A 138,378-nucleotide genomic window follows, 5' to 3' on the forward strand; every position below is an offset into this window, starting at 1 on the left:
AGTACACAGCCTTCGAGGCAGACGGGCGATTATACCACTTCCTAAGGGTCCCATTTGGCGTGACAAACGGGGTCTCGGTCTTCCAACGAGAGATGGACCGAATGGTTGATCAACACGGGTTGTGGGCCACGTTCCCGTATCTGACAATGTAACCATCTGCGGCCACGATCAGCAGGACCATGACGCCAACCTCCAAAAATTCCTCCAGACCGCTAAAGCCTTGAACCTCACGTACAACGAGGACAAGTGCGTTTTTAGCACAAACCGGCTAGCCATCCTGGGCTACGTAGTGCGCAATGGGATAATAGGCCCCGACCCCGAACGTATGCGCCCCCTCATGGAATTTCCCCTCCCGCACTGCTCAAAAGCCCTAAAACGCTGCCTGGGCTTCTTTTCATACTACGCCCAGTGGGTCCCCCAGTATGCAGACAAGGCCCGCCCCCTAATACAGACCACGACCTTCCCTCTGTCGACAGAGGCTTGCCAGGCCTTCAGCCGCATCAAAGCGGATATCGCAAAGGCCACGATGCGCGCCATCGACGAGTCCCTCCCCTTCCAGGTCGAGAGCGACGCCTCCGACGTAGCTCTAGCGGCCACCCTTAACCAAGCGGGCAGACCCGTGGCCTTTTTCTCCCGAACCCTCCACGCTTCAGAAATCCGCCACTCCTCAGTGGAAAAGGAAGCCCAAGCCATAGTGGAAGCGGTGCGACATTGGAGGCATTACCTGGCCGGCAGGAGATTCACTCTCCTCACCGACCAACGGTCGGTAGCCTTCATGTTCGATAATGCACAGCGGGGCAAAATCAAAAACGACAAGATCTTAAGGTGGAGGATCGAGCTCTCCACCTTCAACTACGAGATCTTGTATCGTCCCAGAAAGCTGAACGAGCCGTCCGATGCCCTATCCCGCGGCACATGTGCCAACACACAAATTAACCGCCTCCAAACCCTCCACGAGGACCTCTGCCACCCGGGGGTCACTCGGTTCTACCAATTTATAAAGTCCCGCAACCTCCCATACTCTTTGGAGGAGGTCCGTACAGTCACAATGAACTGCCACATCTGCGCAGAGTGCAAACCGCATTTTTTCAGGCCGATGGGCTTCCCGCCCCTTTGAACGCCTTAGTCTGGATTTCAAAGGGCCCCTCCCCTCCACCGACCGCAACACATACTTCCTTAATGTGGTGGACGAGTACTCCCGCTTCCCATTCGCCATCCCCTGCCCTGACATGACCGCGGCCACAGTCATTAAAGCCCTGAACACCATATTCACACTGTTCGGTTGCCCCGCATACGTCCACAGCGACAGGGGGTCCTCCTTCATGAGTGACGAGCTGCGCCAGTTCCTGCTCAGCAACGGTATAGCCTCGAGCAGGACGACCAGCTACAACCCCCGGGGGAATGGGCAAGTAGAGAGGGAGAACGGCACGGTCTGGAAGACCGTCCTACTGGCCCTACGGTCCAGGGACCTCCCAGTTTCACGGTGGCAGGAGGTCCTCCCGGACGCCCTCCACTCCATCGGGTCACTACTGTGTACTAGCACTAACCAAACGCCTCATGAGCGCCTCCTTGTCTTCCCCAGGAAGTCCTCCTCTGGAACGTCGCTGCCGACCTGGCTGGCGGCCCCAGGACCCATCTTGCTCCGAAAACATGTGCGGGCGCACAAGTCGGACCCGTTGGTCGAAAGGGTTCACCTCCTTCACGCGAACCCGCAGTACGCTTACGTGGAGTACCCCGACGGCCGACAGGACACGGTCTCCCTGCGAGATCTGGTGCCCGCCGGCAACACACATACCCCCCCTGACACCAATCACCCCCTCCCTGCCATCGCCGCACCCCGCGACCGCCCTCTTCCCAGGAGGATCGGTCCTCCTCCCAGGTCCGACCAGGAGTGAAGCCCAAGCTGAAACCGTAAGGCTCCCGGAGACGACAACACCGGTACAAGCACCACCACCACCATCGGGGCCGAGGCGATCGACACGGATGACCAGACCGCCCGACCGACTCGTGGCGTCGATCTAACACTACAATATGTGGACTTTTAACGAGAACATTTTGTCTTTTTCTCCTGACGATTACTGTAAATAGTTCGAAACAAAAAAAAACCTTGTACATACTGTAATAACATGCGAAAGTTTTCCTCCCAGGACCAGCCTTGTAAACCCTTACCACCATGCGAAGCATCACCCCGCCGGGTTCATTTTTAACAAGGGGTGAATGTGGTAGTATGCATTAGGGGTCATGTGGGACTGTGAAGCCGTGATGTCATTGGCTGACAGATCCCGGGTCCTGGTTGGCCGTTGACCTCTAGCTCCGCCCTGAAGGCGGAGTATAAGAACCAGGAGTCCTCCCCCGCAGGCCAGTCTACTACTGAACTGCGGGGGAACAGTCACGCTTAATAAAGCCTCATCGACTTCACTCTATTCGTCTCTTGGAGTCTTTGTGCGCTACAATTCTGAGGACACCCAGCTTTACCTCGCCATCCTCTCTCCCAATATCGAGATGCTCCCAGACAGTTCCTCCACTCTTAGAGGTCAAAAGAAGAAATATGGGACTAGAATTGATATAGCGCGTTTCATGACCACTGCATATGCCAAAGTGCTTGTCATCCAATAAATAATTCTGAAGTGTAGTCGCTGTTATAATTTAGGAATCTTGGCAGCTGACTGGTGCACAGCAAGATCCCACAAATATCAGATAATGACCATATAATCTGTTTTGGCTTTTGGTTGATGGCAAAATAATGGCCGGGACACCAGAGATCACTTCCCTGTGGGAAGTCTTCATCCAAGTGGTGCTATGGGATCTTTTACTTATAACTAAGAGGGTGATGGGTCTTTGGTTTGACATAGAAACATAGAAACATGGAAAACAGGAGCAGGAGGAGGCCATTCGGCCTTTGAGTCTGCTCCGTCATTCATTATGATCATGGCTGATCATCAAGTTCAACAGCATAGCCCAGACCATCACACAAACCTGCCTCCCATCCATTGACTCTGTCTACACCTCCTGCTGCCTTGGGAATGCGGGCAGCATGATCAAAGACCCAGGGAATTCACTTTTCCAACTTCTTCCACCGGGCAGGGGATACAAAAGTCTGAGAACACGCACTAACAGATTCAAACACAGCTTCTTTCGGCGGCGTGAGAGCAGCTGGTTAGTCAGTTTCAGCGGGAGCATTGCGGAAGGAGGGTGCTGGGAGGTAAGTCAACCTTTAAAAGCACTTCTCTTTGCAGGGGCAGGCCAGTCGATTTCGGCGGCGTGAGAGCAGCTGGTTAGTCAGTTTCAGCGGGAGCATTGCGGAAGGAGGGTGCTGGGAGGTAAGTCAACCTTTAAAAGCACTTCTCTTTGCAGGGGCAGGCCAGTCGATTTCGGCGGCGGGAGAGCAGCTGGTTAGTCAGTTTCAGCGGGAGCATTGCGGAAGGAGGGTGCTGGGAGGTAAGTCAACCTTTAAAAGCACTTCTCTTTGCAGGGGCAGGCCAGTCGATTTCGGCGGCGTGAGAGCAGCTGGTTAGTCAGTTTCAGCGGGAGCATTGCGGAAGGAGGGTGCTGGGAGGTAAGTCAACCTTTAAAAGCACTTCTCTTTGCAGGGGCAGGCCAGTCGATTTCGGCGGCGTGAGAGCAGCTGGTTAGTCAGTTTCAGCGGGGGCATTGCGGAAGGAGGGTGCTGGGATGTAAGTCAACCTTTAAAAGCACTTCTCTTTGCAGGGGCAGGCCAGTCGATTTCGGCGGCGTGAGAGCAGCTGGTTAGTCAGTTTCAGCGGGAGCATTGCGGAAGGAGGGTGCTGGGAGGTAAGTCAACCTTTAAAAGCACTTCTCTTTGCAGGGGCAGGCCAGTCGATTTCGGCGGCGTGAGAGCAGCTGGTTAGTCAGTTTCAGCGGGAGCATTGCGGAAGGAGGGTGCTGGGAGGTAAGTCAACCTTTAAAAGCACTTCTCTTTGCAGGGGCAGGCCAGTCGATTTCGGCGGCGTGAGAGCAGCTGGTGAGTGGTGAGTCAGTTTCAGCAGGAGCTGAGACTTTTTCTCTTTTCTTTAAATTAGTTTTTTAGGCGGGATCAGGAAGTCGACCCGCGGACGTCTGGGAAGACCCTCACCAATAAATTCTGGTGGAGAGGAAACCCGAGACACTACACGTGTAGTGTCTCCCACCCGCCCTCCTCCTCTAACCTAATAATAAAACCCATTGGTCTGAGGTAAGTACCATATTTTTATTATATTATTATTATTTTTTATAAAAATTTAATTTAGTTGTTAGCTAGATCTTGGTAGAAAGTTAGAGGAATGGCAGGGAAGGGAGTGCAATGTTCCTCCTGCAGGATGTTTGAGGTGAGGGATGCAGTTAGTGTCCCTGCTGATTTTACCTGCAGGAAGTGCTGCCATCTCCAGCTCCTCCAAGACCGAGTTAGGGAACTGGAGCTGGAGTTGGAAGAACTTCGGATCATTCGGGAGGCAGAAGGGGTCATAGATAGCAGCTTCAGGGAATTAGTTACACCAAAGATTGGAGATAGGTGGGTAACTGTAAGAGGGACTGGGAAAAAACAGTCAGTGCAGGGATCCCCTGCGGTCGTTCCCCTGAGAAACAAGTATACCGCTTTGGATACTTGTGGGGGGAACGACTTACCAGGGGTAAGCCATGGGGTACGGGCCTCTGGCACGGAGTCTGTCCCTGTTGCTCAGAAGGGAAGGGGGGAGAGGAGCAGAGCATTAGTAATTGGGGACTCTATAGTCAGGGGCACAGATAGGAGATTTTGTGGGAGCGTGAGAGACTCACGTTTGGTATGTTGCCTCCCAGGTGCAAGGGTACGTGATGTCTCGGATCGTGTTTTCCGGGTCCTTAGGGGGGAGGGGGAGCAGCCCCAAGTCGTGGTCCACATTGGCACCAACGACATAGGTAGGAAAGGGGACAAGGATGTCAGGCAGGCTTTCAGGGAGCTAGGATGGAAGCTCAGAACTAGAACAAACAGAGTTGTTATCTCTGGGTTGTTGCCCGTGCCACGTGATAGTGAGATGAGGAATAGGGAGAGAGAGCATTTAAACACGTGGCTACAGGGATGGTGCAGGCGGGAGGGTTTCAGATTTTTGGATAACTGGGGCTCTTTCTGGGGAAGGTGGGACCTCTACAGACAGGATGGTCTACATCTGAACCTGAGGGGCACAAATATCCTGGGGGGGAGATTTGTTAGTGCTCTTTGGGGGGGTTTAAACTAATGCAGCAGGGGCATGGGAACCTGGATTGTAGTTTTAGGGTAAGGGAGAATGAGAGTATAGAGGTCAGGAGCACAGATTTGACGTCGCAGGAGGGGGCCAGCGTTCAGGTAGGTGGTTTGAAGTGTGTCTACTTCAATGCCAGGAGTATACGAAACAAGGTAGGGGAACTGGCAGCGTGGGTTGGTACCTGGGACTTAGATGTTGTGGCCATTTCGGAGACATGGATAGAGCAGGGACAGGAATGGATGTTGCAGGTTCCGGGGTTTAGGTGTTTTAGTAAGCTCAGAGAAGGAGGCAAAAGAGGGGGAGGTGTGGCGCTGCTAGTCAAGAGCAGTATTACGGTGGCGGAGAGGATGCTAGATGGGGACTCTTCTTCCGAGGTAGTATTGGCTGAAGTTAGAAACAGGAAAGGAGAGGTCACCCTGTTGGGAGTTTTTTATAGGCCTCCTAATAGTTCTAGGGATGTAGAGGAAAGGATGGCGAAGATGATTCTGGATATGAGCGAAAGTAACAGGGTAGTTATTATGGGTGACTTTAACTTTCCAAATATTGACTGGAAAAGATATAGTTCGAGTACAATAGATGGGTCGTTTTTTGTACAGCGTGTGCAGGAGGGTTTCCTGAAACAATATGTTGACAGGCCAACAAGAGGCGAGGCCACGTTGGATTTGGTTTTGGGTAATGAACCAGGCCAGGTGTTGGATTTGGAGGTAGGAGAGCACTTTGGGGACAGTGACCACAATTCGGTGACGTTTACGTTAATGATGGAAAGGGATAAGTATACACCGCAGGGCAAGAGTTATAGCTGGGGGAAGGGCAATTATGATGCCATTAGACGTGACTTGGGGGGGATAAGGTGGAGAAGTAGGCTGCAAGTGTTGGGCACACTGGATAAGTGGGGCTTGTTCAAGGATCAGCTACTGCGTGTTCTTGATAAGTATGTACCGGTCAGACAGGGAGGAAGGCGTCGAGCGAGGGAACCGTGGTTTACCAGGGAAGTGGAATCTCTTGTTAAGAGGAAGAAGGAGGCCTATGTGAAGATGAAGTGTGAAGTTTCGGTTGGGGCGATGGATAGTTACAAGGTAGCGAGGAAGGATCTAAAGAGAGAGCTAAGACGAGCAAGGAGGGGACATGAGAAGTATTTGGCAGGAAGGATCAAGGAAAACCCAAAAGCTTTCTATAGGTATGTCAGGAATAAGCGAATGACTAGGGAAAGAGTAGGACCAGTCAAGGACAGGGATGGGAAATTGTGTGTGGAGTCTGAAGAGATAGGCGAGATACTAAATGAATATTTTTCGTCAGTATTCACTCAGGAAAAAGATAATGTTGTGGAGGAGAATGCTGAGCCCCAGGCTAATAGAATAGATGGCATTGAGGTACGTAGGGAAGAGGTGTTGGCAATTCTGGACAGGCTGAAAATAGATAAGTCCCCGGGACCTGATGGGATTTATCCTAGGATTCTATGGGAGGCCAGGGAAGAGATTGCTGGACCTTTGGCTTTGATTTTTATGTCATCATTGGCTACAGGAATAGTGCCAGAGGACTGGAGGACAGCAAATGTGGTCCCTTTGTTCAAAAAGGGGAGCAGAGACAACCCCGGCAACTATAGACCGGTGAGCCTCACGTCTGTAGTGGGTAAAGTCTTGGAGGGGATTATAAGGGACAAGATTTATAATCATCTAGATAGGAATGATATGATCAGGGATAGTCAGCATGGCTTTGTGAAGGGTAGGTCATGCCTCACAAACCTTATTGAGTTCTTTGAGAAGGTGACTGAACAGGTAGACGAGGGTAGAGCAGTTGATGTGGTGTATATGGATTTCAGCAAAGCGTTTGATAAGGTTCCCCACGGTGGGCTATTGCAAAAAATACGGAGGCTGGGGATTAAGGGTGATTTAGAGATGTGGATCAGAAATTGGCTAGCTGAAAGAAGACAGAGGGTGGTGGTTGATGGGAAATGTTCAGAATGGAGTACAGTCACAAGTGGAGTACCACAAGGATCTGTTCTGGGGCCGTTGCTGTTTGTCATTTTTATCAATGACCTAGAGGAAGGCACAGAAGGGTGGGTGAGTAAATTTGCAGATGATACTAAAGTCGGTGGTGTTGTCGATAGTGTGGAAGGATGTAGCAGGTTACAGAGGGATATAGATAAGCTGCAGAGCTGGGCTGAGAGGTGGCAAATGGAGTTTAATGTAGAGAAGTGTGAGGTGATTCACTTTGGAAGGAATAACAGGAATGCGGAATATTTGGCTAATGGTAAAGTTCTTGAAAGTGTGGCTGAGCAGAGGGATCTAGGTGTCCATGTACATAGATCCCTGAAAGTTGCCACCCAGGTTGATAGGGTTGTGAAGAAGGCCTATGGAGTGTTGGCCTTTATTGGTAGAGGGATTGAGTTCCGGAGTCGGGAGGTCATGTTGCAGCTGTACAGAACTCTGGTCCGGCCGCATTTGGAGTATTGCGTACAGTTCTGGTCACCGCATTATAGGAAGGACGTGGAGGCTTTGGAGCGGGTGCAGAGGAGATTTACCAGGATGTTGCCTGGTATGGAGGGAAAATCTTATGAGGAAAGGCTGACTGACTTGAGGTTGTTTTCGTTGGAGAGAAGAAGGTTAAGAGGAGACTTAATAGAGGCATACAAAATGATCAGGGGGTTGGATAGGGTGGACAGTGAGAGCCTTCTCCCGCGGATGGATATGGCTGGCACGAGGGGACATAACTTTAAACTGAGGGGTAATAGATATAGGACAGTGGTCAGAGGTAGGTTCTTTACGCAAAGAGTAGTGAGGCCGTGGAATGCCCTACCTGCTACAGTAGTGAACTCGCCAACATTGAGGGCATTTAAAAGTTTATTGGATAAACATATGGATGATAATGGCATAGTGTAGGTTAGATGGCTTTTGTTTCGGTGCAACATCGTGGGCCGAAGGGCCTGTACTGCGCTGTATTGTTCTATGTTCTATGTTCTTCCCCGCTGTTACCACACTCCTGAATATCCTATAATGGACTAAACTGATCTCTTCACACATCTTCTCTACTGAGTGGTACTACACTCTGTATGCTTCACCCGATGTCTATGTATTTACATTATGTATCTATCGAATGTACTATGTTTTCATGTATGGAACAATCTGCCTGGACTGTACGCAGAACAGTACTTTTCACTGTACCTTGGTACACGTGACAATAAACCCAAATCCACATCCAAATCCAATCCAACCTAATCCCGCTTTCCCCCCCATATCCTTTGATCCCCTTCACTCTAAGTGCTATATCTTTTTTTTTAATTTTAGAGTACCCAATTATTTTTTCTCCAATTAATGGGCAATTTAGCGTGTTCAATCCATCTACCCTACACATCTTTGGGTTGTGGGGGGTGAAACCCATGCAGACACGGGGAGATGTGCAAACTCCACACGGACAGTGGCCTAGGGCCAGGGTTTGAACCCAGGTCCTCAGCGCCGTAGTCCCAGTGCTAACCACTGCGCCACCGTGCTGACCCTAAGTGCGATATCTAACTGCTTCTTGAAAACACACTGGGCACGATTCTCCGCTCCCGCGCCGGTTGGGAGAATCGCCTGGCGCGCCATTTTTCCCCGCGACGCCGGTCCGACGCCCTGCCGCGATTCACCCAAGCGGCGAGAACGACCCCGTCGAGTTCCGCGCGGCGCAGGCCGGAGAATCGCCCGAGACACCCAAAATGGCGATTCTCCGCTACCCCTGCTATTCTCCGGCCCAGATGTGCCGAGTGGCCTGCCCAATACGACGGGTTCCCACCGGCGCCGTCCGCACCCGGTCGCTGACGGTGGGAACAGCGTGGGAACAGTGGGGGGACGGCCTGTGGGTGGGGGGGGGGGGGGGGGCCTCAAACGGGGTCTGGCCCGCGATCGGTGCCCACAAGAGGAGGTCAAATGCTAACTGATTTCAAGATTTTATATTTATGAAATTATTTTTGTTAATAAATGTTTTATATTAAACTTTACAAGCTTCTACAAATGTCTGACTGAAACATAAGAACACAACATTTAATTGTGACAATTATAAATGAATAAGATAATTGAAGTAAACAAGGCAGAAACATATTGAACACAGAAGCACACTAGTTAGCACTGCTGCCTCACAATACCAGGGACATGTGTTCAATTCAGACGTTGGTGACTATGTGGTGTTTGCACGTTCTCCCTGTGGAACGAAAGGGCGGCACAGTGGTTAGTAATGTTGCATCACAGCGCCAGGGTCCCAGGTTCAATTCCCGGCTTGGGTCACTGTCTGTCCGGAGTCTACACGTTCTCCCTATGTCTGCTTGAGTTTCCTCTGGGCGCTCCGGTTTTCTCCCACAAGTCCCCAAAGATGTGCTGTTAGGTGAATTGACATTCTGAATTCTCTCTCAGTGTACCCGAACAGGTGCCAGAGTGTGGCGACTAGGGGATTTTCACAGTAACTTCATTTTTGTTTTCCTAAATAAATTTAGAGTACCCAATTAATTTTTTCCAATTAAGGGGCAATTTATTGTGGCCAATCCATCTATCCTGCACATCTTTGGGTCATGGGATGAAACCCACGCAAACACAGGGAGAATGTGCAAACTCCACACGGACAGTGACCCAGGGCCAGGATCGAACCTGGGACCTTGGTGCCGTGAGGCAGCAGGGCTGACCACTGCGCCACCGTGCTGCCCCTTACAGTAACTTCATTGCGGTGATAATGTAAGCCTACTTGTGACAATAATAAAGATTATTACTATTTCCTTAGTTTCCTGAGGAAGTATAGGCCCTATTGTGCTTTCTTAGCATTGACATAGGTGGACCAGGACAGATTGTTGGTGATGTGCATACCTAGGAATTTGAAGTTGTGAACCATCTCCATTTCAACACCATTTACACAGACAGGGGTGTGTACGATACATTGCTTGCTGATGTCAATGACTAGCTCCTTAGTTTTGCTGACGTTGAGGGAGAGATTGCAATCATAACACCACTCCACACTAGGTTCTCCATCTCCCTCCTGTATTCTGATTCATTGTTGTTCGATATCCGACCACAACGGTCATGTCGTCAGCAAACCTGTCGATGGAGTTGGAGCCTAATTTTGCCACACAGTCGTGTGGCAATGTGCGAATTGCAGTGGATCAAGATATTCTGGGAGTATGGAGTTGATGTGCCTCATGGCCAACCTCTCGAAGCACTTCATAATGATTGATGTCAAAGCCACCGGATGGTAGTCGTTGAGGCACCTCGCCTGATTCTTCTTTGGCACTGGTATGATGGTGGTCTTCTTGAAGCAGTTGGGGACCTCGGAGCGGAGTTGGGAGAGGTTGAAGATGTCGACAATTACACCTGCCAGTTGGTCCGTGCAGGATCTGAGTGCACGACCAGGGACCCCGTCAGGACCCCTTGCTTTCCATGGATTCACTTTCAAGAAGGCTGATCTGACTTTGGATGCATCCGCGTTAGCGATCTGAGTACCCAGATGATGTTCAAATGAGTGCTCATAGATGGCCAATAGGAGGGCCCAACACTGGCTCCTGACGATGGGCAGAATTGCCTTGTCTTCTTTAAAAAGACCTAACAGCGGTTTGTGGCCCATGATGATCGTTGATCATCGACCATACACATAATGATGGAATTTCTTCACACCAAAGACAACTGCCAAACCTTCTTTCACAATTTGTGCCGAATTGCCTTTGGCCGTGGACAGTGTCCGGTGGCGAAGGCGTTCGGACCGTTTTTTGCCATCTTCTAAGCAATGTGATATAACGGCAGCAATACCACATGGTGAGTTGTTTCTTAGGATCACAATATGTTAACAAGCTGGAGGAAGTCATTTGTTTTTTCCTTATGTGACTACTTCTCCCTGTTGCTTTTACCACGAACATTCCTGGTGTGGGGGGGCTAATGTGGTCGCCAGGCCAGGGATGAGATTTCCAATAGTTCACCAATCTCAAAAAAGACTGCAATTTGGTGGTGTTTTGTGGTTTGGGAGCTTGCTGAATTTCCCGTACTTTTTCCGCCACCAGGTGCAACCCCTCATGATCCACACGATAACAGAGGTACACAACCTCCCTCACATGAAATATGACCTTTTTCTCTCCACAGTTGAACACCCGTCTGAGAAACGACGGAAAACCTCATCCAAATTTCTTAAATGCTCCTGCTTCGATTCCCCTAGGACTAATATGTCATCCAAATACACTGCCACTCACGGGAATCCTCTCAGTATGTTTTCCATTACCCTCTGGAATATGGCACAGGCCGATGAAACTCCAAAGTGTAATCTGGTATCCTTATAAAGACCTCTGTGGATGTTCATAGTAACGTATTTATGGGAGGCAGTGTCAAATTCTAGCTGCAAGTGCGCATGGCTCTTATCGAGCTTCGTAAATGAGTGTCCACCGGCCAATTTCACGTAAAGATCCTCGATGCGGGACATTAGGTAACGATCCAACCGGGAGGCCCTGTTGACTGTCAACTGATAGTCCCCACACAGCTTGACCGTCTTATCCAGTTTGAGTACCGGGACCACCGGTGCCGCCTCGTCGGCAAAGCGTACTGGCTAATGATTCCAAGGCCTTTGAGCCGGCTGAGTTCGGCCTTGGCTTTTGCCAACCAAACGTAAAGGATCGGGTGAGTCCTGAAGTATCTTGGTTGTGCGTCCGAGTGAATCTGAATTCTTGCCATCGCCCCATTTATTTTCCCCATTCCTGAATGGAAATCCTCAGGGTATTTTCCTAACACTTCCTACAGACCTCTGGATCCCATTTTGAAAATCTGCTGTCAGTCCCGGTGTAGACGTTTTAGCTAATAGCGGCCTAGTCCCTTGACTATGATCAATGGAAGGCACACCGACTGTTGTCCATAAACCACCAGGGTCATTGTGGTTCCAGAAATGGCTAACGATTCGCCAGTGTACATCGCTAATTGGGCACCGATGTCACGCAGATCCAACTACTGTACCCCCGTCTTTATCCTATCGAAGGTCTGCTTTCCAAAAACTGAAACCGCAGCTCCTCTATCAAGTTCCATGTCTAATGGATGCCCATTAACTTTCATGGTTAACTTAATGGAGGCCACTTGGTGTGCTTCAATATAATTCAGCTGCAAGCGCTGTAGAAGCCAGGTATTTCGAATACAACTAGTATAGGTAAAAGTTAGTTGTTTAAGCATAAATATTAAGCCCCAGTTTTAAATACCCATTTATACAGCATAATTCACTTTTACTGAGGTCTGTTGTTCTGGCAAATGCATATTTTCAAAGTCAGTGTGGCATTAAAACAGCAACTTACTTTTGTTGAAGTCAATATTTTCCTGCTTCTTTGACTGTGGTAAAGACTCAACAATAGATTGTTATGGTAAAATAACAAGGCTTTATTTACGAAACGTCCGCATGCAGTTTTGGCTAAAAGTTGAGGTCGGAGAGCAGTTACTACCACTGCTGATTCCTACTCAAGTCTGCTCTTTTACAGAAAATCAGTTCAGTATTTATACATTATCATTATCAAGATTGCGTGACTACAGCTTAGTCAGGAATTCGATCGGAAGTAGAAACGTAAGCAATGTAACGAAACAGGCATGACCTGTTGATCTCTCGGACTTTTTGTCTCATTCCTCATACCATTATCTTGTCCTTTGATAGAACATTAAAAGGTCGGAGGAGACTCATCCATTCCTTATCTTGTCCTATTCATACCGCCCTGGGTTATGACGAGTTAGCCTTATCAGAAATTACAAAGGTCAGGCATTTTGGAATAGCTTGACCTTCTCTGATCTTATTCATGCTTTAGGTTATGCGGAGTCAGCCTTATTGGTCTTACAAAGGGTACATTGAAATGGCTAGGTCAGCTTTTCTTACATTGTACCGAATAGTTGACCAGTTTTCCCATCATGCCATTACTTAATTCGTACACCATCACATTCCCTCCTTTTGTCATATCATGACAACTAGTTAAATAGGGATATCCATGACTCAATTGAAAATGCATTTACACAAGCAACCAAGCAATTCTATCCCTAGTAGCATTAGTAGTAGTAGAATGAAGGCCTTAAAGATCCAATCAAATAATCCGTGACCCAACCAACCTAGCCAATCCGGCGGGTTATAGTCATGAGATTCACTGCCAATCTCTTGAATTTGATCAGTCTGTCTCTTAATGTGGTCGTCCAGGCTGGTGATATTTTCAGAGCCATCTGGAATATACATACAGCACTCCTGACCTACAATAGCGCACACTCCTCCCTGCGAGGCTAACAGATAATCCAAAGCCAGTCGATTTTGTAATGCCATGGTCCGGACAGCCACCAGCTCAGCTGAGACCTCGGCCAGTGCCTGTCCAGTTTCCCTGGCTTCTGCTGCTGTTACGTTCACCAGTTGTTCTAATGCTGAGGCCATGTGGATCAGTTCGTTGGCTGCCTTGCCCGTTCCATACAATGGAAAGACCATCATGAAGAACTGTTCCATTTTAGTAATAGTCCTTTTGGCTCGCAAGGTGTAGTGCTTAAGGAAGGGTAGGTGACGCATTTGGTACGACATATCCCAGAAAGCAGGATCCTGTCCAATCAATAGGGAGCCACGGGTATGCTTCAGTGCCGCATCTGAAATAGGTTCCATTACAGGCCGTAAGATCATCAGCTAACGTCATCCAGGGGATGTCTGGCCCCATGAGCTATTAGAGGTTCTTTCCATACCCTGGACCAATCACAGTTAAACATGCCCTTGTTGGATATGCCTGGTACCGGTCCTTGCCAGTCAACTGTAAGGTTGCACCTACTTTACCCCATCAACTTTCCTTTCCCTGATTTATTAAAATACTTGGAACTTTGAACATTATACGAGTGGACAGTGAGGGAGGGTGGAGTCAAGGCATGATTATAAGCAGGTTGATACGAAGCCGAAAATTTAGTCATGTCACAGCCAGCAGATCACCATATTTCCATATCCCCCCTATTTCCCCTGCTCCCTGTTTGATTTTGTCGTAAAATCCATTCAATTGTCTCTGCGATATGAAAGGGGAGGGATTGGAGAGGTATTCCTTCCCTCGAATGGACGGGGTGTGGGTACAAACCCAACACTTGCTTACATTCAATTTTTCATCTAAAGATATGACATATATAAGTAGGTATTGGCATGCAGTTCCTGAGTAGTTCGTTTTTTTACTACCGAGTGGCCATTAAGGCTAAATATTTATAGAGTCCAAAAATTATAATGAAGATCTTCATCCTGTGTTCTCGTCTGGGTTGGAGACTATCTTCTTGCAATCGGATAGATGCATCCAATTTGACCGTCCTTCAAGCTTGACAGAAGTCGGTGTAGTCAGTAGTACTATAAAAGGTCCGCTCCAGCGTTGTCCTAGTTTCTTTCTGTCCCAGTTCTTTACCAATATGTAGTCTCTGGGTTCGATCACTGGATATGGAGGGACGGCTGTCCCTGTTGCCACTGGGAGATGTGCCTGTTTCATCTGTGAGTGGAGAAACTTCAGAGAAAGTGTTAATTGTTTCAAATAGTTCTGCATCTGTTCCCCCATCACATGGAGGTCTACTCCCTCCAGGGGTTTTTCATGGGCATCCCAGGGAGTCCTCATTGGCCGACCGTAGACTATCTCTGCAGCTGACAGTCCGGTCCGCGAATGTGGAGTCACCCGCATGTGAAACAGTGCCAAGGGTAATACTTTTAGCCAATTTAACCCAGTTTCTTCAGTTAATTTATATAATTTTTCTTTTAAAGTCCCATTGGCTCTTTCCACAATTCCTGCAGCCTGCGGGTGATACACGCAGTGCAGTTGCTGTTTAATTACAAGTGCTTCACACAATTCAGTATAGATTCGAGCTACAAAATGTGGTCCATTGTCTGAGCTTACCATTTTGGGTACCCCAAAACGAGGAATGACTTCCGTTAACAACAACTTCACCACTGTATGTGCCGTACAATTCGTGGTGGGGAAGGCTTCAAACACATCGATTATTACTGAACAATATTTATAGCACTGTACTTTTGGTAACTCAATAAAATCAAGCTGCATACAGGCAAAAGGGCCATCTGGCAAGGGAGTGGTTCCTGGAGTGCATTTAATGCCTTTACCCTTATTAAGGCTTAGCTGGTCATTGACTTCAGGAAGCAAAGTACTGTACACACCCCTGTGAGCATCAACGGGGACGAGGTGGAGATGGTTAGCAGTTTCAAATTCCTAGGGGTGCACATCTCCAAAGATCTGTCCTGGTCCACCCACGTCGACGCTACCACCAAGAAAGTACAACAGTGCCTATACTTCCTCAGCAACTAAGGAAATTCGGCATGTCCACATTAACCCTTACCAACTTTTACAGATGCACCATAGAAAGCATCCTATCGGGCTGCATCACAGCCTGGTATGGCAACTGCTCGGCCCAGGACCGCAAGAAACTTCACAGAGTCGTGAACACCGCCCAGTCCAACACACAAACCTGCCTCCCATCCATTGACTCCATCTACACCTCCAGCTGCCTGGGGAAAGCGGGCAGCATAATCAAAGATCCCTCCCACCCGGCTTACTCCAACTTCCAACTTCTTCCATCGGGCAGGAGATACAGAAGTCTGAGAACACGCACGGACAGACTCAAAAACAGCTTCTTCCCCATTGTCACCAGACTCCTAAATGACCCTCTTATGGACTGATTTCATTAACACTACACCCTGTATGCTTCATCCGATGCCAGTGCTTATGTAGTTACATTGTATATGTTGTGTTGCCCTATTATGTATTTTCTTTTATTCCGTTTTCTTCCCATGTACTTAATGAACTGTTGAGCTGCTCGCAGAAAAATACTTTTCACTGTACCTCGGTACACGTGACAATAAACAAATCCAATCCAATCCAAATCCAATCCAATTATGTTTCATGCAAATGAGGCATCGATCCAGCCGTGTTTGCGCTGCTGTATTCAGATCTGGGTGCCACCAAGTTTTCAGGAGTAGCTGTGCCATTCCCTCCTTGTCAAGATGGGTACAAGAATGCAAATAATCAATAAGTACCGGCAATAAAGAATTCGGAATACAAACTTGACCAACGGGAGTAAGCCAGAGGTCCCGTGTCAAGGAGTGCGAACACCCCATTGACTTCCATAGTGCGCGCTTGGAATCAGAGGTGTCCCTCTGTAAATTTTGAACTTCACTTATGCCTGGCATGCCCTTCGTTCCTAATGCAGGTGCCTGGTTTAGAGCCTGATTAGCCCCACTGGGAACAATCAAAGAGGCTGATGTAGCCGCAGCCTTAGCAGCCGAATCAGCACGGGCATTTCCTAATTGAACAGGAGTGTCTCCCTTTGTGTGCGCAGCACATTTAATAATTGCCAATTGACGAGGAAGCTGAATAGCATCAAGGAGATTTTTAACCCAAAGAGTGTTTTGAATGGGAGCTCCCGCAGAGGTGAGAAAGCCTCGCTGTTGCCAGAGGCGGCCAAAACCGTGGGTCACGCCAAAGGCATACCTAGAATCAGTGTAAACATTAGTACTTTTATTTGCGGCCAAAATACATGCTCGAGTACGGGCGAATAGCTTGGCTTTTTGTGCAGAGACAGGGGTCTGGAAGGCTGCTGCTTCCCGAACGTCAGTGTCTGTTACAACGGCATATCCCGACTGTGGGATGCCAGTGAGAGAAATGGAGGAACTGCCATCAACATAAAAAAATTAGATCTGGATTATCAATAGGCCGGTCCGTTAAATCCGGGCGACGCGCGGTAAGGAAGTGATTCCGAAGCAAACAATCGGATTATGGACAGTAACATTCGGAATCCATTGTCTGCAAAATTTCACCAATCCTAAAAAGGCTCACACCTGCTTGGGCGAGGTAGGAAATGGGGTCTGCAGTATAGGATTAATACGTTCCTGAGCAAGGGAGCGATCAGTAGCACTTTTTGGACACCCCAAAATTTGACCTGCCGTTGGCCTTTATGAACTTTAGTGGGCGGGATCACATATCCTCACGAATGGAGACGGATGAGCAGGTAAACAGTGTCACGTTGGTTAGTGACGAAGTCAGGGCTGGCAAGGAGTAAGTCATCAACATATTGGATAATGGTGGACCCACCAGCGGGTGCTAATGTCACTAACTGGGAGTGCAGTGCCTGTGAGAAAAGAGTTGTAGAATGAATGAAGCCCTGTGGGAGCCTAGTCCAAGTGTACTGGTTGCTCTTAAATGTAAAGGCAAACGGATACTGTGATTCAGGGGCGAGGGGTATCGCAAAAAAGGCATGTTGTAAATCAACAAGGGTAAAAAGAGTCACTTCCGGTGGGACATTACTAAGGATTGTAGCTGGGTCCCGAAATCGGAGACTGGACTGATTGATGGTGGTGCAATGTACCATTGAGACAAAATGGTTGTGGAAAATATTCTAAAGTGCCTTCGGGGAAGGTTTGTCGTCCAGTAAAGAAAGGATCAGCTTGTCCTTGTAGTGCAGCTGCCAGAAATCCCAAGGATTTGACACTGTAGCCTTCATTGACAGTAAGGGTCACGTGGGGCGACACGAGTCCCGACTGTTGCCAGATCCCATGGGGTACCTCAACAAGAAAGGCAGAACCTTCTTTACCTCAGCGAGGCCAACAAATGAAATGGATTGTAGAGAACCGAGCGCCTCTTGATAAATGCTCTCCAATTCAGTTGAGCATCCCGTATGATCATAGCAAAGAGTTACATGTGGATGGGGAATTTCTAAGGGAGGTGAAAAGTGGGAGGGATCAAAATCAACTGTCCACCACTGTGGAGTAGTAAAAAGGGGGAAATTTCGAAGCTGGGCTTGCGGGATAGCTGATATAGTAATGCCGTTATCAAGGCAAACAATTTCCACCTGCAAGGGACACAGCAAATCACGTCCGCCCAGGTTAACACCGAGAACCCGGGTAACCGTGAGAGAAATGCAACATTCCTGGCCCTCAAATTGAACAGAAAGCAGCTTCGTAAGTGAATACACAGCACCTTCCCCAATGAAACCAGCAAGTTCCACATGCTTATCAGAGAGGGGAAATCTAGGCTTCGGAATTAATGTCCAGTCTAACATAGAATTAGTCACGCCAGTGTCAATCAAGAAAGGGATGGGCACACCTTCTATGTAAATCGTAGCCATGGGCTCGTCAGAGTGGTCCGCTGAAAGGACCGGAAAGTTTGATTGGGCTAGTCAATAGGGGTTAGAGGCAGTGAAGGGTGTCTCAAGGGGAGGCTGGACTTGGGACGGTGGCAATGAAGAAGCGGGGAGCTCTGGATAAAGGGAGGGTCTAGGGGTCAACTCCTCCTCTTCCTCCGTATCGCCTGAGAAGGGAAATATCGGCATGCCAGGGCAACTGGGAGGATCCTCCTTTTGTTTAATCTGATGGGCTAGCCCTACCTGTCTATTGCTTGGAGATTTCTTATTACTTTAAAGTTTCCCAATTCTTTGATTTACCGTCCACACACTCATTAATCCCTTTTTTACGGGCGTTATCCCTCCAACTCATTAACAGTGATTGTTCATGGCGCCTATTTGACTCTTTTTTCCATTCTGAAATTAAAGTTTTCCATTTGGAACCTGCATTCTTTGACCAAAGAGCTTTTTTCAAGAGCAGTACAATTTTCCAAGTTCCATGTGCCACCTAGTGGCCAAATATCTTTACCCAATTTAATGCTCAGTGCAGCAGGTAATCTTCGGAAATTATGTTCTTGAGAAGGGGTCTCAGAACACATAAAAAGCAAAGGAGAATTGCCCCCTGTTTTGTCTAAACTCTGTCCCATAACGTCAGTATACTGTGCCCCTGGCAACAAATGTTCAAAAAATTCCTGGTACCAAAATCAAATCACAGGGTCCCTGACCCAAACTTAAGCCTGTATAAACCTTCCGGATTGAAAATGAGATCAAGAGGTTCCTGAGGCTAACCACAATCGGGTCCCTGACCCTAAACACTCTACTCACAGTCCAATTTAGATTCGAGTACCGTCACCTGTTAGCTTCCTCCGTCAGGGATGAGGGATCAAACTACCGATCCGAGAGGGAGAGAGAGACAAAGGTGAATCTTACCTTGTGCTGGCGTCCGTCTCTTCCCTCCGGGTCGTGGCTCGATCACTTCTTCAGTCCCCCGCAGAATTCACTCAGGGTTTTGGTATCTGCTCGCTTGCGCCAAATTTTGAAGTCAATATTTTCCTGCTTCTTTGACTGTGGTAAAGACTCAACAATAGATTGTTATGGTAAATAACAAGGCTTTATTTATGAAACGGCCGCATGCAGTTTTGGCTGAAAGTTGAGGTCGGAGTGCAGTTACTACCATTGCTGATTCCTACTCAGGTCCGCGCTTTTAAAGAAAATCAGTTCAGTATTTATACATTATCAAGATTGCGTGACTACAGCTTAGTCAGGAATTTGATCAGAAGTAGAAACGTAAGCAATGGCATGAAACAGGCATGACCTGTTGATCTTCTCGGACTCTTTGGCTCATCCCTCATACCATTATCTTGTCCTTTGATAGAACATTAAAAGGTCAGAGGAGACTCATCCATTCCTTATCTTGTCCTATTCATACCGCCCTGGGTTATGACGAGTTAGCCTTATCAGAAATTACAGAGGTCAGGCATTTTGGAATAGCTTGACCTTCTCTGATCTTATTCATGCTTTAGGTTATGCGGAGTCAGCCTTATTGGTCTTACAAGGGGGTCTGGTACATTGAAATGGCTAGGTCAGCTGTTCTTACATTGTACCGAATAGTTGACCAGTTTTCCCATCATGCCATTACTTAATTCGTACAACACCACACTTTGAGTAGCCATATTATTTATGCCGCAAAGCTAACAGTCACGCAGAATTTCGGCAAAGGAAGTTCTGTTTTCTCAAAATTCGGCTAGTTTTTGTAGATTTGTCAAAAAACTCGGTTACAGGCTCTCCTAGGGTCCTCTCTGCTGTATTAAAACGGTACGTTTGTACTATAACATATGGTTTCGGGTTGGAATGTTGCGCCACTCGGGTCACCGATTGTCCAGATGTTTTAGTGTCAGGAACTGCAGAATATGTAAGGATTGTTATCACTCCATAAGTATGAGCTCCACAGACATTTAGCAATATTACTGCCTGTCGATCAACATGGGTTATAGCGTTTGCCCAGAAAAAGTAATGCATGCGTTCTGCATACTGTGTCCAATCCTCTAAGCTTGTGTCAGACATATCCAATCTTCCAAATGAAGGCATATTTGTAAAAAAAAGTTTCTCCCAGTTTAGTCCAGTGGTGAAACGGAGGTGACGGTGTAGCAGCATCAACAATAATGCAGTTGTATCCTCATCGCCAGTTTAGTAGGCACAAACGAGTCCGAACCCAGGTGGTCAAAAGTCAACTTGGTTTATTGCATCATAATTATATTTACGATAGACATCAGAACCCAGCCAGGTCTCCTCTGTTGGTTTCATATTTGGCAAGACTCACGGGGAGACTGAGTTCTCCAATCCCTTAGGTCTCGTCCAGGTTATAACAATAAGGTTAGTTGGTAGGATTTGGGGGGAGGGGGGGGGGGGGGGGTAGTGTGAGTGTCAGGGAAGGAATCTGCCTACTCCGACTTCCCATGCCAAGTGCATTTTGTAATGGACAGCATATTATTCAAGTTAACAGGCATGTTAACAAGCCTAATGGCCCTTAAATATTTATTTTCTTATGGTGCGCAGGCATTGGATTTCGGCACTCGCCCACCTACCATATTATGGGGGGATGAGTTTGGAGTGGGTGGGAAGGTGATGGGCTCTCATCCCACAATTCCTGCATGAATGGCGAGAATGTTACAGCAAACCTGCATCAGACATCTATTGAAATAAAAACAAATCACTGTGGATGCTGGAATCTGAAACAAAAACAGAAAATACTGGACAATCTCAGCAGGTCTGACAGCATCTGTAGAGAGGGCAGGGAGTTAACGTTTCGAGTCCAGATGATTCTTTGTTGAAGTATGCACCTCAGTAATTGTTCCCGCGGAAGGGAACATTTGTGGAATGTGAATCGAGCTGTAGAGTTAACCATATCTTTTTTTCATTCTGTTCTTCATGTTTCACATATTTTGAAGTACAGGTGTGTCGGCTTGTTCCTGAACCTGTTGTGAATGGTTTCAGCTTAGAACATAAGAACTAGGAGAAGGAGTAGGCCACCTGGCCTCTCGAGCCTGCTCTGCCATTCACTCAGATTATGGCTGATCTTTTTGTGGACTCAGCTCCACTTTCCCGCCCGCTCACCATAATCCTTAATTCCTTTACTGTTCAAAAATCTATATATCTTTACCTTAAAAATATTCAGTGAGGTAGCCTCAACTGTTTCGCTGGGGAGGAAATTCCACAGATTTACAACCCTTTGGGTGAAGAAGTTCCTCCTCAACTCAGTCCTAAATCTGCTCCCTTTTACTTGAGGCTATGCTCCCAGTTCTAGTTTCAGCTGCCAGTAGAAACAATCTCCCTGCTTCTATCTTATCTATTCCCGTCACAATTTTATATATTTCTATATGATTCCCCCTTATTCTTCTAAATTTCGATGAGTATAGTCCCAATCTATTTAGTCTCTCCTCATTTCTCATTATTAAATCCCTCTTCTCATCCTCTAAAGGACCAATGTTGATCTTAGCCAGATAATTGTCAAAACTTTTGCGATTTGTTTTTATATTCTGAGCTCATAATCTATTTTACTTTTCTTTTATAGCTTTTGTCATGGCTTTCTGTTGACTTTTCAAGATTTACCAATCCTCTATTTTCCCACTAATTTTTTGCCACTTTGTATGCATTTCTTTCAATTTGATACCCTCCTTTATTTCCTTAGATATCTATGGCTGATTAGTCCTTTTCCTACAGTCCTTACTTTTTACCAGTATATACTTTTGCTGAGCACTGTGAAAAATTACTTTGAAAGTCCTTGACTGTTCCTCAATTGTCCCACCATAAAGTCATTACTCCCAGTCCTTCCTTAGCCAACTCCTCCCTCATCCCATTGTAGTCTCCTTCGTTTAATCACAAGAAGAAAACAATTGGATGAAGGCAGAGATGGCTATGGGACTCCTTTGTCATTGGATTTTACCTTCTCACCCTCCATCTGTATTTTAAATTCAACCATATTGTGATCACTCCTTCCAAGAGGGTCCCTAACTATGATAGTTTGCTCCCTCGTTGATTCCATTGCAGACTGTTCGAGGAAACTATCATGGATGTATTCAATGAACTTCTTCTCAAGGCTGCCTTGACTGACCTGGTTTGACCAATCGACATATAGATTGAAATCCCCCATGGTAATTGCTGTACCATTTTTACATGCACCATTTCTTTGTTTATTGCCCGCCCCACCGTGATGTTAATATTTGGTGGTCTATAGACTACGCCTATCAGTGACCTTTTCTCCTTACTATTTCTAATTTCCACCCAAATGGATTCAACCTTTTTCTCCATAGAACCTATATCATCTCTCACGACCGTAATTATGTGTCATTCTTAAATATCAAAGCTACACCACCTCCCTTAGCTTCCTGCCTGTCCTTCCGAATCGTCTGAGTACCCTTGGATATCTAACTCCCAGTTGTGACCACCTTGCAACCATGTCTCTGTGATGGCCACTAAATCATACTCATGAGCGATGATTTGTGCTGTTTCAAATGCTATGAGCATTCAGGTAAAGTGCCCTTTTGCTAGGTTTTATACGTTCTTTTTGAATCCTAACACCTCCATTAATAACATCTCCTGAGTCCTTCCTGCCTTTCACTTTTTTCATAATTTTCTGTGCAGTTGAACGCACCTCCCCACATGCTAACCTGCTGTTTTGCTGTAATTAACCATTATACTTCCCGTAGAACCATAGAATCTCCACAGTTGCAGAAGGAGGCCATTCAGCCCATCGAGACTGCATCGATCCTCCAAAAGAGTACCCTACCTAGTCCCACTCCTTTGTCCTACCCCAGTCACCCCACCTAACCTACACATCCCTGGACATTAAGCGTCAATTTTATCATGGCCAATCCACCTAACCTACACATCTTTGGTCTGTGGGAGGAAACCCATGCAAACACGGGGAGAAAGTGCAAACTCCACACAGTTACCCTTGGCCGGAATTGAACCTGGGTCCGTGCTATTTTTAATAGAACTTTTAATAGAACATACGGTGCAGAAGGAGGCCATTCGGCCCATCGAGTCTGCACCGACCCACTTTAAGCCCTCACTTCCACCCTATCCCCATAACCCAATAACCCCTCCTAACCTTTTTGGACACTAGGGGCAATTTATCACAGCCAATCCACCTAACCTGCACGTCTTTGGACTGTGGGAGGAAACCGGAGCACCCGGAGGAAACCCACACAGACACGGGGAGAATGTGCAGACTCCGCACAGACAGTGACCCAGCGGGGAATTGAACCTGGGACCCTGGTGCTGTGAAGCCATAGTGCTATCCACTTGTGGTACCGTGCTGCCCTATTGTGAGGCAGCAATGCTAACCACTATGCCACCATGCTGCCCCTAAGTTTTACCCTCCCCCCCCCCCCCCCCACTTGTTAGTTTAACGTCTTGTGAGCATCTTATTTACCCTTCCAACTAGAACACAGGTACCAGATCAATTCAAGTGAAGACCGTCCGAACGGTATAGATCCCTCCTGTCCCAATAATGATGTCAGCGCCCTCTTTCCCACGCCACTCTTTTAGTTGTTTCACTGATCCTGGATTGCTGGGGGTAATATTCGGCCTAGAGAGGAAATAAGAACCAGGATTTCTGATTCTGAAGATCATTGAATAACTGGTGGAGGAGAATACATAAGGTCGGACGGTGATGATAATTTTTTTAAATTTGTCAATGGGATGTGAGTGTCACTGGCTGGGCCAGCATTTTTGTTACCCATTCTTAATTGCCCTTGAGAAGGTGGCGATGAACTGCCTTCTTGAACCGCTGCAGTCCATGTAGTGTAAGTGCACCCACATTGCTGTTAGAGAGGGAGTTTCCAGATGTTGATCCAGCAGCAGTGAAGGAATGGTGATATATTTCCAAGCCAGGATTGTGAGTGGTTTGGAGCAGAATTGGCAGGTATTGAGTGCTGTTGCTATGCACTTGCTGCCCTTGTCCTGTTACAGTAAGAATTCTTACAACACCAGGTTAAAGTCCAACAGGTCTGTTTGGAATCACTAGCTTTCGGAGCACTGCTCTTTCCTCAGGTGAACTGTGCCTTCACCTCAGGAAGGAGCAGTGCTCCGAAAACTAGTGATTCCAAACAAACCTTTTGGATTTTAACCTGGTGTTGTCAGATTTCTTACTGTGCCCACCCAGTCCAAAGCTGGCATCTCCACATCCTGTCGTCTTAAGTGGTGGAGATTGTGGGTTTGGAAGGTGCTGTCAGAGGGAATTGGCAAGTTGCTGTAATGCATCATGTAGACATACACAACGCTGCCACTGTGCTCGGCTGGTGTTTCGGGTTTGTAAGATGGCGGCCACCCTGCAAAGTAGAAAGAGGAAAGCAAATTAGGTATGCTGTTGAATGTGCAATTCACAAATTGATTTTTAGTGAGGGTATCAACACCAAATTTACAACACTGTGAGACATAAGTTTGGAAACACAATTATATAAAATTCAAAAGTCGTGTGGTTAGACAGATGTTTCTGCAACCACCTGCTTCAATTCACCGAATGTAGATGGTAATAAATGACAAGGGGAAGGAGGAAATCCTGAAAAGTTTACCAGAGAGCTTTTTTGATCAAAGTGCTTCCAGCCAATGAAGAAATAAGCACATCCGATCCAGTTCTGGGGGAGCTTTTGCGTGTAAGGCAAACGTGATAATCACTACACCACCAAAACAGCGCTTAAAGGAGGTAGGTGTCAATTGCAACAGGGTCTTGCAAAGATTGTGAGGCTGGGGGTTAGCACTTAGGTAGTGAAAAGGCGAATGTCAGGTAGTGAGATTTGAACCCATGACCCTAGAAAGGGACCAGAATTTATCAGGGCAAAGAATCCCACTCCTCAAGTCTGGTGCCTTGGGCCACTCGTCCATCCTGACTCCAGTTCTTGATGATAAAATGGGGAACATGAAGCAATTAGTGATCTCAATATTCAAGTGGTTTCGAAAAGGGATAAGAAACAATCAAAGAGGGAGATACTCCCAGCTGGAGGAGGGCTAATATCACTGAGTTGAGAAGGGATCAGGGGCGAAATTCTCCCCCAACGGCGGGATGCCCGCCGACTGGCGCCAAAGCCGGCGCCAATCAGACGGGCATCGCGCCGGCCCAAAGGTGCGGAAGGCTCCGCATCTTTGGCGGCCTAGCCCCAACATTGAGGGGCTAGGCCGACGCCGGAGGGATTTCCACCCCGCCAGCTGGCGGAAATGGCGTTTGTTGCCCCGCCAGCTGGCGCGGAAATGCGGCGCATGCGCGTGAGCGTCAGCGGCCGCTGTCAGTTTCCCAGCGCATGCGCGGGAGCGTCAGCGGCCGCTGTCAGTTTCCCGCGCATGCGCAGTGGGGAGAGTCTCTTCCGCCTCCACCATGGTGGAGGCCGTAGCAGAGGCGGAAGGGAAAGAGTGCCCCCACGGCACAGGCCCGCCCGCGGATCGGTGGGCCCCGATCGCGGGCCAGGCTACCGTGGGGGCACCCCCCGGGGTCAGATCGCCCCGCGCCCCCCCCCAGGACCCCGGAGCCCGCCCACGCCGCCTGGTCCCGCCGGTAAATACCAGGTTTGATTTACGTCGGCGGGACAGGCAATTCCTGGGCGGGACTTCGGCCCATCCGTGCCGGAGAATCCAGCGGGGGGTCCTGCCAACCGGCGCAGCCGGATTCCCGCCCCCGCCCAATCTCCGGGAGCGGAGACTTCGGCGGGGGCGGGGGCGGGATTCACGGCGGCCAACGGCCATTCTCCAACCCGGCGGGGGGTCGGAGAATGACGCCCCAGGCTCAGGTAGATTGGAAACAGATATTTTCAAAGAGGAAATGGTTCAGGTACAGAATAGTCACATCCCTATGAACGAGCTAAATTCAGAAAGGAGATAGGAAAACTGTAAAAAGCAAGTGGGACAAAGAAAATGTATGAGATTAGATGAATGGGGTAACATAAAAGTGGACACTAATAACTTTTATCAACATATCAAGTGCAAACAGGTTGGGATGGATGGGACTGATTAGGGACCAAAATGACAATCATTGAGCAGAGGCTGAGGACATGGCTGCTGTACCAAATCTGTACTTTGTATCTGAATTCATAACATAAGCAGATGCTGTCAATGTCACAGTAAAAGAGCAGTTAGTAGAGACATTGGAGAGAATAATAGTCAATTAAGAAAAGGTTTTTGAAAGGGTGGCAGCACTCAAAGGTATAAAGGTTATCTTGTCCAAATGGGATGCATCCAAAGTTCATAGGATCCATACAGTGTAGGAGGAGGCCATTCAGCCCATTGAGTCTGCACTGACGCTCCAGCCACTCTACCTAGGTCCACTTACCTGCCCACCCCACTCTACCCACTTAACCTAACCTGCACATCCCTGAATACTAAGGTGCAATTTAGTATGGCCAATCCACCTAACCTGCACATCTTTGATTGGAAATCAGAGCACCCGGAGGAAACCCACAGAGACATGGGGCGGAATTCTCCGCAATTGGCGCGATGTCCGCCGACCGGCGCCAAAAACAGTGCGAATCAGTCCGGCATCGGCCGCCCCAAAGGTGCGGAATCCTCCTCATCTTGAGCGGTTGAGCCCTAACCTTGAGGGGCTAGGCCCGCGCCGGACTGATTTCCGCCCCGCCAGCTGGCGGGAAAGGCCTTTGGTGCCCCGCCAGCTGGCACGAAACTGACTTTGCCGTGTGGCGCATGCGTGGGAGCGTCAGTGGCTGCTCACGGCATCCCCACACATGCGCAGTGGAGGGGGTCTCTTCCGCCTCTGCCATGGTGGAGACCGTGGCGAAGGCAGAAGGAAAAGAGTGTCCCCACGGCACAGGCCCGCCCGCGGATCAGTGGGCCCCGATCGCGGGCCAGGCTACCGTGGGGGCGACCCCCCGGGCCAGATCGCCCCCCGCCCCCCCCCCCAGGACCCCGGAGCCCGCCCGCGCCGCCTTGTTCCGCCGGTAAGAGAGGTGATTTAATCCACGTCGGTGGGACAGGCATTCCAGCAGCGGGACTTCGGCTCATCTGGGCCGGAGAATCTCCGGGGGGGGCCCGCCAACAAGCCCGGCGCGATTCCCGCCCCCGCCGAATATCCGGTGCCGGAGAATTCGGCAACCGGCAGGGGCGGGATTCACGCCAGCTCCCGGTGATTCTCAGACTGTCCCACCCAAGGAAAGTGAAAACTCCACACAGTCACTCAAGGCCGGAGTTGAACTCAGGTCTGTGGCGCTGTGAGGCAGCAGGACTAACCAGTGTGCCACCGTGCACCCCTCCTTGTTGAAGGAAGTTTATTTTGTATTAATTCATAGGATGTGAGTATTGCTTGCTCCCCATCCCTAATTGCCACAACTGAATGGCTTGTTAGGCCATTTCGAAGAGCTGTTCAGAGTCAACAACATGGCTGTGGGTCTGGAGTCACATGTAGGCCAGACCTTCCCTGAAGAGCATTAATGAAGCAGGTGGATTTTTATGACAATCAATGAGTTTTATGTTCGCTGTTTCAAAGAGTAGCTTTCAATTCCAGATGTTATACTAATTGTTTTCAAATTCCACCAGCTGCCATTGTGGGATTAAAGTAGAAAGTGCTAGAAATACTCAGAAAGTCTGGTAGCAGCTGTGGAGAGAGAGAGAGGAACAGAGTTGGCCTTTCAAGGGATTTTCTTCAGAGCATGTTGGGATTTTAACCCATGTCTCCACAGGAATAGCCTGGGCTTCTGGATTAATTGTCTAACAACATTACCACTACACCAGCAACCCTCCCTTACAAAGGAGGAAACAACTGAGGCTTTGTCAACAACCTATCAATCCATAAATATATAATGTGGAGATGCCGGCGTTGGACTGGGGTGAGCACAGTAAGAAGTTTTACAACACTGGGTTAAAGTCCAACCGGTTTGTTTCGCTGTCACTAGCTTTCGGAGCACTGGTCCTTGAAATGAAATTTCATTTCATTCATTTTGTACAATTCTGCTGCTGCTGATGGCCCACAGTGCCTTATGGATGCCCAGTCTTGAGTTGCTCGATCTGTTCGAAGTCAATCCCATTTAGCATAATGATGGTGCCACACATGATGGAAATGTGAAAACGGGACTTTGTTTCCGCAAGGACTGTGCGGTGGTCGCTTCTACCAATACTGCCATGGACAGATGCATCTGCAGCAGGCAGGTTGGTAAGGATGAAGTCATCATTGTTATCTGAAAAGGAAAATTGTGCAGGGTGACAGGAGGAATTGGGTGAGGAAAAGGTGCGAGGTGAGTTACTCATTTGGAGAGCCTTTGCCGATTCAGTGGGCAAAAGGTCTCCTTCTGCACTGTAACAACTGTTTGATTCTGTAATCTTCTCCAGCTCTACGATCTGCGGCCTCTGAACCCTGCTCCAATAACTCTGGTTTCTCCTGCATTCCTCCACCTTCGCCATTCTACTTGTCTTCCTTCCTTACCTCCTTTCAGGTTTTCCTTAAAATCCACCTCTTTGTTGAAGCTTTCAGCCAAAATCTCCTCTTTTATCTGTGAAGGGCCTCAGTATGTCTCTTTAAGACACCCTTGGTCCGTAACATTCACAGAGTGACAATCTCCGGCAGATTGCTGCTCTCGCCAGATTTACCTGTGCCGTAATTCCAAAGGTCCCGTCTCAGTCAACCTTCCTCACTCAGATTGGGTGAGACAGGAGCAGCAAAGCATTCCTCTGACTTCCATAAAGGAACATAAACTACAAAGTACAAGGGCCTTAACACAACAGTTGAAGGGGGGGGTGTTTGGACCCGATGATTGGGGAATCGGGGTGAGATCCGACCCGGTGGTCGGGGGGGGGGGGGTTGAGGTCAGACCTGGTGGTTGGAGGGGGAGTTGGGCCCAGTGTTTAGGAGGAGGGGGTTCAGTCCCAGTTTTTGGTCGGGGGGGGGGGTAGAACCCGGTGGTTGGGGGCTGGTTGGAGGGCTCAGGCCAGTGATTGGGGTGGGACTTGGTGGTTGGGAGGGGCAGGGATGTCCAAGAGGGAAGGGGAGGTCAGTCCTGGAGGGGGTTTGGTCCAGGATGGGGCTCAGTCTGGGAGGGAGTGGGTCAGTCTGGAAGGGAGAGGTAGAGGGGCTTCAGTTCGGACGTGGGGGTCGGACTGGGTCGGACCAGAAAGGAGTGTTGGATCAAGCGGGGCTGGGGTAGGGGGTCAGGTTGGGTCGGTGAGGGATGGTCATGTCAGGCCAGGAGACAGTCGAATCGGGTGTGGGTAGTGTCCCATACAAAGCTGGGTGTGGGTATTTAAATAGTTACTCTGGAGTTAGTGCATGGCTGGAGAACCCGGAAGGTATGGGCCTTTGTAAATACAACTGGTTCTTAATTTGCAGCTGAATAGTGTGTGATGATTGGCTGAGCACCAATGAAGATAAATCAATGGAATTCTCCTTGACAGCAACTCTCTGTGTGATTTATTACAGGAAACATTTAGTTCTGATGGGTTTCTGCTGCTGAAGAGAACATGGAGATGCCAGCTCTGGGTCGACCCTTCCAGCTGGGAATGCTGTACGACCACCGTTCCGACAGCCTAATCCCAGGTACCCAAATGTAGTATTGAGCGGGACAGTCAGTTTAACACATCGAAATACAGATCATTAAAATCCAGGCAATAGGTTTAAAGACTGACAGCATTTCAAAGTGATTTACTGGATTTGAATCAAACTGAAATGAATTCCGTTACCTGATGGGACATTTTCTGATGGAGAGTATTTATGCAAAACCGTCTGTTCATTTTCCAGGTGCTGTGTGTTTTTGGAATTTGATGTTGTTTGTTGGAGTCTATTTGGGGCTCCATTCACGTTCTGGCCCAGATTTAAGACTTTAAGATGCAGTATTCAGAACTGCATAAGCTTCTGAAGGACAATACTTTCCTGTCAATTAACACTCAGCTTTGCTACTTAGGACAGTGTATAAATCACACAATCCCTCACTCACACAATTGTTGTTGGTGTATCTTCACACCCACACACTTTTGTTTTACCCTTTGAAGAATAATGGCGGGACGTGGTGCTGATTATCAGCCGGTGAACCACGTTGAACGCTCCTTCCATGGTTAACAAGTCCTAGCGATGGACTCGAACCAGGAGCCTCTGGTCCAACAGTAAGGGCATTACCACTGCACCACAATGCCTCCGAATCACAGTGAGCTGGCCAAAGATATATTGTGAATAATGAACAGTAGTGTCATCATTACACCTGTGCTCTTTGGCTGGTCAGGAAAGGTTCAAGGGGAATACGATTGCCAGTCTTCCTGTTGAGTGTGGATCTGTCAAGTTAAAGTTCTGCTCCTCCGGTCACTTAGTTCCAATTTGTGTAAATATCCATTATCCCTATGTTCTCGCTTCCACCCTCAACCAATCTCCAAGTCAGTGATCCGAATACAATCCATTAACTTTAATTTCAGCTAACAGTCTCCTTTTTGGGAATTTACTAAATACCTTCTGCAAGTTCATATAAACTACATCTATAGACATTCCCCTGTTGCCCATTTAATACAGTTATAGATTCACTTGCAGCACAGGAGACCATTAAGTCAATGCCAGCTCCATGCAGAACAGTCCAGTCAGTTCCATTCCCCCAGCTCTCTCCCCTGTTGCCCTGCAGGTTTATTTCCTTCAAAGGTCTATCCAATTTACTTGTGAAATAATTGATTGTTTCCGTTTCTACCCCACTTGTGGGCAATGAGTTGCAGCTCATTACCACCAGCTGCAGCAAAACGTACTTCCTCACATTCCTCAGTGAATTCTCCGCCTCCCCTGCCGCAAGTTCCTCGGCAGTGCGCCGTCGCTGCAGCAAGATTCTCTGCTCCCACTGCCGGCCAATGGGATTTCCCATTGTAGCTACCCCATACTGCCGGGAAAGCTAGGGTGCGCTGGCAGCGGAAAGGAGAATCCCGCCGGTGGAGAATTCATCCCCTAGGCCCTCTACCATCAGCTAATGGGAAGAGTTTTCCCTTGCCTTTCTTAACTAAGTCTGCCATATTCGTGTACATTTCTTCCCCAATTTCTTTGTCCAAGAAGAATAACCCCAGCCTTTCCAACCTAACCTCATGACTAAAACATTTAGGTAAATTTCATTTCCATCTTCTCACGGACCTTCACATCTTTCCTAATCTGTAGTGACCAGACTGGACACAATAGTCTAATTGGAGCTTTAGTTTCCCTGCTCAATGCCTCTATTTATGAAACCCATTATCCCACGGGATGTGCTAGCTACTTTCTCAATTTGTCACACCACCTTCAAAGAGCAGCGCTGAGGCACCACAGTGGGCCCATCAACATTAAGCATAGTCAGCCTTCCCAGCATCTCCACCCTTTCCATCTTCACACTATCCATTGCCTCCGCTATCTGTCAGATTTCTCTTTCTTAGTTAACACAGGTACAAATCATTATGTATTCTAGCCTAGCCCTGTACTTCTAAACTCTTTGAAGCTACTATTGATGCACAAAATCCCTTTGACGCACACAAAATGTAGTAAAATACACACTCTGAAACCCAAGCGAGTGTCTTCTCAGAATCCTCCCAGATGATTGTCATATGAGACTTTCCAAACTCCACTCCCAAAAACACAATGTAACATCTTTGTGCACAATAATGCTTTCCATGAGGGGTTTAAATTCCAAAATCCAGACCACGTTTTCCAAATTATTCTTTTGAACAGAGCTTCCACTCCACTTTTTTCCATTATTCCAGTCCAGGATTTTCCACCTCTCTCTTCAGGATTCCTGTGGCTTGACTGACTTCCATCGTTACACAAACTCTGATATCCAGCCAATACTGTCTTCCCAATTACTTTAAAATATGGGTCATAGACTGTAGGATGATATTCCGAACTTTAGGATTACTTTAGAAACCATTAGAAACCTAGCGTCTCACCAACCGACTCCTTCTCAGTTTTGTTGATGACTCCCATGAACTGTATCCTATTCTATTTCCTGGTTTCCAGAACCAACCATCCTTTAGTTTCTGTGGAGCTTGCTTTCTTGCACATTACTCCATTCTACAACCTTTCCTGCTTTGAGCAGAGCTCTAGATGTTCCTTTTCTTTCTATCTGCAACTGCTCTGGATTTCAGTTTAAACTAAGAAAAAAGGAAAACCCTCTCTCTGGGAAGTGGCCTTCTAATGCTAAGCAATGCCTGTTGTTTTATTTATTTGTATCATTCTAGTCCTCGCTAAGGACAATAGAAACACAGTTGGAACTTAACCAACCCCAGACATACAAACATCTTTGTCCAACATGAATATAACTATAGGTTCTAAACTTCCAGGCACAGAAGCTTTAAAGTAAACCCACCTAAAACTATCCCCAATTTCTAATGTTTACTCATATAAATATAAATCCCATAAAACTACCTTTGTTTTCTGAACAATATGCTCTATAGGCCTTGTAATGGAATTCTATCTCTCAGTATATTTTGTAGTCACAGTGGGACTCAATCTCTTGATATATGTTTTATATCACGGCGCCGAGGACCTGGGTCCAATCCGGCCCTGGGTCACTGTCTGTGTGGAGTTTGCACATTCTCCCCATGTCTGCATGGGTCTCACCCTCACAACCCAAAAAGATGTGTAGGGTAGATGAATTGGCCACGCTGAATTTCCCCTTAATTGGGAAAAAGATTGGGTACTCTAAATTTATCTTTTAAAAGATATATGTTTTATAAATGTCACAATGTTTCGTTCTATTTTTCTCTGATTCTATTTCTCTGGGACTCGGAGACTCTCAAAAAAAATGTGAATGTGCAATCTAAGCATGAAACTCTGTTTAAGATCTATTCATCAGACTCCATCGAAGAAAAAACTTCAGCCTTGGACATTGCTGGGTCATTGATAGCAAGCATTGTCACTGGACTGATAAAGTTGAATGGATCTGCAAAATATCTCAATGACACAAAGCGATCAAAGCAACAAGCCCGAGTGACCCTTCAATACCGAACAACCAGGTTTGAGCAGCTGACAATGAGCCACTTAGGGAGACAGAATGTAACCCACCCGAACCGGATGTGTTCGATCAGGGAACAGCAACTCACGTGGTTACAGGCTTTCTTTGTGTTTGATGAAGAGGTCTCTGCAAATCAGAACCTACAGGATATTCAGGGTAACCTAGAGGTGATGGTTAAAACTATTCCTAAGTTTGCAATTGAGGGTCAGGCCTCCCTAAATATCACACATGAAAAAAACTCCAATACCCAAAAATTCAACTGTACCTTTTATGGGGATTTCTGCCTGGAAAACAATCCCACCACATTCCAAGATGCCATTAACATCTACAGAACCCTCCCAAAGTTACTGGGACGGGATGGAGAGCACGCAGTGCCAATGAGAGTCTGGCTCTACCCACTCAACAAGCTGGACTCCAAAGCTGCTCAGCTGGTACGAGACATCAGTGTCGGACTGGTCAATCGCTGCCAGTCTGTGCTGGAGCAGCTCAATGAGGCAGTGATGAGATGCAATGATATGATGGGAGACAGTGTCACTGTTCAATCTCCAGAGATTGGGAACCGGATAATGAAATTCCGATTCTGGAGTACAAACTGGTTTTCCAGAAGTCTTTATCCATAGTTTTACCATCTATCCGTGGAGGTGGGGAGGAGGAGGGGTCACTGGCGGATATTCTGAAGAACAAGGAACAGTCACCCTTCAGTAGCCAATTGCTAATCATCTGCTTGGAGAACATGGAAAAGGAAATAGCGATGGTGAGATCTTACTCTGATATAATGAAAGGCATCAGAATAATTTCATCAAAGAATGAGTTAAATAATGTAGTACTGGACCCACACTATCAATGTGTTGTTTGTTTCACATTTACATTATTACATCAGGAAGAGTCATATCTCTCTGCTCTTTCTGATTTCCTGAAGGAGCTCAGCACTTCACACATGGAAAATCCACCACAGGCCCAAGAAATAAAGGAAGAAAAGAGTAAACCGTGGTTTAATATGCCATCACAGTGCAAACAGATACGGGAGCTGGTCAGACGCTTCACAGGATTTGCAAACGTCAATAAAGATTACAAGAAAACTAAGTTTATTGTTGCTTCTGTACCTTCCCAAGCCTGTGAAGGAGCAACTATTCATCTGTATGAAGATGGGGCTGAAATACCTGGTGAATTCCATCCCCCATCAAAGCCTGCCCAGCCTGTGATTTCCGAGGTAACACATGAAAGTGTAACACTGGACTTACAGTCACCACTATGTAATGCTGGACAGATACTGAGGTTCAGGGTGGATTATAAAACTGCACAACAGGAGGAATGGACATCTGAGGAGACACCAGGTAAAGAAGAGACATTCACTGTAATTAATTTACAGCCAAGCACCCAATATGATTTCTGGTATGGAGCAGTATACAAGATAGGAGTGAGCATGCCGAGTGATAAATGTGACACTGTTCACACACCTTCTCCAAGTTCAAACACATCGGAAGGTCATACAGGTAATGTGATATTGCTCCTTCACAATATTATAGGAGAAATGAAGTGTTTTTGAGGCAGATATTCTGGTTGCTGTTGTGGAACAGCCGTGTGAGGTCTGGTTTGCGAGAGGGAGCTATTTCTTTTTTCTTATCTTTATTGTCACAAGTAGGCTTACATTAACACTGTGAAAATCCCCTAGTCACCACATTCGGGTACACAGAGGGATAATTCAGAATGTCCAAATTACCTAACGGCACATCTTTCGGAACTTGTGGGAGGAAACCGGAGCACCCGGCGGAAACCCATACAGACACGGGGAGAACATGCAGACTCCACACAGACAGTGACCCAAGCGGGAATCGAACCTAGGACCCTGAAGCTGTGAAACACCAGTGCTCACCACTGTGGGAAATTAAGGGTTAATTGAGGGTCAATTACTATCTAGAGTCTAGCCTTTCGTTTATTTAGTAAATTAACTTAAAAGTTACTGCTTGGGTTGGAAGGAGGTGAGTTTTTAAACCAGCTTTAAACAGGGTTCACTCAGGCTCTGCTTGCAGCTGCAACTTGTTAATTAGATAACTGGAATAAGTCCGTTTTCAGAAGCTAGAGTCAGACAGTATAAAGTGAACCATCTTACAGCGCTGATTCTGTTTGCACTGGTGTGCTGACTTCGGGCTGCATTAGAGTGCTAAAGTGGGAGTTTGGTGACTGAGGGAGTTCACTGAGGAGGGAGCGAGGTGCTCCTTTCACTTCCTAGGTTTCCTCAAAGAGGGTGAGGGGACCGCAAATTTACAAAGAGCGCAGCTGACGGGAGCAGAGTCAGAGGGCGGAGTTCCAGTCGACGAGTAAGCAGAGGTGGCATCACAGGAAAGCTGTGACCTGATTGGCTGGCTGGTGGGGAATCTGCACTCAATTTGAAAATAAAACATTGTTAAACTTATTAAACCTAATTAATTAATTACTTAATCATAAGTAGAGGGGTATCTAAACCAGAGGCAGATTACTGTATTTAGTATTTTACATTTATAGTAGAAATCTAGAACTAGGAAGCATATGGTAACTTATTTTAATTTAACAAGTATTTATTTTTAAATTAATATATTAATTAGTTCTAGAAGTGACAGGTAGAGGGGTAAAATGCTTCACTTGTGAGATGTGGGAGGTCCTTGAAGCTTCCAGCATTCCAGACAACTACATCTGCAGGAAGTGCACCCAACTGCAGCTCCTCACAGACCCCATGGATCGGTTGGAGCAGCAATTGCATGCACTTAGGAGCATGCAGGTGGTGGAAAGCATCATAGACACGAGTTTTAGAGATGCGGTTACACCCAAAGTGTAGGAAGATAGATGGGTGATGGCTAGGAGGGGCAGGCAGTCAGTGCAGGAATCCCCTGTGGCTGTCCCCCTCTCTGACAAGAATACCGTTTTGGATACTGTTCGGGGGGGTGACCTATCAGGGGATAACAGCATAGCACCCAGAGCAATGGCACCACCACTGGCTCTGTTATTAAGCAGGTAGAGACAAAGCGCAAAGGAGCAATCGTTATAGGGGACTCTATAGTCAGGGCACAGATAGGCGCTTCTGTGGATGTGAAAGAGACTCCAGGATGGTATGTTGGCTCCCTGGTGCCAGGTTCCATGATGTCTCTGAATGGGCAGGGGGCATGCTGAAGAGGGAGGGTGAACAGCCAGAGGCCGTGGTACATATTGGTACTAACGACATAGATAGGAAGAGTGATGAGGTCCTGCAGCAGGAGTTCAGGGAGTTAGGAAGAAAGTTAAAAAACAGGACCTCCAGGGTTGTAATCTCGGGATTATTACCTGTGCCACATGCCAGTGAGGCTAGAAATAGGAAGATAGTACAGCTAAACACATGTAGGAGGGAGGGTTTCAAATAGCTAGACCATTTGGATCTCTTCTGGGACAGCTGGGACCTATACAAGAAGGACGGGTTGCACCTAAACTGGAGGGGCATAAATATCCTGGCTGGGAAGTTTGCGAGTGCTCACAGGAGGGTTTCAACTAGTGTGGCGGGGGGTGGGAATCAGAGCAATAGGTCAGAAGGTGAAATAACTGAGGGGGAAACTAGAGAATAGGGCCAGTAAGACTCAAAGAAAGAGTAGGCAGAGAGATGTTGCAAAACACAGCGGAACTGGTGGTCTGAAGTGCATTTGTTTCAATGCGAGAAGGCAGATGAACTTAAGAGTTTGGATTAAAACTTGGAACTATGGCATTATTACCATTACAGAGGCTTGGTTGAGGGAGGGTCAGGATTGGCAGCAAAAAGTTCCAGGATTTAGTTGATTCAGGTGGGATAGAGAGGGATGTAAAAGGGTGGGGGAGTTGCACTACTGGTTAAGGAGAATATCACAGTACCGAGGGCTCATGCAGCGAGGCAATATGGGTAGAGCTCAGGAATAGGAAGGGTGCAGTCACAATGTTGGGTGTTTACTACAGGCCTCCCAACAGTCAGTGGGAGTTAGAGGAACAAATATGCAGGCAGATTTTGAAAAGTGTAAAAGCAGCAGGGTTGTTGTGGTGGGTGATTTTAACTTGCCCTATATTGACTGGGACTCACTTAGTGATAGGGGCTTGGATGGGCAGATTTTGTATGGAGCATCCAGGAGGGCTTCTTGAAACAATGTGTAGATAGCCCAACTAGAGAAGGAACCATACTGGACCTGGTATTGGGGAATGAGCCCAGCCAGGTGGTCAAAGTTTCAGTAGGGGAGCATCTCGGGAACAGTGACTATAATTCAGTAAATTTTCAGGTACTGTTGAATAAAGATAAGAGTAGTCCTCAGGTGGAGGTGCTAAATTGAAGGAAGGCTAAGTATAACAATATTAGGCAGGAATTGAAGAATCTTGATTGGGGGCGGACGTTTGAGGGTAAATAAACATCTGACATGCAGAGGCGTTTTAAAGAACAAAGAATAAAGAAAATACAGCACTTCGGCCTTCCAAACCTGCACCAACCTTGCTGCCGGTCTAACCTAAAAACCTTCTACACTTCCAGGGTCCATATCCCTCTATTCCCATCCTCTTCATGTATTTGTCAAAATGCCCTTAAACGTCACTATCGTCTAAAAAAAATATTTACGGTTTGTGGGTGTCGCTGGTTATGCCCGCATTTATTGCCCATCCCTAGTTGCCCTTCAGAAGCTGGTCGTGAGTTGCCTTCTTGAACCTCTGCAATCCTTCAGGTGTATGTACACCCACTGTGCTGTTAGGGAGGGAGTTCCAGGATGTTGCCGCAGCGACAGTAAAGGAACTGAGATATATTTCCAAGACAGGGTGATGAGTGACTTGGAGGGAAACCTCCAGATGGTGGGGTTCCCAGGTATCTGCTGCTATTGGCCTTCTAGATGGTAGTGGTCGTGGGTTTGGAAGGTGCTGCCTAAGGAACCATGGTGAGTTACTGCAGTGCATCTTGTAGATGGTAAACATGGCTGCCATTGTTCGTCGGTGGTGGAGGGTTTGAATGTTTGTGGAAGGGGGAACAATCAAGCGGCTGCTTTGTCCTAGATGGTGTTGGGGCTGCACTCACCCAGGCAAATGGAGAGTATTCCATTACACTCCTGACTTGTGCCTTGTAGATGATGGACAGGCTTTTGGGGGGGGGGGGGGGGGGGGGGGGGGGGGTCAGGTCATGAGTTTCTTGCTGTAGGATTTCAAGCCTTTGACCTGCCCTGGTAGACACAGTATTAATATGGCTAGTCCAGTTCAGTTTCTGATCAATGGTAACCTCCAGAATTTTGATTGTGGGGGATTCAGCGATGGTAATGCCATTGAATGTCAAGGGGCAATGGTTAGATCCTCTCTTGTCGGAGATGGTTATTGCCTGGTACTTGTGGGACACGAATGTAACTTGCCATTTGTCAGCCCAAGCCTGGATATTGTCCAGGTCTTGCTGCATTTGGACATGGACTGCTTCATTATCTGAGGAGTCGCGAATGGTGCTGAACATTGTGCAGTCATCCGCAAACATCCCCACTTCTGACCTTATGATGGAAGGGAGGTCACTGATGAAGTAGCTGAAGGTAGTTGGGCCGAGACACTACCCTGAGGAACTCCTGCAGGTGATGTCCTGGAGCTGAGATGATTGACCTCCAACCACCACAACCACCTTCCTTTGTGCCAAGGATGACCCCAACCAGTGGAGAGTTTTCCCCCTGATTCCTGATATCGTCCCTGCTTCCACCACCTCCTCTGGCAGCGAGTTCCAGACACCCACTACCCTCTATGTAAAAAACTTCCCTCATATAGCTCCTCTAAACCTTTCCCCTCGCACCTTAAACCTATGTCCCCTAGTAATTGTCTCTTCCACCCTGGGAAAAAGCTTCTGACTATTGACTCTGTCCATGCCCCTCATAAATTTGTAGACTTGGTGCAGGTTTGGAAGGCCGAAGTGCTGTATTTTCTTTGTTCTTTGTTCTTTAAAACGCCTCCGCATGGCCGCACTTAGCGTCATTTACTATACGGAGGAACTCCAACGAGCGGAGCTTTTCAGTGCAGAACGAGATCAGGACATCATTTTTAAATGGTGCCCTGACCTGTGGATCCCCCAATTTGACCCCTGGACCCCACCAATGCCCGAACGCATCTTTCTGGTGGTCCTCAAGTCTCCCCACACCCCACCTCACAGGCAAGGAACCCTCGGACCTGATCCCTGGTGCGGGCAAAATGCCAGCTTGACAACCTGGCACTGCCAACCTGGCATGTTGGAAGTACCCCTGCCAGCCTGGCAGTGCCACCTGGGCACCCTTGCAGTGTGCCAGGCTGGTAGTGCCAAGTTGCCTGGGTGGCATCAGCAGTGCCAGGGTGCCACGCTGCCCAGTGGCCGACCATTTGAGGGCCTCCAATCATCTGGGAGACCCACCCAAGTGCTGTTCCATCTGGTCCCCATTTGTGGGGACCAGTGTTAAACGGGGCCTTGCTGGGGTCTCCTCGGCGAGACGGTGGCTGTTCAATCTGGCTGCAGCAGAGTAAAGTGGATTTCCAAACTCACTTGACTCTGGGTCCTGCCCATTGCGACGTCTCGCGTAGCCGGTAAATCGCGCCCTAAAACTGTGTATTGTCTGTCCTGTAGGAGTTGGTAGTAGAGATGACAAAGGGTCAGAGTGGGGTGTTATGTCTGGGTTGGGAGTTTCTGTGGGAGTTTCAAAGTCACTGAAACAATTGAAACATTTGCAAGAATTCAAGAAGATGGTCGAAGGTGATTTATAATACATATAGTCACTGTGGTTCAGGATTGATATGGGTCTGCAGCCTGTGGGGAATACAGCGTGAAGTTCATGTTGGAGTTCTCCTTGAAACCACAATATTTGTTGATTGAAACAAAAGATTAGAAGTGAGATTAGGTGCCATTGGATTACAACAGCTAGCAGTTGCCTACGGATGACCATCCATGTTGTTCTATTCCTAACAGAGCTTGGCATCTGAATATGCACATATGCCAAGCATCATTGTCATACGGCAGCTCAATGACAGATGTTGGAGTGATATTGGTTCTGGACTGAAGGCAACGTATTGCTTAATATGTGACAGATAGTCAATGTTATCACAATCTAATCAAACAATCAGGATTGAGTATGATTAACATGGTGGGATGTTGAGTTTAATCGCATTCAAGATGGAATATAACACACTGTTTAAACATCTATCCATGGTAAACATCTAATACCTGTTCGTATTGGCCATTGCGACTGGCTTGTATCAACTGCTCTTTCTTTCAGCTTCCATTTCTCTTCTCAATGTCCCAACGTGTTCTCGATTTCTCAAATTCCTCAGGAATGTTTGATTGGAGTCTTTCTTGAAAGTTCTCTTCGACCATCTACTGCCCTGAAAACTCCCAAAATTATTACTTTATATCATTTATCAGGGCTGGATACCTAGACTGGTCTTCTCATTCTATAATGGTTTACTTTATTTATAAATAGCCTCTGAAACATTTGAGTTATTTGTGTAAACCTGGGTTGAAAATTGCACCTTTAGTGACACTCACCTGCCAATAGCTTGCTCAGCCTTCTCATGTACCTTTTGACCTTGATCAATCATGCTTACCTCATCAGTTCCTTAATGCATCCTCCCAGGAATATTCCACCTCCAGCATCACACTAACTCCCAAAAGTTTCATTCCTTGAAATACTATCAGTTATTATTGTCCAATTCATAAGACTGGTTAAAAAGCTGTTTATAATAGTCATTCAGTTCAGCTGTTTTTATTCCTATTTTAAGCCATGTAGCTGTTTACTAAAATAAGTTATATTCTATATCCGCACACTAATGAACTTAAAAATTTCACCAAGCATTTTAATTCAGCAAGGTTAAATGAAAAACTGAACAGCTTTGTAGTACGTTGTCCAGTTTTGCTCCCATTAACACATTCAGCTATCTTACCTTTTTCCACTATTAGCACTCTTCAGTCCTAGCACCATTAACACTTCCCTTTATCTTGTGTCCACATCGCCTACGTCAGTCTCTGACCTATCCCTATCCTTCTATCCTGCCCCACCTCCTCCACTCACCTCTCCAACTATATAATTCATTACATTTCTAACCCCCTTCTGTTCTGTAGGAGGGAAACATTGGGTGGGAACATCCCAAAATTTGTCAGAGAGCCAGGCTCAGACTGAAAGCCAGCTTCACAGCTGAGTTTTCACTCCGGGTTTTCTGTCACTCAGTGCACAGAGAATCTATGGTTGTGGTTTGCGACATCACTCTGGTGGGACGGACCTGATACAGCCGGCAAGGCCAGCTCCACAGAGATCGGGGTGCCATCTTTAAAGGTGGCGCCCGATCTGCGCAAAGAAAAAGTCCCCCCCCCCCCAAGAGGACTCCCCCTCCCCACAAGCATTGCCACAATCCCCCCACGCAAGCATTGGGGTGAACCCCCCTCCCACCAAAGGCATCGGGGTGCTCCACCCCCCACACCCCCATCCACAAGCACTAGGGCGACTCTCCCTACACAAGGATTGGGCACTGCCCTCCACAAGTATCAGGGCAATCCCTTCCCCCCACCAAGGGCATTGGGCATTTATTCCCCTTCCCCCCAAAAGGCACCTGGCACTCCATCTCCAAGCCATTGGAGAAAGCGTCCCCATCACAAGCACGGGGCAACCCCTCACCAAAAGAATTGGGACACTCTTCCCCACCCCCACCCCCCAAACAATCATGAGGGCACTTGACCCCCCCTTCCCTAAAGGCATCAGGCACTCCTCTCCACTAAAGTCATTGAGACACTTGCCTCCCAGGTCACTGCCAGACATGTTCCTCCCATCCAGTGGATATACTTACCAGGTGCCGGGGTAGCACTCATAAAGAGCACCTGATCTGTCTATGAAGCTCTAAAGACAGCCAGTTTAAAACTGTGATTAGAAAAAACTCCTGCACAAAAGAGGAAGCTCTTCAGAGTTAATGGAGCATAAAGAGTTATAAAAGCAAACAAAGCAAACTCTCCTTTGAAATAGCCTGGACATGTCAATCAAGAGGCTTGTAAAAGGTAGTGGAATGTGAAATTGACTGTAAACAATGGAATTCAAACCTTTTAGCTTCTCGGCATGCCCAGAGGCTAGGAAAAGTTAAAGAGGAATGAAATTGACTGTGAAAAAGATCTTCAAAAGTTTCCAACACATCAAAGGGAACACTTTTACCTTCATCTAACAGACCTTTCAGCTTGCCATGCTGGAAGAGGCAGCAAAGGTTTCCAACAGATCGGAGGGAGGACTTTAAACTACAACTTGACACTTTGAAACACAGTTTCAAAGCTACAAAGGGAAGACCTGCTGCATGACCCCCAGCGCAGGAAAGACCCCCGAGCTGAGCCCTTCCAGCCCAACCCAAGACACCCCCAACACCCTTCGGCACCCTGGATGTACGTGTAGACCCCTTGTTCCCGTTTGGTGTCCAAGGCACCAGTTCCCCTCTTGTCAGGACCGGCACGAACTTACACTCAGTAACTCTCAGCTGAGTGTGGTGGTATCCCAGAAGCATCCCACGAGGCCATTTTGCCTCTCCCACCCGATTCAACTGGTCATTGCAATTCCCGCCTGGGGCTAATGGCCCAAGAGGATCGGCCCTACATCTCCATAAGACATAGGAGCATAATTAGGCCGCTCGGCCCATCAAGTATGCTCCACCATTCAATCATGGCTGATATTTTTCTCGTCCCCATTCTCCTGCATAACCCCTGATCCCCTTATTAATCAAAAACCATCTATCTCGGTCTTAAAGGCACACAGTGATTTGGCCTCCACAGCCTTCTGTGGCAAAGAATTCCTCAGATTCAACGCCCCTCTGGCTGAAGAAATTCCTCCTCAGCTCTGTTTTGAAGGATCGTCGCTTCATTCTGAGATTCTAGTTTTTCCTACGCGTGGAAACATCCTCTCCACCTCCACTCTATCCAGGCCTCTCAGTATCCTGTAAGTTCAATAAGATCCACCCTCATCCTTCTAAACTCCACCGAGTACAGACCCAGAGTCCTCAACTGTTTCTCATATGGCAAGCTCTTCATTCCGGGATCATTCTTGTGAACCTCCTCTGGAGCCTCTCCAAGGACAGCACTTCCTTCGTTAGATATGCATGAAAGAGACACATTAATTACCTTAATTTTTTCACTCTTTTGAGAACCTGGATTACCTTATGTTGCTTACTTCCTTTAAAACCCTGAAGCAGAAAACAGCAGAGATTTATCAGCTTTCAATTTCATTTTCTTTTTCTAATACTGTTATCTTGCTTACATTATCTTGCCCAAGCTGCGATCCTTGATTCATTATTAGTTTCTTTGAGCTTTCAGGAACAATCCTCTTCCTCCACCGTGAAGAATGACACAAAATCTACTACACGTTTGTCATTTCCTTATTTACATTTGCAATGCTATCTGTCTTTGTTTTTAAAGGGCCTACTTTACCCTTGCCTACTCGTCCATATCTAATGTGATAAAAAATCTCAGAGTTAATCTTTATATTCCTTTCAGTATTTCTGTTTGCAATAGTTTGTGTAGTACTGAATGAATTTGAATCTCGCGCCGCCAATTCTTTGCAAACCCATTCTGCTGCCTGTCTGAAAGATGGCCGCCCCAATTACTCATGACTGGGTGAGTCAGTAAAATAGTAAACACGGCGGAGAAAGACTATGCAGAGATAACCGATCCACTGGCTAATGTTCCAAGATTTCCTGGACCCTGGAATTAAGTGAACATGACAATGTTATTCCAGGAAGGAGGAAATAAAATAAACATGGAAAAGACCAGCTAGCCTGACATTCACCATCGGGAAAATATGAGGAAAATCCTTTTTACTCTCTGAGTGATTAGGATCTGGAATAGACTGCTTGTCTGTGTGGGGGAGGTAGATTTAATCATAGCTTTCAAAAGGGTAGTGGATGAGCTCCTGATGGGACATTGCAGGACCAAGGGGAAAGGATAGGGGGGTAGAACGAAATGAATTGTTCGGGGCCAGCACAATGTCAACAGGCTGAATGGCTTCCTTCTGCACAGTAATTGTTCTAAGATTCTATAACATCCCAATTCCTTACAGAGTACAATTTTTAACAAGAGAATTATGAAGGGTAACATCCTTTATTCTTGTCCATTTGATGTATAAGCTTTCTGGAGAATGAATAAAAATCTTTTTTCTTTTCCGTTGCTTTCTAGGTAATGCAGCAAATAAAAGAGAAAGTGATTTTCAAAGCACACAATTCGGTGAGGTAAGATGATTGAACTGAATTTCTGTTGCTTGAGGCCTGGAGAATTTGTTATACGGTCATGCGATGGAGTACATTAACATCATATTATTCAGGTACAAAGGGAGAGACTTTAAGCTAATTTTCCAAGCAGGAACTCCAGGGAATTGGATCCACTCATTCCAATGGGGGAATAACAGCAGGCAGGTTCTATCCTATCCCAGCACTTACCCAATATAAACCCGTTTACACCTTGAGAGCGTCAGATACATAAGAGTTACCAGCCACAATTGCCTTAACAGTCACAGACAGTGCTAGACCTGCCTTGATTTGAGGTTATAGTTGTGGCTAACGCAGTTTCAGATTTTAGTCATGCTCTCTTTAGTGAAGCAACAGGTTTCAAGCATTGACCCTTGGCCCACCACGGCCTCCTCTTCGAGCAGCTTGTCCTGATCTGTGAGACCTCCCTTCATTCTCCCAGTCAATTCCCAAAGCAATCCCTGACAGGCCACTCATGTCTGGAGGCAGCATATTTCAGCAAATCCCAATCCAGGGATCACCAAATTGAACTTTTTCAAACATTGACTGACTTTTTAAACCTCCTTGATATTTTCTTCCATGAAATGACCATCTTCTTTCTGAAAATGATCAAAGTCCGATCACGCCTCAGAGCATTCAATAGATCATTTTTGCCGTAACTCTTGTCCAAGATCTCGAATACACGATCCAAACAGTTAGCAGTATCCAACTGACAGGCAGCCAGTTCACAAAACACTTCCTTTCTGATTTTGCTTCCTGTAGGAAGTCAACACATCAACACAAGGTCCCCTACTTTATTTCATCTCTGTAAGCGGCTATCGCCACTCTTCATTAATATTGTTTCTAAACTCCGAGAACATTGGGCAATAATCATAGTCCAACTATGGCGCTAAGTTTTATGTCTGAATTTGGTTTCTTGGTTTCCAACCTGCATCTATAGACAACTATCCCAGTTCACCCTTCAATGGGATGTGAGCTTCTCAGCAAGGTCCGTCCCAATAGGCGGTCACCATGTTATATTCCAGAAGGCCAGGTGGAGAAGGATAGAACTAGAACTGATCTTCAAACATTATAGATAAATGTGGATTCATCTCTGAACCCAAAACATAGTTTCAATCTGTTCCTATATATAGCGGCACAAATCAATCAACAGTTAATGCCTATCACTTGCTGAGAATTAATGTACAATTAATATCTAACTTCTGGAATATAACGCCCTGCCACCCCTCCCCAAACTTCAAATATTCTCTCCTCCTTTACAGTACTTTAACATCTCCTCATGTGTGCTCAGTGACAAATGGGCGGCGCAGTGGCACGGTGACTGGCGCTGCTGCCTCACGGCGCCAGGGACCCGGATTCGATTCTGGACTTGGGTGACTGTTTGTGTGGAGTTTGCACTTTCTCCCCCTGTCTGCGTGGGTTTCCTCCCGGAGCTCCGGTTTCCTCCCACAGTCCAAAGATGTGGAGATTAGGTGGATTGACAATGATACATTACCACTTAGTGTCCAGGGATGTGCCAGTTAGGTCACAGGAATAGGGGTGGGGTAAGCAGTACAGTGGACCTCAGTGGAGTGCTCTTTTGACTGTTCGGTGCAGACTTGATGGGCTGAATGGCCTCCTTCTGCACCTCGGGACTCTGTGATATTCTGTTTGCTAATGTTCCCATTAAGTACTTGAGTCAACAGTGCTATACAAATGCAAGTTGTTGTTAAATTCATAAACTCACCTTCCTCCTGCTTTAAAACATTTTGGTTCCTTTTTATTTTCAGATTAAGAATCCTTTCCATTCCTCAAAATGGAAAGAAGGAGCGGCACTTGGTGAAGAGGTCTACAGGAAACTAAAAGAATGGATTTCACTGCGCTGGGCGGTGTCAGCGACATTATTAATGATTGCGAGCAAACTGGATGAAATCAAACACACATCATCTACAACTTGTGTCGTTGGCTCCTCAATGGCAGTTCCAGGCACCCTGTCTGTTTTTGGAGCACTTGCAGCGATTGTATTAACAGGCTGTTTTGCCACACCACTGGTAGTGGCAGCTGCAGCTGGAACCACTGCAGCCTTGAGTGGCTCCGCTACAGCTGGAATAGCGAAGTTAGTCAATAACTATCAATCCAGTAATCAGATGAGTGAAGCAAAGAAGGTCATTGAATCTGACGCACTTGGTGTTGAAGAAATACACCAGCTCTTGGATCTCCTTCACATTCTTCACAAAGCTATCAAAATATACCTTGGACGAGATTCTTTCCAGCTTTGTTATGACGGGTGCTGCCATGACTATGGGGCTGAGATTTGAGCCTGGAGATTTCCTTCTCAGGCAGAAACAGAAAGGAATGAAAAATATGGCAACCTCGCCAGAAATTAATGAAATACTGAAGTTATTCCCTCCAATGATGGAGGACTTGATAGTTATTGGAAAACAAGCTATAGAACATAGAACATTACAGCGCAGTACAGGCCCTTCGGCCCTCAATGTTGCGCCGACCTGTGAAACCACTCTAAAACCCATCTACACTATTCCCTTATCGTCCAGATGTCTATCCAATGACCATTTGAATGCTCTTAGTGTTGGCGAGTCCACTACTGTTGCAGGCAGGGCATTCCACGCCCTTACTACTCTCGGAGTAAATAACCTACCTCTGACATCTGTCCTATATCTATCTCCCCTCAATTTAAAGCTATGTCCCCTCGTGCTAGACATCACCATCCAAGGAAAATGTCTCTCACTGTCCACCCTATCCAATCCTCTGATCATCTTGTATGCCTCAATTAAGTCGCCTCTTAATCTTCTTCTCTCTAACGAAAACAGCCTCAAGTTCCTCAGCCTTTCCTCATACGTTTTTCCCTCCCTACCAGGCAACATACTGGTAAATCTCCTCTGCACCCTTTCCAATGCATCCACATCCTTCCTATAATGCGGCGACCAGAATTGCATGCAATACTCCAAATGCGGCCGCACCAGAGTTTTGTACAGCTGCAACATGACCTCATGGCTCCGAAACTCAACCCTCTACCAATAAAAGCTAATACACCATACGCCTTCTTAACAACCCTATCAACCTGGGTGGTAACTTTCAGGGATCTATGTACATAGGCACCGAGATCTCTCTGCTCATCCACACTGCCAAGAATCTTACCATTAGCCCAGTACTGTGTGTTCCTGTTATTCCTTCCAAAATGAATCACCTCACACTTTTCTGCATTAAACTCCATTTGCCACCTCTTAGCCCAGCGCTGCAGCTTATCTATGTCCCTCTGTAACTTGTAACATCCTTCCGCACTGTCCACAACTCCACCGACTTTAGTGTCATCTGCAAATTTACTCACCCATCCTTCTACGCCCTCCTCCAGGTCATTTATAAAAATGACAAACAGCAGAGGCCCCAAAACAGATCCTTGTGGTGCACCACTAGTAACTGGACTCCAGTCTGAACATCTCCCATCAACCACCACCCTTTGTCTTCTTCCAGCTAGCCAATTTCTGATCCAAACTGCTAAATCACCCTGAATCCCATGCATCCGTATTTTTTGCAGTAGCCTACCGTGGGGAACATTATCAAACGCTTTACTGAAATCCATATACACCACATCAACTGCTTTACCCTCATCCACCTGTTTGGTCACCTTCTCAAAGAACTCAATAAGGTTTGTGAGGCACGGCCTACCCTTCACAAAACCGTGTTGACTATCTCTAATCAAATTATTCCTTTCCAGATGATTATACATCCTATCTCTCATAAACCTTTCCAAGATTTTGCCCACAACAAAAGTAAGGCTCACTGGTCTATAGTTACCGAGGTTGTCTCTACTCCCCTTCTTGAACAAGGGGACAACATTTGCTATCCTCCAGTCTTCTTGCACTGTTCCTGTAGGCAAAGATGACTTTAAGATCAAAGCCAAAGGCTCAGCAATCTCCTCCCTAGCTTCCCAGAGAATCCTAGGATAAGTCCCATCCGGCCCAGGGGACTTATCTATTTTCACACTTTCCAGAATTGCTAACACCTCCTCCTTATGAACCTCAAGCCCTTCTAGTCTAGTAGCCTGAATCTCAGTATTCTCGACAACATTGTCTTTTTCCTGTGTGAATACTGACGAAAAATATTCATTTAGCACCTCTCTGATCCCCTCGGACTCCAAGCACAACCTCCCACTACTGTCCTTGATTGGCCCTACTCTTACCCATGTCATTTGTTTATTCCTGACATAACTATAGAAAGCTTTAGGGTTATCCTTGATCCTACCTGCCAAAGACTTCTCATGTCCCCTCCTGGCTCTTCTTAGCTCTCTCTTTAGGTCTGTCCTAGCTAACTTGTAAGTGAATTATCAAAAGCCAAGATCGGGCTAGGGCAGCACAATAAACATTCTATATGTGGGGTCACACCTCCTGTCAAACTTTTCCCTTCACCATCTTTATCGTGAAAGTAACTATGTCACGGTGGTATTGTCACTGGAATAGTAATCTAGTTGGGGGCCGGTTTACCTCAGTTGGCTGGACAGCTGGTTGATGATGTAGAGCAAGGCCAGCAGTGTGGGTTCAACTCCCCTACCGGCTGAGGTTATTCATGAAGGTCCCGCATTCCCAACCTTGCCCCTCACCAGAGGTATGCTGATCCTCAGCTTAAATCGCCACCAGTCAGCTCCCCTCCTCAAAGGGGAAAGCAGCCTGTGGTCATCTGGAACTACGGTAACTTTACTTATTAATGTAAGACCCAAGATATATCATAGATTATCATAGAATTTACAGTTCAGAAGGAGGCCATTCGGCCCAGCGAGGCTGCACCGGCTCTTGGAAAGAGCACCCTAACCAAAGTCAACACCTCCACCCTATCCCCACAACCCAGTAACCCCACCCAACCAACACCAAGGGCAGTTTTGGACACTAAGGGCAATTTATCATGGCCAATCCATCTAACCTGCACATCTTTGGACTGTGGGAGGAAACCGGAGCACCCGGAGGAAACCCACGCACACACGGGGAGGATGTGCAGACTCCGCACAGACAGTGACCCAAGCCGGATTCGAAGCTGGGACCCTGGAGCTGTGAAGCAATTGTGCTATCCACAATGCTACCGTGCTGCCACAGACGGCGCAGCTCCTGTCACTGTCTGAGACAGAAACCACAGACGGTGCAGCTACTGTAGGTGTCGGAGAGACAAACCACAGACGGTGCAGCTACTGTAGGTGTCTGAGACAGAAACCACAAACGGTGCAGCTACTGTAGGTGTCTGAGAGACAAACCACAGACGGTGCAGCGACTGTAGGTGTCTGAGACGGAAACCACAGACGGTGCAGCGACTGTAGGTGTCTGAGAGACAAACCACAGACGGTGCAGCGACTGTAGGTGTTTGAGAGAGAAACCACAGATGGTGCAGCTACTGTAGGTGTCTGAGAGACAAACCACAGACGGTGCAGCGACTGTAGGTGTCTGAGACGGAAACCACAGACGGTGCAGCGACTGTAGGTGTCTGAGAGACAAACCACAGACGGTGCAGCGACTGTAGGTGTCTGAGAGAGAAACCACAGATGGTGCAGCTACTGTAGGTGTCTGAGAGACAAACCACAGACGGTGCAGCGACTGTAGGTGTCTGAGAGAGAAACCACAGACGGTGCAGTTACTGTAGGTGTCTGAGAAACCACAGACGGTGCAGCTACTGTAGGTGTCTGAGAGAGAAACCACAGACGGTGCAGTTACTGTAGGTGTCTGAGACGGAAACCACAGACGGTGCAGCTACTGTAGGTGTCTGAGAGACAAACCACAGACGGTGCAGCGACTGTAGGTGTCTGAGAGAGAAACCACAGACGGTGCAGCTACTGTAGGTGTCTGAGAGAGAAACCACAGACGGTGCAGCGACTGTAGGTGTCTGAGAGAGAAACCACAGATGGTGCAGCTACTGTAGGTGTTTGAGACGGAAACCACAGACGGTGCAGCGACTGTAGGTGTCTGAGAGAGAAACCACAGACGGTGCAGATACTGTAGGTGTCTGAGAGAGAAACCACAGATGGTGCAGCTACTGTAGGTGTTTGAGACGGAAACCACAGACGGTGCAGCGACTGTAGGTGTCTGAGAGAGAAACCACAGACGGTGCAGATACTGTAGGTGTCTGAGACGGAAACCACAGACGGTGCAGCTACTGTAGGTGTCTGAGAGAGAAACCACAGACGGTGCAGCTACTGTAGGTGTCTGAGACGGAAACCACAGACGGTGCAGCTACTGTAGGTGTCTGAGAGATAAACCACAGACGGTGCAGCTACTGTAGGTGTCTGAGACGGAAACCACAGACGGTGCAGTTACTGTAGGTGTCTGAGAGACAAACCACAGACGGTGCAGCTACTGTAGGTGTCTGAGACGGAAAACACAGGCGGTGCAGCGACTGTAGGTGTCTGAGAAACCACAGACGGTGCAGCTACTGTAGGTGTCTGAGAGATAAACCACAGACGGTGCAGCTACTGTAGGTGTCTGAGACAGAAACCACAGACGGTGCAGTTACTGTAGGTGTCTGAGAGACAAACCACAGATGGTGCAGCTACTGTAGGTGTCTGAGACGGAAACCACAGGCGGTGCAGCGACTGTAGGTGTCTGAGAAACCACAGACGGTGCAGCTACTGTAGGTGTCTGAGACAGAAACCACAGACGGTGCAGCTACTGCAGGTGTCTGAGACGGAAACCACATACGGTGCAGCTACTGTAGGTGTCTGAGAGAGAAACCACAGACGGTGCAGCTACTGTAGGTGTCTGAGAGATAAACCACAGACGGTGCAGCTACTGTAGGTGTCGGAGACGGAAACCACAGACGGTGCAGCTACTGTAGGTGTCTGAGAAACCACAGGCGGTGCAGCGACTGTAGGTGTCTGAGAAACCACAGACGGTGCAGCTACTGTAGGTGTCCGAGAGATAAACCACAGACGGTGCAGCGACTGTAGGTGTCTGAGAAACCACAGATGGTGCAGCTACTGTAGGTGTCTGAGACGGAAACCACAGACGGTGCAGCGACTGTAGGTGTCTGAGAAACCACAGACGGTGCAGATACTGTAGGTGTCTGAGACGGAAACCACAGACGGTGCAGCGACTGTAGGTGTCTGAGAAACCACAGACGGTGCAGCTACTGTAGGTGTCTGAGACAGAAACCACAGACGGTGCAGCTACTGTAGGTGTCTGAGACGGAAACCACAGACGGTGCAGCTACTGTAGGTGTCTGAGACGGAAACCACAGGCGATGCAGATACTGTAGGTGTCTGAGAGATAAACCACAGACGGTGCAGTTACTGTAGGTGTCTGAGAGATAAACCACAGATGGTGCAGCTACTGTAGGTGTCTGAGAGATAAACCACAGACGGTGCAGTTACTGTAGGTGTCTGAGACGGAAACCACAGGCGATGCAGCGACTGTAGGTGTCTGAGAAACCACAGACGGTGCAGCTACTGTAGGTGTCTGAGAGACAAACCACAGACGGTGCAGCTACTGTAGGTGTCTGAGACGGAAACCACAGACGGTGCAGCTACTGTAGGTGTCTGAGACGGAAACCACAGATGGTGCAGCTACTGCAGGTGTCTGAGACGGAAACCACAGACAGTGCAGCTACTGTAGATGTTTGAGACGGAAACCACAGACAGTGCAGCTACTGTAGATGTTTGAGACGGAAACCACAGACAGTGCAGCTACTGTAGGTGTCTGAGAGATAAACCACAGACGGTGCAGCTACTGTAGGTGTCGGAGACGGAAACCACAGACGGTGCAGCTACTGTAGGTGTCTGAGAAACCACAGGCGGTGCAGCGACTGTAGGTGTCTGAGAAAGAAACCACAGATGGTGCAGCTACTGTAGGTGTCTGAGAAACCACAGACGGTGCAGTTACTGTAGGTGTCTGAGAAACCACAGACGGTGCAGCTACTGTAGGTGTCTGAGAAAGAAACCACAGATGGTGCAGCTACTGTAGGTGTCTGAGACGGAAACCACAGACGGTGCAGCGACTGTAGGTGTCTGAGAAACCACAGACGGTGCAGCTACTGTAGGTGTCTGAGACAGAAACCACAGACGGTGCAGCCACTGTAGGTGTCTGAGACGGAAACCACAGACGGTGCAGCTACTGTAGGTGTCTGAGACGGAAACCACAGGCGATGCAGATACTGTAGGTGTCTGAGAGATAAACCACAGACGGTGCAGTTACTGTAGGTGTCTGAGAGATAAACCACAGATGGTGCAGCTACTGTAGGTGTCTGAGAGATAAACCACAGACGGTGCAGTTACTGTAGGTGTCTGAGACGGAAACCACAGGCGATGCAGCGACTGTAGGTGTCTGAGAAACCACAGACGGTGCAGCTACTGTAGGTGTCTGAGAGACAAACCACAGACGGTGCAGCTACTGTAGGTGTCTGAGACGGAAACCACAGACGGTGCAGCTACTGTAGGTGTCTGAGACGGAAACCACAGATGGTGCAGCTACTGCAGGTGTCTGAGACGGAAACCACAGACAGTGCAGCTACTGTAGATGTTTGAGACGGAAACCACAGACAGTGCAGATACTGTAGGTGTCTGAGACGGAAACCACAGACAGTGCAGTTACTGTAGGTGTCTGAGACAGAAACCACAGACGGTGCAGTTACTGTAGGTGTCTGAGAGATAAACCACAGACGGTGCAGTTACTGTAGGTGTCTGAGACGGAAACCACAGACGGTGCAGCGACTGTAGGTGTCTGAGAAACCACAGACGGTGCAGCTACTGTAGGTGTCTGAGAGACAAACCACAGACGGTGCAGCTACTGTAGGTGTCTGAGAAACCACAGACGGTGCAGCGACTGTAGGTGTCTGAGAAACCACAGACGGTGCAGATACTGTAGGTGTCTGAGACGGAAACCACAGACGGTGCAGCGACTGTAGGTGTCTGAGAAACCACAGACGGTGCAGCTACTGTAGGTGTCTGAGACAGAAACCACAGACGGTGCAGCTACTGTAGGTGTCTGAGACGGAAACCACAGACGGTGCAGCTACTGTAGGTGTCTGAGACGGAAACCACAGGCGATGCAGATACTGTAGGTGTCTGAGAGATAAACCACAGACGGTGCAGTTACTGTAGGTGTCTGAGAGATAAACCACAGATGGTGCAGCTACTGTAGGTGTCTGAGAGATAAACCACAGACGGTGCAGTTACTGTAGGTGTCTGAGACGGAAACCACAGGCGATGCAGCGACTGTAGGTGTCTGAGAAACCACAGACGGTGCAGCTACTGTAGGTGTCTGAGAGACAAACCACAGACGGTGCAGCTACTGTAGGTGTCTGAGACGGAAACCACAGACGGTGCAGCTACTGTAGGTGTCTGAGACGGAAACCACAGATGGTGCAGCTACTGCAGGTGTCTGAGACGGAAACCACAGACAGTGCAGCTACTGTAGATGTTTGAGACGGAAACCACAGACAGTGCAGCTACTGTAGATGTTTGAGACGGAAACCACAGACAGTGCAGCTACTGTAGGTGTCTGAGAGATAAACCACAGACGGTGCAGCTACTGTAGGTGTCGGAGACGGAAACCACAGACGGTGCAGCTACTGTAGGTGTCTGAGAAACCACAGGCGGTGCAGCGACTGTAGGTGTCTGAGAAAGAAACCACAGATGGTGCAGCTACTGTAGGTGTCTGAGAAACCACAGACGGTGCAGTTACTGTAGGTGTCTGAGAAACCACAGACGGTGCAGCTACTGTAGGTGTCTGAGAAAGAAACCACAGATGGTGCAGCTACTGTAGGTGTCTGAGACGGAAACCACAGACGGTGCAGCGACTGTAGGTGTCTGAGAAACCACAGACGGTGCAGCTACTGTAGGTGTCTGAGACAGAAACCACAGACGGTGCAGCCACTGTAGGTGTCTGAGACGGAAACCACAGACGGTGCAGCTACTGTAGGTGTCTGAGACGGAAACCACAGGCGATGCAGATACTGTAGGTGTCTGAGAGATAAACCACAGACGGTGCAGTTACTGTAGGTGTCTGAGAGATAAACCACAGATGGTGCAGCTACTGTAGGTGTCTGAGAGATAAACCACAGACGGTGCAGTTACTGTAGGTGTCTGAGACGGAAACCACAGGCGATGCAGCGACTGTAGGTGTCTGAGAAACCACAGACGGTGCAGCTACTGTAGGTGTCTGAGAGACAAACCACAGACGGTGCAGCTACTGTAGGTGTCTGAGACGGAAACCACAGACGGTGCAGCTACTGTAGGTGTCTGAGACGGAAACCACAGATGGTGCAGCTACTGCAGGTGTCTGAGACGGAAACCACAGACAGTGCAGCTACTGTAGATGTTTGAGACGGAAACCACAGACAGTGCAGATACTGTAGGTGTCTGAGACGGAAACCACAGACAGTGCAGTTACTGTAGGTGTCTGAGACAGAAACCACAGACGGTGCAGTTACTGTAGGTGTCTGAGAGATAAACCACAGACGGTGCAGTTACTGTAGGTGTCTGAGACGGAAACCACAGACGGTGCAGCGACTGTAGGTGTCTGAGAAACCACAGACGGTGCAGCTACTGTAGGTGTCTGAGAGACAAACCACAGACGGTGCAGCTACTGTAGGTGTCTGAGAAACCACAGACGGTGCAGCTACTGTAGGTGTCTGAGAGACAAACCACAGACGGTGCAGTTACTGTAGGTGTCTGAGAGAGAAACCACAGATGGTGCAGCTACTGTAGGTGTCTGAGAGACAAACCACAGACGGTGCAGCTACTGTAGGTGTCTGAGACAGAAACCACAGATGGTGCAGCTACTGTAGGTGTCTGAGAGACAAACCACAGACGGTGCAGCTACTGTAGGTGTCTGAGACGGAAACCACAGATGGTGCAGTTACTGTAGGTGTCTGAGAGACAAACCACAGACGGTGCAGCTACTGTAGGTGTCTGAGACAGAAACCACAGACGGTGCAGCTACTGTAGGTGTCTGAGACAGAAACCACAGACGGTGCAGCTACTGTAGGTGTCTGAGAGACAAACCACAGACGGTGCAGCTACTGTAGGTGTCTGAGACAGAAACCACAGATGGTGCAGCTACTGTAGGTGTCTGAGAGACAAACCACAGATGGTGCAGCTACTGTAGGTGTCTGAGACGGAAACCACAGATGGTGCAGTTACTGTAGGTGTCTGAGAGACAAACCACAGACGGTGCAGCTACTGTAGGTGTCTGAGACGGAAACCACAGACGGTGCAGCTACTGTAGGTGTCTGAGACGGAAACCACAGACGGTGCAGCTACTGTAGGTGTCTGAGACAGAAACCACAGATGGTGCAGCGACTGTAGGTGTCTGAGACAGAAACCACAGACGGTGCAGCTACTGTAGGTGTCTGAGAGACAAACCACAGACGGTGCAGCTACTGTAGGTGTCTGAGACGGAAACCACAGACGGTGCAGCTACTGTAGGTGTCTGAGACGGAAACCACAGACGGTGCAGCTACTGTAGGTGTCTGAGACGGAAACCACAGATGGTGCAGATACTGTAGTTGTCTGAGACGGAAACCACAGACGGTGCAGCTACTGTAGGTGTCTGAGAGAGAAACCACAGACGGTGCAGCGACTGTAGGTGTCTGAGAAACCACAGATGGTGCAGATACTGTAGGTGTCTGAGAGATAAACCACAGACAGTGCAGATACTGTAGGTGTCTGAGACGGAAACCACACACGGTGCAGCTACTGTAGGTGTCTGAGAGAGAAACCACAGATGGTGCAGATACTGTAGGTGTTTGAGACGGAAACCACAGATGGTGCAGATACTGTAGGTGTCTGAGAGAGAAACCACAGACGGTGCAGCGACTGTAGGTGTCTGAGAAACCACAGATGGTGCAGATACTGTAGGTGTCTGAGAGATAAACCACAGACAGTGCAGATACTGTAGGTGTCTGAGAAACCACAGGCGATGCAGATACTGTAGGTGTCTGAGAGATAAACCACAGACAGTGCAGCTACTGTAGGTGTCTGTGAGAGAAACCACAGATGCTGCAGATACTGTAGGTGTCTGAGACAGAAACCACAGACGGTGCAGATACTGTAGGTGTCTGAGACGGAAACCACACACGGTGCACCTACTGTAGATGTTTGAGACGGAAACCACAGACAGTGCAGCTCCTGTAGATGTTTGAGACGGAAACCACAGACAGTGCAGATACTGTAGGTGTCTGAGACAGAAACCACAGATGGTGCAGCGACTGTAGGTGTCTGAGACAGAAACCACAGACGGTGCAGCGACTGTAGGTGTCTGAGACGGAAACCACAGACGGTGCAGCGACTGTAGGTGTCTGAGGCGGAAACCACAGACGGTGCAGTTACTGTAGGTGTTTGAGAATAAACCACAGATGGTGCAGATACTGTAGGTGTCTGAGACAGAAACCACAGACGGTGCAGCTACTGTAGGTGTCTGAGAGAGAAACCACAGATGGATCAGATACTGTAGGTGTCTGAGAGACAAACCACAGATGGTGCAGCTACTGAGGTGTCTGAGACGGAAACCACAGACGGTGCAGATACTGTAGGTGTTTGAGACGGAAACCACAGACGGTGCAACTACTGTAGGTGTCTGAGAGACAAACCACAGACGGTGCAGCTACTGTAGATGTTTGAGACGGAAACCACAGACGGTGCAGCTACTGTAGGTGACTGAGACGGAAACCACAGACGGTGCAGCGACTGTAGGTGTCTGAGAAACCACAGACGGTGCAGCTACTGTAGGTGTCTGAGAAACCACAGACAGTGCAGCTACTGTAGATGTTTGAGACGGAAACACAGACAGTGCAGATACTGTAGGTGTCTGAGACGGAAACCACAGACGGTGCAGCAACTGTAGGTGTCTGAGGCGGAAACCACAGACGGTGCAGCTACTGAGGTGTCTGAGATGGAAACCACAGACGGTGCAGCTACTGTAGGTGTTTGAGAATAAACCACAGATGGTGCAGATACTGGAGGTGTCTGAGAGACAAACCACAGACAGTGCAGCTACTGTAGATGTTTGAGACGGAAACCACAGACAGTGCAGATACTGTAGGTGTCTGAGACAGAAACCACAGACGGTGCAGCTACTGTAGGTGTCTGAGAGACAAACCACAGACGGTGCAGTTACTGTAGGTGTCTGAGAGAGAAACCACAGATGGTGCAGCTACTGTAGGTGTCTGAGAGACAAACCACAGATGGTGCAGCTACTGTAGGTGTCAGAGACAGAAACCACAGATGGTGCAGCTACTGTAGGTGTCTGAGAGACAAACCACAGACGGTGCAGCTACTGTAGGTGTCTGAGACGGAAACCACAGATGGTGCAGTTACTGTAGGTGTCTGAGAGACAAACCACAGACGGTGCAGCTACTGTAGGTGTCTGAGACAGAAACCACAGACGGTGCAGCTACTGTAGGTGTCTGAGAGACAAACCACAGACGGTGCAGCTACTGTAGGTGTCTGAGACAGAAACCACAGATGGTGCAGCTACTGTAGGTGTCTGAGAGACAAACCACAGACAGTGCAGATACTGTAGGTGTCTGAGACAGAAACCACAGACGGTGCAGCTACTGTAGGTGTCTGAGAGAGAAACCACAGATGGTGCAGCTACTGAGGTGTCTGAGACGGAAACCACAGACGGTGCAGATACTGTAGGTGTTTGAGACGGAAACCACAGACGGTGCAGCTACTGTAGGTGTCTGAGACGGAAACCACAGACGGTGCAGCGACTGTAGGTGTCTGAGAAACCACAGACGGTGCAGCTACTGTAGGTGTCTGAGACGGAAACCACCGAAGGTGCAGCTACTGCAGGTGTCTTAGAAACCACAGGCGGTGCAGCTACTGTAGGTGTCTGAGACGGAAACCACAGGCGGTGCAGCTACTGTAGGTGTCTGAGACGGAAACCACAGACGGTGCAGCGACTGTAGGTGTCTGAGAAACCACAGGCAGTGCAGCTACTGTAGATGTTTGAGACGGAAACCACAGACGGTGCAGATACTGTAGGTGTCTGAGAAACCACAGGCGATCCGGATACTGTAGGTGTCTGAGAGATAAACCACAGACGGTGCAGCTACTGTAAGTGTCTGAGACGGTAACCACAGACGGTGCAGCTACTGTAGGTGTCTGAGAGTAAACCACAGACGGTGCAGCTACTGTAGGTGTCTGCGAGAGAAACCACAGACGGTGCAGCTACTGTAGGTGTCTGCGAAAGAAACCACAGACGATGCAGCTACTGTAGGTGTCTGAGAGATAAACCACAGACGGTGCAGCTACTGTAGGTGTCTGAGACAGAAACCACAGATGGTGCAGCTACTGTAGGTGTCTGAGAGACAAACCACAGACGGTGCAGCTACTGTAGGTGTCTGAGACGGAAACCACAGATGGTGCAGTTACTGTAGGTGTCTGAGAGACAAACCACAGACGGTGCAGCTACTGTAGGTGTCTGAGACAGAAACCACAGACGGTGCAGCTACTGTAGGTGTCTGAGAGACAAACCACAGACGGTGCAGCTACTGTAGGTGTCTGAGACAGAATCCACAGATGGTGCAGCTACTGTAGGTGTCTGAGAGACAAACCACAGACAGTGCAGATACTGTAGCTGTCTGAGACAGAAACCACAGACGGTGCAGCTACTGTAGGTGTCTGAGAGAGAAACCACAGATGGTGCAGCTACTGAGGTGTCTGAGACGGAAACCACAGACGGTGCAGATACTGTAGGTGTTTGAGACGGAAACCACAGACGGTGCAGCTACTGTAGGTGTCTGAGACGGAAACCACAGACGGTGCAGCGACTGTAGGTGTCTGAGAAACCACAGACGGTGCAGCTACTGTAGGTGTCTGAGACGGAAACCACAGACGGTGCAGCTACTGCAGGTGTCTTAGAAACCACAGGCGGTGCAGCTACTGTAGGTGTCTGAGACGGAAACCACAGGCGGTGCAGCTACTGTAGGTGTCTGAGACGGAAACCACAGACGGTGCAGCGACTGTAGGTGTCTGAGAAACCACAGGCAGTGCAGCTACTGTAGATGTTTGAGACGGAAACCACAGACGGTGCAGATACTGTAGGTGTCTGAGAAACCACAGGCGATCCGGATACTGTAGGTGTCTGAGAGATAAACCACAGACGGTGCAGCTACTGTAGGTGTCTGAGACGGTAACCACAGACGGTGCAGCTACTGTAGGTGTCTGAGAGTAAACCACAGACGGTGCAGCTACTGTAGGTGTCTGCGAGAGAAACCACAGACGGTGCAGCTACTGTAGGTGTCTGCGAAAGAAACCACAGACGATGCAGCTACTGTAGGTGTCTGAGAGATAAACCACAGACGGTGCAGCTACTGTAGGTGTCTGCGAGAGAAACCACAGACGGTGCAGCTACTGTAGGTGTCTGCGAGAGAAACCACAGATGGTGCAGTTACTGTAGGTGTCTGAGACAGAAACCACAGACGGTGCAGATACTGTAGGTGTTTGAGACGGAAACCACAGATGGTGCAGATACTGTAGGTGTCTGAGAGAGAAACCACAGACGGTGCAGCGACTGTAGGTGTCTGAGAAACCACAGATGGTGCAGATACTGTAGGTGTCTGAGAGATAAACCACAGACAGTGCAGATACTGTAGGTGTCTGAGACGGAAACCACACACGGTGCAGCTACTGTAGGTGTCTGAGAGAGAAACCACAGACGGTGCAGCGACTGTAGGTGTCTGAGAAACCACAGATGGTGCAGATACTGTAGGTGTCTGAGAGAGAAACCACAGATGGTGCAGATACTGTAGGTGTTTGAGACGGAAACCACAGATGGTGCAGATACTGTAGGTGTCTGAGAGAGAAACCACAGACGGTGCAGCGACTGTAGGTGTCTGAGAAACCACAGATGGTGCAGATACTGTAGGTGTCTGAGAGATAAACCACAGACAGTGCAGATACTGTAGGTGTCTGAGAAACCACAGGCGATGCAGATACTGTAGGTGTCTGAGAGATAAACCACAGACAGTGCAGCTACTGTAGGTGTCTGTGAGAGAAACCACAGATGCTGCAGATACTGTAGGTGTCTGAGACAGAAACCACAGACGGTGCAGATACTGTAGGTGTCTGAGATGGAAACCACACACGGTGCACCTACTGTAGGTGTCTGCGAGAGAAACCACAGACGGTGCAGCTACTGTAGGTGTCTGCGAGAGAAACCACAGATGGTGCAGTTACTGTAGGTGTCTGAGACAGAAACCACAGACGGTGCAGATACTGTAGGTGTTTGAGACGGAAACCACAGATGGTGCAGATACTGTAGGTGTCTGAGAGAGAAACCACAGACGGTGCAGCGACTGTAGGTGTCTGAGAAACCACAGATGGTGCAGATACTGTAGGTGTCTGAGAGATAAACCACAGACAGTGCAGATACTGTAGGTGTCTGAGACGGAAACCACACACGGTGCAGCTACTGTAGGTGTCTGAGAGAGAAACCACAGACGGTGCAGCGACTGTAGGTGTCTGAGAAACCACAGATGGTGCAGATACTGTAGGTGTCTGAGAGAGAAACCACAGATGGTGCAGATACTGTAGGTGTTTGAGACGGAAACCACAGATGGTGCAGATACTGTAGGTGTCTGAGAGAGAAACCACAGACGGTGCAGCGACTGTAGGTGTCTGAGAAACCACAGATGGTGCAGATACTGTAGGTGTCTGAGAGATAAACCACAGACAGTGCAGATACTGTAGGTGTCTGAGAAACCACAGGCGATGCAGATACTGTAGGTGTCTGAGAGATAAACCACAGACAGTGCAGCTACTGTAGGTGTCTGTGAGAGAAACCACAGATGCTGCAGATACTGTAGGTGTCTGAGACAGAAACCACAGACGGTGCAGATACTGTAGGTGTCTGAGATGGAAACCACACACGGTGCACCTACTGTAGGTGTCTGAGACGGAAACCACACACGGTGCACCTACTGTAGATGTTTGAGACGGAAACCACAGACAGTGCAGCTCCTGTAGATGTTTGAGACGGAAACCACAGACAGTGCAGATACTGTAGGTGTCTGAGACAGAAACCACAGACGGTGCAGCTACTGTAGGTGTCTGAGACAGAAACCACAGACGGTGCAGCGACTGTAGGTGTCTGAGACGGAAACCACAGACGGTGCAGCGACTGTAGGTGTCTGAGGCGGAAACCACAGACGGTGCAGTTACTGTAGGTGTTTGAGAATAAACCACAGATGGTGCAGATACTGTAGGTGTCTGAGACAGAAACCACAGACGGTGCAGCTACTGTAGGTGTCTGAGAGAGAAACCACAGATGGATCAGATACTGTAGGTGTCTGAGAGAGAAACCACAGATGGTGCAGCTACTGAGGTGTCTGAGACGGAAACCACAGACGGTGCAGATACTGTAGGTGTTTGAGACGGAATCCACAGACGGTGCAACTACTGTAGGTGTCTGAGAGACAAACCACAGACAGTGCAGCTACTGTAGATGTTTGAGACGGAAACCACAGACGGTGCAGCTACTGTAGGTGACTGAGACGGAAACCACAGACGGTGCAGCGACTGTAGGTGTCTGAGAAACCACAGACGGTGCAGCTACTGTAGGTGTCTGAGAAACCACAGACAGTGCAGCTACTGTAGATGTTTGAGACGGAAACCACAGACAGTGCAGATACTGTAGGTGTCTGAGACAGAAACCACAGACGGTGCAGCGACTGTAGGTGTCTGAGACGGAAACCACAGACGGTGCAGCTACTGTAGATGTTTGAGACGGAAACCACAGACAGTGCAGATACTGTAGGTGTCTGAGACAGAAACCACAGACAGTGCAGCTACTGTAGGTGTCTGAGACAGAAACCACAGACGGTGCAGCGACTGTAGGTGTCTGAGACGGAAACCACAGACGGTGCAGCGACTGTAGGTGTCTGAGGCGGAAACCACAGACGGTGCAGCTACTGAGGTGTCTGAGACGGAAACCACAGACGGTGCAGCTACTGTAGGTGTTTGAGAATAAACCACAGATGGTGCAGATACTGTAGGTGTCTGAGAGACAAACCACAGACAGTGCAGCTACTGTAGATGTTTGAGACGGAAACCACAGACAGTGCAGATACTGTAGGTGTCTGAGACAGAAACCACAGACGGTGCAGCTACTGTAGGTGTCTGAGAGAGAAACCACAGATGGTGCAGATACTGTAGGTGTCTGAGAAACCACAGACGGTGCAGATACTGTAGGTGTTTGAGACGGAAACCCCAGATGGTGCAGATACTGTAGGTGTCTGAGAAACAACAGACGGTGCAGCTACTGTAGGTGTCTGAGAGAGAAACCACAGATGGTGCAGATACTGTAGGTGTCTGAGAGACAAACCACAGATGGTGCAGCTACTGAGGTGTCTGAGACGGAAACCACAGACGGTGCAGATACTGTAGGTGTTTGAGATGGAAACCACAGACGGTGCAGCTACTGTAGGTGTCTGAGACGGAAACCACAGACGGTGCAGCGACTGTAGGTGTCTGAGAAACCACAGACGGTGCAGCTACTGTAGGTGTCTGAGACGGAAACCACAGACGGTGCAGCTACTGTAGGTGTCTGAGAAACCACAGGCGGTGCAGCTACTGTAGGTGTCTGAGACGGAAACCACAGACGGTGCAGCTACTGTAGGTGTCTGAGACGGAAACCACAGACGGTGCAGCGACTGTAGGTGTCTGAGAAACCACAGGCAGTGCAGCTACTGTAGATGTTTGAGACGGAAACCACAGACGGTGCAGATACTGTAGGTGTCTGAGAAACCACAGGCGATCCGGATACTGTAGGTGTCTGAGAGATAAACCACAGACGGTGCAGCTACTGTAGGTGTCTGAGACGGTAACCACAGACGGTGCAGCTACTGTAGGTGTCTGAGAGTAAACCACAGACGGTGCAGCTACTGTAGGTGTCTGAGAGAGAAACCACAGACGGTGCAGCGACTGTAGGTGTCTGAGAAACCACAGATGGTGCAGATACTGTAGGTGTTTGAGACGGAAACCACACACGGTGCAGCTACTGTAGGTGTTTGAGACGGAAACCACAGATGGTGCAGTTACTGTAGGTGTCTGAGACGGAAACCACACACGGTGCAGCTACTGTAGGTGTCTGAGACGGAAACCACAGACGGTGCAGATACTGTAGGTGTCTGAGAAACCACAGACGGTGCAGCTACTGTAGGTGTCTGCGAGAGAAACCACAGATGGTGCAGATACTGTAGGTGTCTGAGACGGAAACCACACACGGTGCAGCTACTGTAGGTGTTTGAGACGGAAACCACAGATGGTGCAGTTACTGTAGGTGTCTGAGAGAGAAACCACAGACGGTGCAGCGACTGTAGGTGTCTGAGAAACCACAGATGGTGCAGATACTGTAGGTGTCTGACAGATAAACCACAGACAGTGCAGATACTGTAGGTGTCTGAGACGGAAACCACACACGGTGCAGATACTGTAGGTGTCTGAGAGATAAACCACAGACAGTGCAGATACTGTAGGTGTCTGAGAAACCACAGGCGATGCAGATACTGTAGGTGTCTGAGAGATAAACCACAGACAGTGCAGCTACTGTAGGTGTCTGTGAGAGAAACCACAGACGGTGCAGATACTGTAGGTGTCTGAGACGGAAACCACAGATGGTGCAGTTACTGTAGGTGTCTGAGACAGAAACCACAGACGGTGCAGATACTGTAGGCGTCTGAGACGGAAACCACACACGGTGCACCTACTGTAGGTGTCTGAGAGACAAACCACAGACGGTTCCAGGCACCCACTACCATCTGTGTAAAAAAACTTGCCTCATACATCTCCTCTAAACCTTGCCCCTCGCACCTTAAACCTAGGCCCCCGAGTAATTGACCCCTCTATCCTGGACAAAAGCCTCTGACTATCCACTCTGTCTATGCTCCTCATAATTTTGTAGACCTCTATCAGGTCTCCCCTCAACCTCCATCGTTACAGTGAGAACAAACCGAGTTTATTCAAATCTCCTCATAGCTAATGCCCTCCATACCAGGCAACGCCCTGGTAAATCTCTTCTGCACCGTCTCTAAAGCCCCCACATCCTTCTGGTAGTGTAGCGACCAGAATTGAACACTACACTCCAAGTGTGGCCTAACTAAGGTTCTATACAGCTGCAACATGACTTGCCAATTCTTATACTCAATGCCCTGGCCAATGAAGGCAAGCATGCCGTATGCCTTCTTGACTACCTTCTTCTCCTGTGTTGCCCCTTTCAGTGACCTGTGGACCTGTACACCAAGATCTCTTTGACTGTCAATACTCTTGAGGGTTCTACCATTCACTGTATATTCCCTACCTGCATTAGACATTCCAAAATGCATTACCTCACATTTGTCCGGATTAAACTCCATCTGCCATTTCTCCGCCTAAGTCTCCAATCGATCTAAATCCTGCTGTATCCTCTGACAGTCCTCATCACTATCCGCAATTCCACCAACCTTTGTGTCGTCCGCAAACTTACTAATCAGACCAGTTACATTTTCCTCCAAATCATTTATATATACTACGAACAGCAAAGGTCCCAGCACTGATCCCTGCCGAACACCACTAGTCACCACCCTCCAATCAGAAAAGCACCCTTCCACTGCTACCCTCTGTCTTCTATGACTTAGCCAGTTCTGTATCCATCTTGCCAGCTCACCCCTGATCCTGTGTGACTTCACCTTTTGTACCAGTCTGCCATGAGGGACCTCTCCTCCAGACTTTCCCCCTCGCACCTTAAACCGATGTCCCCTAGTAATTGAATTTTCCACCCTGGGAAAAAGCTTCGGACTATCCACTCTGTCCATACCACTCATAATTTTGTAAACCTCTATCAGGTCACTCCTCCCCCTTAGTAATTCCAGTGAAAACAAAATCAGATTCCGACATCTCGAGGGACTCTGGAGGTGTGGCGGCTGGAGGGCTTTCCCAGCATTCTCCGGCCGCGTTGCGCTCAAGCGAGAGCCCAACACGGCAGGAGATTCGCACCCCGAATCATCTACTCCTGACTTTGTGAGTAGATAATGTAGGATTAATGTACAAAACACAAATCCATTCACCAAGTTACATTTTTGAAACTGATATTCGATCGATCTTGCTATAATTTCAAGCATTGAGAAATTAGAGAATACACAGACGAATGACATGCTCTTCAACACAGTTACAGATATTATAGCACAAATGTATCAGCCATACAGCACTCTCACCTCCCAGTCAGAAACTTATTTATTCAAATCCTACTCCATAGATTTCAGCAAATAATCTCGTCCGCCTCAGCAGTGCAGGATTGAGGGAGTGAGCGATGGTTATCTGACCAATATTTATCTTTTAACCGCCATCATTCAAAAAATAGACTGCCTGGTCATTATTTCATAGCTGTTTGTGATGCTGCTGCCTTTCCTGCATTATAACAGGAACTATACTGCAAAAGTATTTCATTGACGTAAAGTGCTTTGGAATTTCCTGAAATTGCTACAGACACTACGGAAATGCAATTCCTCCTTTCTGCTATATAAACATCATTTTTGTTTGTGCAGGCTCTGTCTGGAGGACTTGGGGTAGCAATTAACGTGACTACCTTGGTCTACGCTGCCTTCGAACTCACAAAGGGAGCCAAGTCTGAAGCTGGAGAATCCCTGAGGATCGCAGCTCAAAAAATCCAGGATAATATAGCGGATATCAACAACACCTTGGATGAAATGGAGTAAGTTTTAAGAATGTGGTTGCATTGGAGAGAGTGCTGAGGAGATTCCCCAGGGTGTTGCCTGGGTTGGAGTGTTTCAGCTATGAAGAAAGGCTGGAGTTCTCCTTCGAGCAGAGAAGGCAGAGGTGCCTGATAGAGGTGTACAAAATTATGAGGGACATAGAAAGAAACTTTTCCCCTTAGTAGAGGGCTCATTCACCGGGGAGCATTGGTTCAAGGTACAGGGCAGTAGGTGAAGAGGGGTTTTGAGAGAAAACCTTGAGAGTTGTGGGAATGTGGAAGTCACTGCCTCAAAGGGTGATTCAGGTGAGAACCCTCACAGCACCTGAGAAGAATTTGGATGAGCTTTTGAAATGACACAGCTTACAAAGCTCCAGACCAAGTGCTGGAAATTGGGATTAGACTAAATAGATGCTTGATGGCTGACACACACGTGATGGGCCGAAGGGCCTCTTTCTGTGCTGTAAAACTCTATAAACTGATTCTGGATTACTCGTGGGAGCTACAATCGGACCTTGTGACAGCCAGTTGTTAAATTTGGAATCACGGAATGTGCATTGTATTTAACATAATACATTGTCAAACATTGGAATGACAAAGCAGGGTACCCATGGCTTGTTAAACTGAAAGAGAATTCAAGCTAATTTGTTTTATTGGCCTATTTAAGCAGGTTTAAAATTCTACATTACCTGTTTATTTTCTTTTTATAAACTTAGAGTACCCAATTCTAATTTTTCCATTAAGGGCCAATTTAGCTTGGTCAATCCATCGACCCTGCACATCTTTGGGTTACCCACGCAGACACGGGGAGAATGTACAAACTCCACACAGACAGTGACCCTGGGAAGGGATCGAACCTGGGTCCTCGGTGCTGTGAGACAGCAGTGCTAACCACTGTGCCACCGTGCCGCCCAACATTATCTGTTTTTAACACTTTGACCCCAAGAATCACATGATCCAATCAATGGTGGACCAAGGCTTCCATTAGATAGCCCAGACCAATGACTGCAGAGATTTCTGGGATCAAACTGTATACACAATTTGGCCAGGTGCTCCAACCAGTATGGGTGCGTGAGGAGCATCTGCTGGCAGGGGGGTTAGGGAAGGGAAATTAGTGGTGAATCTGAATCCCAAAGGCTGAGCTGATTCTCCGGTCCCCCAGCAGTCTGTTTCCCAGTGTCGCGCCATTCACTGGTGGTGGGATTCTCCACTTCCACCGCTTGTCAATGGGATTCCGGTCAGCTTTAAAATTGATGCGAGGCAGGATAAGGCCCTTAAATGGACACTTGAGATCCTAATTGGGGGGTTTCCCACCCGATGCCATGCCCACCCAAGGGAGATATTGTGGGTGGGATTCTCCCATTCGGCGGCAGAGTGTCCACGCTGTCAGAAACTATGTCGCGTTTCACGACTTCGTGAACGGGCCGCTGGGAGTACCGATTCTGGGGCCGGATTCTCCCATTTGGCAGCAGAGTGTCCACGCTGTCGGAAACGCCGTCGCGTTTAACGACTTCGTGAACGGGCCGCTGGGAGCACCGATTCTGGCACCTAAGGCGCTGGAGTGGTTCACGCTGCTCCAGCCTCACATCCCGGCGCGATCTGTGCGCCGCTCCAACCCGCGCATGCGCAGTGGTGCTGGTGTCAACGAGGACATGCGCAGTGGCACCAGTGTCAACGAGGACATGCACAGTGGCACCAGCGCTAACCCGCGCATGAGCGGTGGCCTCCCTCAACATGCCGGCCCCAACGCAACATGGCACGGGAGTTCAGGGGCCGGCGCATAAGAAAATAGGCCTGGGAAGCGAGAGGCCTGCCCACCGGTCGGTAGGCCCCGATCGCAGGTCAGGCCCCATCGGAGGCCCCCCCCCTGGGGTCGGAGCCCCCTTCCCTGCCCTACAAATCCCCCCCCCCCCACACCACCCACCACCAGGCCACCCCCCGACCCTGCACGCAGAGTTCCTGCCGTCTGCGACCAGGTGTGGACGGTGGCGGCGGGACTTTGGCTTTTTAGAGCGGCCGCTCGGCCCATCCAGGCCGGAGAATCAGCAGCCCGGCCGCGTAGAGCGGCCTGCGACCGGCACCAATGCGGAGAATTGCGTGCCGGCGTTGGGACGGCGTGGCGCGGTTGCGGGGATTCTCCAGCCCGGCGCGGGGCTGGGAGAATCCCGCCCTGTGTCTGGATTTGGGAGGGCGAATTCTATCCATCAATTTTACACTTGTTTTTTGGGGGGAGTGGGAGAGTGTAAAATTCTGACTTACTGTTTTTCTTTTCTGACCCAACATGAAAGAAGCTCACAAAGTGATGAAGCATTGCTCGGTCTCGTGATGGGAAATAAACCAGAGCAAAGAGAACATCCAGGCAGTGTGGTCACACACAATAAAATTTCTGAAAATCACTTGCCAAACTAATAAATTGGAAAATTATCCAACTATGAGGGAATGAGCTACCTGGTGGAAATTACTGACAGACAACAGTGGGCATCATTTAAAAGAAAGATCAATAAAGCTCAGGAAATATATAGTCCATTAAAACGTATTGCAAATGAGCCAGGAATGGGATGGTCTAGATAAATAAAGTGTTGAAGATAAAACTGGATCTAAAATCAATCATGAAGTACAAAAATAAAAAAGGAGAGAATGATTAAAGGGACTATTATAAGCTCAGGAAAGGGATTTTAAAAAAGTTAATTATAAAGAGAAAATGCAATTTGAAAATATCGAAGTGTGTAAAGAAGTAAAGTATTATATAGCCATATAGGTACAAAAAGAGGATTACATTAGGATCTGTAAGTAATGAATTATTGAAAAGGGAATAGTGCCAGAAAAGACCCTATTGATTATTTTCAAAGCTGATGCAGACTTGCAGGTGTGATTTTCCCAGCTCAATGATGTCTATCAGTCTAGTCCCAGGATTTGGGGTATGATTTGAATCTTTTGGTTAGGGTAGTGGAACAGATTTAAGGCCAACGTGATTTGTGGAACTTGAGATTAGTGTAATTCTGAAAACAGGGGCTGGATTCTCCGATCCCCGACTCCGAAATCGTGTTCGGCGACAGGGCGCAGAATCCCGGGTGATGCCGAAAGCGGCGTACTTGGAGAGTATGCCGCACACCGTATACACGGCCTCCGTATGTTGGCTGAGGCGCGCCCCGTGATGTTCCATCCTCGACTGGTCGACTTCCCAACGGCGGGGACACGTGTGGTCTCACCTGTCGGGAACTCAGCGTGGCGGCTGCAGACTCAGTCCAGCGCTGCCACAGTCGGGGTAGGGCCGATCCGCGGGCAGTGGTGCACATATTCGGGGCTGGGGGCACTGTGGTGGGGCGGTCCGGGGCGCGCGAGCCAGCCAAAGGGGGAACTATTTCGCAGGCCAGGTCCGTGAGCGGCGGCCGCCATGTTGCATGGCGCGGCCGCTGAGGGCCGCCGCCGTGCGTATGCATGGCCACGGATCCGGCAATTCTCCGGGGTGTATCGACAGCTAGAGCTGGGAGCTCCACGCTGCCTCCCTCCAAGCCCCCAACAAAGTGGGGCATCGGTAGCCGTTCTGCGCCAGTTTTCCTGTTTCATTGTGGTATCATGCTGGAAATGGCAGAAATAGAGGAGGTTGATCCATTTAGTGTGGAGCTGGTGGAGTGGAAGGGGAAGGGGAAGGATTGATGTAGCGCCTCTGTGAGGGAAGGGAAGGGTGAGGGAAGATAACAGAAAAATTCCAGTCTTCTGCTGATGACACTGCCTGGGCATTTCCCTCTCCCCCCGAGGCTATTCTTACCTTTGTGCTCCGGGTGGATCCCTTCATCTGAATCTCATTTTTCAAAGGCTGTTTGAATATTCAGTAAAGGGAGCTAATGTGGTGGGGGTGGGGCTCGCTAATTATATATAAATGAATTAAAATATATTAAAGTGATGTTCTCATCCATTGTGGGTGTAAACCTCGTTACGTCACTGGCGAGGGGGGCGAAAAATCAGGAAATGAGATCTCGCCAGCAAAAATTTTGTTTCCTGATTCTCGTGAGATTTGCGCCTGCATCACGCTCCGTGCTGATGCCGGACGTAGGCACAAAATCACCTCATAGGTTGACAGCCCAGTGCAGCTCTAACAGAGCATACAAACTCCCATCACACTATTCTGAAGGGGAGCAGGGCAGTTATCCCTGATCTCTTGATACCAGTTTATCTAGGCTCAATCAATGTTACAAATTCAGATTATCTGGTCATTATCAGGTTGTTTGCGCCATCTTGCTATGTACAAATTAGCTGCTCTGTTTCCTGTGTGACAACACAGCAGTCATTCATGCTCAACCTGGGATTGCAAAAGGCACAATTAAATGGAAGTCTTCTTTTCTTTCAGACTTTCCAGGACGATTTTTACTGACTCACTCTGATATCACGGCAGTCAATCTCTACACAGAAAACTTTACACTTCCAGCTTGTTGCTGATCACTATTCAAGCTCTCTCAGGCTGAAGGCCAAGTGAGGCCGAGCAGCTGTACCTTGTCAAATAAAGTCAACAGTTCTAAATGTGTTGCAGGACCAGAGGGATCTGGGGTTATATGATGCGACTGCAATACTGTTGTTCCAACTTCTCGAAATGCTTTCTTTGAGGGCAGATTCCCACCACTGTGCATCATCCAAAAATCACCTCTACTGTTTTTTGACCATCAAATAAGGGACAACGCCTATTTTGAACAGCATCATATCACCTGGGACAAATCATATGCAGTTCATCCTGTACCTGTTGACATTGAAGCTTAAAAAGAATGAGTGAAGAAGAAGCTACTTATGATATTCTGTGCTTCTGGCCAGCCTACTCACACCCAATGCATTGGACTCCAGCATGATTATCATTTGGGAAATGCAACTCTTCATCCCACGCGTTTCAATCAGAGAGCTCTGACTATATAATGAACTGTGTAATGAACTGTAATGTAATGAACTGTGACTTAGGTATCAGCTCAAATTAGTTCTTGCCAAGACTCATCGCCCAAGTACCCATCACCATGTGTTGCTTTTAGACTTCCTCTTCGGCCTCTTACAAAACAACAAGTTAATATGGAACTGGATTACTTTCAGCTTTCTGGTGAAAATTCTCCCTCTTGGATCTCCCCATGAGCAGCTAATAGTCCATTCTGTGGCCTGGTCCCATAGGATCTAATTGTATGGTGGAACAGGCTTAAAGGGCTGAATGATCCATTCCTGTTCTTATGGTCGTTTAAGTTCAGAGCTACCTGAGAAGCTATTTTTTGATCATGTTTTGTGTAATGAGACAGGTGCCGGAATTTTCCGGCCGCTGCGATACGCTTTTCATGTCGGCAGCAGACCCCGTCCGCACGTTTCCCAGCGGCATGGGGTGGCTTCAGTGGGAAATCCCGTTGACAAGCAGTGGGAAGATAGATTCTCACTACCAGCGAATGGCGCGCTGCTGGAAATACGCGGCCGGGGAACCGGAGAATCCAGCCCAGGGTTAATCAGTAATATCATTTGTAAGAATTACACTGGAAAAAGTAATCATAATATGATGGAATTTCACATTGAGTTGGAAGGTGACATACATGAGTTTGCAATTTAGAGTATTGAACTTAATAGTTACGTGGGTATGAGGGTCAAGTTGGTTAAGGTAGTTTAGGGAATTAGATCAAAATGCTTGATGTCAGATGAACCATGATGAACATTTGAAGGAATATTTCATAATTCTCAACAGATTTTTGTGAACCAGAGAGCACAGATATAAGCTATTTGGTAAAAGAAGTTACAGTGTTAGGAGGAAATATTTTTCATGTCGCGAATGGTGAGGATCAGATAGGCATTGCCTGAGAAAGTGACAGAGGCAAATTCAATCATGGCATCCGAAGGGAATTGGATCATTACCTGAAAAGGAACTAACTTCAGGGCTATGGGGTAAAGACAGAGGAGTGGGACTAGGTCAGTTTGTTCTTACAGACAGACAGCACAGATACAATGGACTGAATGGCCGCCTTCTGTATTGTAATTCCATGATTCCATATCTACATTCCATTAGGAAACAAAAATGCCTTGGGAAAAATAATCCATCTACAGCTATCTAAAGATGGTAAGGATAGTATTATATTAAAAGGAGAGATTTGGGACTTCCGGTGCCAGCTATGGAGGAGTAAGTCGCATATTTGGTGGCTCTCGATCCGGTCAGACTCTTTGACCTTTTTCCCTGACTTTTTTGTACTTTTGAGCGCTGGATCGGAAGGCATAGGCACTCAGGCACTGACTCCAGATATAGGGATATGGAATTAAGAAGCAGAAAGAATCGCAAACAGCTGAAGAAATGGGCAAACAAGGGCAGTGTAGAAGCTGCTGCTGAGGACAATATGGCCGATGTCCGGACCCCGGTGCAGACAGCCCAGCCAACAACGGAGCATCTGCTGAAGGTCATCCAAGAAGGCTTCACCCTGCAGAAACGGGACAGTTTAGACCCGATTCAGAAATCAATCGAGCGCCTGCAGCATAGGCTGGATGCCCAGGATCAGACCATCCAGAAGCTGGAGAAGGCGCTGGAGGAGCAGATGGATCACCAAACGGTGGTGGAGGTGGAGATGGAGAGGCTGAAGGATCAACAAAAAAGGCTCCTGGAAAAGGTGGAGGAGCTAGAAAATAGGTCCCGTTGGCAGAATTTAAGAATCGTTGGTCTCCCGGAAGGGGTTGAGGGAGAGGATGCCGCAGAGTGTGTGGCAGGCATGTTCCAGAAGCTGTTGGGGGATGATGTCTTCCCTCGCCTGGTGGAGGTGGACAGGGCGCACAGAGCGCTGGCAAGGCAGCCGCGAGGGGGGGGCCCCCGAGCGATGGTGGTCAGGTTCCACAGGTTCCTGGACAAGGAGCGGGTGCGACAGTGGGCCAAGCGCACGTGGAGCTGCCATTGGAACAATAATGTCTTGCGTATCTACCAGGACTTGAGCGTGGAGGTGGCCAGAAGGAGGGCAGGTTACAGGCAAGTCAAAGAGATTCTGTTTAAGAAGCAGGTGAAGTTTGGGCTGCTGTAACTGGCGCGCCTTTGGGTCACGCACAAGGGACGGCACCATTACTTAGAGGAGCCCGAGGACTCGCTAAGAGAGAAGGGCAGGTGCCGAACTGGGGACTTTTTGGACTTGTGTTAAAAAGGCACTAAGCGATGTTTACACGTTTTTCTTGTGTTGTGTTTTTTCTTTGTTTCTCTCCTGTATTCAAGTTTTAGCTGGGAAAAAAAAGGTAGTTAAGGTATTTGGTGCTGGGGGCTTTTTGTGTTCTGTTCGGGGTGGTTGGAAGTGCCTATTACTTACTTAGTTACTTGAATTGCACTAGTATCAGGGTTTTCTTTGTTCCTTGTTTTTTTTTCAGAGCAATTGCTCGAGGATGGCTGGTTTGGGGAGGTGGTGTTGACGAGCAGGGGGAATGGGTCAGAGGGAACAATAGGTGGGAGACTTGTTGGTGCCAGAGTCGAGAGTCACCAGGCTAGCTGGGTGAGCTGGTCTACAAAAGCCAGGTTGGGGGGGGGGTGTATATAGCTAGTTTATGGCAGGGGTTAGGTGTTGTTGCTAAGGGGGGAAGGGGGTAGTTGAACTGCTGACGAGGGAGGGACTTGGGTTCGGGAACATGGAGGAGGTCAGAGGTGGGGGCTGCCAGGAGACAGGCCAGGGGATGCGCTACACAGCGGCTAGGGGCGGCTCCAAGAAAGTAGATGGCTGATCGGCGGGGGAGGGTGGGGGCGGGTTACAGTGCCCCTCAACCAGGCTGATCACCTGGAACGTTAGAGGGTTAAATGGGCCGGTAAAGAGGGCACGTGTGTTCGCGCATCTGAGGGCGCTGAAGGCGGACTCAATAATGCTTCAGGAGACTCATCTGAGAGTAGCTGACCAGGTCAGATTAAGGAAGGGCTGGATTAGCCAGGTCTTTCACTCGGGGCTGGACACTAAAACCAGTGGGGTTGCGATTTTGGTTAACAAACAGGTGCAATTCGAGGTGGGCAGCACAATCTCGGATGGGGGAGGCAGATTTGTCATGGTGAGTGGCAAGCTCGAGGGGATGAGGGTAGTTTTGGTCAGTGTACATGCCCCAAACCGAGATGATGTGGATTTTATCAAGAGACTGCTGGGGAAGATACCTGACCTGGACTCGCACAGGCTGATTATGGGAGGCGATTTTAACACAATTCTTGACCCCGGCCTAGACCGGTTGTAATCAAAAACGGGTAAGGTGCAGGCAATGACAAAATAACTGAGGGGGTTTATGCAGGGCTAGTCGTCCGACGGGGAGGGAGTTTTTGTTCTATTCACATGTTCATAAGGTGTATTCCCGAATTGATTTTTTCATCATGAGCAGGGATTTGCTGGCGGGGGTGACAGACGTAGAATATTTGGCGATCGCTATTTCGGACCATGCTCCACACTGGGTTTATCTGCAAGTCTGCAAGGAAAGTTTTCAGCGCCCTCAATGGAGGCTGGAGGTCGGTTTGTTGGCGGACGAGGCGGTGTATGAGAGGGTGAGGAAATGTATGCAAAACTACCTGCAGGTCAATGACACGGGATGATTCAGCTGCGGTGCTCTGGGAGGCGCGGAAGGCAGTGGTGCGAGGGGAGCTGAGAGGGGACAGGACGGAGAGGGCAGAAACAGACCGACTGGTAAAGGAGATCTTACAGATAGACAGAAAATGTGCAGAGACCCCGAGGGTAGAGCTATTAAGGGAACGACGAAGGCTACAGACTGAGTTTGGGGTGTTGTCCACAGGTAAGGCTGTGGAGCAGCTTAGGAAGGCGAGGGATGCGATTTATGAGCACGGGGAGAAAGCCAGTATAATGCTGGCACAGCAACTGAGGAAGAGGGAGGCGGCCAGGGAAATAGGGAATGTAGTTGACGGGGGGGGAAACTTGGTCGGAGATCCGGCGGGGCTGAACAAGTTGTTCAGGGACTTCTATCGTAAGCTTTACACCTCGGGGCTGGAGGGGATGAGGCGCTTTCTGGATGGACTGACCTTCCCAAAATTGGGTAGGGGGTTGGTAGACAGGCTGGGGGCCCCGATCAGGACCGAAGAAATATTGGGGGGCTTGAGGGCCATGCAGGTAAAGCCCCGGGGCTGGATGGGTATCCAGTGGAGTTTTATGAAAAGTTCTCTGAGATAGTGGGGCCGGTGCTTGTTAGGGTTTTTAATGAGGCAAGAGACAGAGGGGTGTTACCCCCGACGATGTCACAGGCCACCATCTCCCTGATATTGAAACGGGACAAAGACCCGGAGGCATGTGGGTCATACAGGCCGATCTCTCTGCTCAATGTAGATGCTCAAATACTGGCCAAGCTCTTGGCTGCTGGGATTATGACCGTGTGCCGGACATTATTATGGAAGACCAAACCGGGTTTGTCAAGGGCAGGCAGCTGGTGGCCAACCTAAAAAGGCTGCTGAATGTGATCATGATGCCCCCGGAGAGTAGGGAGGTAGAGGTAGTTGTGGCAATTGATGCCGAGAAGGCTTTCGACTGGGTTGAGTGGGACTATTTATGGGAGGCGCTGGGCCGATTTGGGTTCGGGGAGGGCTTTATCGACTGGGTCAGGCTGCTGTACCAGGCTCTGGAGGCTAGTGTAAGGACGAATAGGACAACGTCTGACTATTTTAGACTGTACCGAGGGACAAGGCAGGGGTGTCCCCTCTCCCTACTGCTGTTTGTGTTAGCAATAGAGCCGCTGGTAATTGCCCTGAGAGCTTCTAGGGGTTGGAATGGGGCTGGCTTGGGGAGGGGTGGAACATAGAGTTTTGCTGTATGCCGACGACCTGCTCTTATACATCACGGAACCAGTGGCTTGGATGGATGAAATCATGGGAGTCCTGAAGGAATTTGGCCGGTTCTCGGGGTACAAACTGAACATGGCAATTTGTAGTCCAGGCGAGGGGCCAGGAGGGCTGGCTGAGGGGGCTGCCGTTCAGGTTGGTAGGGGACAGTTTTAGATACTTAGGGATACTTAGGGATTAGTGGCGCGGGACTGGGGCCAGTTGCACAAGCTGAACTTTTCTCGGTTGGTGGAGCAAATGCGGGTCGAGTTCCGGAGGTGGGATGCGCTCCTACTGACACTAGTGGGGAGAGTGCAGATGGTTAAAATGACGATCCTCCTGAGATTCCTGTTCGTTTTCCAGTGTCCCTCCATTTTCATTCCGCGGTCTTTTTAAAGAAGGTCAATAAAATGATTATGGGATTTGTGAGGGCGGGAAAGTCCCCGTGGGTGAGGAGATAGATGCTCGAGAGGAACCAAGGGGAAGAGGGGCTGGCGCTGTCAAACTTTAGTAACTACTACTGGGCGGCCAACATAGCTATGATAAGGAAGTGGATGGTGGATGTGGGGTCGGTTTGGGGGCGGATGGAAGCCGCATCATGCAGGGGCACCAGCTTGGCAGCCCTGGTTACAGCGCCCCTGCCGCTCCCGCCGGCACAGTACTCCACCAGCCCTATAGTGGTGGCGACTTTGCGGATCTGGTGCCATTGGAGAAGGCATGTGGGGGAAGTGAGAGCATCGGTTTGGTCCCCAATCTGCGACAATCACCGGTTTGCCCGGGGAATATGGGCGGTGGGTTCCGAACAATGCAGAGGGCTGGGATTGAGAGGATGGGGGATCTGTTCTTGGAAGGGACCTTCCCGAACATGAGGGCGCTAGAGGAGAAATTTGGGCTGGCGAGAGGGAATGGGTTCAGGTACTTGCAGGTGCGGGACTTTCTACGCAGATTCCATCCTTCCCACGTCTGCCACTTAGGGGGATCCAGGACAGGGTAGTGTCCAGTGGATGGGTGGGGGAGGGGAGGGTCTCAGATATATATAAAGAACTTATGGGAGCAGAGGAGACGCAGACTGAGGAGCTGAAGCTTAAGTGGGAAGAGGAGCTCGGAGGTGAGAGAGAAGACGGCTTATGGGCGGAGGCGTGAGTAGGGTAAACGCGACCGCAACATGCGCTAGGCTCAGCCTGATTCAATTCAAGGTCGTACCGGGCCCACATGACAGTGGCCCGGATGAGTAAATTCTTTGGATTGGAGAACAGGTGCGCCAGATGTTCGGGAGGACCAGCGAACCATGTCCGCATGTTCAGGGCATGTCCAAAAATCAGGGGGTACTGGCAGGGATTCGTGGGCACTATGCCCGGGTACTGAAAACAAGGGTGGCGATGAGCCCAGAGGTGGCAATGTTGGGGGTTTCGGAGGACCCGGGAGTCCAGGAGGAGAGAGAGGCTGACGTTTGGGCCTTTGCTTCCCTGGGAACCCGGCGACAAATTCTGCTGGCATGGTGGGACTCAAAGCCCCCGAAGTCGGAGGCCTGGCTATCGGATATGGAGAGCTTTCTCGGTGTGGAGAGAATTAAGTTCGCTCTGAGAGAGTCACTGTCAGGGTTTGCCTGAAGGTGGCAACCATTTATCGACTTCTTCGTGGAAAATTAATCGTCAGCGGGGGGGGTTAGTTAGGCAGGTCCTTGTAGGAGGGGAGCTGGTTTTTGCACTATGTTGATTGTTCTTTGCACACTGTTTTGTATTGTTGTTGTTTACTATGCTAAAATGACTTAATAAAATTGTTTATCAAAAAAAGAGAGGTTTTAATATTGCCCAGAAGAGTGGTAAGCCTAACGATTGTGAGAGCTTTCGATAGGAATGGCCAAAAAAATTGACAAAGAGGGAGAAACAGGCGCTACACTTCAAAAAATACTTCATCATGTAAAATGTGCTCTACGCTGTTCTAAGGTTGTGAAGGACGCCGTGTAAATTATTTTCTTATTTTTTTAAATAGAATTTGAGAGTAAAAAAAACAGAAATATAAAAAATAGATAATAAGAGCTTCCACAAGTATGTAAAAAGGAAGGGAGTAAAGAAGGTAAACGTGCCTTACTGAGGCAAGGCAAATTATGATGGGGGTTCATAAAATGGCAGAAACACACAAGACATATCATCATGTCTTAACTTCACAGTAGGAGAGGCAAAAAGAATTTTCAGAAATAATAGGGAAATACTTCCAGTGGCAAGATGAAGGTGGAGGTTGCATGTTGGTGGCTCCTGCTAGAGTCTCTGTTTTTTGGAATTTTATGCTCAGTCTCAGACGGGCAGCACGGTAGCCTTGTGGATAGCACAATTGCTTCACAGCTCCAGGGTCCCAGGTTCGATTCCGGCTTGGGTCACTGGCTGTGCGGAGTCTGCACATCCTCCCCGTGTCTGCGTGGGTTTCCTCCGGGTGCTCCGGTTTCCTCCCACAGTCCAAAGATGTGCGGGTTAGGTGGATTGGCCATGATAAATTGCCCTTAGTGTCCAAAATTGCCGTTAGTGTTGGGTGGGGTTACTGGGTTATGGGGATAGGGCGGAGGTGTTGACCTTGGGTAGGGTGCTCTTTCCAAGAGCCGGTGCAGACTCGATGGGCCGAATGGCCTCCTTCTGCACTGTAAATTCTATGATGATGATATTGTGGATGAGCTGACGTGGGGAAATTCTAAGGAATTGGTGGAATTTCAAAGTTCCTGAAGAAAGGTCAGGGAAGAAAAGGGGCGAGTGACAGTCCACTGCCGAGTGCTGCTGAGTGTAACAGGAGGGAAGGTGGCAGGTGCTGGTTCATCAAGTGGGGCCGCTCCCTTTACAATTGAAGCTTTGACTGAGGTGGTGTTGGGGTGTTTGAAAGGCCAAATTTAGAGGTGTGTCAGAGAGATGATGACCTTGCTCAGAGTCAGTGGAGGAGACACTTGCTCCGATAAAGGTGGCTTTGACAATGATGTCAATGGGGTGCTGAGGACCCGGGTTCGATCCCAGTCCTGGGTAATTGTTCGTGTGGAGTTTGCACATTCTCCCCGTGTCTGAGTGGGTCTCACCCCCACAACCCAAAGATGTGCAAGATAGGTGAATTGCCAATGCTAAATTGCCCCTTAATTGGAAAAAAAAAAGAATTAGGTACTTTAAATGTTATTAAAAATAAGGTGGTTGAAGAGTTTTACAGGGATTTGTATAAGTCGGAACCACCGGAGGATGTGCAGGAGATGAGGGAATTTTTGGGGAGGTTAGAGTGCCCGAAGGTGGGTGAAATGGAGAGGCGGGCTGGAAGAGGCATGGGGATAGTAGAGGTGAAGCAATTGAGAAGATGCAGATGGGGAAGGTGACGGGGCCGGATGGGTTCCAAGTGGAATTCTCAAAAAAATGTAAGGATAAGCTGGCGCCACTGTTGGTGGAAATGTTTGGGGACGTGATTGTCAGGGGGGTTTTGCTGAAAACGATGGGACAGGCCTCCATCTCGTTGCTGCCAAAAAGGATAAGGACCAGGTGGAGTGTGAGTCGTAAAGGCTCATATCTCTGCTGAATGTGGGTGCTAAGATATTGGCAAAGGTGCTGCCGCTAAGGTTGGAGGTGTTATCAGACAGGGTTCGTTAAGGGCAGACAGCGGTCATCGAATGTGAGGCAGCTGCTGAATGTGGTGCTTTCTCCGAAGGAAGTTGGAGGTGGTGCTGGCATTATATGTAGAGAAGGCTTTTGATAGGGTGGAGTGGAGGTATCTGATTGCGGTGCTGGAGAGGTTTGGGATTGGACCGAAGTTTGTGGCATGGGTGAAGTTGCTGTATAAGGACCCGATGGCGTGTGTGCGCATGAATGATATGAGGTCAGGGTATTTTCCGTTGCATCGGGAATGAAGCAGGGATGCCCCATGTCCCCCCTTTTGATTACATTAGTGATAGAGCCCTTGGCCTTTGTGCTGAGCTCAGAGTTGTGGAAGGTGATAGTGAGGGGGGGTGGAGCATATGGTGCCCTTGTATGTGGACGATTTGTTGTTATACATTTCGGAGCTCTTTGGTGGGGCGCATAATTGGTTTGCTAAAGATTGGGGGCGTTTTCGGGGTATAAACTGAACTTGGGGAAAAGTGAGTATTTTGTGGTATCCACCTCAGGATGGTGGTTGGGGTAGAGGGTTACCATTCCTAGGCAGCTTCTCATTTTAGGTATCTGGGGGTGCAAGTGGCTCAGGATTGAGCAGGTCTTCAGAAATTGAATTTTTTAAGCTTAGTGGGAAGGGTGAAGGCAGATTTGTTGAGGTGAGATAGTCTTCCTCTGTCGTTGGCAGGCCAGGTGAAGGCGATGAAGATGAACATTTTGCCACAGTTTTTGTTTCTATTTCAGTGCCTGCCGGTCTTTTTGCCCAAGAGGGTGAGTGAGTTCCTCGATCGTTTGGGTGGGGAAGGTGGCTAGGATAAGGAAGGTGGTACTTCAGAGCAGAAGGCAGTCAGGAGGGGTTAAGCCTCTCATATTTGATTTAGATTACTGGCTGTCTAATGCGGAGACGATTCAGGGGTGGAATAGGGAGGAGGAAGCTTTGTGAGTATGTATAGATGCAGATTCGTGAGGGGGATCGAGATTGCAGGCACTGGTTACGGCCCCGATTCCATGGGCTCCAAGAAAGTATTCAGGAAGTCTGATGGTGGTGACTATGCTGATGATTTGGGGACAATTCCAGCAGCAGTTTAGGTTGGGAGCAGGGTCGAGGCTGATGCCAATCGGGGGAATCATGGATTCGAGCTGGGGAGTATGCATACAAGGTTCCCGGAATGGGAGGAGAGGGGATTAGGGAGATGGAGGATCTGTACCTGGGAGGTTGGTTTGTCAACTTGGAGGAGTTGAATGAGAAGTTGGGCTGGCACAAGAGGAGAGTTTCCGGTACTCACAGGTGCAGGACTTTGCGAAGAAGGTTTTTCTGACCTTTCCAATAGTGCCCGTCTCCTCTTTGCTGGAGGTGCTGTCCATGTAGGGGGGGAGCTGGAGAGTGGAGTCGCTAGAGGAGGTGCTGTCCATGTAGGGGGGGAGCTGGAGAGTGGAGTCGCTAGAGGAGGCGCTGTCCTTGTTGGGGGAGGAGCTGGAGAGTAGAGTCGCTAGAGGAGGCGCTGTCCTTGTTGGGGGAGGAGCTGGAGAGTGGAGTCGCTGGAGGAGGTGCTGTCCGTATTGAGGGGGGGGGAGCTGGAGAGTGGAGTCGTCTCGGTGATTTATGGGAGGATTCTGGAGGAGGATAAGGTATCTATGGAGGGGATTAAGGAAGGAGGGTGTGGATTGTGGTGTGAGGTGTCGATGCAGAATCCCACCCTTAAAATAACATTTCATATTAGCAAAGAAAAAAGCACTGGAGAAATTAACAAGACTGAAAGTCAATAAATCCTCAGGACCTGATAGTTTACATCCTAGGGTTCTAAAATCGGTAGCTGCAGAGATAGTAGATGCGCCACATTTGGTTTTCCAAAATTCCCTAGGTTCTAGGATGGTCTCAGCCGATTGGTAGATGGTAAATGTAACATCACAGGACAAGAAGGGAGGGGGAGAGAAATCAGGACAATACACAGCCGCAATGGAAGTGCAGTATCTATTATTAAGGAAGACAATAATATACTTTTAAAATATCACAGTGTGATCAGACAAATTCAACATGGTTTTGGGAAGATAACATTTTGAAGATGTAACTTGCCAGGTAGAAAACGAGGTAACTAGTAGATGTAGTATATTTGAATTTTCAGAAGATATTTGATAAGGTACAACATGGAATGTTGCTGCACAAGATAAGGACTCAAATTGATTGGGGATAATATATCAGCACAAGAATTCATGATACTCAAAATAAAAGTGGAAATGTTAATCACTTTCAGCTTCCTTCAGGCTCAGATGATACCCGGAGCCTATGTCTGTTGAGGACAGAAAACAAAGAGCAGGAATAATCAGGACATTTTTCAAGTTGGCATGTTGTTGCTAATGGAATGTCCCAGGGATCAGTGCTGGTGAGGTTCAATAAATACTTGTTTGTCTAATAAAATATATCTGCTGATTCAACTCACTGGACTCCCAACGCCTTTATTAAACCAACCACGTTGTAAATGTGTTGGGTTCCCAAATCACTGGCAGCAAGGAGTTTCAATAAAGAGTAGTTTATTTACTTCATACCTGTGCTCTGCCTGCATTCCTGAGCTCCCACCACATGACCTATTTTGTAGCCACGTTGTCGCTTTTAGCATGACCATTCGGCCTGCACCTGTAATGTGTAGGAACACCCTACTGAAGTAAACTGATTGATGATGTTGAATTTTCAACTTCTAATCTCTTGTAACAAAATGAAAGGAGTCAATACCAAGGAGGTAGAACCAATTGTAAGAGATTTTTTATTTTGTCACTGATGAGACCATCAATTCACACGAGACGTTGACTAGAAGTGAACAGTGGTTTTAGTCAGCTAGATCTGTGCCTGCCTGCGACTGCTCTGTACTGAGTGCCGCCTACAGGCTGCAGATCTATATACCTCCCCCAAGGGGGCGGAGCCATAGGCGGAGCCCACAAGGGCATCAACATAATACAATACAAATGCAATACAATGGTGAATGGTAGCAGTAATTCATTCACCACAGTCACTTCACACAACACAAAATACTGAAGAAAAGGCCGTCTCCTAGAATGCCAGGCACATTGCAGTTTTTTCGAATCGCCCCATCCATTGCTTTCAAATAAACACATGGCATGATAAAATGTTCATGCATTTCCATTCACAAAGCAATGTTTTTACCTACCTCTATCAATACTTGTCCCATTTACTCACCTCAGGCAGATCAGGAACCACAGACAACCTGCTTCAAAGCTGCTTTAAACCTTTCAGTGGAGAAACACTTTTTGGAATGCATGGCTAATCAGTATGTGGAGCCCTGGTGAAACTTTATGCTTCAATCGTTTGAGAATCAAGAAATTGAATAACCATTATGAACAGCCCCAAACAGAAACAACCCATAACATTCCAGTATGAACAAGGAAACTCTGAAAGTTAGTTTACAAATCGGTCTCAGCATGTTCAAGGATTGCAAAAACTACCACGGGGAACAGGAGAGAGATCATCACAGCTGGAATGTTTGAAGGAATTTAGCTCACTTCTGTGCGCACAGAATGTTCAAAGTATTACGTTTTCTTGCAAGCTGACACAAGCGAACATTGATTGAGGATGACTGGGGTTTGTCTTCTTTTGAACTGCAAAGTGCAAACTCTTCAATCAGCTTTTCTGTACTTTCAGGTTAACTTCATTATTTAACAATTTACCAATCAGAATCTTCCACACACAGTCGTGATTTGAGAGGTTAGGATTGTTTACATTTTTTAGTGGTCCTGGAACATGTAACCAGAGAATGAACAGGGCAGCACGGTAGCATTGTGGATAGCACAATTGCTTCACAGCTCCAGGGTCCCAGGTTCGATTCCGGCTTGGGTCACTGTCTGTGCGGAGTCTGCACATCCTCCCCGTGTGTGCGTGGGTTTCCTCCGGGTGCTCCGGTTTCCTCCCACAGTCCAAAGATGTGCAGGTTAGGTGGATTGGCCGTGATAAATTGCCCTTAGTGTCCAAAATTGCCCTTAGTGTTGGGTGGGGTTACTGGGTTATGGGGATGGGTGGAGGTGTTGACCTTGGGTAGGGTGCTCTTCCCAAGAGCCGGTGCAGACCCGATGGGCCGAATGGCCTCCTTCTGCACTGTAAATGCTATGATCTATTTGAATATTCTATTCAAACTTGCAATTGTGTGTATGATAATCATCTGAAGACATCTGTAATTCCAAGGATTATGGAAATTTACTGAAGGAAGTTTGAGAAAGGTGGAAAATGTCAAGACAGGTTTAAACTCTGTGGATTAAACTAAGAACTTTACATATCACTGGACATTGCAGCTTTAGGTGGATTTTGATAGGCCCCTGTCAATGGAATATTCATACCCAACTTGGAAAAAAAGTATCAAGATTGTCAAATGTACTTTAATAAGTAGGGAGGTGACCTGAAGTTCCTGAAAAGAGTACAATTGATGTGGGGTGATCACTTTTGGGTGATTGTACAATCAATACTACAGCCAAAATGAGGAGGCCTGGCCAGTCATCTTGCCAGGAAAACAACTGGGGCTGATAATCCATTGGTGATTGTGACTATCACTTGTAATATTATTGGTATACTGATTATATTGTAGTTTCTTTATAATTCATTTTAGATTGTGCAGTAGTGGTGTTGAATTTGCCTTGAAGACATGCACAAATAATTTATAAATAGAAGTAATGTTTTCTGTATAATATTTCACAAATCTCAAGTAAGATCATACAATTCCTACAGTGCCGAAGGAGGCCACAGTCCATAGAGTCTGCACTGACTCTCTGAAAGAGCACCCTACCCAGGCCAACTCCACTCCCCCACCCCATCCCCGTAACCCCACCTAACCTTTGGACACTAAGGGGCCATTTAGCAAGGCCAGTCCACCTAACCTGCACATATTTGGACGGTGGGAGGAAACTGGATCAACCGGAGGAAAACCCAGGCAGACACAAGGAAAATGTATAAACTCCACATAGACGGTCACCCAAGGCCAGAATTGAACCCGGGTCCCTGGCGCTGTGAGGCAGCAGTGCTAACCACTGTGCCATCACGCCGCCCAAATCACAAATCATAAACCTGTCAACCCATGGGGGGTCTTACAACAGGTTAAATGTTTGTCTTCTTTTGTGTCAGTGGGACAGCCTATAGGATACGACAAGTGGGTATATACACTGAGACTATTGTTGCATTGGTAGTCCTACCACAGAGCCTCTTGTTACTGTCAACAACCATAGAGGTGCCTGTCTCCAAGTTGGGACAGGGGCACCATCATTCAGAGCTTGGGGTTCATTCTTCCCAGTGTGGAAATGGTGGTGAATTCCACTTGTGGACGCAGCCAGAATATAGCATCTGATAGCCAATGTCTCAGTTTCCACTACATACAAGTCAGAAGCCAGCCAATACCTGAATGCCGAATCTCAGACCAAAGTCAAAAGACCTCTGCTTTTAACAATACAAGCTCAGCTTGGTGTCATGCTGGTACAGTCTGCTGCCAGCAGTTCTGTGGACACCAGTGTTCACAGAGGCTTGAAGGGTCTCACAGCCGTCCACCAATCTATCCTCTGGCAGATCACTAGAATTGCTGAGTATTACTGAGAATGTTTTGAGAGGTCTTGTGGCACAGTGCATAATATCACTGCCTTGGAGTCAGAAGCTCTGGCTCCACTCCAGGGCTTGATGGCGATGGAAGGTGTATTCAGCACACCACACCTCTGGATTGTCAACCTTCAAGTCCTTCCAATGCACCTATGGCAGGTTGTAAGAATAGGAGGGTCTCCTGGTCAGCCCTATTTGATGTGGAGTGGTACCTCACAAGCTACAAGCCTCTGGTTTCAGATGGGAAGAGTGAGCTACATTTAAGGCACACTGCACCAAGACCTTATAGCCATGGTACGCTGTGTTGGCATCGTTAGTCACAGCATGCCATGTGGGCTGTGTCGAGACTTTCCAAATGTTCCGCTAGTATTGGTGAAAATTTGGGCTTCTGTAGTGCAGGAGAGGCAGCGTTGGATCCAAATGCTGAAACCGTTGATGTCCATTTCCTGGGTGTTAGGCATCAGTTGGACAGAGCTGGATATGGGGACTAACTGGCCCGACGAACAAGCTCAATACAGAACCTGCCTGAGCCTCCTTCATTTGAATGGTGTGAGACTGGAGTCACATATAGCCCAGCCAGGTAAGGATGTCAGAATTCTCTCCCTGAAGAGGATCACGCAACCAGTTGGGTTTTTCCAATCAATCCGCCAGCTTCATGGATATGTTTAGTTTTTTAAAAACACCTTTTTAAGCAGCCTAAATTCAAATTCTCAAACTGCTAGGGGATCCATGTTCTCTGGATAAATAAGGTGGTGAGGTAATTTTAAAAAACCATATCCACACTCCAAGTTGTTGTTTCTCTTCCCGCACCTAATGGTAGACAAGGCAGACTTCCATTTGTTTCCATGGTGAGGCTTTTTCCTGGAACAGGCCGCCAGCCTGTCACCAGAGGCTTATAGCTTTAGAACATAGAGCATTACAGCACAGAACAGGCCCTTCGACCCTCGATGTTGCGCCGACCTGTGAAACCACTCTAAAGCCCATCTACACTATTCCCTTATCGTCCATATGTCTATCCAATGACCATTTGAATGCCCTTAATGTTGGCGAGTCCACTACTGTTGCAGGCAGGGCATTCCACGCCCTTACTACTCTCTGAGTAAAGAACCTACCTCTGACATCTGTCCTATATCTATCTCCCCTCAATTTAAAGCTATGTCCCCTCGTGCTCGACATCACCATCCGAGGAAAAAGGCTCTCACTGTCCACCCTATCCAATCCTCTGATCATCTGGTATGCCTCAATTAAGTCACCTCTTAACCTTCTTCTCTCTAACGAAAACAGCCTCAAGTCCCTCAGCCTTCCCTCATAAGATCTTCCCTCCATACCAGGCAATATTCTGGTAAATCTCCTCTGCACCCTTTCCAATGCTTCCACATCCTTTCTATAATGCGGCGACCAGAATTGCACGCAATACTCCAAATGTGGCCGCACCAGAGTTTTGTACAGCTGCAACATGACCTCATGGCTCCGAAACTCAATCCCTCTACGAATAAAAGCTAACACACCGTACGCCTTCTTAACAACCCTATCAAACTGGGTGGCAACTTTCAGGGATCTGTGTACATGGACACCGAGATCTCTCTGCTCATTCACAGTACAAAGAATCTTACCATTAGCCCAGTACTCTGTCTTCCTGTTATTCCTTCCAAAATGAATCACCTTCACACTTTTCTGCATTAAATTCCATTTGCCACCTCTCAGCCCAGCTCTGCAGCTTATCTATGTCCCTCGGTAACCTGTAACATCCTTACACACTGTCCACAACTCCACCGACTTTAGTGTCATCTGCAAATTTACTCACCCATCCTTCTACGCCCTCCTCCCGGTCGTTTATAAAAATGACAAACAGCAGTGGCCCCAAAACAGATCCTTGTGGTGCACCACTAGTAACTGAACTCCAGTCTGAACATCTCCCATCAACCACCACCCTTTGTCTTCTTCCAGCTAGCCAATTTCTGATCCAAACTGCTAAATCACCCTGAATCCTATGCCTCCGTATTTTCTGCAATAGCCTACCGTGGGAACCTTATCAAACGCTTTACTGAAATACATATACACCACATCAACTGCTTTACCCTCATCCACCTGTTTGGTCACCTTCTCAAAGAACTCAATAAGGTTTGTGAGGCATGACCTACCCTTCACAAAACCGTGTTGACTATCTCTAATCAAATTATTCCTTTCCAGATGATTATACATCCTATCTCTTATAAACCTTTCCAAGACTTTGCCCACAACAGAAGTAAGGCTCACTGGTCTATAGTAACCGGGGTTGTCTCTACTCCCCTTCTTGAACAAGGGGACAACATTTGCTATCCTCCAGTCTTCTGGCACTATTCCTGTAGACAAAAATGACTTAAAGATCAAAGACAAAGGCTCAGCAATGTCCTCCCTAGCTTCCCAGAGAATCCTAGGATAAATCCCATCCGGCCCAGGGGACTCAGCTATTTTCACACTTTCCAGAATTGCTAACACCTCCTCCTTATGAACCTCAAGCCCTTCTAGTCTACCAGCCTGAATCTCAGTATTCTCCTCGACAACATTGTCTTTTTTGTGTGTGAATACTGATGAAAAATATTCATTTAGCACCTCTCCTATCTCCTCAGACTCCACGCACAACTTCCCACTACTGTCCTTGACTGGCCCTACGCTTACCCTAGTCATTCTTTTATTCCTGACATATCTATAGACAGCTTTAGGGTTATCCTTGATCCTACCTGCCAAAGACTTCTCATGTCCCCTCCTGGCTCTTCTTAGCTCTCTCTTTAAGTCCTTTCTAGCTAACTTGTAACTCTCGAGTGCCCTAACTGAACCTTCATGTCTCATCTTTACATAAGCCTCCTTCTTTCTCTTGACAAGTGTTTCAACTGCTTTAGTAAACCACGGTTCCCTTGCTCGACCACTTCCTCCCTGCCTGACAGGAACATACTTATCAAGGGCACGCAGTAGCTGTTCCTTGAACAAGCTCCACATTTCCATTGTGCCCATCCCCTGCAGTTTTCCTCTCCATCCGATGCATCTTAAGTCTTGCCTCAATGCATCATAATTGCCTTTCCCCCAGATATAACTCTTGCCCTGCGGTATATACCTATCCCTTTCCATCACTAAAGTAAACGTAATCAAATTGTGGTCACTATCACCAAAGTGCTCACCTACCTCCAAATCTAACACCTGTCCTGGTTCATTACCCAGTACCAAATCCAATATGGCCTTGCCTCTTGTTGGCCCATCTACATACTGTGTCAGGAAACCCTCATGCACACATTGGACAAAAACGGACCCATCTAAAGTTTCCAGTGAATATTTGGAAAGTTGAAGTCCCCCATAACAACTACCCTGTTACTTTCGTTCCTATCCAGAATCATCTTTGCAATCCTTTCCTCTACATCTCTGGAACTTTTCGGAGGCCTATAGAAACCCCCTAACAAGGTGACCTCACCTTTCCTGTTTCTAACCTCAGCCCATACTCCCTCAGTAGACGAGTCCTCATCAAACGTTCTTTCTGCCACCGTAATACTGTCCTTGACTAACAATGCTACCCCTCCCCCTCTTTTACCACCTTCCCTGAGCTTACTGAAATATCTAAACCCTGGCACCTGCAACAACCATTCCTGTCCCTGCTCTATCCATGTCTCCGAGATGGCCACAACATCAAAGTCCCAGGTACCAACCCATGCCGCAAGTTCACCCACCTTATTCCGGATGCTCCTGGCATTGAAGTAGACACACTTTAAACCACCTTCCTGCCTGCACCCGGTACACTCCTGCAACTTTGAAACCTTATTCATGACCTCACTACTCTCAACCTCCTGTATACTGGAGCTACAATTCAGGTTCCCAATCCCAATAGGAGGGGAAGCCATTCCTCATCAAGCATGGCTGATCAGGACTCTCTCCCGCTCCTACCGCCTGCCATTGGCGTGTATTGGAAGGATTTTGCAAGTTCTTACTCAACCCTGCTGGCTGTATTATGAACTCACCTTCCTTGGCCATCCAGTCCTGGCGTGGGACTCGAACCCAAAGACGAGGACGCTCCCCACTGCGCCACAAAAGCTCCACATATTCCAGGGCCAGCTTTTAAATTACTGGGGATTAAAATATTGACCCAGTGTTCTGGGGAATGTATTTAATATCAGGAAAATGTCCACGTATGAAATGTAAATAAAAGTAGATTGGCTGGGTGTGATTGGCATTTGACGTGTTGGTTAAGTTCTGGTTGGCGATGGGAGCTGTCAATTAGACATGTAAACCCAGTGTCCCAGGCTTCCTCCGTCCCTTTGTTCACAGCAGAACTGCAGCAGTCTGGGGAGTGGAGATGGCGATGCAGGAATGGGGTTTGTGCAGGTTTTATGCAGTAAAATAGTCCATGAATATATCCTGTGGAGAGTCAAGAAAGAAACAGCCCCTTGTGCTGTTAGCGAGGATCCAGCTGAGAGACTTCAATCTTTGCTCTGGATTGTGTGCTGTTTGCAGGGACTGAGCGTTCGAGTGTGTGTATTGGAAGCTGGGATTTGTACACATCTCCCTTCTGTGATACAGGCTGAGTTTTATTAACGGATTGTTGCTTAAAGATGAGGTGTGATGATCTGGGAAATACAAAGAAAGATTCCCTGTTTAGGGTGAGAATTTGTTTCCAGCTGGAGACTTTTCACTGTGAGGAGACCTGCTTTACAGTGGGGTCTAGTTTCTTGTTAATAAATCTGCTTAAAAACCGGGGCAAGTCATGGTCGACCACACGGTGGTGAAAGCTTCGTGCGTGAAATTTAGTTTGAAATTTATTCCTTTGTTTCTGGCGTGACACATTACTGTCTCTGCTCTGTATAATATTAAGTGTAATCTAGTCTATTAAAGCAACCGTAAAGACAGCAGAGCAGTCGGTATCTGTAGACCGGATGATCAGTCGATCTTTCACATTTCCGGCTGTTCGGTTGTAGTAAACATGAGCTCTGAAATTGTGTGGTCAATTATCTCTGGCAGATGTAATCCCCCAGTGCCACTGCCATTACTGAGTGTCTCCTTGTGCATTGCAATGAAGGGAACTCCTGTCTACAATCTGTGACTGACTGGTTCACGTTACTTTAACAGCCCAGTCATATAAATTCTGCTTGTTCTTTCTCTGTGTTAACTGTTCAATCAGTCAGCCTTGGTAGCCTTTGACGAGCGACCGTGGAGAGTTTGTCAGGCCAGCACATTAATTACTTTTCAAAAGGGGAGGCAATGGCATTGTGGTATTGTGGTATTGTCACTGGATTAGTAATCCGGAGGCCCAGCGTAATGCTCTGGGGACCCGGGTTCAAATCCCAGTAAACATTGTGGGACATTCCCTGGTTCACTAAAGTCCTTCAGGGAAGGAACTCCTCATCTGGTGGCAGATTGACTCCGGGTTGCCTCTGAAACGACCCAGCGCTCAGTTTGAGGGCAATTAGAGAACACATTTTTTTAATGGTTTGTTTTATATTAACTAATGTAGACCATTAGACCCTGTGGTGCAGGGTCTGGCTCATGACGGTAACATTGGGGGTGAAAGAAAAGCCCAGACCGAAGATACCCAATGAACTGCGCTGGAGTGCACTGTGGGCTCAAAGACACAAAGCAAGATGGCTAAGGCAGCCAAGACACAAGAAAGAAAAACTTGCATTTCTTGAGGTTCCTGTCATGACCTCAGACCATCCATTACAATAAATTTACATCTAAACATCAGGCATTTGATAATCACCCCCCCCCCCCCCCTTACATAATCCATTCATGTTGGATCCTAGCTATGATGCTATCAAGGATGGAGCAGACTCAAGGGGCTGAATGGCCCCCTATTTTGATTTTGCATTATTGTGAGTGTGAGACTAAGTGTGGCACAATGGCACAGTGGTTAGCACTGCTGCCTCAGAGCACAAGGGATCCATCCGGCTTCAATTCCGGCCTTGGGTGACTGTGTGGAGTTTGCAGTTTCTCCCTGTGTCTGCGTAGGTTTCCTCCGGGTGCTCCAGTTTCCTCCCACAGTCCAAAGATGTGCAGGTTAGGTGAATTGGCCATGCTAAATTGCCCCTTAATGTCCAAAAGGGAGATGGGGTTTTGCGGATGTGGTGGGGCATGCTCCTAGGTAGGGTGCTCCTTTAGAGGATCAGTGCAGACTTGATGGGCCGAATGAACTCCTTCTGCATTGTAGGGATTCTATGACTAGATGGTGCTAGAGCACTGTGAATAGAAAGAAAATCAATGACTTTCAACAAGTTCACCAGAGATTGGAAACTCTACAGGATGGTATTAGCCAGTGCTGGGTATTGAGTTACATTATGTTTGCAGTTATTTTTATTTGTGGTTTGTGGTTTCACAGCAGGTCTGGAGTTTTCCAAATCTGGTACAAAAAGTAACCCTGTCTGAACTAGAGTGATCCTGGACACAGATATTAAACGGAATCAGAAACAGTTAGTCTGCAGATACAACAAGTGCAATGTTGTCCTTTATTGCAAGCAGAAAGGAACATACAAGTAGACATGTTTTCCTACAGTTGCCCAGGTCGATGGTGAGTGCACATCTGAAGTCTTGTGTACAGTTTATGTCTCCTTATTAAAGAAAGGATAGAAATACATTAGAAGCAACGGGGAGACAGTGGCAAAGTGGTATTGTTTCTGGACTAGTAATCGAGAGACCCAGAGTTATACTCTGGGGGACCGGGTTCAAATCCCTCCCTGGCAGATGGTGAAATTTGAATTCAATAAAAATCTAGATGTAAAAGCCCATCTGGTTCACTAATGTCATTTAGGGAAGGAAATCTGTGTCCTTACCTGGTCTGGCCTACATGTGGCTCCAGACAAACCCACAGCAATGTGGTTGACTCTTAAGTGCCCTCTGGGATGGGCAGCCAGCCCATGGACAAATTGTTTTAAAAGTTTGGGGCGAGGATCTGGGTTCAATCCTGGCCCCGTGTCACTGTCCGTGTGGCATTTGCACATTCTCCCCATTTGTGTTTGCATGATGTGCAGGGTAGGCGGATTGGAAATGCTAAATTGCCCCTTAATTGGGAAAAAAATAATTGGATACTCTAAATTTATATTGAAAAAAAGAAGCAGTTCAGAGAAGGTTCAGTCAATTGATTGTGGGAAAGGGGGAGGTGGTGTTGGTGAGGATTGCCTTATGAGGGAGGGTTGGACAGGTTGGACCTGTATCCTTTGGAGTTTAGAAGAATGAGATGTGATCTTATTAAAACATATAACGTCCTGAAGGGACTTGACAGGGTGAATACTGAAAGGATGTTTCCTCTTGTGGGAAGGACTAGAACGAGGAGGCAGAGTTTAAAGATAAGGGGTTTCCCATTTCAGACAGAAATAAGGAGACTTTTTCTCTGAGTCATGAATCTTTGGAATTCTCTTCTCTGAGTCATGAATCTTTGGAATTCTCTTCCCTGAAGAACGGTGGAAGCAGGGACATAGAATTCTCCGGACATTGGGATTTTCTGTTCCCACTGGCAGTGCACCCTACCCATGGGTTTCCCAGCGGAGTGGGATGGCTTCAATGGGAAATGCCATTGACAAGCGGCGGGAGTAGAGAATCCCGCTGCCAGTGAACAGCGCACCACCGAGAAACACATTGCTGGGGAACCAGAGAATCCAGCCCATAATATTTTTAAGGCAGGGGGTGTCATAATATACACCAGTATATCATGGTGCAGCCACACACACTGATGGACACACAGCAAGACCAATCAACACAATGATGTGTTGGGTGCTCTGGATCCGTGGAACACATACAGGCCACCAACACTTAAAATAGTGCAACACTATTTTATTAAGTTAGAAACTGTTGAACATACTTTCACAGTGGGTTAACACAATGTTAGATTAAACTAAAGACCTATGCCTGTCCTAACCAGTATATGCACTCAGCACATGGTGAAGAATTATGCTGTACGCTGTAAGCTCTGTCCTACTGAGAGGCTGCGTCCCAAATGAGCAGGAACTCTGATGCCCTCTGTCTATATAGTGAGTATGCTCTAACTGGTGATTGGCTGCGGTGTTGTGCGTTGATTGGTCTTGCTGTGTGTCCATCAGTGTGTGTGTCTGCACCATGATATACTGGTGTATATTGTGACAGGGGGTAGATAGAATTGTGACTAAAAAGGGAGTCAGGTTATTTGGGGTAGGCAGGAATGTGGAGTTGGAGCCATTGTCAGATCAGCCATGAACGTAGCGAATGGTGGAACAGGATTGAAGGGCCAAATGGCCTATTCCTGCTCCTCATTCATGTGTTAGTGTTATAGTCAGAACGTTCCAGCCACTAGTAACCTGAACTCACTACATCATCCTGTGACTCTTCCCCACATCAATTCTAGACTGAGCCCACTTCAGACTGTACTTGTGCTTTCCAGTCCTACCACAATGATGTAGAACTTGCATTTATAAGGTGTTTGTGACATTCACATTCCCAATCAATGAGTTACTTCTGAAGGTTAGCCATCTATGCAATGTTGGAAATCTGGTAGCCAAATTATGCAAGTCTTTTTACTGGTTTGGATTAAGGGAAGGGTGTTGATCAGGGCACTAATATTAATTGTGTGTGAATTGTGTTTAATTATATGCAGGCAATGGACATAAATTTGGGATTCACTTATACTCCTATGAATGGCCAGAAACTGCAACCGTGGTTCTTTGTGTAAGGGGTGTATGTTTATAATGTGTAACTTTGTAAATGAATATAAAGGTGTGTAAAGATTGGGTCCAGTTCGCTTTCACCGACCTTCTCTTGGTCCAGCCTCAAACAGTAGCATTTCAGCCTTTCAGCAGTGTGGGCAATCTGGCTGATGGGAACTGCAAGGGCAATGTGGGTGTGACAGAGGAGGAAGCAAGAATGCTTGCATTCGGAGAGAGGCCCTGATTCCCAAACCAGAGACTGATCAGCCAGCCCATTGATCTGCCAAAGGATAGATCTCACAGTTCTTCCATAATTCTACTGTAAGTCATCAAATCTGAGGAGAGCTCACTGAAGGACTCCAGTAATAGTCCAAATGGTCCTCTAGATTTGAGACATGTTGGTGGTAGATTGACCGATCAACCTGGATCAGCAAGTCTTTGCTAACATATTGCTTGTTTTCTTTTCTTACCGTCTTTTAGGTCAATGAACATTTCACTAAATGAGTGAACTGTCAATCTCTGCTCACAATAACTGTGTGATCATTCAGTGGGAACAGGCAACAGAGAGAAGATCACTAATCAGGACAGTTTAAAGTTGTGGTTTGATAACCCTAGAATAATCAAACATGCCACCTGAGGAAGAAGAACAATAGCTAAATTGTAGGATGGGATATAACTAATGACATAATAAGGACCTGTAAGAAAGGTACTTCATATTCATGGGCAATTTTAATCTTCATTGGAATCAACAAATAAAACTGGAAATAAATTCATAGCGTGTATTCGGGACAATATATTGTTTCTTAGAACAATATGACTGGAACAAACAAGAAAATAGTCTAGTTTATACCTGGTAATGTCCGGGCGGCATTGTGGCGCAGTGGTTGGCACTGCTGCCTCACAGCACCGAGGACCCAGGTTTGATCACAGCCCCAGGTCACTGTCTGTGTGGAGTTTGCACAATCTCCCCTTGTCTGTGTGGGTCTCATCCCACAACCTAAAGATGTGCAGGGTAGGTAGATTGGCCACTCTAAATTGTCCTACAATTGGAAAGATTTAAATATATATTCCTGGTAATGTGTAATGAAGCAGGATTAATGAATGACCTCAAAATGAAGAATCCTCTGGGCAAGAGTGATCATAATGTGATAGAATTTCTCATTCAGTTTGAGGATGAGGAACTTGGCTCTGAAAATAGCATCTTTAACTTAAATAAAACCAATTGCAAGGGTATGAAGGTAGAGTTGGCTAAAGTAAACTGGGAAATCAGATTAAATTACAATATGTTAGATAAGTAGTGACAGGCATTTGAGTAGACCATTTAAAACTCTCAACAAATATATATTCCACTGAGAAAAAAATGCTACAAGAAGGACACATCAGCCATGGCTAACGAAGAAAGTTAAGGAAGGTATGAAATTGAACGAAAAAGGAAATAAAGGCGTGCATACCTGCAAAGATCAGTGATAGGTCAGAAGATTGAGAAAACAATTAGAATCAGCATAGGATAACGAAGGTAGAAATTAGATTGAGGGAAAAATAGCAAGAAATATAGAACAGAGAAATTAAGAGCTTGTATGAAGTGCCTATATAAAGGAAGAGCGTTGATAACGTAATAGTCCATCAGAAGCTGGCACTGGGGAATCAATAATGGGAAACAAGGACATAGCAGAGACTTTGAACCAGTATATTGTATCTCCTTTAGTTGCTGCAATCTGTGTGGTGGGGGTGTGCCACAGTACAGTTCACTGGAGATTACCAAGGGGACCCAGCAAAAATGAGGGAATGATCAATTTTCATCCAAGTCAGGATGGTGTGCGGCTGGGATGGTTCAACTACATTTTGCAATCCTTTTCCTTGCTGCTTATCAAGGTCCCAGGGGAGGAACATGTCACTTGATGAAGTAACCTCAGTGAATTGTTTGTGCGTCCTGGAGTTCATGCAGCCACAAGTGAGTCGGTGGTGGAGGGAGTGACTATTGAGAAAAGATACACCGAGACAGGTCAGGCAAATCCTATCTGTGCCCTGGGCTTTGTGAATGCTGTGACTGCACCATGCAGGTGAGTGGTGAGTATTCCATTGACGGAGGAGTTTTGAAGAGAACTCAATACTGAACCCGAAGAGAAGTTCATTGTTGCAGTAATATGATATTGGATAATATTTTATACACTTCCGTGCAGCGATGTCCTCGGCTGCAATTATTTGTCTCCAACATTCACCATAACCATCTTCCTTCTCATTAGGTATGATCCAGCCAATGGAGTGATTTATCTTTATTTCCTATTGAACATAGGAACACGAATAGGCCATTCAACCCATCGAGCCTGATCTGCTGACCATCTACCTCAATGCGGGAAAGTGGAACTATCTTCATATCCCTTGACATCATGGGCGCGATTCTCCACTCCCATGCCGGTTGGGAGAATCGCCTGGGCCGCCAAAATTTCCGGGGATGCCCTCCCGCGATTCTCCCAAGCGGCGGGAACGGCCCGGTCGAGTTTCGCAGGCCGGAGAATCGCCGGAGACACCCAAAATGGGGATTCTCCGGCACCCCGGCGATTCTGAGGCCCGGATGGGCCGAGCGGCCAGGCCAAAACGGCGGGTTCCCCCCGGCGCCGTCCACACCTGGTCGCTGCAGTCGTGGGCGGTGCGTGAACGCTGGGGTGGGGGCGAGGGGGGATCCTGCACCGGGCTTCACCTGGAATGTGGGGCGGCCCGCGATCGGTGCCCACCGATCGTCGGGCCGTCCTCTCTGAAGGAGGACCTCCTTCCTTCCGCGGCCCCGCAAGATCCGTCCCCCATCTTCTTGCGGGGCGGATTTAGAGAGGACGACAACCATGCATGCGCGGATGACGCCCGTTATGCGGCACCGGCCGCATCATCTACGCGGCGTCGCTTTTACGCGGGCGACAAGGCCTGGCGCGTGTAGATGACGCAGCCCCGATCCTGGCCCATTGTCAGAGCCTGAATCGGTCGGGACCGGGGCCGTTCCGCGCCGTCGTGAACCTCAACGGCGTTCACGACGGCGCGGCCACTTTGGCGTAGGTGTGGAGAATCCCGCCCCATTAGTCTGCAGAAATCTATCGATTATGGTTTTGAACACGCTCAATGAATGAGTTTCCACAGGCCTCTGTCTGGGTAGAGCATTCGAAACATTCACCACCCTCGGAGTGAAGAAATTCCTCCTCATCTCAGTCTTGAATGGCCTACCCGGTATTCTGAGATTGTGTCTGTAGTTTTAGACTTGCCAGCCAGGGAAACATCCCATTCACATCCACCCTGTAACAATTTTTTAAGTTTCAATGAGATCATTTCTCACGCTTCGATATTCTAGAGAATACAGATCCAGTTTTCTCAATCTCTCCGCATAAATCAATTCTGCCATCCCAGGGATTAGCCTGGTGAATCTCTGTTGCACTCCATTTCCGGAAAGTATATCCTTTCTTGGATAAGGAGACCAAAGCTGCAAACAATATTCTAGGTGTGGTCTCACCAAGGCTCTCACAAGACATCTTGACATTTCTGTACCCCCCCCCCCCCTCCCCCCATGAGATGTGGTCAGCTTCTGTGCCTCCCTATTCTCTCCTGCCTCTGATGCTGATTGGCCTCTGCTGGGTCTGGTTGCTCAGTCTCTCTGTTTAAAGACTCCCAGCTCACTTCGGATTGAGCCCACTGGCCTAGAATGTCTCTGATGCGGGTTAGAGACCCGGAGTGAGATGATTCAGAAGATCCAGGGTATAACTGGTCACAGTGAAACCTGCATTGTCTGCAGATTTCAGAGACCAGTCCTAGGATATCACTGCTGCTATGGGAGTTCAGGGAAATATCTGCAAACACCTCGCCCTGCTTCAGTAGTAACCATGTGGTCTGTTTCTGATCATTCTTGAGCTCCACTCATGACAACCACCCCCTGATGAGTTTGCATATCAATAAACCCTCATAACAAGGCCACGTTGTGCCCGAACGGGAGTGTGATGTGGCCGGTAGATGCCATGAGAGGCCTCCCGTGGGCTTCACAACAGCCACAATGGGCAGGACCAAACCTCGCCCGCCTAACTGGGTTTTGAACCCACTTAGATGTGCTGACCCAGCATCCACTGGCCTCCCCAAGGAGGCCCCAGCCAGGCGCTGTCCAGTACTGTCTACACAAACATGGACCAGGCAGAGCAACACCAAGGGGGCCTCCCGGGCTATCCGAGTCACATAGGTGGTCAGGGACAGGGCAGGGTGGCCCCCAGCCCTCCCCAGTAATGCAGGCATCTTGGCACTGCTGGGCAGGCACTGACAGGTGCCCGAGTAGCACCCCAAAGCCGGCAGCGGCAGCCAGCGTGGCGCTGCTATTGGTCAGGGCCTGAAGGCGCTGAACCTATGAAAGAGTGGGGTGCAAGGCAGGTATGAAGGGGCTTCTGGAAGGTTGGGGGATGAAGGAGGGGGTCCTGGAAGGGGGGGGTGGGGGTGGGGAGATCCCGAAAGGGGGGCGTGGGAAGGCCTGAAAGTGGTGGGGGGCCTTCAGCAACCCCATAGCTTGGGGGAGTGGGCAATGCCCATGTATGTGTGGGGCAACATTCCCCATGGGTAGGGTCTGTGAGGGACCCTCAAGCTCACTTAGAGATCGCGGAACCCTTTCACAATGGTGACCTGATCTGAGGAGCCGGTTTGGCCAGCGGGTTCAGCTCCCCGGTGATGAAAATAATTCTAAGTGTGGGCTTGACCAGGGAGAAACTTCCCAGGGCCCAGAAAAGTGACTAAGTGCGGAATACCGACTGTTTACACCGGCAGAATATTCCGGTTCCACCATCGGGAAATCCCAGTGACAACAGCAGGACTAGAAAATCCCGCCTCCACCGCCGAAACACACGGTAAATCCTGCCCAATGTGTGGCAGTGGGGAACTTGCCGACAGAGCTGGGGGAGGAAACTCCCACAAAAGCCAGCAAAAAAATTACACCCTTAGAAACTTTTCTGTCAGATTGCGCCGCAAATCTCTACCCACTTATAGAAAATCACATCTGTGAGGCGTGCAGGAAGAATTTTCTATTTCCCAAAGCACTGTAAAGTTTGACGCATTTGTACCCGAACAGGCGCCGGAATGTGGCGACTAAGGGCTTTTCACAGTAACTTCATTGCAGTGTTAATGTAAGCCTGCTTGTGCCAATAAAGATTATTATTATTATTATACCTGTCATGGATTGAATGTTCGTTGAACTTTTGATGTTAATTTGTCATTCGGATTCTATTGACAAAGGGTTAATTGAGATGACAAGAGACAGGCAGCTATTTGTATGTTTAGGTTGGATAACTTGGAATATTTAAAGCATTTTTTTAAAAAACATCTCCCATTTGAAACAGTGAGGGAGAAAGGTTTGCACTCTCTTTCCAGCCAATGAGATTAGCTGAGGGTTCCGATTGACATGCAGCCTGGAATTGGTGCTAACGTTATTATCGGAGTTTGTGTTGTGAGACACGAGAGAATTGATTGTATCTCACTGGATACTGTGTTCTGCACAAATGTTGAAGAAACAAGGTTTGTTGCTAACAATGATAAAATATTGCAGATCCGAGAAATCTAAACCAAAAACAGAAAATGCAGGAAATATTCAGTTTGGCAGCGTCTGTGTCCCCTCCTCAGAACTGGGAGGAAAAAGATCAATTTGTAACAGATTTTAAGAAACTACTAGACAGGGTCATGGGGGTTGGGGACAAGCAGGAAAGAGCAGAGGGAGGGTCTGTAATAGCTTGGAAGGCTGGGGAGATTGCATGACGAAAGAATGATAGTGCTAGGTTATGGTGGATGTTGTTAAGATGTTGTAGTTCGTTGGGTAGTCTCATTAAGATACTGGATACTTCAATACAAAGTATTTATTAATTACGAGTAAATATATACAAATTGCAATATAAAGTCTAAGCAAGGAGCTGCCTCATGCTTGCTTCTACATCGGTCTCTGTCCAGTACAGTACTGACCTCCACATGCGTATCTGTACATCATAGTATGGGAGGTACGGTAAACAGTCCCACGTTAACCCTTTCTATGCCAGATCCTCATGATTGAAGAATGGCATGGACATCCAAAGAACTAGCACTTCATGTTGTGTTGTTGGTGCTTGGAGGGACTTCTGCAATTGCACCACCTCTGCTCTTCCTCTGGTCACGTTGGATGTTATGGGTTCGGCATAGAGGTTTATCGAAGTCCGCTGAACCAAACTTCAGAGCTTTCCCCCACATGGGCTGGTCAGCTGCGGCATTTTCCTAGGAGAGGTGGTCTACATTGCAGACATTTGTAAGATTCTTAGAGTGTCCTTACATCATTTGTACTGGCCGTCGTTAATGTTGTTTGCACCAAGACAGTTCCATCAGAAGATCTGCTTGGGGATTCTACAGTCATCTATGTGGGAGACATGGCCTGTTCATCCAAGCTGAATGTCTCCAGTGGTCTCCTTAAACACTGCAGCAAAGAAGAGATTGATGATTGGAGAGACACAGCACATCTTTGTTTTCTGCTCTTGGTTACCACAAAGGCATTGGGCCTACTTCTGCTCCTATTTCATATCTCACCAGAGGTGCAAACATTGGGCAGCACGGTGACACAGTGGGTTAGCCCTGTTGCCTCACGGCGCAGAGGTACCGGGTTCGATCCCGGCTCTGGGTCACTGTCCGTGTGGAATTTGCACATTCTTCCCACGTTTGCGTGGGTTTCGCCCCACAACACAAAGATGTGCAGGCTAGATAGATTGGCCATGCTAAATTGCCCCTTAGTTGGAAAAAATGAATTGGGTACGCTAAATTTATAAAAACAAAGAGGTGCAAACATGTCCATTCATGCAGTAGGCATAGGATTTTGACAAACTTACTTGGGCATCCTAGCTTGGAAAGCAAGAGCCATCGATCAGGTTAACTCTGTCAAAAGCTGTAGTTAGGACTGTTATCGGTGTAAAAATCTTGATGTTGATGTTTGGATTTTCTTTCTTGCCGTCATGCAGCAAACAGCATTTCAGTTGTCCCACAGATGGCCATAAAACTACACGGATTCTGGGAGGACATAATCTTTGAGACTGTCCAGTAGTCAGTTTAATAGGATCCCCTGTGATTGAGAAAATACTTTTTCCTCGGTAGTTACCTAATCCTGTTTTTTTGCATCCTTTCAACTCCCAGATGCTGACTAAGTTGGCATCCTTGAGGTCTTGTAGAAGATTTTTCTGATACCTGAAATTCATGAAGAGAGTTGTAAGTTTATTAACAATGATGTGAATGCCTTGCTCACCTCTTCAATGCAAGGGGGAAAGAGTTAGGCAATATCTTAGCTTGATGCACGAATCTGCCGCGATGTGTTTTGGCGAAACTCTCCCACCGCCTTTCCATTCCAGCTGCCTTATTAGTGATTAGTTCATTTGTGTTAGCTTTTAGGCAATTGGCATCATTATTGTAACCAGTCATTCATCTTCTACATCACCTGGGGGAGGAAGATCAAACTGTGGAGAGGTTCAAGTGGTGTAGCAAGGACTAAGGCAATAGAGCGTTCTTGAACTGTTTGACATTCAACTTTGGGCGTGTCTGGCAAATTGACCTGTGGAGTCTTGGCTAGATCCTTAAGCTGCCTGATCCACACCGAGCTGTGGTTTGTCCAGCAGACAGCTCATTGTGTGCCATTCTTGCCATCTTGATGTCAACCTTTTTCGTACTGTCTGGTGAGTACCGCAGTCAAGGAGATGCCAGGGCTGAGAATGTGGGTGTTGCCAAGTTTTGTGTTTTCCTTCTCAGGTGGAACATGGTATTGTCTATGGTAAGATCATCCTCGGCCCACAGTGAGAGCAGAGTTCCATTTGAGTTTCCTTTCCAACTCTGTGTGATATGGTCATATCCAACTCTGACATGGAAATAGACCAGAAGGATCATTTGTCTCTATGGTCAAATCACAGGTGGTCCAGATCATGATGGAAATGTTTCTTGACATCGGCACGGTTGGTCATTGTAGGGCACTCATGTTTCCAGCGTTGTAGGGGGAAGTGCAGGCTCATTGGGTTTTCATCTCCTTTGGCAAGGGTTTCCAGATCCTTTGTAACCTGAGGAGGCAAAGAATAGGCTTAAACTGTCTATCAAGTTGGCAGGCTGCTGTGACTAGTGAAGTGCCACAGGGATCAATGCTGAGGCCGCAGCTATTTACAATTTAATTATTTGAACAAATAGACAATAATATCTCTAGAGGGCAGAACGGTAGCATAGTGGTTAGCACAATTGCTTCACAGCTCCAGTGTCCCAGGTTCCATTCCCAGCTTGGGGCACTGTCTGTGCGGAGTCTGCACATCCTCCCCGTGTGTGCGTGGGTTTCCTCCGGATGCTCCGGTCTCCTTCCACAGTCCAAAGATGTGCAGGTTAGGTGGATTGGCCATGATAAATTGCCCTTCGTGTCCAAAATTGCCCTTAGTGTTGGGTGGGGTTACTGGGTTATGGGGATAGAGTGGAGGTGTGGACCTTGGGTAGGGTGCTCTTTCCAAGAGCCGGTGCAGACTCGATGGGCCGAATGCCCTCCTTCTGCACTGTAAATTCTATGAAATTTATTGACAATAAAAGCAAGCTGTGAGGAGGAAAAGAGACTGCAAAGAGATGCAGGCAGATTAAAAGTGCCTGGGCAACAAAGTGGCAAATGAGAGTATAAAAAGTGTAGAAGTGTGAGTTAAGATTGTGATATGAGGAAGTGAGGTTAATCATTTTGCTAGTAAGAATAGAAAACAACACCTGGAAACAACACCCAGCCCTATCTCGTCATCACATCTCTCGACCCCTCACTGTCTCTCATTTGTCACACTGTTTGTCCAACATTCAGTGCTGAATGAGTAAAATATTCAGAAGATAAGAGCCATTGGGATGAATTCTCCACATCCCCAGCCCAGTGTTTCTCGGCAGCACGCCATTGCTGGCAGTGGGATTCTCCGTTCCCATCGCTGGCCAATGGGATTTTCCATTGTAGGCACCCCTGCAGCCGAGAAACCCATGGGCTAGGGTGCGTTGCCGATAGAACGGAGAATCTCGTCGGCAGAGAATTCACCCCCTTGTCTTTGGTATTTGCTGCAAACTCCGTTCTCTAGCCAATTATTCTATTCAAATTGCTGGATAAACACAGCAGGTGTGAAGAGAGAAACAGAGTTAACGTTTTGAGTCCATATCACTCTTCTTCAGAACCCATTCTTTATTTCCCTCACTGGCTACTCACTGAACCTGAACCAGACTGCTTATAATCTTGGTGACCAAGTGATGACCCAGAGGCGAGATTCCACCCCATTCGCTCTCCCTCACTGAGATTGCCTACTTTGACCTCTGTAAAATCTCCTGCTTCAGGTTCTGTGTTGCTGAATCGCACCTTCATTGTCCCATTAGCTGTTAACTCAACTGGGGGCGGCATGGTGGTGCAGTGGTTAGCACTGCAGCCACACAGCGTCGAGGACCCGGGTAAAATCCTGGCCCGGGGTCACTGTCGGTGTGGAGTTTGCACATTGTCCCCATGTCTGCGAGGGTTTCACTCCCACAACCTAAAGATGTGCAGGGTAGACAGATTGGCCATGTTAAATTGTCCCTTAATTGAAAAAAAAAGAATTGAATACTCTAAATTTATATCAAAAAACATTTGACTCGACTGTTCTATTGCTTCCTTTAGCTGATCTCCTAACTTCCACCCGCCATTTACTTGAATTGGGAGAGGTCATTAGGGAGGCAAATGGAATGTTGGCCTTTATTTCAAAGGGAATGGAATATAAAAATAGGTAGGTCCTGCTAAAACTAGACAAGGCCTAGACTAGTTAGACCACACCTGGAATAGTGAACAGTCTTGGTCCCCTTATCCAAGGAAAGATATGCTGGCATTGGAGGCAGTCCAGAGAAGGTTCACAAAGTTGTTTCTGGGTATGGGGGTATTTTCTTATCAGGAGAGGTTGTGTAGATTGGGCCTGTACTCATTGGAGTTTAGAAGAATGCGAGGTGGCCTTATTGAGACGTATAGGATTCTCAGGGGGCTTGACAGGGTAGATGCTGAGATGTTGTTTCGCCTTGTGGGAGAGTCTAGGGCAAGAGGGCATAATCTCAGAGTAAGTGGTCATTCATTTAAGACCGAGGGCATGATCCAACAGCCACCCTGCGCCGGAAAAGCAGCTCGTAGCGGTGCAGCGTGGCCGTTGAAAGCCGGGAGACCCCAGCTGGCTAAGCCTCAAATTTAAAATTCTCAATGTTCAAATTTGTTTGCGTCCTCACCTTTCCAGGTCTCTGTAACCTCTTCCAATTTTATAATCCCCTGAGCGCTCTGTATTTCTCCAGCTCTGACCTCTCACCTCCACCATTCAGCTGTCTAGATTCTGAACTCTCAATTCCCTTCCTGAACTCTCCACCTCACTCTCCCCCTCAAAGAAACTTATTTAAAATTAGTTTTTTGACCAAGCCTCCTCCTTCTTGGGCTCTTTCGGGTTTTGTCTACAAGACAGGATCTAACCATTGTCCCTTGACATTAATGGCATGATCATCTCTGATACCCCACATCCTGGGGATTACCATTGATCAGAAACTGTACTGGACTAGCCACATTAATGCTGTGGTTACCAGGATACCAGGACAGGTCAGGGGCTAGGAATCCTACGGCGAGTAACTCACCTCCGGACTCCCAAAGCCTGTCCACCATCTACAAAGCACAAGTCAGGAGTGTAATGGAATGTTCTCCACTTACCTGGATGAGTGAAGCTCAACACCAACCAGGACAAAGCAGTTGCTTGATTGCTCCCTCCACCATCGATAAACAGTGGCAGCCGTGTGACCATCAACAAGATGCACTGCAGTAACTCACCAAGGTTCCTCAGACAGCACCTTCCCAACCCACGGCCACTACAATCTAGAAGGACAAGAGCAGAAGGGAACCCCACTACCTGGAGGTTATCCTCCAAGTCACTCGCCAGCCTGAGTTGGAAATATATTGCCGTTCCTTCACTGTTGCTGGGGCAACATCTTGGAACTCGCTCCCTAACAGCACTGTGGGTGGACCTACACCAGAAGGACTGCAGTGGTTCAAGAGGGCAACTCACCACCATCTTTTGATGGGCAATAAATGCTGGCCTAACCAGCGATGCCTACATCCCGTAAATAAAAAAAACATTCCCAAGTGAAATGCCTTGGGACATTTTCCTCTGTAAATGCAAGTTGTACTTGTTGCAATACAATATACACATAATGTGCAGATTGTAATTCAGATAGCCAGGAAGTGGTGAGGGACAGAATGGAAGCATGATTTTTATACGCTGACAAGCCTTTATTTACAGAGTCACATCACATATTGTGCGCCCAAATGCAATACAAACAGCCACATTCAATCTGCTCCTATATATAAAAAATTTATTTACAGGACTATAGATTGCAGACATATACCTGTTACCAACTCCAAATATAAACACTAGTAAATTCCCAGTTAATATTGACAGAATCTTTGTTGTGCAGTGGTAGGCTGCTCGGCCCATCGAGTCTGCACTGGCTCCCTGAAAGAACGTTCTACCCGGTCCCGCTCCCTGCCTTATCCCCGTAACCTTGCACAAGATAGAATTCCAGTTCCCTTTGGAGTACCTCGATCAAACCTCCAGCACCCTCTCAGGAAGTTTGTTCAAGACTCCAACCACCCTCTGGGTGAAAACATTTTCCTCACATCACTTCTACTCCTTTTGTCTGCCTTTTTGATGATGTTGAGTGGGGAAAGTTTCTCGCTCTTTACCCTGTCCATACCCCTCAAGTCTTGAATACCTATTGTGGTGAATGTATTCACCTAATGCATGTATGATACTGTAACCTATGACCTATGACCTGGAAGTGGTGATACGAGCTGCTTCCAAGTACTGTACTGTAACCCCGGTACCGGATCCATATATAGACCGGCCCCCTGTGGGCGGCATTCATCTGTACAACCGACTTTAGCGAGGCAAGTTCATGATTAATAAAACCTAATGTTCACTCGCTCTCTCTGCTTCTCGGTGAATTGAAGGTATATCACCTATCAAGTCTCCTCTCAGCCTTCTTATCTCCAAAGAACAGACACAACCTCTCCAATCTACCCTCAGTTACAGTTCTCTATCCTTGGCCAGCACCTGGATGCAATTAAACAACCAGTCAATATCCAAGTAACACTCCCTGTAATAACACCACACTGAGTTTGTATTAACTATTAAATGTATAAACTATTAAATTTTATTGCCTTAAGGTATTTCTCAGCGCAGGGTCCATGAATTAAAGCGAGCACCAGCACAGCCGTGTAACTTTTAGCTTCCATTCTAATCCTCTTGTTTCTGCTGAATGTAATCGGTCTTTACCCATTGCCACTCTGTCTGCTGTGTGTGCGCTTCAGTTTCTATCTCACTCCCGCGTTACTAGTATCACTCTGTAAGTGACACGTGTCTTAGTGTTAATAAACCAATCGGAAATTCAGATCTCCTCCCGTCAGCTGTTTCGAGGAGACTTGCAAGCCTGCTCGGTATTTCTCTCAATGAGCCTTGGGTTTGTTTTCTGTGAGCCAGAATTGCAGTGAGACCGAAGATGTTTTAAGCAGAGATTTTTGGAGATTAGGAGATATCTGTTTACTTGTACTGAACTGAACAGTTTCAGTTAATGGTTTCCAGTCTCTCCTGTTCTCACTCTCTCTCTCCTCCATGTCTATTCCAGATTCTCAGCCGTTTGGTTGGACATAATTTATCAGAAAGCTGTGTTTATTTGTGCTGCAACGCCAGGAGGAGCACTTCCTGCACAATATGGTCAAGTCTGCACTCGACACTGAGGAGCCATGCAGAGGTTAAAATAGACTCTGCTCTACCCGTAGCGGATGCTAGGTCAGTTGGCATGGAGGGGTGGGTAACGCCAAGGGTAGTGGGTGGGAACATGAGCTGGCACTAAATTGACATTAGGGCTATAAAGGGTCATGAGGTGATTGGCAAGGGAGCATAAGGAGCCACAGAAGTGGGTGGGAGCCATGGATTGGACACGGGTACATACAAACATATGAATTAGGAGCAGGATTAGGCCATTCGGCCCCTCGAGCCTGTTCCACCATTCACTAAGATCATACTGATCGGATTGTAAACCTCAACCGCACATTCCTGCCAACCCCCCGATAACCTTTTGTTTATCAAGAATCTATCTAGCTAGCTCGGTCTTAAAAATATTCAAAGATTCTGCTTCCACTGCCTTTTGAGGAAGAAAGTTCCAAACCCTCTGAGAGGAAATGTTTCTCTTCATCTGTCTTAAATGAGCGACTCCTTGGGGTGAGTTCTTCGCCCCCAAAAGCGAGTTTTTCTTGGCAGCGAGCCGTCGCTTGCAGCAGGGCTCTCCATTCCAGCAGCCGCCCAATAGGATTTTCCATTGTAGCCACTCCACGTCGCCGGGAAACCCAGTGCATAGCCGACGGGATGGAGAATCCTGCCAGTGGAGAATGCACCCCCTTTATTTTTAAACAGTGACCCCCTCATGCTAGGTTCTCCCACAAGAGGAAACATCCTCTCCCCATCCACCCTGTCAATACCCCTCAGCATCTTAAAGTTTTTGATCAAGTCTCCTCTTACATTTCCAAACTCTATGGGCAGCACGGTAGCACAGTGGTTAGCATTGTTGCTTCACAGGGCCAGGGTCCCAGGTTCGATTCCTGGCTTGGATCACTGTTCTCCTGTGTGGGTTTCCTCCGGGTGCTCCGGTTTCCTCCCACAAGTCCCAAAAGGCGTACTGTTAGGTAATTTAGACATTCTGAATTCTCCCTCCGTGTACCCAAACAGGCGCCGGAATGTGGCAACTACGAGCTTTTCACAGTAACTTCATTGCAGTGTTAATGTAAGCCTACTTGTGACAATAAAGATTCTATTATATTGTGGATACAAATCTAACCTCTTCAATTTTTCCTATTAAGACAACCCGCCCGTTCCTGGTATTAGTCTAGCAAACCTGCTCTGAACGGTTTCTAATGCATTTACATCGTTCCTTAAATAAGGGGACCAATACTGTACAACAGTATTCCAGATGTGATCACACACATGCCCTGTACAAAGAAGCTTGAAAGGGTGGAGAGGAGGGGACAAGGGGTTGAAAAGTGACAGCCAAAGGGATGTTTCACGTTTGATTTTTCTTTTTCATTCTTGGACACAGTGCCGAGGCAGGCCTTCCACCCAACACACTTCCATACCACCGGGTTAATATCAGTAACATTTGGTGAGGAACGTAAGTAGTCACTTTACAACCAAAATTGGCAGCGGGGCAGGAGGTTGGACCAAGCGCCTTCCCCCATAATTCTGGCAGAAGCCAGAATGTGGCAGGATTATGGTACACCACCATCCCACAAAATGACATGTCCTTCCTTCCCTCAATCTCGTCAGCACTGTGATGGATATCACGTTCACTGCAGAATTCGGTTTAAAATAAAGCACTAATACAAACAGCATTTTAATTCAATGTGGAATAAAACCACTTCCGCTAAAGGTCAGGTAGAGGTTACCACCTGATGAGAGAAACTCGAACTGGTTCCAAAGACTCATTAATACAAACAAAGAAAGGCTGTTCTTTTGACAAACCATAAATTCTTTGAAAATAACTCCCTCCACCTATAGTCAAAACATAAGGACAGGAAATTCTCCAGATAAATAGATACACAACTCTTTCCCTAACTATACCTCTTGACACTTAGAATAACACCCTCACAAAAGTGTCTGTTTTGGTATCTAAAGAACATGACAACACTGAAAAAAGACAGGCCTCTATACGGGCCCTCCCTTGCCAATATATCTTAGGACACCTAACATTTACACAGACCATACGACCATTAAAGGATGTATTAATGATAATACATCTAATTAGCCATTTGGCTATAGGTAATTAACCAACAATAAGTGACAAGATAACAGATGCTGTCCTTGACCGATAAGGGAATTTTCATGTATATAAAGAGAAGGCATTTTAGCAGAAAGTTACAACACATTTCTTCTGACCCCCCCTTCGGGGCAAGTCAGTTGTGTTCTTGAAAGCTTGTCTCATCAGGCAAAACCTCAAGTGTTGTAAGTATGGTTTTGAAGTGTGAAGAGGAGGAGATCTGTCTCAGGGAGGCGTCCAAAATGGACAATAGCAAGTGAGCAGCTTGTTTTACACATTGTTACGTCTCCTTTTCCATTCAGCTTTATGAATCAGTGAGTGAGGAATTAAATAAATAAACCATTGCTGTTTTACACAACAGCTGAAGGCCAACATTTATCCCAGCGAATGCGGAGGGTGATAGAGATTCAGACGCTGCAATATCATCTCAATATGCAATGTTTTCCTGCAGCTTTTTCGAACTGAATTACATTTGACACATAACTGCCCAATCTCCTACTCTATCCCCCCCTCACACCGCTGCACTTTTCTTAAAATGTACATACATTATTGCTGTCAAACAAGGATGTATCAGGAACAGCAGCATAATGGTTATATTACTGGGCTAGTAATCCAGACCCTTGGGCATGTAAAGCATGAATTCAAATCTCACCATGTCAGTAAGTGCAAAAGGTTCAATTAATAAATCTACGGGGGCGAGTTTCCAATATTTCAGGATATTGGTGGCATGGTTGGGCCCAGCTGCACGAGTTGAACTTGCTGAAATTGGTGGAGGGTATGAAGGTGGACTTCAAGAGGTTGAATGCGTTGTCCTTGTGTTTGACAGGGTGTGTACACGTGTACAGACAATAGAAATGATGTTGCTGCCCAAGTTTCTTTTTTTAAGGGGCAATTTAGCGCGGCCAATCCACCTACCCTGCACATCTTTGAGTTGTGTGGGTAAGACCCACACAGACACGGAGAGAATGTGCAAACTCCACAGACAGTGACCCAGAGCCGGGATTGAACCCACGTCCTCGACACTGTGAGGCAGCAGTGCTAACCACCGTGCCGCCCAAATTTCTGTTTGTATTTCCGAACCTCTCCATATTTGTTCCCAGTCCTTTTTCAGAAAGGTGAATGGGATGATTTTAAGGTTCATGTGGGTGGGGAAAGCCCTGCAGGTGATGAGGAAGTTTCTGGAAAGGGATGGGCGAGGGAGGTGCGGGGGGCTGGCTTTGCCAAGCCTGTTGAATTATTACTGGACAGCAAACATTGCAATGGTTAAGAAATGGGCAGTGGAGGAGGGGTCAGTCTGGGGGCGGGTAAAGGTGGCATCATGTAGAGGGACCATTTTGAGGGCACTGTTTTTGGCACCCCTGACATTCTAGCTGGTCCGCCTGGTGTTGGTATCAGCGTTGAGGGTTTGGAACACTTTGGACTGGAAGGCATGTCTCTGTGTACGCCAATATATGATAATAATTGGTTTGCAGTGGTGGGGCTGAACACGAGGTTCCGGGGGTGGCGGCAGGTGGGATAGAGTACTTCAGGGACTTGTTTATGGGAGATACGTTTGTAGGTCTGGAGGAGCTTGATGAGACATATCAGTTGTCTAAGGGAAACAGGTTCAGGTACCTGCAGGTGAGGGACTTTGTTACAAAAGAAGTGCCGTCCCTTCCGGAGCTGCCATCTCTGGTGCTGCAGGACAAGTTGTTGTTCGAGAATGATATTGGGAAGGGGAGAGTAGCGGATATATATGGAGAGCTGATGGATAGCGAGGGCACTCCTGTGGAAGAGGTCAGACTCAGATGTGAGGAAAAGCTGAGGCCAGAGTTGGGGGCCGGGGTCCAGTTTAAGGTGGTGCACAGAGCCCACAAGGATGAGCCGGTTCTTTTCAGGGGTGGAGGATAGGTGTGGGCGGACTGCGGGGAGGCCAGAAAACCATGTGCATATCTTTTAGGCGTGTCCAAGATTGAGAGGGTTTTGGAAGGGGTTTTCAGATGTAATGTCCAAAATTCTGGACATAGGGGTGGCTCCCAGTCTGGAGGTGGCAATATTTGGAGTGTCGGAAGATCCGGGAGTTCAGGTGAGGAGAGAAACTGATGTTTTGGCCTTTGCCTCCTTGATAGCCCGGAGACGGATTTTATTGAGTTGGCAGGACTCTGAGCCGCCAAATGCGAGGGTATGGGTGAGTGACCTGGCAGAATCTGTGCACCTGGAAAAAGTGAAGTTCACCATCTGTGGGGTGGAAAAGGGTTCCACCCCGAGGTGGAAGCCATTTAATGACTTTTTTAAAAAGCGAATTGAGGCGTCAGCGGTGGGTGGGTAGAGATTTATGGGTGCTTTGTTTTGTTTGGGGGGGGGGAGGGGGGAAAGAAAAAGGAGGTGGGTGGGCTTGGGGACGGGTGTGCGGAGAGAGATGGGGAGGGTGGGTTGTTAGTTTTGTTACTTGTTGCCGAGGTTGGCTTTTGCATTTTTCTGTATATGTGAAACAATGCCTTTAATAAAAATATTTCTAAACAAAATTAATGAATCTACAGTCAAAAGTATCACTGACAATGAAACTGTGCGATTGTGGTAAAAAATGAATCTGGTTCACGGAGGTGTTTTAGGAAAGGAAAGTTATCAACATTACCTGGTCTGGCCTGCACCACTGCAGATCCACAACAAAGATGTGGTTGACATCTGTATTGTCTCCTGAGAAGGCCGAGCTAGCCAGTGTTGCACCAAACGACAACAGAAAAGTCAATTAAGAATGAAACTGGACAGCCCACACAGCAGCAACATAGGAACCGGAAACGACAAAGGCACACCCAGCCCTCCTTACTAAAAACAAAACCTTCCTTACTAATATCTAGAAATTTGTGCCAAAGCCATCAGACAAATTAGTCAAGCAAGAGCCTGACATAGCCATATTCAGTGAATGATACCTCATAGATAGTCCCAGGCAGCACCATAACCATTCCACTGATAGGACAGACCAACCAGAGGTAATGTCATAGTCGGGAGGGGGTGACTCTGCAAGTCAGCATTGACGCCAAACCAGTGGAATCAGTCATGTCATATGACCGTATTGGTAAGACAACCGGTGTTGAGATGAAGTCCTATCTTTACACAGAGGATCATGTTGTGTCCTCGACCACCATGTTAAGTGGGATAAATTCTGAAAAGATCCAGCAGCTCAAAAGAGGCCTTCCATGAAGCATTAGGTGCCATCAGCAACAGCAGAATTGTACTCAGCCACAATCTGCAACCTCATGGCCTAGCATATTCCCCACTCTACCATTACCACCAAGCCAGTGGATCAATATTGGTTCAATGAAGAGTAGAGGAGGGCATGCCAGGAACAACTCACTGGAGGAGCAGGCTCCAGAAAAATCCTCGTCCACAATGATGAGGGAGCCCAGCATGTCAGTGCAAGACTTAAGTATTTGCAACAAACTTCAACCAGAAGTGCGAAGTGGATAATCCATCTCACTCTCCTCCAGAGGTACCCAGCATCACAGATGTCAATCTTCAGTCAATTCGATGAATTCCACATGGTACCAAGGAACAGCTGAAGACACTGTAAAGTCTATGAGCTCTGACAACATGCTGACAATAGTACTGAAGACTTTTTGTCCAGGCCACATCCCCATCCAAGCTGTTCCAATGCAGCTACAACACTGGCATCTACCCAGCAATGTGGAAAATTGCCCAGTCCTGTACAAAAGAAACAGGAAAAGTCCAACATGGCCATTACTACCCCATCAGTCTACTCTCCATCATCAGCAAAGCGATGGAAGGTGTTATGGACAGTGCCATCATGTACACTTGCCGAGCAATAGCTGCTCACTGACATTCAGTTTGAAAGCATCATACATATTTTTATTACACCTAAACATGACTACTCTAACACACTCCTAGCTGGCCTCTAACATTCAATCCTTCATAAACTCGAAGGCATCCAAAACCTAGCTGATGAGCACGCATTCGCAGCAATTCTCATTTCCCTGTCACCCTGTGCGCACTGACCTCTATTGACTTCCTGGTTAAGCAATATCTTGATTTTGAAATTCTCATCCTGTTTTCCAAATCCCTCCATGATCTCAAGCTCTCCTTATTTCTGCAATCTCCTCCACCCCTACAACACTCTTGAGGTGCATGCGTTCATCTAGTTTTGTCCTCTTGAGCATTCCCAATTTTAATTGATCCCCCGTTGGTGTCCATGTTTTTAGTTGTCTCACCTCCAAACTCAGGAGCCCCCTCCCTAAACCCTCTCCGCCTCACTTCCCACCTTTAACCTTCTTGGACCAAGCTTTTCTGCTCTAATATCACCTGATATGACTCCTGCAATGCACCTTGGGACATTTAAAATATGTTAAGATTTCTACGTGAATGCAAGGTGTTATTATTGTTCACTGCCTTACACATCCATTCCCTCCACCATTGACACACTGTGGCTGCTGTGTGTACAATATACAAGATGCACATTAGCAACTCATCAACTGTCCCTCAATAGCACCTTCCAAACCCACAACCTCTGCCATCTTGAAGGACAAGAGTAACAGGTACAGTGAACATCAAAACTTGCAAATTTACATCTAAGACAAACACCATCCTGGATTGAAACATTATTGTTTCTTCATTGTTTCTGGGTAAAGGTCCTGAAGCTCGATTTGAGTACACCTCTGGTGGTAACATGTACTTGGGTGGCACAATAGCACAGTGGGTAGCACAGGGGCTGGTTTAGCACAGTCGGCTACATAGCTGGCTTATAATGCAGAACAATGCCAGCAGTGCGAGTTCAATTCCTGTACTGGCCTCCCCGAACAGGCGCCGGAATGTGGCGACTAGGGGATTTTCACAGCAACTTCAATGAAGCCTACTTGTGACAATAAGTGATTATTATTATTACTAGAGTCCCAGGTTCGATTCCCGGCTTGGGTCACTGTCTGTGCGGAGTCTGCGCATTCTCCACATGTCTGCCTGGGTTTCCTCCGGGTGCTCCGGTTTCCTCCCGAAAAACATGCTGTTAGGTGAATTGAACATTCTGAATTTTCCCCGTGTACCCGAACAGGCGCTGGAATGTGGCGACTAGGGGCTTTTCACAGTAACTTCATTGCAATGTTAATGTAAGCCTACTTGTTACAATAAAGATTATTATTATTGTATTCTTAAGGGTTAAATGTCTTGAAAAATGAGGATAATGGCAGTTAGAAAGTGTGCAGTCTATAAATAACATGACGCTACAGATACAGGGGGCGGGATTCTCTAAAAATGGGGCTATGTCCCCACGCCGGCGTGAACACCGGCGTCAATGGCCCCAAAGGTGAGGAATTCTCACCTTTCTGGGTGACTAGGTTGCTGCCGGAGTCGTCCCCACTCCAGCCGGTGGGGAATGGCCCATGCGAGTCCGTGCATGCGCGGAACGTCCGGCGTATTTCCACTCATGCGCAGGGGTTCCCTTCTCCGCACTGGCCCCTGGGCAATATGGCGGAGTCCTACAGGGGCCGCGCGAGTAAAGAACATCCCCACAGAACCAGCCCGCCCGCCGATCGGTAGGCCCCGATTGTGCCCCCCTCCAGGACGGCCCCCGCACACTCACCTTCCAGGTCCGCCGTGTGGGAGGTGAGTAATCCACACTGGTGGGACTTGGCCAAACTCGTCGGCCAATCAGGGCCCGGAGAAACGCCAGCGGTACCACTGTCAACGGCCCCCGACCGGCGTGGCGGTGATCCCGCCGCCTCCTGAAAAATGGCGCCGGAGAAAGGGGAAACCGGAGTCGGGGCGGCGCTGGCCCCCCTCCGGGGATTCTCCGACCTGGCGCCGGGTCGGAAAATCCCGGCCAGAGTCTTTGTGATCTCGTAAAACAGCATTAACTGTGCACAGATTATTCCTGGAATAATTTTAATATATGCAGGAGCTAATCTCTTACGGCACTAACCTCTCAAATTATCCTAAAATAATTTGTCAATTATCTGGACACAATAATTTGCGCTCTGTGCAGATTAATTTTACAATTTAGACTCTAGGATGCTCTCTAGAGTGCTGAAACTGCAAGGCTACAGACCAATTGCTGGAAAGAGGGATTAAAATGAGCAGCTAGTTTATTTTTCTCCTATTTTGGCTGGCGCAGATACGATGGACTGAGTGGCCTCTTTCTGCACTGTAACCTTTCTATGGCTCACTGGTTCATTATTTATCACATCTGTGGCATTGTTCGTGTTAGTTTGTGTTATCAGTGTGTGTTGGATTGTGCATCCTTGTGTTGGTGCATGTGTGCCTAAGGTTTGTTTTGTGTGTGCGTGCATTAGAAATGTTACAAATGTAAAGTTTTATAAGTTTGTTACATCTTGAGACTGCGTTTAAATTTTGGGTAAAATGGAGGAGTGAAGGGATATGGCCTGTTCTGAATTCTGCGGATAGCAAACATAGGTGGTTTGATTATATAGCTTAAAGAGAGGCTCAAGATAACTGGGGAGAAGCTGCACCTGTAGACAATGGCAATGGCTTATGTGCTAACAGTGGATAAACTATTAGCCTGCAAAGCTCGAGAAAATACATTTTATAAAGGATTGTACTTTAATTGTCTAGGTGATGTATTTTATGTTTGTCCTATTATGTATTTTCTTTTCATGTACGGAATGATCTGAGCTGCACACAATAATTTTCACTGTACCTCGGTACGTGTGACCATAAACAAATCCAATCCAATCCAATTTCAATTGGATTTAATTAGTATTTCTACATCGCCCCTCAGTCTTCTCTGCTCCAACAAAAATAACCCAAGCCTATCCAACCTCTCTTCATAACTTAAATGTTCCATCCCAGGCAACATCCTTCTCTGCACTCCTCCAGTGCAATCACATCCTTCCTATAATGTGGCGACCAGAACTGCACACAAGATTCCAGCGGTGGCCTCATCAAAGTTCTATATAAATCCAACATGATCTCTCTGCTTTTTTAATCTATGCTTTGATTGATAAATACAAGTGTCCCATATACCTTTTTCACCACCCTATTAACCTGCCGTACTGCATTCAGAGATCTATGGACAAACACACCAAGGTCCCTTTGACATGGGGAAGATGCTGGAATTGTTCATTAAGAGATCTATAGCAGGGTACTTAGAAAAATACAAGGTAACCGGGAAAATTCAGCATGGTTTTATGAAAGGAAAATCATGTTTAACTAATTTATTAAAGTTCTTTGATAGAGTAGCATGTGCTGTGTATTCTTGGATATCCAGAATGCACTTGATAAGGTGCCACATCAGAGATTATTGCAGAAAATAAAAGCTCATGGTGCAGCATGGGTTGAAGACTATCTGGCTGGCAGAATACAGAGTATACATAAATGGGTCTTTTTCTGATTGGCAGGACGTGAAGAGGGGAGTCCTGCAGGGGTCTGTGCTGGGGCCTCAAACTTTTTACAATTGATATCAATAACTTAGATGAGGGGAATGAAGGCACGGTAGCTAAATTTGTGAATGACACAAAGATAGGTAGGAAAGTATGTTGTGAAGCAGACATAAGGAGGTTGCAGATAGGTTGAGTGAATAGGCAAACATTAGGCAGATGAAGTATAATGTGGGAAAATATGAAGTTGTTCACTTTGGCAGGAAGAATAATAAGCAGAGTGTTACTAAAATAGAGAATGGCTGGAGAGTACTGCGGTGGCGAGGGATCTAGGTGTTCTTGAGCATCAGTCAAATGTGGTTAGTATGTAGGTCCAGCATGGAATTATGATGGCTAATGGAATAACATAGTACATATAGTTCAGCCCATAGAGTCTGCAACGACCCACTTAACTCTCAGTTCCACCCTATCCCCATAACCCAATTATCCCTCCTAACCTTTTTGGTCACTAAGGGCACTTTATCATGGCCAATCTACCTAACCTGCACATCTTTGAAGAAGTGAATGAATGAAGTTGCTTATTGTCACAAGTAGGCTTCTAATGAAGTTACTGTGAAAAGCCCCTTTTCGCCACATTCCGCACCTGTTCGGGGAGGCTGGTATGGGAATTGAACCGTGCTGCTAGCCTGCCTTGGTCTGCTTTCAAAGCCAGCGACTTAGCCCTGTCCTAAACCAGCCCCTGGATTGTGGGAAGAAACCGGAGCACCCGGAAGAAACCCACGCAGATATGGGGAGAACGTGCAGACTCCGCACAGTGACCCAACGGGGAATCGAAACTGGGACCTTGGCGCTGTGAAGCCACAGTGCTATCCACTTGTGCTACTGTGCTGCCCAAATCCTGTGCTTTATTACAAGAGGAATCAAATGTAAAAGAAAGGATGTTATGCTTCAGTTCTACAGGGCATTAGTGAGACCACGTCTTGAATAATATGTACAGTTTTGGTCCCCTTATTTAAGGATGTAAATGCATTAGAGGCAGTTCAGAGGAGGTTTGCTGGATTGATACCTGGAGTGATGATAGGTTGGACAGACTGGGCTTCTTTCCACTGGGGTTTAGAAGCGAGAGGGGTGACTTGATTGAAGTATAAAAGTTCCTGAACAGTCTTAACATGGTGGATACTGAAAGGATGTTTCCTCTTCATGGGTGTCCAGAACTGGGGGGGGGGGGGCACGGTTTTAAAATTAGGAGCTGCCCTTTTAGACTGAGATGAGGAGAAATCTTTTCTCTTGGAGGGTTGTGCTACTTTGGATCTCTCTGCCTCAGAAGACAGTGGAAATGGGGATCATTGAAGAATAATTTTAAGGTGGAGGTAGTTAGATTCTTCTTAAGCAAGGGAATCAAGGGTTATTTGGAGTAGGTGGGAATGTGGACTGTGAAACACAAACAAATTAGCCATGATCTTATTAAATGGCAGAGCAGGCTCGAGGGGCCGAATGGCCTACTTCTGCTCCTATTTCATATGTACATACAGGATAGGTACAGTCCAAAAAAAGTGAAAGGCAAAGGAACCAAAGTCAAGACACCTTGGATGATGAGTGAAATCCAGAATGGGGACATTTTTTAAAAAGAGGGTGCATGATGGAAGTCAGTTAAAAGCATCAAGCAAGAACGAGACCCAATACAACAATTTGAGGGGGGAAATTAATAGGAAAGTTAGACTGGTGAAGAGAATAGGAGAGTAAAATGGCAGTTGACACAAAGGGAACCCCAAAAATCCTCGACTGACATGTAAAAAGTAGGGGGGGGGGAGAGAGAGACAATTAGGGGTGTAGAAGGTGAGATTTGTTTACAGGGCAAGGATAGGATAGTGCATGTGTTCTTTGCATTGGCATCTACTAAAGAAAAGAATGATGACAAAATTTCGGTAGAAGCAGGATAATAGCAGTAATGGATGGGCTGAAACTTGATAATCGAGATGTACTGGAAAGGCCAGTTATGCTTAGAGTGGATGGAATTCACAGTCCCAATAGACTGCATCCCAGGTTGCAAAAAATGTGGGGTTGGAGATAGTGGAAGGGCTTACCATAATCCTCTAAGCTTTCCTAGTTATGGGCGAGGTATCAGAGGGTTGGAGAGTGGCAGACATGACTCCCTTATGAAGGAACGGGTGTTTGGATGTTCCTGGTAAGAACTAGCTGGTCAATTTAACATAATTAGGTGAAGTTTTGGAAACAATAACCAGAGGGAAAGGAATCAACAGACACTTGGAGAGATGTGGGTTAATTAAGGAGAGGCAGTATGGATTGGTAAGAGGCAATTTCATAGAATCTACAGTGCAGAAGGAGGCCATTCGGCCCATCGAGTCTGCACCGGCCCTTACAAAGAGCACCCTACTGAAGCCCATCTATCTACCCTAGCCCCGTAACCCAGTAACCCCCACTTAACATTTTTTGGACACCACAGGCAATTTAGCGTGGCCAATCCACCTAACCCACACATCATTGGACTGTGGGAGAAAACCAGAGCACCCGGAGGAAACCCATGCAGACACTGGGAGAATCTGCAGACTCTAGTGCTTTTGATGAACAGGGAAAGTTGATGAAGGGAATGTAGATGTTGTCTATATGAATTTTTTTTAAACAAAGGAACAAGAGTAGGCCATTCAGCCCCTTGAGCCTTTCTCACCATTCAATGCGATCATGGTTGATCTGTGCCATATATTTGCCATACCCCTTAACACCTTTGCTGAACAAAAATCTATCAATCTCCGATTTAAAATTAAAAACTTTTCTAGTTTCAACTGCTGTGGGGGAGAGTTCCAAACCTCGACCACCCTTTGAGTGAAGAGATTCTTCCTAACATCTCTCCTGAACGGTCCAGCCCTAATTTTTAGACGATGCCCCAGTTTTAGGATCTCCAAGCAGTGAAAATAGTTTATCATTATCTACCCTGTCAATGTCTTGAAGAAAATGTTTGACAAAATACCACATAAAAGGTTGCTTAATAAAACTGAGGCTTATAGAATAGGAGGGTCCATATCAGCTGGGATTTTAAAAAAAGCTGAAGGATAGAAAACAGCGAGTCTTGGTAAATGATGGTTCTCCGACTGAAGGATGTTCGACAGTGTTGTTCCCCAGGGGTCAGTGCTGGGATCACTGTTTTTTCTTTGCCATATATAAACAACTTGCAAATTGGAAAACAGAGTAACATTTCCAAATTTGGCATTGGTACCAAACCCGAGGTGTGACAGTGAGGATGATACCAATCTATTGCAACAATACGTAAAGAGGCGAGCAGTATGTGCAGATGAGTGGTAGATGGAGTTTGATGAGTGGTAGGTGGAGTTTGATACAGAGGAGTGTGAGGTGATGCATTTTGACAGAATAAATAGGATCAGGCAATATATACTTAATGGTACAGTTCTAAAGGATGTGCAGGGACAGAGAGACCTTGGGGGCTCATCAGCATAAAGTTTGGAAGGTGGTAAGACGCATTGAGAGAATTAGCAAAGTTAATGGGATCTTGGACTTCATAGATAGATATCTTGAGTACAAAACCAGGTACATTATGCTGAACCTTTAAAATGATTTAACTAGGTCACAACTAGAGTATTACATCCATTTCTGGTCACCACATTTTGGAAAGGATGTGAGTCCCTGAGAAGGTGCAGAGGTGATTGACCAGATGGTTCCAGCAATGAGGGAATTTAGCTACTAGGTTAGGTTGGAGAAGCTAGGGTTGTTCTCCTTATACCGAGGGTAGTTGAGAAGAGATTTGATAGTGATCAAATAGAGATTAGGGAGGGGGTGGCATTGTGACATCGTTGCTGGACTAGTAATCCAGAGACCCAGGATAATGATCATGGAATCATAGAATTTACAGTGCAGAAGGAGGCCATTCGGCCCATCAAGTCTGCACCGGCGCTTGGAAAGAGCACCCTATCCAAGATCCACACCTCCACCCTATCCCCATAACCCAGTAACTCTACCCAACTCTAAGGGCACTTTTAGACACTAAGGGCAATTTAGCATGGCCAATCCACCTAATCCGCGCATCTTTGGACTGTGGGAGGAAACTGGAGCACCCGGAGGAAACCCACGCACACATGGGGAGGATGTGCAGACTCCGCACAGACAGTGACCCAAGCCGGGAATCGAACCTGGGACCCTGGAGCTGTGAAGCAATTGTGCTAACCACCATGCTACCGTGCTGCCCTCTGATCTGGGGACCCAGGTTTAAATCTCACCACGGCAGGTGATGGAATTTAAACTCAATAAAATATCTGGAATTAAAAGTCTAATGATGACCATGAAACCATTGTCGATTGTCGTAAAAAACCATCTGGTTCACGAATATTCTTTAGGGAAGGAAATCTGCCGTCCTTATCTGGTCTGGCCTACATGTAACTCCAGACCCACAGCAATGCCCTCTGAAATGGCCCAGCAAGTTACTCAGCTGTACTCAACTGCTACGAAAAACAAATGAAACTGGATGGACCAACTGGCATTGAACCAGGCACTGCAATTGACAATAACAAACCCAGCACTGCCGACCCTACAAAGACCTCCTTACTAACATCTGGGGCTTGTGCCAAAGTTGGGAGAGCTGTCTGACAGACTTGTTAAGCAACATAATAATAATCTTTATTATTGTCACAAGTAGGCTTACATTAACACTGCAATGAAGTTACTGTGAAAATCCCCTAGTCTCCACACTCCGGCGCCTGTTCGGGTACAGAGAGGGAGAATTCAGAATATCCAATTCACCTAACAAGCATGTCTTTTGGTACTTGTGGGAGGAAACCAGAGCACCCGGAGGAAACCCACACAGACACGAGGAGAATGTGCAGACTCTGCAGTGACCCAGCCGGGAATCGAACCTGGCACACCGGCGCTGTGAAGCAATAGTGCTAACCACTGTGCGACTGTGCCAAATTACATCCTGACATAGTTATACTCACAGAATCATATCTTATAGACAATGTCCCAGGCACCACTTTCACCATTCCTGGGTATGTCCTATCTGACAGTGGTATACAGTTGCCCTGGGAATCCTCAATATCGACTCTGGAACCTATGAAGTCTCATGCCTTCAGGTTAAACATGAGCAAGGAAACCTCCTGCTGATTACCACGTACCAGTCACCATCAGCTGGCACTGGATTGGATTTGTTTATTGTCACGTGTACCGAGGTACAGTGAAAAGTATTTTTCTGCGAGCAGCTCAACGGATCATTAAGTACATGAGAAGAAAAGGGAATAAAAGAAGATACATAATAGGGCAACACAACATATACAATGTAACTACATAAGCACTGGCATCGGATGAAGCATACAGGGTGTAGTGTTAATGAAGTCAGTCCATAAGAGGGTCATTTAGGAGTCTGGTGACAGTGGAGAAGAAGCTGTTTTTGAGTCTGTTTGAGCGTGTTCTCAGACTTCTGTATCTCCTGCCCGATGGAAGAAGTTGGAAGTGAGAGTAAGCTGGGTGGGAGGGATCTTTGATTATACTGCCCGCTTTCCTCAGGCAGCGGGAGGTGTAGATGGAGTCAATGGATGGGAGGCAGGTTTGTGTGATGGACTGGGCGGTGTTCACGACTCTCTGAAGTTTCTTGTGGTTCTGGGCCGAGCAGTTGACATACCAGGCTGTGATGCAGCCCGATAGGATGCTTTCTATGGTGCATCTGTAAAAGGTGGTAAGAGTCAATGTGGACATGCCAAATTTCCTTAGTTTCCTGAGGAAGTATAGGCGCTGTTGTGCTTTCTTGGTGGTAGCGTCGACGTGGGTGGACCAGGACAGATTTTTGGAGATGTGCACTCCTAGGAATTTGAAACTGAGGGTGGAAAGGGCGCAGAATATGCTCTGGGTGGGGGACTTTTATGTCCATCACCAAGAGTGGCTCAGTAATACCACCACAGTCTGAGCTGGCAGGGTCCTAAAGGACATAGTGCAGGAGAGCATGCCAGGAGCAACATCAGGCATACCTAAAAATTAGATCAACCTGGTGAAGCTACAACACAGGGCTACTTGTGTGCCAAACAGCATAAGCAGCAGGTAATAAACAGAGCTAAGCGATTCCACACCGAACACATCCGATCTAAGCTCTGTAGTCCTGCCACATCCAGCCGTGAATGGTGGTGGACAATTAAACCACTGGAGGAGGAGGCTCCATAAATATCCCCATCCTCAATAATGGAGAAGCCCAGCCCATATATACAAAAGACAAGGCTGAGTCATTAGCAATAATCTTCAGCCAGTAGATGATCCATCTTGGTCTCCTCCAGAGGTCCCCAGCATCACAGATGTCAGTCTTCAGCCAATACGATTCACTGCACCTGATATCAAGAAATGGCTGAAGGCACTGGACACTGCAAAGGCTATGGGCCCTGACAATATTCCGCCAATTGTACTGAAGACTTGTGCTCCAGAACTTGCCACACCCCTAGCCAAGCTGTTCCAGTACAGCTACAACACTGGCATCTACCCGGCAATGTGGAAAATTGCCCAAGTATGTCCTGTACACAAGAAACAAGACAAATCCACCCAACCAATTACCACCCTATCAGTCGATTCTCCATCATCAGTAAAGTGATGGAAGGAGTCGTCAACAGTACTATCAAGTGGCACTTACTCAGCAATAACATGCCCACGGATGCTCAGTTTGGGTTCCGCCAGGGTCACTTAGCTCCTGACCTCATTACAGCCTTGGTTCAAACACTGACAAAAGAGCTGAATGCCAGAGGTGAGGGGAGGGCGACTGCCCTTGACATCAAGGCAGCATTTGACCGAGTATGGCATCAAGGAGCCCTAGCTAAACTGGAGTCAATGAAAATCAGGGGGGAAACTCTCTGCTGGTTGGAGTCATATCTGGCAGAGGAAGATGGTTGTGGTGGTTGGAGTTCAATCATCTCAGCTACAGGTCATCACTGCAGGAGTTCCTCAGGGTAGTGTCCGAGGCCCAACCATCTTCAGCTGCTTCATCAATGATCTGCCTTCCATCATAAAGTCAGAAGTGGGAATGTTTGCGGATGACTGCATAATGTCCAGTATCATTCACGGCTCCTCAGATAATGAAGCAGCATATCCAAATGCAGCAAGACCTGGACATTATCCAGGCTTGGGCTGACAAGTTACATTCATGCCATACAAGTGCCAGGCAATGACCATCTCCTACAAGGGACGATCTAACCACCACCCCTTGGCATTCAATGGCATTACTAGCACCAAATCTCCCATAATCAATATCCTGGGGGTTACCATTGATCAGAAACTGAACTAGCCATATTAATACTGTGGCTACGACAGGTCAGGGGCTAGGAATCCTACGGCAAGTAACTCACCTCTTGACCCCTCAAAGCCGGTACACCATATACAGGGTCCAAGTCAGGAGTGTAATTGAATAATCACCACATGCCTGGATGGGTTCAGCTCCAACAACACTCATGAAGCTCAACACCATCCAAGACAAAACAGCCCGCTTGATAGCTTCCTCTTCCACAAACATTCAAACCCTCCACCCATGAGCAGAGGCAGCCATGTGTACCATCTACAAGATGCACTGCAGTAACTCATCAAGGTTCCTCAGACAGCACCTTCCAAACTCATGACCACTACCATCTAGAAGGACAAGAGCAACTGATCCCTGGGAACCCCACCACTTGGAGGTTCCCTCCCTGGGAACCCCACCACCTGGAGGTTCCCTCCCCGGGAACCCCACCACCTGGAGGTTCCCTCGCCGGGAACCCCACCACCTGGAGGTTCCCTCCCTGGGAACCCCACCACCTGGCGGTTTCCCCCCCTGGGAACCCCACCACCTGGAGGTTCCCCGCCCTGGGAACCCCACCACCTGGAGGTTCCCCCCCCTGGGAACCCCACCACCTGGAGGTTCCTCCCCCCCCCCCCAAAAGTCACTCACCACCCTGACTTGGAAATATATCACTGTTCCTTCACTGTCGCTGGGCAACATCCTGGAATTCCCTTCCTAACAGCACAGTGGGTGTACCTGCACCTCAAGGACTGCAGCGGTTCAAGAAGGCAACTCACCACCACCTTCTGAAGGGCAATTAGGGATGTGCAATAAGCCAGCGACGCCAACATCCCGGAAATGAATTATTAAAAAAAGATTGTGTCAGGTTTAGTTAAGGGAGACAGAGACCTTGTTTACATAGTGAGTGATAATGGTCCAAAACCCACTGCCCAGGCAGGTAGTGAAAACAGATATCAATAATTCCGAAAGGAATTTGGATAGATCCTTGGTGGCAATAAACCTTCAGGGCTGCAAGGATAGAGAGGGGGCATAGGACTGACTGGACAGATATATAGAGCCATAATGGACTTAATGGCCTGCTTCCATGCCGTAATGTTTTTATTGATTCATGGGATGTGGGCATTGCTGGTTAGACCAGCATTTATTTGGTGCGGCATGGTAACGCAGTGATTAGCACTGTTGCTTCACAGCAGCAGGGACCAGAGTTCGATTGTCGGCTTGGATCACTGTCTGTGTGGAGTCTGCACGTTGTCCCCGTGTCTGCATGGGTTTCCTCCGGGTGCTCCAGTTTCCTCCCACAAGTTCCAAAAAACGTGCTTCAGGTGAATCGGACATTCTGAATTCTCCCTCAGTGTACCCGAACAGGCGCCGGAATATGGTGACTAGGGGATTTTTACAGTGACTTCATTGCAGTGGTAATGTAAGTTTACTTGTGACACGAATAAAGATTATTGTCCACTCCTAACTGCCCTTGAGTTGGTGAGCTGCCTTCTTGGACTGCTGCATTCCAGGTACAGTGCTGTAAGGGAGCGAGTTCCAGGATTTTGACCCAGCAAAAGTGAAGGAACGGCAATATATTTCCAAGTCAGGATGGAGAGGACCTTCCAGGTGTGGGTGTTCCCATGTATCTGCTGCCCTCGTCCTTTTAGGTGGTAATGGTCGTGGGTTTGGAAGGTACTCTTGATGATCCTATGGCTCTTGGAGGATACAATTTAGCCCCTCAAGCCTGTGAAAGCATGGCTGATCTGTGACCTAACTCCATGGGCGGAATCCTCCAGCCATTCGCTGGCGGCATGATTCTCTGGGCCCACCGGCAATGCGCACCCGCCCGCAGGTTGCCCGGCGGAGTGGGGTGGTTTCAATGGGAAATCACATTGACAAGCGGTGGGAGTAGGAAATCATGCCGCCACCGAAAAACGGCGCTAAACTTTCCGTCCCCACTACCAGCGGTAGCGGGGCAGACTGTAACGGAGAATCCAACCCCATATATTTGCCTTTACCCCATATCTCTCAATACAAATTCATGTCCGATTTCAAATTAACAACTGGTTTAGCATTAATTACCACTGTGGAAGAGAGTCCCAAACTTAACCCTGGTGTGTTTCCTAATTTCACTCTTGAAAGGTCTGGCTCTGAGAGGGAGGGACGTGACTCAGTCTGTAGCCTGCAAGCTGTGTCACATCCACAACTCCCCGGAGAGGAGCCTGAATATAACTGTCATCAAGTAAATGTGCTGGACACAAGGAGCGGAAGACACTGCGAGAGCTCCATTCAGGGTTACGATAAATGATGTCCATACCACGTTTTACAGGAAAAATGCAAACCAGTCTTGCATGAGGCTTCAGTAATTCTCATTTACGGCTGCATTTCAAGTCCCAATTACTGTTTCGTAGCAGTGTGCATGTGTGACGTGTCGTGTTGGGCTTCCTCTTCCAGATGATTCAGCAGCTGCAGCTGTGCACAAACGACACATTCTGACCTGGGTGTGATCAACTCTCTGACTAGATCAACCCTTCATTTAGGTTGGTTACTTTAATCTGTGGTCATTGCTTTTAACTCCAAACTGGGTGGCACGGTAGCAGTGGGTAGCACTGTTGCTTCACAGCGCCAGATTTCCAGGTTCAATTCCCGGCTTGGGTCACTGTCTGTGTGGAGTCTGCACATTCTCCTGGCTGCGTGGGTTTCCTCCCACAAGTCCTAAAGATGCGCTGTTAGCTGAATTGGACATTCTGAATTCTCACTCTCTGGACGAACAGGAATGTGGCAACTCAGGGCTTTTCACAGTAACTTCATTGCAGTGTTAATGTAAGCCTACTTGTGACAATAAAGATTACACATACATGGCTGTAGTCTACTTTCTGTAAACTGAAGATCATCCAAAACTCTGTCACTTCACTCCAAGTCCCATTCCCCTATCAGCCGCTCTTGATTACCTACATTCGCTCCCAATCAAGAAGTTTTTAAAATTATCAACCTTGTTTTCAAATCCTTCAGTGGCCTTGGCCCTCCCCATCTCTGCATATTTCTTGTCCGTCCCTTCCAGCTGGTCTGATGACTGAAGCAGATCTTTTCAAATGAACAAGGTGGCCAGGGAACCTTTAGAATACTACTGGAGTCTTATAAAACAAGGTGGTTCACCAAAACTTCTAAACTATTAAAACAATACTTAAATTGTATCTTACACATAATAAAAATTTCCAAGTTGATTGGGGCTGGGGAGTGGAAAAGGCACAAGGGGAAAAAGGGAGAAGACAGTACCGATTCTATGGATATGACCAGCTGGATTCTCCCAATGGTTTACCCTTGATCCTCCTCTGTAGCCACTCGCTATCCCTTAGTGACTGTCTGAAGGCCTGATTCCAGTTCCACATGTACACTGATGCTATCCTCGCACCACCTCTCGAGCATGCCATTCCTGTGTCAGGTTGCTTGTCCAACATTCAGTTTTGGATAAGCTGCAATTAGCAAGGTCAGTCACAAATCAACCAGGTGCTACAGACTTCAGCTTATTCAAAGTTCTGCTATCAGCATCCTCTCCCACTCAGTCACCACTGCCCCCTTCAATGACACTCAGTGGGTCGCTGTCACTCAATGCCTCAAATTCAAAACTTCACAGGCATGGATTTACATCTCATAATGTTCTAGCCCTCTCCAATTCTTGTGAGCTCCCTTTTCCGCCTCATTAGCAGCTCTGATTTCAGCTATCTAGGCTCTACATTTTGGAATTCACTCTCTTAAACCTCTCCACTTCCAACATTCTTAAAATTTACCTGTTTGAGCTTTCTCTCACCCCTCCTAAAGTCTCCAGCTTGCAGTTCTGCTTTGTCTGCTCTCTTGTGACATCTTGGGATGCTTTTCGATGCTAACGGTGCTATAGAAATGCAAGCTGTTATTGTGAAGAAAACAGGTTAAGAGGAAAACTCAGTCTTTATTCCGAAAAGCTGCTTATTGAGGTTAGAGCCAGGAAAATCAATCTGATCGAAACATAATTCAACTCACCATATCAGATTGACCCATTTTTTTCAGCACCAAAGGTCATGCTCTCACATGTACTCAGCAGTGTAAAAGCTGACCCCTTTTTCAATCATGCAAATGCATACTTGCCCTTTGGATCAATTCGAACCCAGGACAGTGGTTGGCCTCAATTTTTTCACCCCAGAAATGCATGTTTCGCACGCATGGGATCGAGCAAGTGACATAGGCTGTTTTGCAATGAGAACGCATGGGGGTTTAAGACAAGCTCACACATGGCAGATCAAGCATGGCAAACAGAAATTGGTCCCTCCAGAAAAGCAGATGAAATGCAAAGCTAAAACTCTCAATATTTGTGAACTCGTTAAATAACTGTTTTGCAGCGAGGGAATTTGGTGTGAGTGAGAAACTGCTGAGAATGGAGGAAGATAGGAATCTGCCCAGATAATCAAATGCCCAATCAGAACAGGGACCAGCCTGATCTTGAGAAGCACGTATCGGAATGGGCCCTCAAATATTGTCCGAATTAATACATCATCAGCAGCAATGCTGTGTGCATATGTCCACTTAACTGGACCAAATCAAACCTTGAGTCCAGCAAAGATTTCAGACTAACAGCTAGTTGGTGTAGCCTCTTTATGGAGTGAAATACTCCAGTGTTGTGGCAGAGGGCCAGCCAAGATTACTCAGACGACCAAAAGATATTCATGCCAAACTTACCAGCAGATCATCATCAGGCAGCAGCAAAAGCACAAGTACCCATTCAATCACACCAGCAATGTGGATGAAAAGCCTCTGAATCTTGATATGCCAGCAGCCAAATTGTGGGGTCGAAAGGTTATTGAGAAAATGACAGTATATGAGAAGACAAGATTCGTAATGATAGGAGCCTGCACGGTCAACAGGAATTAAATTAAAAGTCTATGGTAATTTTCAAATGTAAAACCATGGTGAACATCAAGTTCTCTGCAGGGGATTTTGTGCATGGCTATAACAGTTGGATTGGGTAAAGCTGTGCATCGATAATGCATGGAATAAACATCCCGATGCCCTATGTAAAGAATGCAGCTAATTCGTCTGGGTCAAATAACCAACGACATCAAGAGTGAGGTGCGTGTGAAAAAAAATAACACCCATATTGGGGTTATACTAGCAGGGTGTAACATCCTTTGAATATGCGCATCGACAAGTCAGTCAGGTTGTTTGCAGACTAGGTGGATAGTCGACAAGAGAAAGAAACCTTCACAAAGAGTGGTAATCTATGTGATGCCCTGTTTGACGTTTAGTGTGGTTTCATTATCAAATCAAGGGGTGATATTAATGCACCAAGTGCCATCAGATCATTCAAAAATGTGCTGTCCAATTCACTGGGTGGAGAGGAAGATGATTGTGGAGGAATGATTTTGAAAATGAAAGCTCCACATTTGATCCAGATCCTTATGATAATGATTAACTCAATAAATTAACTCAATAAATTCAATATATTCTCTGTGTTGGATATCTAGTGACAATGAATTTGGTGACTTTAAAATGCATTGATTGTGGTTAAAGGTATCTCCAGTTAATTCATTCAATAAAACATATCAATTCAATATGAATTATCACTTGTCTTTTTTCACAATTCAAAATGATGACCACCCAAACCAGCAGTTCACTTTTACAAGTTTTGAAAAAGAGTCATCCAGAATCTGATCGTCCAGTTAAACATTTGATTTAATGTTGGCCAAGGGCAGGGAAGTCAGTGTACGGGTGGATCAGAGAATTAAAATGGCAAGCCACCAAAAGCTCAGGGTCACATTTGCGGATTGAGCAGAGCTGTTAAACAAACTGATCACCCAGTCTGGATTTGGTGATTCCAATGTAGAGAGAATATTGCGCATACAGTTCTTGTTTTGCAATGCAGACTGCTGAAAATATTCAGCCTTTTAGATTATATATAATAAAGGGAGCGCTGTATTGCAAAGGGTGAAATTAGCTCCAGATGGGGTGGACTAAAAGCATTGCTGAATCACACCTCTCAGTTGAAACAAAGGAGTGATCACTATGGAAACCTGCATAACCTGGCTGCAGACAGGCTGCATTATAAAGAACTGTGTCACACTTCCTGGTCAATACAAAAGGACGATTCATCGCTGTGGCAACCTGCACAACGGAGCCATATTGTACCTGTGTCGCTCATTGAAATTGCTATCCTATTCGTCCCACTGCCCAATTCCTTCCCTCTGGCTCTGTAAATATTTCCTTTATGATTTATCCAACTGCCCTTTGAAAGTCATTAGTGAATCTGTTTCAACCAACCCTTCAAATACCGAATTCCACATTACACCAATTTGCTTTTTAAAAAATTCACCCCCCCCTACCCTTCTACTGCTTTTGCCAGTTATTCATGGAACCCATGTAAGGGCAGCACAGTGGTTAGCACTGCTGTTTCACAGTACCAGGGACCCAGATTTGATTCCCGGCTTGGGTCACTATCTGTGCGGAGTCTTCACATTCTCCCAGTGTCTGCGTGGGTTTCCTCCGGGTGCTCCGGTTTCCTCCCACAAGCCCTAAAAGACGTGCTGTTAGGTGAATTGGACAATCTGAATTTTCCTTCAATGTACCCGAACAAGCGGCAGAGTGTGGCGACTAGGGGATTTTCACAGTAACTTCATTGCAGTGTTAATGTAAGCCTACTTGTGACAATAAAAAATGATGATTATTAAATCAGTGTTCTCTGGTGGCTGATCCTCCTGCCACTCATTTACTCCTTCAAAAGCTTCATGATTTTGAACACCATCTGAGCCTTCGGCACTCTGCCGATAATCCTACTATACACCTTTACCTCTAGACTTGACTGTTCCTAATGTATGCCTGTTTGGGCTCCCACATTCTACCCTCTGTAAACCCAAGGTCATTAAAAATTCAATCGGATGCTCAAAGCGACATGGGAGGACAAGCAGGAGAGGCAAACAAATACCTCAAGTGACAATCGGTGGGAAGCGGATTGTTGAGTGGAGGCTTTTTTTTTGTCTAGATCAGGGGCAAGATTTAAGTTTCTTTCTGGTAAACTTAAGATAGTAACCCAATATATAACAGCTAGGCTGGGAACCTCAGTGCACATCCTGCTCCATGTAATAATTCCAAGTGCATCTTCTGCCCTGGACAATCACATATAATCATCAACTCTACATTCCCGCTTCATCCCCATAATCCTGGATTCGCTCAGATTAAAAATCTGTCTCTCAGTTTTGAACATACTTGACAATCCAGCCTCTACGGTAAAGGATTTTGCAGATTCACTAGCCCCGTGAGAAGAAATTCCTCCTCATTTCTGTCTTAAATGGGCAACTGCTTGCTCTGAGATTATGTTCTCTGGTCCTAGACTCTCCCATCAGGAGCAACAACCTCCGCATCTATTCAGTTTCTTCCCACAGTCCAAAGATGTGCATATTAGGTGGGGGAGTGGACCTCTTTCTTTCAGAGGGTCAGTGCAGTCTCGATGGGCCAAATGGCCTCCTGCACTGCATAGCTTCCATGATTCTATATGCAGGAAGTACCATCAGCTGGAGCAGCTGAAGCTTAGTTTCAGAGTTAGAGCAGCAGCTGGAATAACTGCATCAATCGGCAAGGCCGAGAGCCAAATGGATAGCACACATCAGGTGATAACCCTGCAATTAATGGATGATCTTCAGTCAAGAAGGACAGAGAATGCAGGAGTACCCCATGAGGACATCCCTCGCCAGCCAGTATTTATTTCTGAAAACTGGCGAGTGTTGATGCATCTGGAGACCACACTCTAAGCCAAGGTTCTAGCACCATAGCTAGTGGGGGAAAGAGTGAAAAGTAATACAGATCAAGGATTCTAGTTAGAACCGACAGGTAGTTCTGCAGCTGCAAGCATGAATCCAGGGTGGTCTATTGCTTCCCTAGTACCAGAATCAGGAATGTCACTGAGCAGCTCAAGCACTTCCTAAAAGGTGAACATGCAGATTTTGGGAAGCTAGTGGGAAAGGAAGAACAAAGACCTCAAAGCTATCAATCTCTGATTATAAATGAAGTGTAGTAGGAAACAGAAACCCAAGGTTGAGATCTCATTTAAAAGTACAAATGTATAAACTTCCCTGACAAAGGACCAGAAGTCCATCCGGGACAACTGTGCTGGCAAAGGGAGCACCCAAGAGCTTCAATAGTCAGCCTTGTCCCAAGCAGTTCTTCAATGCAGTGAACAGCGAGGAAGGATCTTGGTTCAGAAGAGAATGAAGTAGAATCAACATGGATGGAGATGAGAAATAACAACCATCAGAAAATACTAGTGGGTATACACCATCAGACAGAATACTAATCAAGAAATAAGAGACCTTTGTAATCATTGGGGTATTTAATCTGGATATAGACTCGACAAACTAAGAGGATAGGTTCATGGAACACATTCCAGACAGTTTCCTGGAACAATACGTCATGGAACCAATGAGGGGAGAGGCTATTTTAGATTTTGATTAGCATAATGAGACAGGGTTAATCAGTGTAAGACATCCTCTAGGAAAAAACGATTAAATACAAGGGTTTCACTCGAGTTTGAGAACGATATACCTAGATTCAAAAGAAGAATATTAAAATAAAGCTAATTACATACATGAGGGTCAAGTTGGCCAAAGTAAATGGGGAATTAGATTAAAAGAGCATGGTAGATGAGCCATGGCAAACATTTAAAGAAATATTTCATAACTCTGCACAAATCTATATTTCATTGAGAAATAAAAATTGCACAGGAAAAGTGATCCATTAACGGCTACTAAAGAGGTTAAGGGTCATAACAGTTTCAAATAACTTACAATGTTACCAAGCATTGTTGCTTCACAGCTCCAGGGTCCCAGGTTTGATTCCCAGCTTGGGTCACTGTCTGTGTGGAATCTGCACGTTCTCCCAGTGTCTGCGTGGGTTTCCTCTGGGTGCTCAAGGTTCCTCCCACAAGTCCCGAAAGATGTTAGGTAATTTGGACATTCTGAATTCTCTCTCCGTGTACCTGAACAGGTGCCGGAATGTGGCGACTAGGGGCTTTTCACATTAAACTTCATTGCAAAATGTAAGTCTACTTGTGACAATAAAGATTATTATTAAGGGGAAGCTTGGGGATTGGGAGAGTTAAAACTCTTATGAACAAAATATTTGTTGAAGAGGGTGAAAAAGGTAAAAAGCAAAATGTAATTAGATTCAGTCTCTAGGGGCAAGGAAAGACAGCAGCCAAAATAAACTTGACAGCTGGAATTAAAGGTAAGGGAATGTGAGATTATTCCCTTTCCTGGGAATATTTTTTTTTGTGTAAAACGATGAGAAGTTTGAAAGTCATGGGATTTGTGTCCAGAACAAGGCAGGTACCTGGATTTATAAAGGCCAATGCATATTGCCTTTTATTGAAAGTGGACTGGAGTACAAAAAGGAAGGAAGCCTTGCTGAAAATATGCATGGCTTTGCCGAGACCAGACATGGAAAACTGTACAGTTTATGTACCCGAGGGAAGACATAGTCGCCTTGGAGGGGGTGCAGTGAAGCTCACTTGGATGAAGGAATTGTTCTACCAGCATAGATAAGGAAGAATGGGAATGATACTTTCTGGAATTTAGGAAAATGAGGTGATCTTCTTTCAATATAAAAGATTCTAAGAGCCTGGCTATAGAGTCTAGAACAAGGCGTCAGTGTCAGTTAAGTCATTGTTAATAAGCAAACAGCCATTTTGGACTGATATGAGAAAACATTTCTACACTTGGGAGGTTGTGTATCTTTGTAATTCTCTATTCCAGAGGGATGTGAACATTCGCTTGTTGAGTAAATTCAAGGTTGGGATTGACAGATTTTAAGAGGAATTGAGGTTAAAGTTCTGCCGAGATCCTGTTAAATGCCGATGCAAGCCACACTGCAGAGCTTTGTCCCTTTATTTCTTAGCCAAGCCTTGCCCCACGTGCTTTTATTTCTAAAACAAGATGCTGAACCAAAAGAGCTATTAGGAGGTGGGTTTTAAGAGCTTAGGGAAGAATCTCCAGAATGTGGGACTGAGGCATTTGAAAATAGACACCAATTGTTGAACAGATAAGTGAGAATGCACAAAAACCAAGTTTGGATGGAAGGGGGTGAATGAGCAGGGATGGCGTCAGCCTGGAGGATGTTAAAAGATCCAGCGATGGGGCAAGGTCATGAAAGATTGAGAATTCTAAATTAGACAGCCAACGTGGGCCAGCAAGGGTAGATTGGATGGGCAGAATATACGAGCAGTTTTGAATAACATGAAAGTTCACATCACATATAGTGAGGGGCAGGAGATGGAAGTCAGCTAACAGAATATGTGGCAGTGATCAGCACTGCTGCTTCACAGGTCCAACGACAAGGTTCAATTCTGGCCTCAGGTGACCGTCTGTGTGGTGTTTGCACTTTCTCCCCATGTCTGCGTGGGTTTCCTCCCAGTCCAAAGATGTGCCGGTTAGGTGGATTGGCCATACTATATTTCCCCAGTGTCCAAAACAGTAGGTGGGGTTACTGGGATAGGGTGGAGGCTGGGCTCTGGTACAGTGCTCTTTCCAAGGGCCAAATGGCCTCCTTCTGCAGTGTAGAGATTCTATTCTGTGAATATGGACTAGCTCTGGTCTGGAGGTGACAAAAGAGTAAAGCAGAAGTTTGTTTTTCACCCTTTGGGACCCAACCAATTCTGAAGTATAACGATAAACTTATATTGTCACAAGTAGGCTTGCATTAACACTACAATGAAGTTGCTGTCAAAAGCCCCTAGTTGCCACATTCTGGAACCTGTTCGGGTACACGGAGGGAGAATTCAGAATGTCCAAATTACCTAACAGCAAGTCTTTCGGAACTTGTGGGAGTAAACCGGAGCACCCGGAGGAAACCCACGCACACAGGGAGAACGTGCAGACTCTGCCCAGACAGTGACCCAAGCCGGGTTTCGAACCTGCTAACCATTGTGTTACCGTGCTGAAGTCCTGTGGAATTTCCATTCCATGAAGATTCGAAATGGCAAGTGTTTTCCCATCCATAGATGTTGCCAAGCCTGAGTTTATCAAGCATTTTCAGTTTTTATTATTGAAGAAATTTCTCATTTCACACCAAAATGGCAGACCCTTAATCCTGACTGTGTGCCGACCCCTAGTTCTAGACCCTCCCAAGCCAGGAAAAGAACCCTCAAACTTTTATTGCATCACCTCAGTCTTTAATGTGTAGGCTAATCTATTCAACATCTCCTTAATAAGCCATCATAAATGCATCCTTCCCCCGGGAAAATTTCTTTAGGTATATGCAGGTGAGGGCGTTCACAAGACAACAGGTGAGGGAATTTCCATTGCTCCCGACACAGGGGATCCAGGATAGAATGCTCTCGGGGGTGTGGGTCGGGGAGGGCAAGGTGTCAAGAGATATACCGAGAGATGAGAGAAGAGGGGGAGGAGCTGGTGGGCGAATTAAAAGGAAAGTGGGAAGAGGAGCTCGGGGAGGAGATAGAGGAGGGTCTGTGGGCTGATGCCCGAAGCAGTGTAAATTCCTCTTCCTCGTGTGCCAGGCTTAGCCTGATTCAATTTAAGGTGCTACATAGAGCACACATAACGGGAGCAAGGTTGAGCAGGTTCTTCGGAGTGGAGGATAAGTGTGGGAGGTGCGGCGGAAGCCCGGCAAACCACACACATGTTTTGGTTGTGCCCGGCCCTGGAGGGGTATTGGAGGGGAGTGATCTCGAAGGTGGTGAAGGTCTGGATCAAACCAACCTGGGGGTTAGCTTTATTTGGAGTTGCGGATGAGCCGGGAGTGCAGGAGGCGAAAGAGGCCGATGTTGTGGCCTTTGCGTCCCTAGTAGCCCGGCGTAGGATTTTACTTATGTGGAAGGAAGCGAAACCCCCCGGACTGGAGGGTACTCTTTCCAAGGATTGTTACAGACTCCAATGGGCCAAATGGCCTCCTTCTGCACTGGAGAGATTCTATGAGGTAGGTCCCTGACTAGGTGTTAAATGAATGAAGCTGGCAGTTACTGGTTGGAATGGGTCAGTTAACGGCAGATCGTGGAAAATGTCAGGACATAGGGAAATTCTGTAAGGTGCTAAGAACTTTAAACTGAGGCAATAGTAAATAACACAGATTAAATGAATTAATTCTAATTTGCTCCTTAAAGTGGCAGATCCAAGCATCTGAAATGGAATACAGATCTAGTATACAAGTGATTAATAGGAATCCATGGATGCAAAACTTTAAACAGATTAAATAGGTAGACTAAAGTAAAATGTTGGGACAGCCGAGACAAGTTACTTGCAATTCAAGTACAATGCGAAAACCAGCAGATGATTCATGTTCTGGGAGAGCCTCACATGCAGGAAGTGTCACCAGTTCCTCAAACACAAAAACGAGATCGAGGAGCAGCTGGAGTCACAGCAAGGCACACAGGAAGCGGAGAATTTCCTGGAAAACATTGCTCCAGAAGGTAGTTGTTCTTGCAGGCTGATTAAAACCTCTCTCAGCACTAGTTAAGCTAATTTAGCTGGGCTTAGGCAACAGAATTAATTGAACTGCAGAAAATGATGAACTGAGAAATGGGAGCAGAAATGGCATTAAAGAATTTGTTTTTGTGGACAGATCAGATAAGGGGGAAAAATGAAAGACAATCTAGCATGGCTTTGGAATGCACGAGAAGGCAATACAGTAAGTAAGTTTGGTGAGATCGCAGGCGCAATGGGACAAAGATGCTATCTCAAAGAAGTGAATTGCTGGGAATTTAATGTTCCTGACTAATCCATTCAGGAAAGCAAAAGGGAGGCAGGCCGTGGTAGCACTGATCAAATTAACTATGAGCAAAAAGGGAATGATGAGAGGAACAAAAAATTGAAATTTAACCAATGGCTAGACCGGGTAGATGCAGAACGGATGTTTCTCCTGGCCGAAAGGGATCTAGAACCGGGCGGGTTTCAGAATAAAGGGCAAACCATCACTGAGATGAGCAGCAGTCTGTCACTCAGTAATAGATCTTTAGAGTTGTCTACCCCAGATGACAGTTCGAGGCTCACAGAGCATGCTCCAAAACACAGTCAATGATTTTCCAGACACTAATGATGAAGGAATATGATTAGCCATGGTGGAGGGGGTTGATGGGCCAAATGGCCCATGTTCCAAGAAGATAATGGGAGATTTCAATTATCCTAAAATATACTTAGGATGTCAGGGTGAAGAACAAAAGGTGAGGAATTCTTGGTATGCATACATAGTAAGTTATTGTGCATGCCCCTCCTTCGATTCACCCACCACCATGTGTTTATCTTGATTCTCATCAAGTGGACCCATTCTTGGGAGCATCAACTACTGCAGTACCAGTTTAATCACTGCCTGGGTAAACCAGGAGAGAATCTCCTTCATCAGTGCGATTGCAACCAACCAGGAAGGAACTGTATTGGATCTAGTTCTAGGGAATGAATGATGGAAGTGTTTCACAATAAGGGATTATCACGCCACGCAAGTGCCAAGCAATGACATCTCCAACAAGAGAGATTCAAACCATTGCCCTCTTGACATTGAGAGAAATTACCAAACTAGCACCCAGAAGGAGAAAGGTCAAGAGGTGCATGGGACCACCAGCACCTGCAGGTGCCCCTACAATCATTCTTGCACTGCACTGGATCAAAATCCCAGGACTCTTTCTCTCGCTTACCCCCCCCCCCCCCCCCCCAACTTCTCTTTCACCCCCAACCACAACTTCTTTCCCCTCCCCCCCTACCCCACCCAGCACTGTGGGTGCACCTACCCCACATGAACTGCAGCAGATCGACAAAGCAGCTAACCACCACTTTGAAGTGCTGCCTAGCCAGCACTGCTCACATCGTGAATGAACAGATTTTATAAATTGGCAGCAATATTAGGCTTTGAATGGTTCAGGGGGGGGGGGGGGAGAAGAGACACGACAAGGCATAATCAAGTGTAAAAATACTTAGCTGCATGCAGGACCACCAACTTCTGGGAAGAGATTTATGATAAACATATGCCACATAAAATAACAAAGAACCGAGCGGAGAACAGAAAATATACAAGAAAGAAACTGAGATACAAAAACTTTTGAGCATAAATGCAGTGAACATAAAAAGAAACAGAAAAACCCTTAGTCAAAAAGTTGCAGTACTGTGGCAAGTCTCTTTAGTGAAAACAAATGCAATGTAGGAGTAAAGGAGGTAACAGCAATACTGGATTGGGTGAGAGCAGGTTCTGTTTGGCAGTCCTAAAGTAGATCGGTCACCTGCTCTGATCCATCCTGGGTCACCAAGGTTCAAATTGCAAAGCCTCAGGCCAGTCTTATGAAGATGGTGCCAGGAGATGGAAAAATGTACATGTCACACCTGTTAAAGGGACAAACCAAACTATAGACCAGGCAGCTCATGTGAGACAACAATCCCAGCCAAAATGATTTGGCATTCTGCAAAATTATGGGCTAATAAATGGAAGTTGGCATGAATTCTTTCACCAACTTGAGTTCTTTTGACAAAGAATGGGGGCAGTGCTGAAAGAACGGGTAGGATAAATTGGTAGCTCCAAGTTAGCACAGACACAGTCAACCAAATGACTGCCTCTGTAGGTTTAAGAATCAGTTAATTTTAACCACACAATGATTGAAGTCAATGCTTACGAAAGCTACTGAATATTATGCAGGGAAATTACTGGAGAGAATTCTTCGAGACAGGATCTACTCCCATCTGGAAGCAAATGGACGTATTGAGAGGCAGCACGGTTGTGTGAAGGGGAGGTCGTGTCTCACTAACTTGATAAGAGTTTTTCAAGGAGGTCACAAAGATGATTGATGCAGGTAGGGCAGTGGATGTTGTCTATATGGACTTCAGTAAGGCCTTTGACAAGGTCCCTCATAGTAGACTAGTACAGGTGAAGTCACACGGGATCAGGGGTGAGCTGGCAAGGTGGATACAGAACTGGCTAGGTCATAGAAGGCAGAGAGTAGCAATGGAAGGCTGCTTTTCTAATTGGAGGGCTGTGACCAGTGGTGTTCCGCAGGGATCAGTGCTGGGACCGTTGCTGTTTGTAGTATATATAAATGATTTGGAGGAAAATGTAACTGGTCTGATTAGGAAGCTTGCAGACGACACAAAGGTTGGTGGAATTGCGGATAGCGATGAGGACTGTCAGAGGATACAGCAGGATTTAGATAGTTTGGAGACTTGGGCGGAGAGATGGCAGATGCAGTTTAATCCAGACAAATATGTGAGGTAATGCATTTTGGAAGGTCTAATGCAGGTAGGGAATAGACAGTGAATGGTAGAACCCTCAAGAGTATTGAAAGTCGGATCTAGGTGTA

General features: G+C 47.2%; 2 long non-coding RNA genes across 3 annotated transcripts; both read right to left on the bottom strand.

The window, feature by feature from the left end:
- Positions 1 to 24,423: 24,423 nt before the first annotated feature.
- LOC140389366 (uncharacterized) lies at positions 24,424 to 89,072 on the bottom strand. Its single transcript, XR_011934363.1, has 3 exons — positions 89,007 to 89,072; positions 40,376 to 40,533; positions 24,424 to 24,618 (listed from the first exon to the last, which is right to left on the bottom strand). It is a non-coding gene; the product is annotated as an uncharacterized lncRNA (long non-coding RNA).
- A 10,421-nt stretch (positions 89,073 to 99,493) lies between these two features.
- LOC140390199 (uncharacterized) lies at positions 99,494 to 106,205 on the bottom strand. Of its 2 annotated transcripts, none has more exons than XR_011934581.1 (2): positions 105,859 to 106,205; positions 99,494 to 101,707 (listed from the first exon to the last, which is right to left on the bottom strand). It is a non-coding gene; the product is annotated as an uncharacterized lncRNA (long non-coding RNA). The 2 variants fall into 2 exon arrangements; XR_011934582.1 differs by having other exon boundaries at positions 104,353 to 106,205.
- Positions 106,206 to 138,378: the final 32,173 nt, after the last annotated feature.

This window comes from Scyliorhinus torazame, chromosome 14 (assembly GCF_047496885.1).
Source record: "Scyliorhinus torazame isolate Kashiwa2021f chromosome 14, sScyTor2.1, whole genome shotgun sequence".
NCBI classification, from domain to species: Eukaryota; Metazoa; Chordata; class Chondrichthyes; order Carcharhiniformes; family Scyliorhinidae; genus Scyliorhinus; species Scyliorhinus torazame.